The sequence below is a fragment of the Equus asinus genome, chromosome 14, assembly GCF_041296235.1.
Source record: "Equus asinus isolate D_3611 breed Donkey chromosome 14, EquAss-T2T_v2, whole genome shotgun sequence".
Lineage (NCBI taxonomy): Eukaryota > Metazoa > Chordata > Mammalia > Perissodactyla > Equidae > Equus > Equus asinus.
The window spans coordinates 13,711,377-13,829,395 of record NC_091803.1 but is presented as its reverse complement, the minus strand read 5'-3'; the positions used below and the strand labels follow the sequence as shown (position 1 = coordinate 13,829,395).

The 118,019-nt window shown below is 44.6% G+C and overlaps 4 protein-coding genes and 1 pseudogene across 22 annotated transcripts; 2 read left to right on the top strand and 3 right to left on the bottom strand.

The window, feature by feature from the left end:
* Positions 1-9,512: 9,512 nt before the first annotated feature.
* ZNF3 (zinc finger protein 3) lies at positions 9,513-18,777 on the top strand. 5 transcript variants are annotated; one of them, XM_014835380.3, is made up of 7 exons: positions 9,523-9,649; positions 10,854-10,957; positions 11,744-11,849; positions 13,163-13,292; positions 14,427-14,518; positions 14,687-14,813; positions 16,542-18,777. In XM_014835380.3, the coding sequence occupies exons 4-7, from the start codon at positions 13,238-13,240 to the stop codon at positions 17,609-17,611; spliced, it is 1,344 nt and encodes a 447-aa protein (XP_014690866.1). In that variant the 5' UTR covers positions 9,523-9,649; positions 10,854-10,957; positions 11,744-11,849; positions 13,163-13,237; the 3' UTR covers positions 17,612-18,777. The 5 variants fall into 5 exon arrangements, with proteins under 5 accessions (XP_044602954.1, XP_014690866.1, XP_014690939.1 ...); XM_044747021.1 differs by having other exon boundaries at positions 9,529-9,649; positions 10,858-10,957; XM_014835453.3 differs by lacking the exon at positions 11,744-11,849.
* Positions 18,778-32,271: 13,494 nt separating this feature from the next.
* LOC139040154 (non-histone chromosomal protein HMG-14 pseudogene) lies at positions 32,272-32,861 on the top strand (annotated as a pseudogene).
* A 2,421-nt stretch (positions 32,862-35,282) lies between these two features.
* Positions 35,283-61,128, bottom strand: LOC123276768 (zinc finger protein 527-like). 4 transcript variants are annotated; one of them, XM_070484315.1, is made up of 5 exons: positions 60,034-61,128; positions 41,487-41,564; positions 41,048-41,174; positions 40,361-40,474; positions 35,283-37,431 (listed from the first exon to the last, which is right to left on the bottom strand). In XM_070484315.1, exons 2-5 carry the CDS (start codon positions 41,514-41,516, stop codon positions 37,340-37,342), a joined length of 363 nt encoding a protein of 120 aa, XP_070340416.1. In that variant the 5' UTR covers positions 41,517-41,564; positions 60,034-61,128; the 3' UTR covers positions 35,283-37,339. The 4 variants fall into 4 exon arrangements, 2 of the variants coding, with proteins under 2 accessions (XP_070340416.1, XP_070340417.1); XM_070484316.1 differs by lacking the exon at positions 60,034-61,128 and adding an exon at positions 49,453-49,677; XR_011494131.1 differs by lacking the exons at positions 35,283-37,431; positions 40,361-40,474; positions 41,048-41,174; positions 41,487-41,564 and adding exons at positions 53,188-54,177; positions 55,585-55,663 and having other exon boundaries at positions 60,034-60,141.
* Positions 61,129-65,299: 4,171 nt separating this feature from the next.
* On the bottom strand, positions 65,300-76,499 carry ZSCAN21 (zinc finger and SCAN domain containing 21). 11 transcript variants are annotated; one of them, XM_014834984.3, is made up of 6 exons: positions 75,836-75,957; positions 75,139-75,567; positions 73,239-73,294; positions 68,458-68,949; positions 67,977-68,169; positions 65,300-66,567 (listed from the first exon to the last, which is right to left on the bottom strand). In XM_014834984.3, exons 4-6 carry the CDS (start codon positions 68,851-68,853, stop codon positions 65,729-65,731), a joined length of 1,428 nt encoding a protein of 475 aa, XP_014690470.3. In that variant the 5' UTR covers positions 68,854-68,949; positions 73,239-73,294; positions 75,139-75,567; positions 75,836-75,957; the 3' UTR covers positions 65,300-65,728. The 11 variants fall into 11 exon arrangements, with proteins under 11 accessions (XP_014690470.3, XP_044602687.2, XP_014690239.3 ...); XM_044746752.2 differs by having other exon boundaries at positions 75,417-75,567; XM_014834753.3 differs by having other exon boundaries at positions 75,425-75,567.
* A 9,263-nt stretch (positions 76,500-85,762) lies between these two features.
* Positions 85,763-107,855, bottom strand: ZKSCAN1 (zinc finger with KRAB and SCAN domains 1). 2 transcript variants are annotated; one of them, XM_070484310.1, is made up of 6 exons: positions 107,420-107,855; positions 98,594-99,110; positions 98,189-98,342; positions 95,800-95,891; positions 95,399-95,525; positions 85,763-92,948 (listed from the first exon to the last, which is right to left on the bottom strand). In XM_070484310.1, the coding sequence occupies exons 2-6, from the start codon at positions 99,017-99,019 to the stop codon at positions 92,056-92,058; spliced, it is 1,692 nt and encodes a 563-aa protein (XP_070340411.1). In that variant the 5' UTR covers positions 99,020-99,110; positions 107,420-107,855; the 3' UTR covers positions 85,763-92,055. The 2 variants fall into 2 exon arrangements, with proteins under 2 accessions (XP_070340411.1, XP_070340412.1); XM_070484311.1 differs by lacking the exons at positions 95,399-95,525; positions 95,800-95,891.
* Positions 107,856-118,019: the final 10,164 nt, after the last annotated feature.

The following is a 118,019-nucleotide window of genomic DNA, read 5'->3' as shown; positions in this document are numbered from 1 at the left end:
GCCAAAGGTGACTGTCCAGACACCCTCGCCTTGCATAGAGGGGCGATGTCTCACAAGATCCCCTGTGACTGCCTCCTACAGGCCCACATTAATGAAAACTAGTGACCTTGTTAGTGGGCTGACACTGGACAGGCCTCCTGAATCAGTCACTTTGGCAGTGCCCCATGTGGCAGGAAGAGAGGATGAGCCAGTCAGCTGCAGCTCACAGTCCCTGTGCCAGGTACTAGCCTCGAGTACGTTCCTTTAACCCATAATGGCCTGGTCATCTGTGGGCATCCACATCCTGTGGGCACTTTCTCCACCCAAACCACCACAAGCACCATCACACACATGCACACACGCCCGCACACACATATGACTCAGCTCTTTACCCAGGAGGATGGGCTGAGAAAGAAGAAAGTGTTCACTCTTCATTGAGGCTTGGAGGTGACCAGAAGAGTTTCATCTATGAATAAACCACCATTAATTTTCTAATTGATTAAGGCTCTAGGGTGCAAAGATAATTTTGTCCATATGCCTCTCCCATAGGTGTTACAATCTAGAAAAAGAGAACGGATAGTGTTTGGGTGTTGCAGGAACTACTAGACTCTGAGCTTATCCCAGTGCACTGAGGTCACAAAATTATCTCCTCTCGTCCTTGTGTCTCTCGTCCTGGGCATTTAACCAGTTGTCAAGTGCTCTTGCTTCTACCTCTATGAAATCTCCCATACCAACCCCCTCCTCCCTGTTTCTGATGATACTGCCCTAAAACCACACAGCCTGATAGGCCATCTTGAGTGCCAAGGACGTCTCCGCTCCCCTGTAACTCATCCGAGGCACCCAGGCTGGGGCACCTGGTGGGAAGCCCTGATCTTCACACACCTGACCTCTCCCCTCTCACCCTGCCTCCAGCTTAACAGAAAATTGAGGCTCTCAGGTAAGACTTACCTCAACTTCCTCGTCTCTAACCTAACCTAGAAGGCATGTCCACCTATATCCATCTTCTTACCTATAGCTTTAGAGGATGAAACTTACCTGTAGTTTCATCGAACAGCTTGCAGGAGCCAGTCATGACTCAATGGTTAAGGGAAAGCCTGGTGGAACAAGCAGCAGCGGCGGAGATAAAGGGATGGGCCGCAGCCCAGTGATGACCTGCCCAGAGCAGGTAGGCCACACTCTCCACCCACAAGAAGCTGAGAGACTCTGGGCCACAGCTGCGCAGACAGCCGTTCGTAGGATGTGCCATCACAGGGGCTTTGGCTCTTTATCCAATATTGAAAATTTCATTTGCGTCAAACCCATATGAATTTTTGCCGCAGCTGAAAATAACTGTCTGCCAGGTGAGTCGAGCTCACCTGCCAGCCCACTCAGGGCACAGCACCCACATCCCAGCTGAGGCCTCCCTGCCCTGTGGCCATCAATGGGAGCCGCTCCTGGATAAAAAACTGACATTCCTCCCTTCCTCTAGCCTCAGAGAAGCCTTCCTTATAGACAAGAAGGGTCTAATTGTAGCTCCAAATGTATCCCGGGGTCCTGTGAGCATGCCTATGAGTTAGCAGAGAGGGCTTGTGTGCAGAGGAGAAGCCTAGGTCAGATCGCTTAGAGAGTGGCCGCTTCCCTTGCAGTCCCGTGAGCCCCGACTCTGATTAGGATCCTGGCTTCGGATCCTGCGAGCCCTCTGTGGCCCTATGTCACCCTCCCTTCCCCTACTTACTGGAGTTAGTCTGGAGCGGCTAAATTATAAGCGCTGATGAGGTACTGGATAGCAGCGCTAACAACTCCCTGGCACCATCAACCTTCGATTACTGGGCAGGAAACACTTACGCAGTGATGCCCCGGAGCTGCTGTTGCCATGGGGATGTGTGTTGTAAAGTGGAAATCCAAAGGAATTAGCACGGCAGTTCTGACCAAAATATAAGGATTAAGAGGCCCCAATTATTCCAGGTTTTGCAGCGAATGCCATCCCCATACAGAGTCTCAGGGCACTTGGTTTAAAGGTGAGAAAGAACTACAGAATCCTGCATCCGTTTCCAACAACAGCAAAAAACTAACTGGGGTATCCCTCTAATTCCATTTGGGACCCAGGTCGATCCTTGACTGCAATGCTAACACCCACAGAGCTTGAATAGAAGGACGCCCAGACGTCCTGTCTGTCTTTCTCTGTAGCTTCAGCCTGCACCCTCTCTACATAGCCAGGATTCCTGAGTACTTAGATCATGTCTTGAGTCCTCTTGGGTCCTACAATGGGTTGTTGGGCAGGAGGGGCCAGATAATGAGAAGAGATTGGCCTAATGGTGGGGGTTCCCGAGTGCAAGGCTGGAGGGAGGTCCTGCCTCTGGCTGGCCTTGCGGCAAGCACAGGCTCTCGCCATCAGGGCAGCAGCTCTTGTAAGCCAGCTGCCCTCTCCACGGAGTGTCACTCAGTGAAGGCAGTTCCCAGACAAAAGGGTTAAAGCTCTTTCTTTTTACATCCAGGGTGCTAGACTGCCCTGGAGTGGTGGAGTCGGGGAGGCTTCCATGTCAGTTGTCCCTAAGGGATGGGGTGCAGGTTGAGGAACGTGGTTGACTCTCTCCCAAAGGAGACACAAACTGCATGAACAACGACATTATTCCGAAAGCTGTGCTTGGAGTGTGGTCATAGAAGCTGGTGATTGGCTCAAGCAGCTGCTTTCGGAGCCGAGGTGCCTTTCCTCATCCCCAACAGTTCTTTGAGGGAAGGCAGCCCTCCTAAACTAAGCTCGGGGAGACAATTTTCACCCCAACCCAGTGACTCTCAAGTGGGAGCAATTTTGTCCTTCAGAGGACATTGGTAATGTCTGGAGACATTTTTGGTTGTCACGACTGGCAGTGAGTGCTACTGGCATCTAGTGGGTAGAGGTCAGAGATGCTGCTAAACATGCTACTACGCACAGGACAGCCCCCCACAGCAAAGAATTATCCAGCCCCAAATCGTAGCATCAGCCCTTCCAGCACGCACGCACACACGCGTGTGCACACACACACACACACACCCTTCCCAGGACTCAAGGAGGCCTGGAGAGGACCAGTTCCAGTGTTTTCCACCCCAGAGAATCCTACCCCCTCTTCTTCCTTTCCCCAATGGCCCTGTTCTAACCAAACCAAAGTGGGTTTGCTTCTTGGTGAGTTGAAATCAAAGCCTTCCCCAAAAATAGTTGTCAAGCGAAGTGTAATTTATTTGCAGCAAATAAGGAGACCATGGGGAATTATTTCCAAAGCCGTGGCTCCCTGAGCAAGAGAAAGCAGGGGCCTTTTATTTCAGATGGGGAATGAATATTCGAACTTCCACATACATCCCGGTGTTGTGGCAATAAGGCCTAAGCATCTCCTGGGGTGGAGATCTTAACATTAAAACAAAGCAGAGGTAACTCTTGGCCTGTGGCGTTTAGACAGGTTCAGGGAGGTTGGTGATTGCATCTCTTAACAAAACTAAGAAACAATTTTGCAAAACAATTAAGCGCTTTTGAAACCTCCTTTGAGTTACTTGGGACAGTTAGTCGGGGACACTGTGTCTCTCCAACTGTTCTAGGTTTATTTCAGGGGCCCAGTGCCCTTTCCCACCAATGAAACCTTGATAGGTCTCCCTAAGTTGGAACCCTCTTGGAAAGCAGGCAAGGATGGAGGCCCAGGGCTTCTTATCCAAACTGATCCACTTTCTCCCCTGCAACCGGCTCCTCAGGATGCAGGGACACCACTCTACGGCTTTCACTGAACAAAGACCAGTAATTGACAGGGATTTTCTGTACCTAAATGGCACCTCTCTTGCTAAAGAAAAATGACAACAAAAATGTTTTTCAAATCTCTCTTTGGGGAAATACTCCAAAGAATTGACAGCAGGGACTTGAACAGATACCTGTCCACCTGTGTTCATAGCAGCATTATTCACAATAGCCAACAGGTGGAAGCAACCCAGATGTCCATTGATGCACGAAAGGATAAACAACCTGTCATCTAGCCATACGATGGAATATTATGCAGCCTTGAAAAGGAAGGAAATTCTGACACATGCTACAGCATGGATGAAGCTTGAAGACATTATGCTAAGTGAACTAAACCGGTCACAAAAGGACAAATATTGTATAACTCCACTTATATGAGGTCCCTAGACTGGCCAAATAGAAACAGAAAGTAGAATGGTGGTTGCCAGGGGCTGGGGGAAGGGGAAGGAGGAGTTGTTGATCACCAAGTGCAGAGTTTCAGTTTGGGAAGATAAAAAGTTCTGGAGCCGAATGATGGTGATTGTCACACAACAATGTGAATGTACTTACTTAATGCCACTGAACTGTACACTCAAAAATGGGAAATTTTATGTTATGTAACTTCAGTAAAAAAAATTTTTTTAATCTCTCTTAGGAGTGTACAGGAGCGGGCTGTGGACGTAGCTCCCGTGCTGCGGATGGGCTCTGACCTTCAGTGCGTCAAGAAGATCGCTGGGGCTACAGATTTTATTGGAAATAAGTAACTGGATTTCACCAGTTCACTGATGTCCTTTTTCTTTTTTTTTTTTTTACTGCTTTTTTCTCCCCAAATTCCCCCAGTATATAGTTGTATATTTTAGTTGTGGGTCCTTCTAGTTGTGGCATGTGGGGCACTGCCTCAGCGTGGCCTGACGAGCGGTGCCATGTCAGCGCCCAGGATCTGAACCAGCGAAACCCTGGGCCGCCGAAGCGGAGCTCGGGAGCTTAACCACTCGGCCGCGGGGCCAGCCCCTGATGTCCTTTTTCTTCTTCCTTTTTTTTCTTTTTTGTTTTTTTGAGGAAGATTAGCCCTGAGCCAACTACTGCCAGTCCTCCTCTTTTTTGCTGAGGAAGCCTGGCCCTGAGCTAACATCCGTACCCATCTTCCTCTACTTTATGTGTGGGACACCTACCACAGTATGGCGTGCCAAGCGGTGCCACGCCCGCACCTGGGCTCTGAACTGGGCTGCCAAGAAGCAGAACGTGGGAACTGAACCACTGTGCCACCGGGCCAGCCCCTGCTGTCCTTTTTCTGATCCAGAATCCACATGGCAGCTTGGAGTGTTGTCTCCTGTTACCTCCGGCCTTTAATATTTCCTCAATCATTCCTTGTCTTTCACAACCTTGATGTACGCTTGTTTTTTGTAGTTCTCATGAAATTCCTATATATACACGCTTGAGAGTGTATTGGAGGTAAACGAAGAATTCCATAAAGATTCACTTGCTCACTTGTCAGCCATTGAACAGCTGTTATTGAACACCTGCTAAGTGTCAGGCAGGGTTCTAGATCATGGATGATTGCAGTGGTAACTAAGACAGTCACTGTCCCTGTCCTCAGGGCTCTCATGGGGGCCGGAGGAGGGGGAATACTGATAATGAAAAAGTAGATAGATACACAAAATAATTTCAGCAACTAATTTTGGAATATTTTTAAATAGGTTAGAAAATTGTATTCTGTTTGTGCAGATTTGAGAGGCTTTATAGGTGACAATATTTTTTTATTATTGTTTGTTGAGGTATAACATAGAAACAGCAAAGTGCACAAACCCTGTTGACAACTCACATATGGTGAGATAAAGTCTTTTATATATAGTAACCCTTCTGATGACAGCTGGCAAATGTTGAATGAAACAAAAATTAAAATTAAAATTTTATTATTTAAAATTCACAAAACTAAAGAAGTGTAAAAGATATTGAATTAATTTAATTTTTTTTTTTTTTTTTTTTTTTTGCTGAGGAAGATTTGTCCTGAGCTAACATCTGTGCCAATCTTCCTCTATTTTATTTGTGGGTTGCCACCACAGCATGGCCAATGACAAGTGGCATAGGTCTGCACCTGGGAACCAAACCCAGGACGCCAAAGCGGACCATGCCAAACTTAATCACTTGGCCACGGGGCCAGCCCCTAATTAAACTTTTTCTAGGCTCTGGTGTAGATCTAACTACCAATTTATAGGAAATACAAGCTACTGAGGAATGTGCTAACAAACAACACAGGGGAACAAGAGAGTCCAGACAGTGGGAAGCTCTGCAGGATAAATCATCCTTTTTCTTTTTCTTTCTTTTTTTTGGTGAGGAAGAGTCACCCTGAGCTAACATCTGTTGGCAATCTTCCTCTTCTTTTTTTTTTTGCTGGCAGCAGATTAGCCCTGAGATAACATCTGTGCCTTGTGTGTGGGATGACTTCACAGTATGACTGACAAGTGGAGTAGGTCCATGCCCAGGATCTGAACTGGCAAACCTGGGCTGCTGAAGTGGAGAACATGGAACTTTAACCGCTCAGCCATGGGGCCGGCCCCTCATCCTTTTTCTTAAATAAATCACAAGGAAGAAAAATAAGATGAAGGGAGAATTCATAGATCAGAAGAAACTTAAGAAATATATCACCTGATCTCAATATCAACCTTATTTGGATCCCAATTCAAACAAACAGAATTATAAAAAGTAAAATTAAAAATATTTTAAAAATTAAAAAATAAATAAAATTTTTAGGCAGTCAGGAAATGTGATCTCTGGCACAATATATAATATTAAGTAGTTACTGTTAAAATTTTTTAGGGGCCTGCCCAGTGTCACAGCAGTTAAGTTCGCAAGCTTCGCTTCCGTGGCTCAGGCTTCACTGGTCTGGATCCTGGGCGTGGACCTATGCATCACTTATCAAACCATGCTGTGGCAGGTATCCCACATATAAAATAGCGGAAGATGGGCACAGATGTTAGCTCAGGGCCAATCTTCCTCAGCAAAAAGAGGAGGATTGGCAGTGGATGTTAGCTCAGGGCTAATCTCCCTAAAAAAAAAATTTAGGTGTGATAATGGTATCAGTTATCTTTTTAAAGAATCCTTATCATATAGGCAATTAGATTGAAATATTTACAGATAAAATGATGTTATGTCCAGGATTGGCTTCATAATAATCAGGAGGATGATGAGTGGGACCGTAGATGAAACACGATTGTTACTTTATTGATAATTGGTCAACAGTATAATTTGCTGCAAAAGAAATTGTATATAATTGAAATTTAATGAATTTTTTATTTTCTATACAGATAAGGCTTTAAGTATTAAATAATTTCTCCTAGATTGGGTTATCATTATAAGTTGTACTTTGCAATTGATCAAAATATAAATGCATAACAAATCTGATCTATGATTAAGACAAAAAGTTATTTTTATTAGAATTTATCTCAGTGAGATAGACAGGGACAGTCTTGTTTCTCTCAATAGATGGGCATTCCTTATTACTAGAATGAAGTATTAAATCGATTCCTACTTTTGTTTTTATAGGGGTAAATGTTCTGCTCACATAAGTGAGTAGAAATCCTGCTCACATAAATGAGTAGATGAGTGGTGAAAAGAATATAGTTGTAGCAACGCCAATTTTATCTGCCCGAATCACATTGTGATCAACAAATGCTTTTGTCCTCCTCTCATTTTATTGGCGAGAAATAACAGGAAACCACTTGAATCACACAAGATTTGTTCACTCAATATTGGTGGCAATATTCCAAATAAATCCTCTAGTTTGGTACCCCAGAAGCTCTGACACCCCAGGGAAATGCACCGCTGTAAGATCTGGGGGTGAGAAGCTTATCTTCTGTCAGGTGGGGAAGGCAACGTGAAAGATGGCAGCTTGACCACAGGGATGTGCGCCAGAGCAGCTTTAAAGTGTGCAGGTAGCAAATAAGGATCCGGAAGTTGATTCTCTCCAAACCAGCTGTCTCCACACACTCCAGGAAGATTTGAGTGTTCTCCATCCCCATCTCTACCCTGTGGGTCCTCATAACCTTGTCTGAAGACTGCTACAGTCTGCCAGGATACCCACATGAGGCCACACAGCCCTTCCTTCTGTTGACTGTTAGTAAAGCTGACTTTTTTAATTCTATTTTTTTTTCTTTCTTTTAGATAAAAGCTATATGGAGGTTTAAATATCTTCTTTCCCACCTTGGTGCTCTGCCTTGAGCATCCAGAGGGACTCACGCCACTAGGGAGACCACACACTCAGAAGAACAATCATTAACAGGGTGGCTTTTGAGAACTTGCTGGGAATTAAGCAGGTGGCTGGGTTCTGGGGCAAACGCCAATGGTAAACTGCAAATTGACTTCTCACCCCCAAAATAACAGAGTTAATCATATTGAAGGCGTTCCCTGACGGTTGTCGATTGTCCTTGGGAGAACATTTAGAAAACAAACAATCCCACTTTGAGGAGGCTCACTCTACTTCCATCCTTCCCTCCTCTCCTTGCCACTGCCTCCTTCTTTGTCTCTGTTCGTCTTGTCCTGGAGTAGGACTGGAAGAATAAAGAATTGAGAAGAGAAAAACAAACAACGCCCAGTTTTGTGACGGGAATTGAGTTTATTGAGTGGCTTGGCTATTCCAAGTATTTGCTCAATTCTCACCAGGCTCTAGAAGGACTGGAGATGGGTCACACACCCACACCTCTCAGGCCACCCTCAAGTTTTATTAGTGCATTGGTGCATTTTATTGTGCATTGTTCTCTTGCCTAGGGGCCTTTGCATTGACTGTTCCCTCTGTGCAGAACACTTCCCTTCCCCTCAGCAGCCTCCTTCACTTCTGGAAAATCTTCTCTCCTCCCCACAGGGCCCTGTTCTTCGTCACCTTTTCCTAGCACATCCCATATTTTACTGGAATTGGTTATTTAATGACTGTCCTTAGACTGAAGTCACCAGACAGTAAGGTCTACTGCATTCGCAGAGCTGACTGGGTGCGCTAAAAATACTGGATGCAGTAAAAATTGGGACCAAACGCGAGGCGTGGTTCTACGGGGACTCAGGAGGGCCTAGGTTACTCAGGACATCACAGGATTTCCTTTTGTATATAATCTGTAAGATTTGATTCCGGTACTTAAGAGGATTTCTCCTGTGAGGGCATAAAAGTGAGTGAACCCCGAAGCGTCCCCTCCCTTCTCTCAAGCATTTCACGCATTCGTCACACCGATGGGGTTTCCCAGGTCTTTTCTGCTCTCATCTCTTGTACGGGTTTTGTCCTCACGTGAACTCTCTTAAGGACTGGGATGTTTTCTCCAGATTTTAGTAATTTAAAGGGGACTTTTTAACATGAAACACACAAAACTTGGTCTGCTTGGAAGCACAAACTTGCTTTATTTGGAAGCAAATTTTACATACAGGTGAATTTTTTTATATTGACGAATCCTTCAGGAGTCCTCCTGTTTGCTGCGGGTCGGCTTGGGAGCCCGGGCGCTCGGGCACCGTGCGCTCTCCTCGACCCCCGGCAGCCCCGAGGGAGACCACGTGCAGAGCAGGGGCGGAATGACCCCAGTCCCCACGTCCCCGCCGCCCCTCCCGGGCCAGCAGCCCCCGAGCATGAGCCCTGAGGCCGAGGTGCGCGGCCGCCCGCCCGGCCGGGCCAGCAGGGTCACGCCGTGGCGGCGGGCAGAGTCCGGGCCGCCGCGTCCGCGCTGGGGCCCTGCACCCAGGGCACCGGTCCGAGGCCCTGACTCAGCAAACCACCGAGAGGTGAAGACCTCCTATTTTCCTAGAGAGAACAGGAGGGCGTGGGAGACACGGGGGCGGGGTGGGCGGGACAAAGGCCCGACCCGGAAGCGAAACGGAGAGAACTTCCGTTCTTTGTTCTGTTCCCGGTGTGTGGGTCTGTGACAGGGTCCCACAGGGCCTGGTCCGTGTCCGGCCCCGCAAACTCCCGTCCCTGCCCCCAGGGTGAGTCCGGCCGCCCCCGGGGCCCGCGGTGAGACGGCGGCTGTGGTTGCCGGGGAAGGGGGTGGTGTCCGTGCCGCCACGGCCCGCGGGGTCCCCAGGCCCTCCCGGAGCAGGGTGCCGGGAGGCGGCGCTCCCTCCACCGCAGCCGGTCCCCGACTCCGTTTCCCCAGAGGACCCCCCGCCCCGACCGGGGCCCTGCGAGGAGGGGAGGAAAGGGGCTCCGGTTCTGCTTTTGTGACTTAGCGCCCAGCGTGAGCACTTAAAAGTTCCAGTATGGCTGTGGCGGGGTCCCTCTCTTTAAAACAGCTGATGACAGCGACCCTAACTTAGTAGTTCTCCGAGACGCTCTTCTTTGCCGTTAATACCGTTATTCGCGCCCGCGGCAGGAGAGGAGGCCGGTTTTTACTTAGCTGGGTCTGAAGACCAGAGAAAGAGGAGTTCACTAAGTGTGCGCAGTTAGAACTAGGTCTGGGAGGGAGTGCAAACTCAGATTCCGGAAATAATTCCCCTGGAGCCCTGTAAATCGAGACTTTTACGGGGAGTGGTACAGCTGTGTCTGGCTCTCCTTTCCAAGTGTATTGGATCCCTGATTTGATCCGCTTTTGAAGTGGGATTCAACACAGACCGGTGTTTATGCTCGGAAGGGCATGTGTAAATTCCACGAGAGGATAAGTAGGATGATGAACCCGAAATCTATGGAGTAATTAGAACAACTAAAGGTGTTATTCCCCGAGAAGTTTGTGGAGACCGGACGTCATTTGGTTTCAATGTGTAAGAAGATTCTATCCTTGAAGTTCCACAGGGCTCTAGGCCCCTGTGAGTTGAAGGTCCGAGGGGATTGATTTTCAGCTTACCATGCGCAGACCCCTCTAATGGCTAAGCTGTGCAGGCGTGGAACGGACTCCCTGCTGAAGTAGTTGAGAGTATCTAGCAAGTTAGCTGACAGAATGTAGGAACTCGAGGCCATTCTTACACTGCGGGGGAAGTTGACCTGGAAAACTTTGAGTCCCCTTTTAGCTCTCTGCACGGGTAACACAATGCAAGTACCAGCTGTGGTCTTCATTGGTATTTACTAGCAGATGTCCTCTCTGTTTTTTTCTTATCTCTAAATATCTAGATTCTAGATTAGAAGTGAAGTTTACATGAATATTTTAAATTCCTTCTTTTTTTTTCCTTAATCATACAACCTTGGCATCACCTAAAGTCAGGATCCCAAGGAACTTGACAAGAGGCTGCCAAATTTCCCAATAATTGCTACTCTGGCCTTCTAGGGACTAACTCCAAAGAAGGAAGGAAAGAATCCAGCAGGTAAAGCTTTCCATGACTCGCTCTCACCACCCCGTCATCTTTCTCAGTCCCCGGGACCAGCTCCAGGGAGAGGGGCTGGCAGCAGAGCAGGAGGAGGGCCCTGCCAGGACCTGGGGCGGTGGGGGCACAATGGAGATTTTTCTTTCTGTGAGAAACGTTGTTTACTGATCCAGACACTGGGGACTTGTTCTCAACAATCTGCCTTTGAGCTCCAACGTTGGTTAACCCAGCTGTGAGGAGAGTGTGTTCCTTTATTTCTCTCGAGTCAGAGCCTCTGAGTGTCCTTTCTAAGGAGAGTTTGGACTGAGCTGATTTGTTGGAGGTATCTGCTTATAAACAGTCCTGGAAGTTGTGAAGTTGGTTGATAGGAGCAGAAAGAGGACTGGTTCTGAGACTGCTGAAGGGACCCAGCCAGGAAGGGTGATGGTGACAAGAGGGTGTGTCACCTTGATTGCCGGTGGGCCTGGCTCACACCTGCTTCAGTGCTTTTCACTGTGTAATGCCATTGGTGATGGGCGTTCTGTCCCCACTTGTTGCCCCAAAATTGGAGTTCTCTGAACTCTCAGTGGCTCTCAGACAGGGCCCCTCCCCTTCTTATGCCTTATGTGAATGCGACAGTCTGTAATGATGAAGCGGATACTTTTTGCATTCTTGATTTTTTATTCCTTTCAATAATGCCTTGCAATACAGTTGGTACTCAAGAAGTGTTTGTCATATGAGCAATAAATAGATAAAGAGAGGGAGGTAGACAAAATTCAAGGGTTTTTCATCTTTGCTCCTGTCTAGGTGTAAGGATGCTCTGGTGGCTGCTGCACCTAATCTAGATCCGTGGATTCTTGCTACAGCATTCAAGCGTGTGGTAGAAACTTCTGCTTGAGATCCAGACCTTAGTGTAGGTCCTAATGTTTTATTTTGTTCGCTGGAGGCATAGAGAACAGACCTTGATTGTCATAGCACCTGGGGAGTCGGGACATTAGTAGGGATAAAAATGGAGTAATAAGTAACCTTATGTTTTTGAAAAAGTATTTGTTCCTGCTTCAGGGACATAACATTCTGATCCAAGGAAATGTATTATGAGAGAAGAGAGATGCAAAGAAGGCTGCTGCCCACTTAACCAGTGAGAGGAAACCCAGCACCCAGCCTTTTAGGTCCTGGGGAATATGTGCACCTACTCTCGGTAATGAGTCTCACCAAGACCACAGAAAGGGCCCAGCTTCTCCAGTAATAACGTACCTCTGACTGGGACTGGAAGCAGAAAACTCTTGAAAGAGGAGGAAGAATTTATCTTATTTCATTTAATGGATCTGAACTCTTTGCCCTAGTTCTGTAATACAGGTGGTGTTTCCCCGGGTTTTTGGAATGGGAGACAGATCTCGTGGAAACTTCTCTGGTCTGTCATTTGGGGTTATTTCATTGCCTCTTCCCTCTGAGGATAACACCTAGATTTAATATAACAGCTAGAAACCTACTAAAGTAGGTTTTTTTCCTCCTACTAATTCTGGTGTTTATGAGGGTTTTTTTAAAAATCTGTAAACAGTTGGCTTTATCTAGTATCCTAAATATTCTTTTTTTTTTTAAGATTTTGTTTTTTTCATTTTTCTCCCCAAAGCCTCCCAGTACATAGTTGTATATTCTTCGTTGTGGGTCCTTCTAGTTGTGGCATGTGGGACGCTGCCTCAGCGTGGTTTGATGAGCAGTGCCATGTCCGCGCCCAGGATTCGAACCAACGAAACACTGGGCCGCCTGCAGTGGAGCATGCAAACTTAACCACTTGGCCACGGGCTGGCCCCTCAAATATTCTTAAAAGTTGATACAATCCGTACACATTTTATAATCTTTATGTGTACACACTTTTTTACTTTACTCTGATATTTGTGATTTCAATAGTTGCTGAGTATTTCATTCTGTTACTATTCTTTGGTGCCAGTGTTACCTGTTTTTTGTTGTTATAAATGTCACTCACTGTGTTGAGGGACCCAAAGGTGGCATATTGTCAGGGACCTTGGGCTCTTTCTGTGGTCCCAGTGTAGTCTCATTACAGGGAGTAGGTGTCTGTATTCACAGGATCTAAAAGATTAGTCCCAGTTGCTTCGTTTCCCCTTGCGCTTCTTGGGTACTAACTGAAATGCTCGTTCCGTTCCCCTCTTTCTGAATTCAGGAGGTGTTTTTTTTTTATCTTTGAACCTTGAACTTTTGTTTCTGCAGCACTTCCTCATTCTCGTTCAAAACCTGCTTCCTGCCAAGTCTGCAAGTAGGAGACCAGAGCTTCTAGTCCTACCCATGGAAACTCAGGCTGATCGTGTATCTCAGGAACCTCAGGCCCTGCTTGAGAGTGGTAAGGAACAGGGATTCATTCATTCTTTCCTTCAGTCATTCAGCAATCATCTGTTGAAATCTCTTATTCACTAGGTGCTGGGTTAACCGCTAGAGTCCAGGCTTGGATAAGGCACAGTCCTTGCCATTCAGTAGCTGACAGGCTAGTGAGGTAGGCTGAGTGAAGCCAGTAATTAATGTACAGCTTGATATTATTTAGAGCTGAGGCATTTTTAAGGGCTGTGGGTTCTCTGTGCAGGATTAAGAATCACTGAATTCCATTTGCCAGGCGCTTTCTAACAGCTGACTTCATAGGCCTAGTTTGTGCTTTTTAGGAACATGTGCTTAGGGGAGCTCTGGGGAATCATTTTGTAGATCACAGGCAAAAGGATAAAATGTGTAGGAAGCCACAAAAGTATTTGTATTTTGCTTTCACAGCCTGCCACTGACTTTGGAGCCAGTTTCAGTCCTAATGGGTATTCCCATGCTTATCAGGAAAAGGAATTGAAAACCTTTTTGTTTGAGTGATTCTATAGAATCTAGTGTCGCTGGGGGTTTAGAGTCTCTTAGGGACAAATATGTTAACATGAGAATTACAGGAAAAGGCATGTGATCAAGCACAGAAACAGGAAACATTTGTAGTGTTTTGAGATTTGTAGATTTGGTCTCGGGATGGAGGAAAGGAGAAGAGCTATGGGCATGTGTCTTCAGTCAGGATGGGGGTGAAGCTCCTACTTTTCCTCTGGTCTAAGAGAACCTCATGCAAGAGTTAGAGCTGAGAGATGTGGAGAATGATGGAAGGGGCACGAACAGGATAGCCTGTGTTTCTGGCCAAGCTTGGGAGAATGGCCGAGAATACACTATAATCACTAACAGTGGGACTGGGCACATTTCATTGAGAGTAGAGTGACTGGAGAGAGAGGAAGGGACCTGGGGCAGATGGCGGGAAGAGCTAACGGGGCTTTGGACATCTCTCCTCACGAGGATGGACCCACACTGAATGTGCCTGCTGTGAGTGCTTTTAATAGCTGCAGAGGAAGTGAACTTAGAAATATACGAGGGAGCAGGTCCTAGGTTGTTCCAGAACCCCATGAGTTTCCTGTAGGTCAGGGGGCCAGAGATAGACTCACTTATGGACCATTTTATTGTTCTTCAGCTCTGCCCTCCTCCAAAGTTCCTGCATTTGCCGACAAGGACAGCCTGGGGGATGAGATGCTGGCAGCTGCACTCCTAAAGGCCAAGTCCCGGGTGAGCTCTAGTTCCCTTTGTCCTTTTCCTTCCCATTTTGTGGAAATTTTTTGTGCCGTGGCATCCCATTCAGTGCCCTAAACCATGATTCCTCCATCAGGAGCTATTTTTGGCACTGCCAGTCCCATCCCTCGCCGTGAAATTGCATGCAAGCCCGTGTTGTTTCAGGAGTTGGTGACATTTGAGGATGTAGCTGTGTACTTCATCCGGAAGGAGTGGAAGCGTTTGGAGCCTGCTCAGAGGGACCTCTATAGGGATGTGATGCTGGAGAATTATGGCAATGTGTTCTCACTGGGTAAGGAGTTACGCTTTCTCAGTAAAATTCCCTTGGCATTTCTTTGCTTCCTTGTTTGCTAGTAACAGTTGAGTCACTGAAAATAATTAGCTAAGGATTGACTGAGTCTCAGAAAATTCTAACAATAGTAGCTCCCATTTGTACAGTAACATGGCAGTTTATAAAGAGCTTTCATATATAGTCGTTCATTTAATCTTCACAGTAATGCAGCAATTGAGATAGCTAGAATTATCTCATAGGTGAGGAAACAGAGGTCAGAGGTGTTAAATGCTTTACACGTGGTCACATAGCTGGTGAGTGGCAGACCTCGAGCCTTGGTCTTTTGCCTCGAAATCTGGTACTTTTTTCCATGTTATTCTTAGGCCTTAACGTATAATCCAGAGACTTTTCCAAAAGAGGAGCATGTTGAGATCCCTGAACATGTGAGGTACTGCTCTGTGCCCAGGTGGACATTCTGGAACTCTGTCTCCTTCCTATCTCTGTTGGATTACCTCTGGGGACCTGTTGTGTTATTCAGGCCCTGGTGCCACTGCTGCTCTTGTAGAAATTGCAGCTTGTTGTAGGGAGCACTTGGCTTCTTAACTTTTAGTCTGTGGACTGTGGATTCCTCGTCTCTCGCTCAGTCTCGGTGAGAACATTTTCCTAAGCACTGTCAGGGGTTTTCCTAACTCCCATTTGAGATCTCCCTGTACATTTCCTTTCCATCCCCTGCAGATTCAGGGTCTGGGATTGAGGCCTGGGGCCGCTCAGTATGAGCAGGATAAACCTTGTCCCATGTCTTTCCCCATGAGCAGGATTCCCATTTCTGAATTTTGACATGATCTCTGGGCTGGAGTGAGAGGAAGAGCTGAGGGCCCTGGGTTTGAAGGGAACTGAGTGCAGAGAGGTCCTGAGAGGTACCTGTTCAGGTGAGGGAGAAACAGCTATTTCTGTCCTGAACACAGATTGCCCTGTCTTTACTTTTTAAAATATTGACAAACCAGAAATGCTGTCTAGACCCTTTATCCTTATTCTCTGTGCCTGAAGTTCTCTGTGGAAACACCAAAGCAGTGAAAATAGAGAAGTCAGATGTGGAAGCTGTTTGCATATCCTCACATTTTAGCATAGCCTTCTAGGCCCGGGGCCCAGGGATGGACTGAACTCGGTCTTTTGCCCATTTCCGTGGATTTGGCATGTGTGGCTCAACTACAGACATGAGTGTTCTTTTTACCTGGGGCTCAGGGGTCACTAGTGGCCTTACTGTTGTTGCTCCTTCCTGCTCTGCTGCTGTTTCTCATCACCTTCCCCACTTTTCTCAACACCCGTCTCTCTTTAGTTTCCTGTGTTTGTTCTCCCGTGTCGTTCTTAAACTGTGCTGGTAGTCACCATGTCCCCAGTTACAGCTGCAGTCTGTGAGGACTTTCTCACCTCATTAAATAGCATGGCCTTTCTCTTCTAGTTTTGGTTCCCAGCCTTTGCCCGATCCTTCCTCCTCCTTGCATATCCAGCTTTCTCTGTACGTCCAGCTTTGCTTTTGCTTCTGCTTCCTGCCTCGCTCCTTCCCTGTTTCCTCGACCCAGCTCTCTTATTCTGCCTCAGCTGCACAGAACCTGGGCGTGCCTTTCTACATGCAAGAGACGGCATGTGCTTTTAGCCCTGTAAACATTACTCACATGATTATCCCGTCCTCTGGTTTTGATTCTTTCTTCTGCAAGGAACAAGTAACGTTTTTATTTTGTATTTTGCCAGATGGTGAGACCAGAACTGAGCATGATCAAGAAATTTCTGAAGATACAGGATCACATGGGGTCCTATTGGGAAGACTCCAAAAGGATATTTCTCAGGGTTTTAAGTTTGAAGAAGCCTATGAACAAGAAGTCACTCTAAAGGGGCAGCTGGGGAACTCTTCTGGAGAAAGATTAAATAGGAAGATACAAGATTTTGGTCAAGTGATAGTTGAGGAAAAGCTAAGCCCCAGGGGAGAGAGAAGTGAGAAATATAATGATTTTGGGAACAGCTTCACTGTGAGTTCCAACCTTGTTTCACATCAGAGACTTCCTGTGGGAGACAGACCCCATAAGTGTGATGAATGTAGCAAGAGCTTTAATCGAACTTCAGACCTCATTCAACATCAGAGAATCCACACTGGGGAAAAACCCTATGAATGTAGCGAATGTGGCAAGGCCTTCAGCCAGAGCTCACATCTTATTCAGCATCAGAGAATCCACACTGGAGAAAAACCTTATGAATGTAACGATTGTGGGAAGACCTTCAGTTGTAGCTCCGCCCTCATTCTGCATCGCAGGATCCACACTGGAGAGAAACCTTATGAATGTAGCGAGTGTGGAAAAACCTTTAGCTGGAGCTCCACCCTCACTCATCATCAGAGAATCCACACTGGAGAGAAGCCGTACGCTTGTAATGAATGTGGGAAGGCCTTCAGTAGGAGCTCCACCCTAATTCATCACCAGAGAATCCACACTGGAGAGAAGCCCTATGAATGTAACGAGTGTGGGAAGGCCTTCAGCCAGAGCTCACACCTCTATCAGCACCAGAGAATCCACACTGGAGAGAAGCCCTATGAATGTATGGAATGTGGAGGGAAGTTTACCTATAGTTCAGGCCTTATTCAGCATCAGAGAATCCACACAGGGGAGAATCCCTATGAATGTAGCGAGTGTGGGAAAGCCTTCAGGTATAGCTCAGCTCTCGTTCGCCATCAGAGAATTCACACTGGAGAGAAGCCTTTGAATGTAATGGGAATGAGCAGAAGCTCTCTCAGAGTTACTGCTGAGTTAAATATCAGAGAGTCTACATGAAAGAGCCACACACCTGTTTTCCTCACGTCCTCTGAGTCTAAAGAGCTCCTGCCTTATGATCCAAGTATGAACAACTTAGAATGTGTCCCTTCCGGCTCAGACCTTTCACTTTAGAGAATGGGGCAAATTGGGCCAATCATCCTGGCACCGTGATTAGCAACCTAGTCGGTTTCCCCAGCAATGACACCAGCCTTGAAAAATTAGGAGGCGAGCAGCAGAGTAAGTGCTGGGAGTAGAGGGAAGCTCTGGGACCAGTGACCTTCCATTTTGGAGGGGAATTTGCACTAGATCAAATTTCTCACACCGGGGAGCTTTTCTTTCCAAGGTGGGGATGGAAGCACAGTAGGAGTAAAATTCTAAGGATTCCTCTAGTTGGAGTCAGTGTAGTCAGCACAGGAGGCAGTAGAAAGAATGTTCTGGATCCTGTTATTTGCTAGGAAGGGGAAATGGAGGCTGTATTTCAAAGCCACTGTTCCTAATCCAGCTTTAAGTTTTGATAAGGAATGTGCTATTTTGTTTCGTGACTTCATTAATTATGGAAATTTGGTGCTGAGGGATTTGTTAATTTGTTGAAGGGGGGAAGACCCCAAGAGAGGCTTCCTGTGGTAACTATCCTTTAGGGCTCTTGGAGCACAAGACCAGGTTTCCAACAGCAGCCTGGCAGTTATGTTGGAGAACCTGTCAGCATTCCCTGTTGTGACAGGACTAACTGGGACATCCAAGTAACCAGTGAGTCTAACGTGAGGGAGAGGATCAAAAGCATTTAGGATTGACCTCAGTTTCCCTTCCTCCTCTCTCCCTCTTGTCACTCCTGTGATGAAAAGTGATTTAATCCAAGCCTCTAGTTACTAAGGATGCTTTTAAGGAGCTTGCTCAACCAGCTTGCCCTGCACCATGTCACCTGTGACCTATGACTTCTGGCTCTGGCAGCCAGCCCTCTCCTGATCCCACCTCTGACATCAGCCTCTGAGTATGAATGTGAACATAGCGCAAAGCCCAGAGAAGAAAGGCTGTGGCCTGAGCCTGGCGGCAGGGCTCCTTGCTGGGTTGGGATGGAGTTCCCGAGTTTTCCCAGCTGAAAGGGTGACCTTTCCTTATGTTTTCCCAATCCTGCTCATCCTGTAGCATAACTGAAGTGCACTATTAAACAGAATAGTTTTTCAGAAGGAGAGTTTGAGTGTGTTTTTGTGCACGGGCCAGATTGATTTGAGTTTAAACAGGAAACATTAATAACTGTAAATGGAATCTTTAATCTTTAAAATTTTCTTACAGGCAACCTTTTCTGTTAGTCGCAAACACAAGACCTCTTTCCCTCAAGACTCCATCGTATTCCTCTAGGTACTGCCGCAGACTAATCATTTAGACAGTCGCTCTCACCTTCATGCCCACATGTGGGATTCTGCGTGTTGTGTATCATTATGTACGGTACAATACTTAGGACCAGCCACCCAAACTAGAAAGGTCTTACTGGTAGGGTGCTTGACAAGAACTGGGTAGCAATGGGCATATTTAGATTTCTTGGTTTGGCTGGTGGTGGGAGGGTGTTCTAGTCATGGAGAAGATGAGAAAATGTCTGGAACTCTGGCCTCTTAAAAATTTTGGATCATGTCTTGTGATTGACCACCTAATATGTTTTTAATTTCTTAAAGCTATAATGAAACTCGATTTTGGCTCCTCTTTGACATGATTCAGTACATACTTGCAAATTAACTTTGTTTCTCAAAGCGTAGATCGCAAACTATCCTTATTAGAATCACTAGGCTGCTTGTTAGTAATGCAGGTTTCTGTGTCCCAAATGAGACCTATAAAATAATTTCTGAGGATAGAGCCTAAAACTTTACACTGAGAAGGAAGAAATAGTAGTGGAATAGAGAAAATTTCTAGAAAGAGATTAACTTGAGCTATGTCTTATGGGACAGATTATCTGTGGTGAGGAGAGGAGGTTCTGGGCAGGCCGGTTTGGGGTGGGCCTGAGCATGGCCACTGATAGGGAGGTTCTTGTGGAGTTCTGGAAAAGCCCCTGTACAGGTAAAAGTAATAGGTGATGAATAGTCATTACATATGAAGGATCAGTCCCTTCTCTGTCTAGACTCTGAACTCCCTCCCCCAACCCCAAAAGACTCCGACTGTCACTCCACAGCATCTCAGTGGGACCTGAGACTGATCGGGGCCATTGCGTGAAGACTATGTTTGTTAAATGTCTTTGAAGCTACTTCTAACATTTGATTCGCCTGATTCTCCTGATTATTCCTAGTTCCTATAATGATTCCTCTTTTCTCAGTCCCTCACTGAGCGCTCCTTGATGCTCAGTCACGGTGTCAGTTTGTCTCTTTCTTTGCCATTATCCTGGGAACCCGTTTACTCCCATGGCCTCAACTGTTACCTCTATGCAATTAAGTTTTAAATCTGCACGTGTGGTACTGATCTCTCCCAAGCTCCAGACTTGGGTCTCAGGCAGACTGCGGGGCATTTACACTTGGCCCTCTGAAAGTTTCAAATTACATGTTTCAGATTACATGTTTCAAATCAGATACATCTTTTCCATAAACTGCCCTCAAAATTTCTGTAAACCTCTCAGGGTCAAAACTTCTGAGTTTTCTTTGATTATTCTCATCCTGCAACATCTAACTAGCATCCAGTCCTGGGCGGGTTCAGTAAGCATGGAGTGGAAAGATAGAGATTGTTGTCAAAGGGGAAGGCTTCAGAGTTGAGGTCATGGAGGAGGTGAGATTTCCAAATGATGGTACTAATAGTAGCTGACGTGGCATTTACTCTGCCTGGCCCTTTTCCAAATGGCTTCCAGATATCAAATCATTTAATCCTCACAAACCCCTGTGGTGAGCAGGTGTTAGTATTAACTCCATCTTACAGATGAGGAAACAATTGAACTTGCCCAGTGAGATCACAGAATGGAAGACCTCCCCTGAGTGGCTCTACTTGGTGGGAGGCTGGACCATGTGGCCTAGACGGCTTGGATGTGAGGGAGGTGGGGAGGTATGTGTGAGGAGTAAACCTCATCCAGGAGATTGTCTTGTCCTGTCTATTATGACTGCAGTCTTCTTCGTAGTTCTTCCTCTTCGTTTCCATTCCTACTAACCCTAGAGTTCAGGTCTTTATTACTTCTCCCCTGGATTATACAAATCTAATGGATTAATACATTTTCTCTCAAGTTAATCTCCCTAAAGCACTACACCCGTCTTGTCACTCCTTTATGAAGAAGTTTCAGTGACTTCTCCCTTAGAGAATAAAATTTGAACTCCGTAGCTGTATGGTCAAGGTTCCCTTGAGCTGGTCTCTACCTGTATAGCCTTATCTCCTGCTCCCCTCACACATCAGAAAACCAGGTTTTATTCAGAACTATTGCAATAGGGAAAAGAGCCTTCAGTATACTAGGCTAGTATACTAGACTCAATTCTGAATAGAGCATGGTCAAGTGGGGGATTTATAGCCAAGAAGCAGGTTGGGGGTCAGTGGATAGAAAATTTCTGAGAGGAAGCATCAGGAGTAAGAGGGGTTTTGGCTGAACTGGCCTAATGGGATTCCTGCTGAAGACAGGCCAGGGCGATCAGACCTCACCCGTAGGTGATGGTGGAGAAAGAGGACCCGATTTGATACCGAGGGGCATCAGATATGGAGGAAGGGGGAACTCTTGCTAAACTGACTTAGCAGGGTTCTTGCTAAAACTGGATTTTACAGGGAAGTGCACAGCTGGGCCTAGGAGAAGGTTCAGGAGCCTGAGTATAGTTTGTCAAGCAAAGAATCTTTGCCAGTTCAAATAGCGAGATGATAAGAAGGCCCTATACACACCATACATTCCTGCCCATGAGTGTGTTCGCTCACAGAGTTGCCATGTCCTGCTCCAGCTCCTCACACCCCATCAAGAAAAATCAGAGTCCAGGAGGGCCTTAGGAACCATCCTTAACCTCCCGCTCAGAGACTTTCAAGGGTATCCCTAACAGATGGCTATCCATTCTCCGTTGGAGTATCTTAGGGATGAAGGCACACTGTAGCACCGGGCAAAAGCAGACCGTTCCACTGTGGGGCATTCTGAGTGCTGGAAATTACATCGAGCTGAATTCTGCCTCCTCCTAAGCTTCTGCCTTCCGCTCTTAGCTTGGTTTTGCCTTCTCATTGTGAAATGAGAGGGATGGGCAAGATTTCCAAGGACATTGTCAGTCTTGGCGAAAGCAGTTTCATTCCTAACGGCCCCGTCCATCCCAAGTCGTGCTTGTTCTTTGAGATCCAGCTCAAAGAATTCTGAGAAAGGATATTATGTGAGAAATTACCAAGTAAACGAAAAGCCTGGCTTGACCTGAACATTTCAGCTGACGGAAGTGTGAACCACGGAGTGGTGGTGGTGAAGAACATCTTAACGAATTGTTTCTTTTTAATTAAAAGGTGGTTTTTAAAAGCTCCCCGAAGATATTTTCTCTTTTTTCATAAATTGTTTATAGAATTTAAATTTTTTCTACTTCAAAAAATAAAGGAAAGCCCAGTCAGGTGCATTATTTTAAATATGTCAGTAATGAAGAGCTGAAGATTTTGAAATGAATAAAAAATTACATGGACTATTTTCAACGTACAAAGGTAAATATGGTCACCAGAGTGGTTTCTCCAGGAAAGACAAACGATTCTTAGTATCTTCCCCCACAAGCATATTTTTTCTTGCTTACATGTCTTCCCTATTTTGGTGGCTGGCAGCATCAACTTCCCAGTCAGCCGAGCCGGAAACCTGGGAATTGTGTGGCTGCATCGTTTCTCTGCATCTCCGCAGCCGTACAGCTTGTCCGTCAGTATCTCTCGCCCATCCTGTCTCGCCCATTTCTGTGACCCCTCCGCTGGCCTAGGCTGTCCTTCTTCCTGGACTTTGGCATCAGCCTTACGGCAGATCTCTTTGCTCCCAAAGTCTTTCTCCTCCAACCCATTCTTCATCCCTGTGCATGAGTTGTCTCTCTTAAATGCTAACTGGATGACACCACCTCAGAACCTTTCAGTGGCCCCTTCTCATCCCCTAGGTCAAAGTCCAAATTCTTTATCACCGCAGAGAGTTTTTTGTTTGCCTTCTACCCCCTCCCACCTCCCAGCACCCCTCTCATCCCAACTCCTCTCCTCCCCTCTCCCACATACTTTACACTGGAGTGATGAAGAACTCTAGTTACGGGAGCACAAATGCTGCTTAATGCCTCTGTGCCTTTGCATATGCTGTTCCTTCTTCCTGAATGCCCTCCCCTCCTTGTCCACCTAACAAGCTCCTATTCGTCTCTGAAAACCTCATCATAAGCTTCACCTTTTCTGTGGAGTCTTTCCAGGGCATCACGCATGCCACCTTCCACCCCCACCGGGTTCATCATTTCCCCTAAAGCTGCCTCTGCGTCTTGTACGTACTTTCATGATTGGCTTAGCCCCCCCATCGGGTACTTACTATTTGTTTCATACGTCTGACTGCCTTACTATGGTGGGCTTTTTTCCTACATTTTCACACTTTTCTACCACAAATAAGTATTCCTTCCATAATCAGAAAAAAAATATTAAGAAAAAAACATAAAAGTAGTCGGAAGTAACATCCATTGAGCACGTACTGTCAGGCATTGTTTTAAGCACTTTATACGTGAACTCATTTAATCCTCATGACTGTCCCATGAGGAAGTACCATGATTGCCCCCATTTTTATTCCTCTTCTTCAGGGAAGAAGGAAGGTGGGAAAGGAGGGAGGGGAGTTCACCAGGCGCCCAGTAAATGGTGCAGGGAGATTGAGAAGCATTTGGAGCCCAAAGCCCCGGCTTCATCTCCCTGATCACACTCTCACCAGACCACAAGAGGGAGTCCCAGTGCCCTCCTCCGACACCCCTCTCCTCTCAGATCCTTAAAGCTCTGTAACAGCGGGTCAGTGAGTTCTGCAGGGGATACAAAGATGAATGCACTGAAGAAAGTTCCAGTCTAATGGGAGACACAAAACCTGTGTTGATAATACAAGACACAATGAGCTGCCAGGACAGGTACAACAATCATAATGATAGCTGATCTTTATTTTTATTTTTAAGTTTTTTTGAATTGAGGTAACATTGGTTTACAACATTAGATAAATTTCAGGTGCACATCATTATATTTCGATTTCTGTGTAGACTACGTCATGTTCACCACCCAAAGACTAATTCCCATCCATCGCCACACACAGGTGCCCTAACACCCCTTTCGCCCTCCTCCCTCCCCCCTTCCTTTCTGGTAACCACCAGTCTAATCTCTGTGTCTATGGGTTTGTTTGTTGTTTTTATCTTCCACTTATGAGCGAAATCATACGGTATTTGGCTTTCCTCCTCTAACTTATTCTGCTCCAGGTCCGTCAATAGCTGATCTGTATTGACTACTTGCCTATGTGCCGTATGCATTGTCTTCAGTACAGGCAGTAATGTCTTCACAACACATACTAGCTTGTCTTCAGTTGTGTGTGCTGTGCATCCTATTAATCTCCCTATTTTACAGATGAGAAAACCGAGGCACAGAGTGGTTAAGTAACTTGCCTGACGTTAAAGGTTAGCGACAGTGGAGCAGCGACTCACACCCAGGCAGGCTGGCTCCAGAGCTTGGGCTCCTAATTCCGCCACAGTCTGGTCTCTACAGATGAAGGGGGGAATTCAAAGAAAGCGAGCTTGTGTTCCGCTGGGGGAGGGGCGAGGCACACAGCTGTCCCAAAAGGCTTCATGGAGGAAATGGCACTAAAACTAAACTGAGAACACGGATGGGTAAAATACAGACAGCCATTTCTCTTTTGGTCACTAGCATGTGACGTCTTTTTCTCTCAAGCTTCCACCCTACTCCTCTAGATACTGCCACAGACTGTCCCAGTCATTACACAGTCGCTGCCACCTTCACACACACATACAGGATTTTATGTGCCGCGTATCACTCTGTAGGACAAAACTTAAGACCGTGGGCGGGCAGGAATCATTGAGACCAAACTATTTAGCCAGAAACATGAAATACCACTGCCACCTCTCCCTCCCATTCCTGTCTGCTTTGTCACAGTGTGGATGCCAGGATGGAAAGTTCCAGTGAAAAGAAAGTTGAGATCATCTTTTCTGTAGGAAGAAGCTGACGCACCATGAGAATCATAAGGAGTAACAAATGATCCCAAAAAATTGCTTTTAAAAAATCACCTTTTAAATCTTCTATCTTGTACCCTGAATCGCACATATAATGCTTTAATTACGCCACAGGAAAACCTCGCCCCAGCAGCCCCTCGGGACCCCCTGGCGTAGCCCATCGCCCCATTTTCTTCAGGTCCCACCCTGGTCAGAGTCCTGTGCCCTGTCATGGACTTCCATCACCTATTCCATGACCTGGCATTAAAGGCCTGGCAGCTCACCAGCCTCCCCAGGACCCACCCAGTTTCTTCTCTCATGAGCATGCCTCTTACTGTCCATTGCCCTGCCCTTGCTGGTGCTGTTCCCTCTGTTTGCAAGGTCCTTCTTTCCTTTCCCTGATTGCTAAAATCCTAGTATGTTAATATTGGGGGAACAGTATTCCAAGCAGTAAGAACAGCAGCTGCAAAGGGCCTTTCGAGAGGAGTGTGCTTGCCACATTCCGGGAAGAGTGAGGGGCGTTGCAACCTAGGAAGGGCTGCATCCTGAAAGTCAGATCGTCAGATGTGAGGGCATTTTCTTGTACAGAATCCCTGATCCTTCATCCAGTTGAAATTCTGATAGAAAATTTTTCTACAGTTATATATGCAAGGGTCACTGCCAGTACGACTCTCACAAGTTAAGCCACGTCTGACCCCTACGAAGAAGCGGCATGCATTTGTATGTTTGTCTGCTTGAGGTTCTTTGTGTGTTTTTTAAAATAACTTTATTGAGATAATTCACACACCATACAGTTCACCCATTTAAAGTATACAATTCACTGGTTTTTAGTATTTACAGAGTTGTGCAACCATCGTCATAATCAATTTTAGAACATTTTCATCACCTTAAAAAGAAACCCCATACCCTTTAGCAGTCACTCCCCGTTTTCTCCCAACTCCTTCAGCTCTGGGCAACTACCAGTGTACTCTCTGTCTCTGGGGATTTGCCTGTTCTGGAAATTTCACACAAATGGAATCATAATCATACAATATGTGGCCTTTTGTCTCTGGCTTCTTTCACTTAGCATAATGATGTCAAAGTTCATCTATGTATGTTGTAACACAAAACTGTACTTCATCCTTTTTTATGGCTGAATAGTATTCCATTGTATGTATGTACCACATTTTGTTTATTCTTTCATCCACTCATGGACATTTGGGTTGTTTCCACTTTTTGGCTATTATGAATAATGTTGCTATGAACATTTGTGCACAAGTTTTTGTGTGGTTATATGTTTTCATTTCTCTTGGGTATATACGTAGGATAGGAGTTTCTGGGTCAAATGCTTTATCTAACCTTTTGAGGAAATGCCAGACTGTCTTCCAAAGTGGTTGTCCCATTTTTTATTCTCACTAGCAATATTTAGAGGCTTCTGATTTCTCTACATCCTCAACACTTGTTATTATCTTTTTTTATTATGGCCATCCCAGTCAGTATGAAGTGGTCTCATTGAGGTGTTTTTTTTCTTTTTCCCAAGGAAGATTAGCCCTGAGCTAACTACTGCCAGTGCTTCTCTTTTTGCTGAGGATGCCTGGCCCTGAGTTAACATCCATGCCCATCTTCCTCTACTTTATATGTGAGATGCCTACCACAGCATGGCATGCCAAGCAGTGCCATGTCCGCACCTGGGATCTGAACTGGGGAACCCTGGGCCACTGAAAGCGGAATGTGAGAACTTAACCGCTGCACCCCCGGGCCAGCCCTTCATTGAGGTTTTGATTTGTATTTCCGTGATGCCTAATTATGTTGAGCATCTTTCCATGTGCTTATTGTCCATTTGTATATATTTTTTGGAGAAATGTCTACTCAGATCCTTTGCCCATCTTTTCATGGGTTGTCTTTTTATTATTGAGTTGTAAGATGTATTCTAGAAATAAGTGCCTTATCGTATACACATGATTTGCAAAAATTTTCTACCATTCTGTGGACAGTCCTTTCACTTTGTTGACGGTGCCCTTTGAAGCACAGAGGTTTTTAATTTTGTTGATGTCCAGTCTATCTATTTTTCCTTTGGCTCCCTGTGCTTTTGGTTTCTGTATTAGTTAGGGTTCTCCAGAGAAACAGACACAATAGGGTATATAGAGAGAGAGATATAAGAGGAGATTTATTATGGGAATTGGCTCATGTGGTTTTGGAGGCTGAGTTTTGCCACGATATACTACTTGCAAGCTGGAGACCCAGGAAAGCCAGTGGCATAATTCAGTCTGAGTCTGAAGGCCTGAGAACCCCAGGGGCTGCTGGTGTAATTTCCAGAGTCCAAAGGCCTGAGAACCAAGGATGGTCCTGATGTTGGAGCGCAGGAGAAGATGGATGAACCAGCTGAAGAAGAGAGAGAGAGAATTAGCCCTTTCTCTGCTTTTCTGTTCTATTGGGGCCCTCAATGGGTTAGATGATGCCCACCCACATCGGAGAGGGTAGATCTTCTTTATTCAGTCTGTTTATTTGAATGACCATCTCTTCCAGAAACACCTTCACAGACACATCCAGAAATAATGTTTTACCAGCTGTCTGGGCATCCCTTCCTTAGCCCTGTCAAGTTGGCACATAAAATGAGCCATCACAGTGTCAGATCTAAGAAACCACTGCTGGTGGGAATGTAAAATGGTACAGCCGCTCAGGAAAAACAGTTTCGCAGTTTCTTATAAAGTTAAACACTCACATACAACACGACCCAGCAGTCCCAATCCTAGGCATCTACCCTAGAGAAATATAGTTACCTTCACATGAAAACCCGCACGCTGACGTGTCCATAATCTCCAAAACCTGGACACAAGTCACATGTCCGAGTGGTAAGGGGATAACCAAATTGCGGTACCTGATACAGTGGAACACCGCTGAGCAAGAAAATAAGATGTGATATCCACTCGCAACAGCTCGCACGAATCTAAAAAGCACTTGCCGAGTGAAAGAAGCCAGCCTCAAAAAGTTATCTACTGGATTATCCCACCTACCTGATGTTCTTAAAGAGACAAAACTACAGAGATGGAGAACGGATCAGCGGTGGCCAGCGGTTAGGAGTGGAGCGAGGCTGCGACTGCAAGGGGCTGCAGGAGGGAGTTTTTGACGGACTCATCCAGTACCGTGATTGAGTGGGAATTCCACACTTCTATACCTGTGTTAAAATGCATAGAACTGAAAAAAAAAGAAAAAAAAGAAAAAACTCACTTTGCACGATAATTTTAAAAAATTAAAAATTTAAAAATATCTACCGCGTGGATTGTTGGGCAGACAAAATACCCTATGTTCTGTCCAGGAAACCGCGCTCTTGGGGTTCGTCGACGTGGCTGACTTGGTTAGGCAGGAAGAAACTTCGGACGCTGGCCGGGAGAACAGCGCGTGCAACAGCCCTGCTGGCCGTCCAGGCGCCACGGGCGAAGCCGCACGGAAGATGGTGTTGGGAGCTCCTCCGAGGGGCTGAGCAGACGGGCACCGAGCAGGTGACCGGGTCCTCAGAGCCCGCGCGCGTCCCCGCCTGTCCGGGAGGGGGCGACCGGAGCCCCGCGCGGAGATGGTCAGTGGGACGGGCCTGGAGCCTCCAGGTGGGAGCGTCCCCTCCCCACACCCGGTCTGGACGAGCGGGGAGCCAGGGGACAGCCGCACACCCCTTCTCCTGCCCCACCCGGCCTTCGGACCCCAGGGTGGGCCCCTTCCGAGTGCGCCCGGGTCCGGGCGCCCTGCGGAGCCGGCAGCGCGGGACTCGCTGGGGAAACCGTGGTGTCCCCGCCTCCGGCCGCCCGCAAAGCCAGAGGAGCTGCAGACCGTGGCGCGGGCTTCCGGGGAGCCCGGCTAGGTTTCCAGGGTTCAGGACCCCCACACCACCCAGGGGTGCGACAGGGCAGTTGGGGGGATGGGCCTGCAGTGTTTCGGGTTCTAGTTTCGCTCCACGGTTGATTCTGATGCACAATCAAGTTTGGGAACCCCTGACTTACATCCTCTTTCAGGTCAATTGGCAATCCACAAGGTGGATGCCAAGATGAAAGTACGAAAGCCACAGTCTCCTCGCTTTGCTGGTCTATAAATCCACTCCTTTCACAGGATGCTTGAACGTCTGTTATAACCGGCAGCCCCTTGTTCAGCATTCCCGATGCCCCTGAACCCCAGCGACCAGCGACTGGGAGCTCCCTCCCTAAACCTGTCACCTCATCACCAGACAAGCTGACTTAAGTGCTGGTCCTGCGCTGGGTGTGGGGACACAGCCCCAGGTAAGAGAGGTCAGCAGAGGCCAGAGGAGCACTGTGGAGCAGAACAGCGGGACCCCGAACCCCCGAGGTAAATTTACCAAAGCAGGAAGAATGGCTCTGCTGACCAACCTGGGGACCCGTCTGAGGAGGTGAGGTTGAAGGGTGAAGAGAGGGGGTCTCTTTCATGGTGGAGAAACATCGGGTGCACTGTTCCCCATGGAGAAGGGTGGCTGGACCAGGTGTGTGTGGGGGAAGGAGGGCATGTGAGAGAGCAGAGGGTCCCCCTGGGAGATGAGGTGGGAAATCCTGGTGGTTAAGGTCAGATAGGAAGGGCCTCACGTGGCAAGGCAAGGACTGCTGTCTTTCCTATAGGTACCAGGAAGTCAAAGGAGGTTTATAAACACGTTGATTCAGTGAAAGCGGTGAAGGTGCCTAGTTGTAGCTGAGTCCCACAACACAACGTGCCTGACGACAAAGCCACTGGGGTCTGAGGCTATGTAGATAGAATGTGGAAGGTGAGAGCCCCTTCCACACAGGAGGGACGTGTGGAGAATCACGCTTGGTTTGGCGCCACACTCAGAGGGCGTTTGAGTTGGGAGTCACGGAGGCGTGAGAGTGCTCAGGAAAAATTGGGAAGGGCTATGGCAGGGGAGAGGTGATGAGAGCTCAGGGTCGGGGGCAGGCAGGGGAAGCTGCAGCCAGAGAGGTTTGGCCCAATAGTCAGGATGTCTGGAGGTAAAGGGATGACTTCAGAGAGGGAGCTCCCAGTCACTGGGCCCTGGGCTGTTATAGCAGACGTTCAAGCATCACACACATCACACGTGAAGGTTGTCCATTCATTCATTCCTGTTCCCTGAGTGAGCCGGGAGCCACAGGAGGGCTTCAGTAGAGTGACTGTGGTCTGAGTTCCATTGACCAGGGCTCACTCTGGCACCAAGGAATCATGTTGGAGAACAGCAAAGAAAGTTCTGGATCAGGAATGAAATTGATGTGCCCTAAAGATGGGCTGTTACGTAGCTGTGGCTGGAAAGGCAACGAGGACTCAGTGTTTGTGTGTGTATGGATTGATTGATCAATTGTCAGCGAACAGCATGATGAACTCAAAATGTGATCAGGCCCTGGTGGAACTGAGGCAAACTTTAATCTAATCAGATCGTTGGCCACATGGCCTTACCGCTCAAGTCATTTCCGACTTCTCTTGACTTCACAGTCTATTTTCAATGCTGTCTTACCACAAACCTCGACAGATTCTTTGACAGTCAGCTTAACTGCCACTGAAGCTTGTTTTTTAAAGAAATGGTCTCTATCCTTACGGAGCCAACACGGTGGGTTCGGGAGTCAGATACTCTTAGCTTTGCCCCTTGACTTGCTGTGAGTGACCCTTTGGCAAATTGCTCACCTTCCCTAAGCCTCAGTTTTCACTTCTACAAACAGTACTCACTCCACGGGGTTTTGTAAGGCTTAGATGAGAGCAAGCCAGCAAAGTGTCTGCAGGGAGGTTGCCCGTAGACTGTGCTCAGGAAACATGATTCCTCATTCCTATGGGCCTGAGGGCCTGCCAGGAGCATTTCCGTGGTTTAGAGAGATGCCAGACGGGTCCTGTGGTGTCTTTCTAGACGGAATCAACAACTCTCAAATGATTTTTCAAAAGCATTTACAAACTCTTTCAGACTAATCTCAGGTTTGCTGTAAGTGGAATTTCGAGTTTAGATATACTTTTGAGCTACCATAAAGCATCTTCCCTCTTTAACATCCTCTAAATTTCCTCGAAAGATAGACTCCACAGTTGCAGAATATGATTCAGACATCTGTTAGAGCCTTTTTCTTTTTTTGGTGAAAAATGGGATTTATTGCATACACCAAGCATAAAATACTTTTATGGCAATTTTTAAAATCATGGTAAAATGCACATATCAATTTTACCATCTTTAAGTGTATGATTGAGGGGCATTAAGTGCATTCACAATGTTGGAGTCCTTTTTTTTTTCTTTCTGCTTTTTTCTCACCAAATTCCCCCAGTGCATAGTTGTATATATTTTAGTTGTGGGTCCTTCTAGTTGTGGCACGTGGGACGCCGCCTCAATGTGGCCTGACGAATGGTGCCATGTCCGCGCCCAGGTTCTGAACCAGCGAAACCCTGGGCCACCGAAGTGGAGCACGCAAACTTAACCACTCGGCCACAGGGCCGGCCCCTGTTGGAGTCTTTTTGATACATCAGATGCACAGGGTTTTCCAGGAGTATGAGTTTGGGTCACTGTATATGCCCGATGCAGGTCGCCTCCCATCTTATAACAATTACAGGGCCCCTCTCTGGTGGGGGGATCCTAAATTATAATAACCTAATATAGCATAGATACTGTATATGAGATAGAATCCTAACTGTGCTTGAAGGCTCTCTCAAGGTTCCCCTTTAGGTGAACTCTCAGGAGCTTGGTAAGGTCCCAGCTAAGACGGAAGTTTTGTTCACACTGGCACGTGTAAAGGGCCTCTCTCCAGTGTGGACACTCTGATGGGTGAGAAGATTTGATCTTTGGCAAAAGCTTTCTCACCCTGCTTGCATTTATAAGGCCTCTCTCCAGTGTGAACACCCTGATGATTGATGAGATCACACAATAGGGCCTCTCTCTGCATGAATGTTTTGGCATGTGATAAGATTTGAGCTTTGGCAGAAGGCTTTCCCACAATCATTGCATTTATAAGGTTTCTCCCCAGGGAGTGTCCTCTTGTGTTGAGAAAGCCGTGACTAATTCCTGAAGGCTTTTCCACACTCACAACATTTATATGGTTTCTCTCTAGAATAAACTCTCTGATGTACAAGGAGGTGAGACTTCTGCCTGAAGGATTTTCCACAGTCACTGCACTTAAATGGCTTCTGCCCGGTCTGGATTTTCCAATGCTGAGTAGGGGCACTGCTCCCAGTGGACGCCTTCCCGCATTCATTACACACGAAGGGCTTCTCTTCAGCAAGTTTTCTCAGGTGCATTTTAGGGTGGGACTTCTGACGGCTGGTTTTCCCACAATCACTACATATGTAGGATTTATTTACTCTGGGGCTTTTCTCATGTTTACCAATGGCTGAGCAACCCAATTTACATTTCTTACAAGATCTTTCTTCTTGGGAATGTTGACATTTTGGTCAACCTTCTTATGGCTATAGGCTTTTTCTCCAAAGGGGGGTTTTCTGGGGATGACTGTTGCTCTCCTAGAACAAAAGCTGGAGGAAGGGGACACTTTCTTTCTCTCTCTTGTGGAATTTTGCTGCCCTGTTTCTAAACAGCTCACAGATTTGTCAGACTGATCAAATCTTCCATTCATATCAGTCCATCTTGGGGTGCTCAGCTCATTCTTGGTTGTCAACTTTGGGTCTAAGCCAATAAACAGAACAGGTAAATGTCATTAATCCCTGTGGTCAGGAAAAGAAACGTTCTACAGGCGGGTCTCAGAAGCTCAGACGCAGGAGGAGCGGCAGCAGGCCAGCTTCACAAAGGCTTTGGACCATGGCCTGCAGGCTCCTGGCATGTACCGCCACCATCACGATGCCCAAGAGGAAGGTCAGCTCTGCTGAGGGCGCGACAAAGGAGGAGCCCAAGAGGAGATCACAGAGGTTGTCAGCTAAAGCTGCTCCTGCCAAAGTGGAAATGAAGCCAAGAAAGGTAGCAGGAAAGGATAAATCTTCAGACAAAAAAGTGCAAACCAAAGGGAAAAGAGGAACAAAGGAAAAACAGGCCAAACTGGCTCACCAAGAAACTGAGAAGACTTACCTGCAGAAAATGGAGAAATCGAAAACGAGGAGAGTGCAGCCTCTGATGAAGCAGGAAAGAAAGAAGCCAAGTCTGATTAATGTCATACACCATGTCTTATCAGCAATCCCTATCTGCTTTGTTGTGCAATCCAGAGGGATATTTTTATCATTTTGTAAATGCAAGTTTTTTAGTAGCTCTGGAAACATTTAAGAAAGAAGGAATCCCGCTTCATCCCATTTTTTAAGTGCAAATGCTTTTTATTAAGAGGTGCAATCATTTGCTGGCTGTTTATTTTTTGGCACAACCAGGAAACACTGGGATGTTGAATATGGGAAGCTTTGATTGTCTTGGGCTTCGGCTCAACATTCCGTAGATGCGGGTAGTTTTTATATGCTAAAATACAAAGCATACTAAATGGCAATTTGGAGTCAGTCGTGCATTAACATATCTTGAACATTTTAAATTACTTCCACTCTTATGTTGTTTCTGGTAGAATTGTTTCCTAAAGAACACCGCTCCTTGATCTTGGCTCTCCCTGTCAGGATTTTGTGTCCTCTGTGACATCTTTGGCTGTGGAATCCAGTTTTCCTAGTAGCTTTGTTAATGTGCTGTGAAAGATTGAAATTTTGAGTATGTATTGTATTTGATACTAAATTGTGAATTAGTGAGACTTACGATGAAACAGGTGTCAACATTTGAAGATATTGGTACTTGCTATCCTGTTAAGGGAAATTTGCCTCCACATTTTAAGCTGGAAAGTCACTGGAACAACCATTTAGAAAAGGATCATAACTACATGAATTTTTAGATTTTTGGTATGTATGTCAAGAATTGTGTACTGATTGAAATGATTGTGTATTGATCCTCAAAACAACCAATAATATCTCAATTATGGAAAAAAATAAAAGAAAAATTCTACGAAAAGCCTAGAAAGATCTACATGAATCTTAGGTAAATGGGCAGGCAGCCTGGGCGTTGGAGGCAGACAGAGCTTCAGTGAGAATTGGCGCTCCACACTTAATTGCTTGAAGGCCCTGAGTCTGTTTACTTCTGTATAAAATAGGGATGTAACTAACTCCTACTTCAGATTCTTCTGGGTACAGAATGTGTGTGAAAGCAGTGAGCACTGTACATGACATAGGAAGCTGCCGTGTTTGTTCAGTAAACAGTAGCTAGTGTGATCTTCAACAGGGACTTGCTAAGTACATCCTTCACACTTAGGTCCGGTGGGTTTCTGACACCCTGCTAAGCAGAGGCAGAGGAGAGTGTAATAAGAAAGCACACCCATATCAGAAATTCATAATCGATTTTGTTTCCATGCTTCAAACCTCTGCTAACTGTATCTCCTCTATCAAGATACTTCACTTCTTGGGCCGGCCCAGTGGCATAGTGGTTAAGTTCGTGTGCTCCACTTTGGCAGCCTGGGGTTTGTGGGTTCAGATCCCAGGTACAGACCTACACACTGCTCATTAAGCCACGCTGTGGTGACAGCCCACATACCAAAAAATAGAGGAAGACTGGCACAGTTGTTAGCTCAGGGACAATCTTCCTCAAGCAAAAAAAAAACCCCACAAAACCACAAAAGAACTCTCACCTATCAGAATAGTTATTACAAATCCTGTACAGGAAAAGGGGTCCGGTGAAGACTGATAACATACCCAAGGTTAGCATTCTGGATGGCAGGAGGACAATGCTAGCTAGATTGTGAGAGGACAAAGGCTCACATCACAGGTGGCCCTTTGATGTGCAAAATGAGGCTCCGCCAGCCTGCTCATCTTTGCACTTTAATATCTTTTGCTGGATTTCACATAGCACATAAATAACTCTTATACTTGAGAACAGTTTTAAATGTTTCTTCAGACAAATCAGGTTAGTCCACTAAGTTTTGCAGATAATTTGGTTAATTTCCAGTGAATTACCTTCTGGAGAACAGGCCTGAGTTATGTTCTTATAGGCCCAGTTCTTAAATGGGACATCTTTAGTGTGAGAAAACCCATTCCTGATGTGCCGTAGGCTTCTCTGGTCCCCGCTGTCTGTGCTCGAGGGTCTCGAGGCAGGAAGGACGTTATCATGGCTGGGAAGAAGGAGGGGATTGAAGCTGCTTTACTCTCTCAAAGAAAACAGGTATTCCAAGTATATAAGCTGCTGAAGTGTCGGAAGAGAATCCCTGGCTGCTTCTCTCTCACTAGTTCCACCATTTCCAGAGATCTCAGGCACAAGGGTATACAAGAGTTTTGCCAGTTGCAAGCCTTGTGAACTTGAGCATATCAATGTACCCTCATCTGTAAAACAAAGACAGACCACTACCCATGTCACAGGTGCTCGTAGACAATGAGAGTATATGTGTAGCTCTGAGAACATCGCCTGGCACAGCACGGGACACTGAATGCCAGCCCTCCAACTTACACACATTTCATAGGTTTCCTTTTCATGCTGTTTGACGCTGTCTCCAAACTGCTCTTCCATCAGCTTCCATGAGAACAAATGTGAATGGTGGGGAAGGCAAGTGTTGGCCCCTGCCCCATGGAACTGTCACACACAGGTGAATACATGACCAAAAGAGCCAATTAGGAGCAAAAGGCCAAAACACAAAAACAGACACTAAAATGCGTGTGTCACACAAAATAAAGCCACAACTCTCACACTTTTTATTTTTGACAAAATCTTTGAATTTTTTGACTGCTGCTTTTAAGTTTTGAGGAATTCATCTTAAAAGATCCACAGGACTAAACACAGAATCTCCCCATTTGCAGAACTGAAGTCAAAAACAGAACACATGATAAGAACTCCTGTTAAGAGTGTCTATTAAGTAGATTGAGGTTTGGGACACTGATGACAATTCCTGGAGCTCTGTCCTTGATGGGAATGTAAGAACATTTTCAAAGAGTCTCATGGGGACACAGGACACACGTATATGAAACCACAGATACATCAAACCATGGACAAAATACAATGTTAGATCTAATTCCTTCTGGTTTCGCCTCTTCACAGCATGTGCTTCACAATGCAGCGGCAGCCTGGCCACAAAGCAAACCGTGTTCTCTGGGTCACTCAACTGCCGCTGAAACTGACTCAAAATAAGGGCTAAAACCTTCTCTTGGATCAGGTTATGTGATAGATCATCATATAAAATTGATTGACATTCCTCCAAAAATTTTAAAAGAAATATTAACTGAATTCTCATATTTTTAAATTAGCAAAATCCATTCTTAAAACCGTTAATTTGGTTTCTGCAGTTTTCCCCAACTTTACTATATTCAGAATATATTCCCTAAATTGCAAAAAGAAACGATGAACCCAATTTAAACTTCAACTTAAATGTAACATGTATTATAGTCTTAAGATTTTCCATAGGAGCAAAGGTTGTTTCAATTTCTGGCAAGTTAAATGTTCCTCTTGGTGTTCCTCATATTGATCACAATTCATGTGAATACCTGGTAAATGCCTTGGCTCTTTTCAGTTCTCTTCTTATTTACTTTATTCGTAAGAGTTATCTCCTGAGTAAACCATCTGATGATCTGATGGTTGGCAGAACCCTTTGCTGAGAAAGGGTTTTCACACCAACCATGTGTTCATACCACTACGGTATAGACAGTGTAACATATGAACGCCAAGAGAAAAATGTCCCATGTTACTGCATTTCTTTCTTGGTATTGTGTTTTTCCTCACATCTGCTGTGTTTTAGCTTCTTGCTGTGATCACACTTGGGTTGGCCGGTGTGAAATAAGACCAGAGTTTTAACAGGCGGCTTCCCTGAGTCCCACATTTACTGCACTGAAAAGCTTTCTCTCCAGGTGGATCCTCTGATGGTTGGTATAGTCTGTGCCAAGATGAAAGGTTTTGTCACACTCATTGCACGCACAGGGTTTCTCTCCACCGTGTGACTTATAATTGAATGCATTCCCACACTCAACCTTTATATAGGGCTTCTGCGTGGTAGGAATTCTCTGATGCTTAACTACGTGAGCAGACTGCTTAAACGATTTTCCACAGTCACCACATTTAAGTAACTTCTCCCCTGAATGTATTTTTTCATGTTGAGTAAGAATTGAGTTCTGATTAAAAGCTTTTCCACATTCATTACACACAAAAGCCTTCTCTCCAGGGTGAATTCTCATGTGATTTGTAAGGTGTGATTTCTTTCGGCATGATTTTCCATACTCTTTTGTTTTTCTTTTAGGAAGATTAGCCCTGAGCTAACATCTGCTGCCAATCCTCCTCTTTTTGCTGAGGAAGACTGGCCCTGAGCTAACATCCATGCCCATCTTCCTCTACTTTATTTGTGGGACGCCTACCACAGCATGGCATGCCAAGTGCTGCCATGTCTGCACCCGGGATCCGAAGCAGCGAACCCCGGGCTGCTGAAGGGGAACATGAGAACTTAACCACTGCGCCACCGCGTCGGCCCCTCCACACTCTTTACATACATATGATTTCTTTGTGCTGTGCATTTTTGGATGTTTTCTGGAAGATGAAGTTCCACATTTAAAATTCTCACAGAGTATTTCTTTTCCCAGAATGCTGAAAATTTTTTCACATTTCCTGTTTTTATAGACTCTTTCTGTGGTGGAGATTTTCCTGTGCATGGCCTTCACCTTGCTGGAAGCTGTGCTTAGGAAAGGGGATTTTCCTTTTTCCTCTCTTATGCGCAAGCTCTGCCGTCTTTCTAACCAGCTCCTAGTGTCATGGATTCTCCAAACGACTCGTGCACATCTGCTGCTGCACAAACATCACATCTGAAGTACTTGTCTCCCTCTTGATCTTGATTTTATGGTCTGACAGCAAACGGAAAGTGCAAGTGTCATTAAGGCTTGGGCTAGGTGGGTAAAGAACACAGTTTTGAGCAGGAGAGGATAATCCTCATGGCTTAATACAGGATAACGGACGTATATAGGATAGTTATTATTAATTGGGAGAAATGGCATGGTGTGATGACCCCCGTCATTCTTACACTGTCACTTGTTATCCAAGGAACCTAGAGGAAGAGATGATGTCAGCTAGCTCACAGGAGAATTGTGAAGAGGGAATGTGGCCATCGATGTCAAACCACTCAGCAGAGTACACAGCACCGTGTCGGTTACATGTCTGTTGTAAGCGGGAGCAGGATGCTTATCCACTCAAAAGGTTTCATCGCTCCAGGAAGGGCCCAAAGTGCCGTGTGTGCGATGGGAATAGCAGAGCACATAAGAAAACAGTCAGTTTTTGAGAAGCTCATAATGTCCTAAACGAGAATGGACGGACGTATGTGAAATGAGAGATGAGTGCGTGGGATTCAGTAAACAAAGTGCGGAAAGACGTTCAAAGTCAGAACGTGATCAGACTGGAGTACGGTGCGCCTGGAAGGCGCTCTTGAAGAAAGAGTCTTAAAGCAAGTTAGTATGGATCAGTAGATTTTATACAGGAGGTCAGAGTCGGTAGTAAGAACGGCATTAAGTCAAAACTTGGGAAGGACCGAACTGGGGAAAGCATTGGGTTAAGACATCAACTCACAGGGAGAACCAAGGAAGAGCTAGTGATTAGCAGCAAGAGACGGGAGAGGTAATCCTTAGGGCCACCGAGTTATTTAGAATTTGCCTGAGAATCAATAGATAGGTAGGCCTAGGGCAGGGTTTTGACTAGAGAAAGAACAGTAAGATAGGAGTTTTAATTACGGCCCTGGACAGATGACAGAGTCAGGCTACAGAGAAAAGAGGAGGTTTCAGCAAAGTTTTTAACAATCTAAGTTCAGCCGTGCCTGGAATATCACCCCGAATTCCAGTGACATACGCCCATTTCAACTATGACTTCTGGATTTATCCCTCACCATCAGAAAGCGATACTAGACTGGATGTTTCTGGTTGGCCCACAACCTTGTGCCAAGATCGTGCACCACACTCCACCAGCTCTTCTCTAGTACCCACACTCCTATCAGCCTCTCCCGGAGTCAGGCCTGCCTTACATGACTAACTGCCCTCTGGAACTGTGGCTTCTTTATTTAGATTTTAAAACTTACGCTAAAGGTAAAGGTAGTTATTTCCATTACTCCTTAATTCTCTCTGCCCCACACCAGCTACCTAATAAGTCCTATGCTTGGACTATGCTAATATGCGTTGGATCCTAGGGGACACAGTGACACCTTCTAAAAATTCCCAATCCAGGTGTGAGGCCAATACAGCCTAACTAGAGCAACAGAGAACAACCCGGTTGGAAAATGTGACAGCATCATTAGTACTTGGTAATTATCTGGATATAGGTGTCCAAGGTCATTTAGGAGCCATTAAATCAAAGTTGTAAGCCTAAAGGACAAGAAAAGCAGAAATGCCACAGATAGTAAGGAGAATTTGATGATGACGATGGCAACGTAAACTTTTTATGGAGGATAACAGTATTATTATTAATATATAACTTTATATTTTTATTATATGTAATATTAGTGTGTTATGTTGTGGACTTTGCAAATGATCACATTTAATAATCACATAACCACTTTGTGAGGCAAAATATAATCTTCCTGGGGAGAGAGGGCCTGGCACACAGGACATCTCCATGAAATTGAGCCTGTCATCTTTAGTTTGAAGGTAGTGCTTGTGGTGACGTCCCCTGCTCCCAGCTCTGCCCGATCCTCCACGGTCCCTCCATTATTACTTTTATAGTTTGTTTATAAAAACTATAAGCTTTGAACACACAGCCACGGATTCAAATCTCAGCTGGGCAACTTATTATCTTGAAATGTTCAGCAAATTACTTCAATTGTCTGGACCTCTGTTGCCTCATATGTAAAATAAGAATGTTAATGCCTGCTTTGCAGGGCAGTTGTGAAGATTAAATAAAAAGATACATGTAAAGGGGCCAGCTGGGTGGCATAGCGGTTAAGTTTGCACACTCCCCTTTGGCAGCCCAGGGTTCACAGGTTCAGATCCTGGGCCCAGACCTAGCACCACTTGTCAAGCCACGTGGTGACGGTGTCCCACATAAAATAGAGCAAGACTGGCACAGATGTTAGCTCAGCAACAGTCTTCCTCAAGCAAAAAAAGGAAGATTGGCAACAGATATTGGCTCAGGGTCAATCTTACCCACACACACAAAAAAAAGTGCATGTAAAAAGCACCTCATGTGATGGTTACACAACAAAGTGAATGTATTTGATGCCACTGACCTAAATGGTTAAAATGGCACATTATATATTGCATATATTTTACCACAATAAAAAAAGCACCTTATAGTTTCTAATAACTCCTTGGGATTATTATTATTATACTGCTTATGTACTATTTCATGATTTTCTCAAGTCGTCTGTAAACTCATCAAGAGAAGTGCTTCTGCGTTGCTGCTGTATATTCCAGGGCACCCATCACCCTTGAACCCCTAGCAAATGCTCAGATATACTTGTTTGGTGGCAGGTATGAGCTGATATACCCGCAACAGGCCTAATGGGTTGTTATGGGCATCACGACTCCCATTTTACAGATGAGAAAATAACGACAGGGAAGTTTAACAGTAATAACAAGATCATCTCTGAGGGTCCCTGGGAAGGATCAGGAGGAGCTGGCACTAAGGATCAGTGTGGGGACACCCTAATAGGACAGAAAGGGAGCTCACTGCCCCCTCCACCCCCCGCATCCTTGGCAGTCAGGTCTCCCCAGGATTTCAAAGCAGCCACCAGCTCCTTCCCAGGTGGGCTCTTCCTTCCTCTGTGGCGGCATCCTTCAGATCCCCCTCACTCACCCGTGTTGACAGGTATCAGGAACTCTTCATGCTTGGCTCTGTGCGGAGGCACGGCCCTGGGTTCTTCTCCTCGTTCCAGCTTAGAGGTCAGAGCAATTTTGGAGATTGGAAACCCTGCCCATGAGGAAGGAGAAAGGAGGTGCTCTGTGCTAGTTTGCGAAGGGGCCCCAGCCTTTATCCCTTTGTGGAAAGAAAGGACGTTTTAAGACAAGAAACGAAGGCTTGGCAAGTAGACTGTTTTACCTCAGAAGGACAATTAGATAATTTTCTTTCTCTTGTATAAAGAAAACTCCAGAAGTTTTACTGGAGACACAGATATTAGTCCCCAGCCTGAAAGAAAAAGTGCAGTTACCCAAGGGAACGAGAAAAAAAGCTGGAAAGAGAGGACTCAGCCGTGGTAAAAGAAACTCCTGTTTCTAAAAACAGGGCAGCGACTCTTAGGAATCTCCACGTCTTAAGGGAAATACGGTCTCTAACTCCGTCCCGGGTTCAGTTGGACAGGAATTCTCTCATCCGTCAGGAAATATCAAGGCCCCCCCCAAACTATTGTTATTTTAAGATTGCTATGTCCTGTCTCATTCCCAAAGAGGATTTGAGGCAGATCCAGTAGTACAGGAGGAAGGAAAGAAATCACAAATATGGATCTTCAGTTGGGGCAGGGAATTAGGGAGAAGCAGCGGTCCTTACCCAGCCAGAGGCAGTTCCGGTGATCCTCCGGCGACACGTCTCTACAGAGCTCCTTCTGGGCAGGATTCAGACAGTCCCACTCTTCCCGGGAGAAACGTACAGCCACATCCTCACGTGTTAATGCATCCTGAAAGGATACATTCTATTATTCCAGTTCCTGACCCCACTGTGTAGGCCCAGGATGAGGGGCGAAGCTGGCTGAAGCAGAACAGAGGCTGGAGGGCGCCAGCGTCACTGTGTCCATGTGGGATTTAGGTGACAGACAGGGCTCATAGTGGGGAATATCTTTCAATAGCTGGGCCTCAGCTCACAGGGACCGGGAGCTGGAGGAAAGGCAGGGGGCTCTGATGGCAAATTATTGGACAAACCAGCCAGAGGCTGAGGAAATGCCATCCACAGTAATGGGGCTTTAGAAGGCATGGAGAGGACTGAGACCCACCTCTAGCTTTTCTGACAGGACAGGAGCCATATTGGGGGTCCTGGTCTTTTCTCGGGCACTGGGAGGTATCGAGTAGAGCTGAGAAGGAAAAAGCAACCGTGAGCGCCATCCTCAAACTAAAGATAACAACAGCTAAGTTTTATGGAGCATTCCGGTGTGCCAGACCCTCCTGAGAATCAACGAGAAGCCCAGGAGCCCTCACATCCACAGCGCGCTTCCTGGCCCCAGGCCCCAGCCTATCTGCCACTCAGCTGTAAAATCATCTTAAGCTAACGTGCTGTAGCTTAATCTCGAAAGACCACGCAAATATCTAGGGTTTAGGTTTCAGATGGGGTTGTTGGGGTCTTCAACCATCCATAAGCAGAAAGAGAACGAGCGACGGCTAACAGAAACGTTGCCATGAGAGCCACTTAAGGCCATGTCTTTTTTTCCCTCATCCGCCTCTTCGCACCAACACCAGAGGAGCCCAGGGAAGAGGGACGGGGAGGCAGTTAGAGAACAGCCTGAACATACTCCAAGCTGAGCTGAGAGAGAACTTTGAATCGGATATGCGTGAAGAATTTGGGGTTTGGTTTGGTTTTGTTTAGTCATGGCATAGAGAGAAGGGAGACAGGGTAGACCGAGGAGTTTGATCTGTAACCGACTGTGAACGATCCGTTGCGCTAACTCACCACCTGTGGACCAGCCAAGTATTCTTGAACGAGGACTAAATCTTAAAAATCGGCATAACAGTGTTGATAATGCTGTTGTGGTTAGGCTTGAAAGAGAGACCTTATCTTTTAAAGCTACGCACTGAAGTATTTGCAGATGAAATATGATGTCTTGGATTTGCTTGAAAATAATATAGAGGTGGAGAGAGGATAAGGGAGGACTGGCCAAGGGCTGGTGTGTGTTGGGGCTGGATGATGGGCATGTGGGGTTATCATACTATTCTGCCTACCTTCATGGATGTTTGAAATTCTCCATATTAAGAGGTTTGAATAAAAACCTAAAAGTTATTTAAAAAACTATTTTGATAACTAAAAATGGCTGAAACAACCTCAGTGTTAAAGTTCAACCCGATAGGGCAATAAACATACACAGAAATACACATACACACAAGTGTGTGAAGATATAAATATTTCCGGTGGACGGGGTTAAACACAAATAGGTTTATACTATGCATGGCGTTCTGTAATTTGAGTTTTTCCCGCCTTATGTTTTGGGTGTTTTTGTGTATTGGTACTTTCAAGTTTATTGCATTCCTTTTCAACAGCTCAGAGTATTTTGATATACGAATTTACTGTAATTTTATCAGTTCCCCATTGATGGACACTTAGATTGCTTCTAGAGTTTTCCAATAACAAACAAAAATGCAATGGACAGCCATGTGTATACATCTTTGCATTCTTCAGCAAGTACACCTGATGGGCGATACCTGGAGGCTGAATCGTTGAGTAAATGAACAGGAGCAACAGTCAACACTCCTGCCGACAGTGCCGTATTTTGCCTGCTTCGTTATGCACACGTCTGCATCCATCAAATTAAAAAATGTAGACACAGGAGCATAAAACACACTTTTTACAGCTTGCTTTCTTCACGAGAAAATCTTTCCATGTGTGAACACATTAAGGATGTTTTCTTGAGATAAAGGAAGAACTGAATCTGAAGGCTGAAAGAGCTCACTACGTTCTTGAGAAAAAAAATAGTGATTAGGACCAAGACACATCTAGAATAAAAAAGAACGCATGTTTTCCACTTCTGGAAGACAGACCCTTATATTGGCAAATTTGTCTAATAGAGTCACAGATAGACAGAACAGTCCCAACCAGGGTAGAGAGTGACTAATATCAAAGATGAAAATTTCCTGGAATTGAAGATGGACCAAGTCTTCAAATAGAAAGGGCCAACCAAGTACTGAGCAAGATGGAGGAGAGGAGAAAGGTGGGCAGGAGGGGTGGGATCAGCCCCACATCTAGGTACATTTTAGTACAGATTCCACATCTAGGCACATTATACAGATTATGAACTCCAAGAATACAGATTTTAAAACCTAAAATGAAATCAGGAAGAAAAAATTGTTACCAACTCTGGTGTTTTTCAACACCACTAAGCAATTAACTCATTTCTGACACTATCTACCTGGAGATAGCAGCAGAACCCACAGGCTAGGGGCTCAGTCCCACAAGACTGCCCCCCTCCAAAACCACACGCTTCAGGTGCCAATCCCAAATCCAGGTTGTCACCTGCCCTTCTGACTCACTGGCTATTGATAGGAGCTTCCCACGGCCCACTCCATGGGTTCGATTAATTTGCTACAGCAGCTCAGGGAACTCACAGAAACATTTTACTTCTTAGATACCAGTTTAGGACAAAAGGATCAACTCAGGAACAGCCAGCTGGAAAAGATACATGGGGCAGGTTATAGGGAGGGGCGAGGAACTTCCAGGCTGTCTCCCAGCTGGCCACTCTATTCTCACCTCCACGTGTTGCCTGAACCCTGTCCTCTCGGATTTTTATGGAGGCTTCATTACATAGGCATGATTGATTAAGTCATTGGCCATTGGTGATGGAACTCAATCTCCAGCCCCTCTCCTCTCCCGGAGGTTGTGGGGAGGGGCTAAAAGTTCCATCCTTCTAATGAAGGTTGGTTCCCCTGGTAACCAGCCCCATCCTTAGGTTGTCTAGGGATCCACCAAGTGTCACCTCATTAACATACACTCAGCTGTGTATAAGGGGTCCTTATGAATGACAAGAGACACTCCTGTCACTCAGAAATATCCAAGGGTTTTAGGAGCTCTGTGCCATACCAAATATATTTCCTATCGACCACTCCAACAAAAAATCGAGCTGACATCATACTTCTCGTTTGCAATCCTGGCGCTAGATGACAACAAAGCATGTCTTTGGAGTTCTGTGGAAAAATTAGAATTGAGAATTTTATAAACAGTCTAATTTATCTTTCAAATACCAGCCTTCTTTCTCCCTCAAAAAGTGGGAAGGGGTGAATAAACAAGGATGGCAGAATGTTGCTAATTGTTGGCTCATGGTACATGTTGGTTCATTAGTACTCTTGTCTTTTTCATGCCTGTTTGAAATTCCCATAGAACAATGTTTTTAAAAAAAAGAAGCATTTTACCAAGTCAGTACTAAAAGTTATAATTCAAATGTAAAAGCAAATTATCTTAAAATGTTAAGATTCTGAAATCTTTCACCCACAATGGGCTACTTGAAGATGTACACAAGCAAAACAAAAAATAAATCCAAGAAGGGCTGCACGGTGGCGCAGCGGTTAAGTTCGTGTGCTCCACTTCGCGGCCTGGGGTTCGCCTGTTCAGATCCTAGGCGTGGACATAAGCACCACTTGTCAAGCTATGTTGTGGCAGGCGTCCCGCATATAAAGTAGAGGAAGATGGGCATGGCTGTTAGCTCAGGGCCAGTCTTCCTCAGCAAAAAGAGGAGGATTGGCAGTGGATGTTAGCTCAGAGCTAATCTTCCTCAAAAAAAAAAACAAAAATCTGAGAGAGAAGGTGACATGATATATAGGAAACAATGATGAGTAAACAAACCAGCATAATACATAGTGAAGTCTGAATGATTATTGATAATTGGTCTGTGAAGTTTAATAAAATTGTTTTAAATGATTCCTAAGAAATCAAAGGCACATAAAAATAGTATAAACTTAAAATTCCAGATAACAGTAAGACAAGGGAGGTAGCTGGGGGAGAAAGGAGTAAGGAGATGCAATGGAAGTATGAGAATGTCTACCCTTCTCTGACACTGGGAGGGGTGAAATAGTGGGGAATATAGTTAATTCTTTACATTAATAGAAAAATGAGTTCAAATAAGAAAACAATTTAAAGCTCCAAATAAGCCAAAAAAGAAGACATGAATAAAAAAAGTTTTTGAAAAATAAAAGCAATGAGGATTTGCCCTACTAAATACCAAATATTCTTTAAAGCTGCATTAATAAATGTGTGGGATTAGAGTACAAATAGGCAGAGAGATCAATGGGAAGAACAGAGGAACTCCAAACAGACCCAGGGTGTAGAGAAAGGTTTTGATAAAGGTGGTATTTCAAAAAATGATGTAGGGGGGCCGGCTCCGTGGCCGAGTGGTTAAGTTCGCGCACTCTGCTGCAGCGGCCCAGGGTTCGGATCCTGGGCGTGGACATGGCACCGCTCGTCAGGCCATGTTGAGGTGGCGTCCCACATCCCACAACTAGAAGGAACTGCAACTAAGATATACAACTATGCACTGAGGTGGGGGAGGTTTGGGAAATAAAGCAGAAAAAAAAAAAAAAAAAGATTGGCAACAGTTGTTAGCCCAGGTGCCAATCCTTAAAAAAAAAAAAAGGAAGATTGGCAACAGTTGTTAGCCCAGGTGCCAATCTTTAAAAAAACAGAAAAATGACGTAGGAAAAACTGGCTATCTGGCTGAGAGGAAAAAAAGATCAACACCTCGCATCATATAGAAAATAAATTCCAGATGCATTGAAGATCCTAAGGTTAAAAAAGATACTTAAGAAAATATTCGAGAATATTTTTGTAATGTTTGATAGGAAAGGCCTTCCTAAACAAGATGTCACACCTAGTAGCTATTCAAACAAACAAACAGAGTCGGCCGGATAAAAAATTAAAAATTTCTATATGACAAATGGCACTATTAACAAAATTAAAAGATAAACAACAGACTGGTAGAAAAATCCTCTCAGCAGTAGGGGAAGGAAAGTATTTTTCCCTCTACTCTGCTAGGTTCTGTGGCTGAGACCCCCCAGAAATAAAAGACAGATTAACAAGAGAGAAATAGACACAAGTTTAACAACATGTATATGTCCTGTGCGCATGGGAGAGACCCAGGAAAACTGAGCAAAACTTCCAGAGTTTTAAGCACCTTAAACACCATCTTCAGCTAAAAATGAAAGGTGCTGGGGCGAGGTCACCAGGAAGCAGGTAAACAAGGGTGAGGTTTGTCATGCAGACATCAGTCGGGGCGTCTCCACTGATGAAGGGGCTTCTGGAGGTTCTGAGGCAGCCTTTTCCTGGTGCGCAGAGGGAGGCAACCCCACAAACGGAGATTTCCCTTATAAATGTGAGTTTCCCTCACAAAAGGGTGAATCCTACTCTGTTTTTAGAGCTTCTCCTATGTTTCTTTTTTCTCAAAAATAATCAGTTCAAAATAATCCTTATGCCAAAGAGGCAAATATATTTTGGGGTGGCACATTCTGCCACCCTTCATAGCCCGTATAAAATATAAAGGATTAATATAAACTTCTAATGTCTAGAAGCTCCTAGAAACCAATTTAAAAAAGATAAACAAGCGAATAGAAAAATGGGTAATCTAATTCTCTTTATCTAGAGATGATCAAGGAGTGGTCATGTGACCGAATTTTAGCCACTGACATGGAAGCAGCAGTCTACAGGATGGTGCTTCAGGAAAGCCTTTGTTTTCTGTGCTAAAAGGGGCAAAGCCAGCTGATGCACGCTTTCTGCTCCTTTCTCCTTCCTGCTTGGAATGTAGATGTGCTGTGTAGGGGTGCAGCAGCCATTTTAGGACCATGAGGTGACAAAAAATGACAATGAGCATGAACATGCCAAGGATGGTGGGAAAAAAAACAAATCTGGGGCCCTTATGGCGTTGCCAGACACCTCGGTCAGCTCTGGACTACCTATCTCGGGACTTCAGGTTTGGGGAGGCCAATAAACCACAGCGAGAATTTCTGTTACTCATAGCTGAATGCATGCGGAACTGAAACATTCTGCCTTCCCTCTTGTTCCAGCCCTCTCTGTTTACCTCAGCAGCAGAAGGCTACTGGGTTTTGTTTATTGATCTACTATCAGGAAACCTCACGGAACCCTCTTCTTCACTCTAATAATTGATCTTTCGGATTTTTTGTCTAGACATCATATCTATGGAGATAACTGCAAATAATGGCAATTTATTTCTCCCTTTCAAATCTCTTAACTTTTTGTCTCTTTTCGTTTCTTGTGTCTGTTAGGACCACCAGTACAATGTTGAACAGAAGCCACCCTAGTGGGCATCCTCTTATTTCCCCTTTAAATGGGGTGATTCTGACGTTTTACCGTGACTATATTTAAGTATTTGATCGATCCTTTTTACCGAATTAAGGAATTCATCTCTAATCTTAATTTGCTAAGTGTTTTTATCATGAGTTTAAACATTTTTATGCACACACACACTCTTGCTGGCTTTGATTTGCAAATAGTTTGTTTAGCACTTTCCCACGTCTATGCTTTTAAGTGAGATGGGCCCATAATTTTCCGTCTCTTACTGTCCTTTTACGAGTTGAGTAGCTGTTGTTGGTTTTACCTATTGCTGTTCAGAGGTTCAGTGGCGCTACCTCATAAAACCACGTGGGGCTGATGAGTTTAGTTTCATTAATCTTCAGTCTTCTAATAATCGGTGTACATTCAAAGCATAAAATTTGCTGTAAGTACCATTTTGGCTATATATCACAAGTTTTAATATGCATGATTTTCATTGTCATTCGGTTCTAAATAATTCTGAGACTCCGTTATGATTTCCTTTTAGTCCAAAAAGCATTTGGAGATGTCCTGTTAAAATTCCAAACTGAAGGTTTTGTGCGGGAGTAGAGTAATTAAAAAAATTGTCTTGGGGCCAGTCCCCTGGCGTGGTGGTGAAGCTCGTGTGCTCTGCTTCCATGGCCTGGAGTTTGAAGCTTTGGATCCTTGGTGCAGACCTAAGCACCACTCAGCAAGCCACGCTGCGGTGACATCCCACATAGAATAGAGGAAGACTGGCACAGATGTTAGCTCAGTGACAATCTTCCTCAAGCAAAAAGAGGAAGATTGGCGTCAGATGTTAGGTCAAGGTCACACTTCCTTACACCCCCCAAACGTTTTTTATATCTAATTGTATTGCATTGTCCTCAGGGAAATAACCCGTAAGATATCAACCCTTAAGTGCATTCCATGTGTGCTTGAAAAATGTCTCCTTGTCTCATTGTTGGGTTATTTACAGGTCCATTAGATTAAGTGTCTTAAGTTGTGCTGTAAAAATCATCTAATTTATTACTAAGTTTGTCTGTTTATCAATTGTTGAGAAAAGTATAAAATATCTCACTATGGTTGTGAATTTGTCCATTTCTCCTAGTTGGAACAATTTTTTTCTGCTTATCTTTTGAGGCTATACTGTTAGATACAGACAGCTTCCAAACTGTTATATTTTCCCGATGAATTGACCCTCTTAAAATTATGACCTACCCCTCTGTATCTTTGATATAGCTTGTTATCATATGGTTAGTTTTGCCAGATAGTAATATAGCTGCACCAGCTTTCTTTTGCTTAGTAATTACCTGTATACATATTTTTTGCACCCCTTTACTTTTCAAGCTTACTGGACAATCATGTTGGTGTGTCTCTTGTAAACAATATATAGCTGCACTTTAAAAAAAATCACCATCTTTGAAAGTGCACATTATAGTCTGTCTTAAAATTCACTTGAGATTTCTAGTAGATTGTCATACCTCAGTTATACAATTCTGTTACTCAGTTAGAGTGCTTACTGATGCGTTGGGATTTATTTCTACCACCTGCACTCCAGCTGCCCTATTGCCTTCCCCTGTTTAGTCTTTCTCGATAGCACTGCTCCTCATATACATAGTAGATATTTTATTAATTTCCTTTGTTTATCGTCTGCCTCCTGTCTCTCGAGTGTAACCTCATGAGGGCAGGGATTGTCTTCTGTTTGTTCACGTTATCTCCCCAATGCCAAGAATAGGACCTGGTACACAGTGGTCAGGCCATAAGTATTTGTGGAATAAATGAATGGAAATGAATTATATTTGTAACCAAAAGTCTCCTGCCCAGGCCACAGGGCAGGACTAGATGGTTTTACAAAAATGTTTTACCAAACCTTCAGAACAGATAATCCACATTACTATCTAAAGAAGGGAAAGCAACTCAATTCAATTTTTAAAGATGGTTTGACTAAATAAGAAACAAACCAGCGCCGGCCCAGTGGTGCAGCGGTTAAATTCGCACGTTCTGCTTTGGTGGCCCAGGGTTCCCCGGCTGGGATCCCAGATGTGGACATGGCACCGCTCATCAAGCCATGCTGTAGCAGGCGTCCCACATATAAAGTAGAGGAAGCTGGGCGCAGATGTTAGCTCAGGGACAGTCTTCCTCAGCAAACAGAGGAGGATTGGCAGCAGATGTTAGCTCAGGGCTATCTTCCTCAAACAAAAAAGGAAAAGAAAAAGAAAAAAACCATTCTCACTTATGAACATGGATGCTAAAATCCTAAACATCAATATGACAACTTTATTAGTATAATAAAATATATCATAAAATTTTATCACTGGAATGGAAGGATCTTTAAACATTAAACAAATCTATAAATGTAATATACTATATTAACAGGTTAAATGAGAAAAGTCATATGATCATTTCAATAGATGCAGAAAAGCGTTAGCAACTTGAAACATGCATGATAAAAATTCTCAAAAATCCCAATAAAGTGGATCTATCAAAACAGAAAGCACACATCATATTTACCTGTGAGATTTTAGAAGAAATCCCATTAAAGTCACGAACAAGACAAGGATGCTTAAGATGATTTCTATTTATCTAACAGTTTGACAATAAACTGCAGGTCCTAACTTATGCAAGAAGAAAAAGAAAGTCACAAGAACTGGAAAAGAAAAGATAAAAAACCACCTTGTTGAAAGACAATATGGGGGACTGCCCGGCGGTGTAGTGGTTAAGTTTTCGTGCTCTGCTTCAGCAGACTGGGGTTCACAGGTTTGGATCCATAGACCTACACCAATTGTCAAGCCATGTTGTAGCTGTAACCCACGTACAAAATACAGGGAGATTGGTACCGATGTTAGTTCAGTGACAATCTTTCTCAAGCAAGAGGAGGAAGATTGGCAACAGATGTTAGCTCAGGGCCAACCTTCCTCCCAAAAAGAAAACCAAACAGTATGTATTATCTACCTGAAAATCTTAAGAAAATTATTAGAAATAATAAAAGCTCAGCAAGTTGCTGGATACAAAATCAACATACAAATCAATAACATTCTTTTCTATTATAATAACCAACTAAGATTTAATAGGAATGAAAAGATCTCATTCACAATAAACACTGCAAAGTGACAAGACCTTGTGTAGAGATATGTAAGTATGAGGAATTATAAAATATTATTGAAGGACAAAGAAAGAAGACCTGAATAAATGGAGAAATAAACCATAGTAAGGAATGGAAGGACAAAACATGGCAGAGATATCCATTCTCCCAAACTTCCTGTATAAATTCATTGTAAATGTTGCATCACCCACAGAGGCAAATGGACCCTCCTCGCCCCATACAAAATTTGGTTCTAATGTCGAGACTGATGACTCCACACACACACCAAGGAGTATGAAATCGTTTATCAGTTACACAACTGGGGGGCTCCAGGGAGTGGAAGGCAGCCCTCACAAGCAGATTGAGAGAGCAGGGAAAGGAGACGGGGCTGGGTTTTTGATCATTGTTGGGGCTGGCTGGGAGTTCCTGCTCTTCCATGAGCCCCGCTGCTCCGAATCTCCTGCTGACAGCGGAGGACACCTGCTTTCTTACCAGCTTGCTTAGAGGTGGGGCATGGGGAAAGAGAGGGGGTAGCTTGAAAGCTGTCCGCAAACATCAAAAGATGGAGTCAGGCTGCTCGTTATGCATTAAAATTTCAAAACTTGGTTAGGACTTTGCTTTTCTTTTTAGCTGGTGTAACTTGACAAGTTGATCCTAAAATTCATAAATGTGAAACAGCAAAAGTCTAAAAAGTTTAGAAAAAAATATAGGAAAATAACAAGTAACTTTGGGGTGGGAAGTATTCCAAAAATACAAAAAGGGGCACATTGAAAAGGAAAATACTGATGAAATTTAACGTCTGAGGTTAACCCCTTAAGTTTAATATCTGCCTTTACCCTCTGTTTCACAAAAGTATCGCCTGAAAACACGGGGAGCCACAGCAAACAAGGTAAAATACAGACCGAGGGGAGGGGTCACAGAGGTCCTTCAGAAGGAGTGAGTGGGACATGAGGTGCGTTCACGGGATTCAGGTGACAATCTACGGCAAACACGGGGAGATGTTTGCAACACACACAGCTGATGAAAGGCTGGTTTCCAGAATCGCGCTGAATTGTGAAAATACATCCAGCCTGGAAGCTAAGGCCCAACTCAGCCTTTTATTAGAATTGAATAATTCCCATTTGGCTCTTCATTTTGTCACCCATAAAACAAGGGGATTGGGTTATAGGATTGCTGAAGATCTTCTATCTTGAAATTCCAATAAATAGCCAATTCATGAGATTATCATATTTACAAGAATATTGATCCTCATCATGTATTATGATTGCAGGCAGACCTAGAGTCACGTTACACAGGAGCCACCTATGAGCTGGGAGACTGTCTGCAAGACAATTACCCTTCTGGTGACTGTTTCTTCATTGATAAAACAAAGAAACTAATAATAACACTGTTGTTGAGGAAAAAATTAAATCATGTACGTAAAGTGTTTAGCACAGTGCCTGGCACCTATTAAGAGCTCAGAAGATGTTAGTTGTCATTATCATCACTATTATTAAAATAAGAATTGTTTCCACTTGAGTAAATGTAAAATTGGTACTCTGTGACATTTATTCACTAGGGTTCCATCTTATTTTTTAAGGAGTCTTAAAGTGAAACAAGAGGAATCATCAACAAATTATTTATTGCCCACTCTCCACTTTGGAAACATAGAGATATGAATGAGTTATTTTCTAAGTTCTAGGCACTGCTCAGAATTTATATTTTGTTTGTAAATCCCCCTCAAATGTTAAGTATTGGCCCTGATGTAAGAAAGAAAATCAAATTTCTTTCTTTTTTTTTTTTGAGGAAGATTAGCCCTGAGCTAACTACTGCCAGTCCTCCTCTTTTTGCTGAGGAAGACTGGCCCTGAGCTAACATCCATGCCCATCTTCCTCTACTTGATATCCGGGACGCCTACCACAGCATGGCTTGCCGGGCGCTGCCATGTCTGCACCCGGGATCCGAACCGGCAAACCCCGTGCCTCCGAGAAGCGGAACATGTCAACTTAATCGCTGGGCCACCAGACTGGCCCCAGAAAATTAAATTTCTGATTCTCTTTCCCTTTACAATATCCTCAATAAGATAATGAGAATATTACTTTGTTTTTGTATTTTTATTAAGTGACTTTTTCCAGACTATATGAAGACTTTCTATGTATCAACCTAGTGGTAAAATAGGCAAGTAGATAAGCAATTAAAAGAACTCTGAATGACTAAAAACATGTCAAAAGATGCTCAATTTCAAGAAAAGGTAGGAAAATACAAATTAAGACAATGGTATTCCATTTTACAACCATCTGAAATAATTTGTTGTCAGCAATGCCAAGCGGTTTAAGGGGTAACCTGGGACTCCTCAAGAGAACAATTTGGCATCATCCAAGAGGACTGAAGATGATGCTCATGTGCTGTGCCAGCAACTGCACTGCTCAGGATCGGAGAAGCGCAGGGTTCTCACAGAGTATACAGTCATATTTGCTTCAACACTGTTTGTGATAGGAAAAAAAGGGGGAAACATCCTACATGTCCATCAATAAAATAATCATACAATGGGCTGTTATCTTGCAGTTAAATCGCACTAGAGCTTATCTATCAGCATGGTTTAAAAAACAATAATAACTGAAAAAAGCAAGCTGTGGAGTGTGGTATGATATCATTTATTGCCAATTTAAAAATCTTCAAAACAAAATGATGTAGATTGTGTGTAAATATACATTTAGCAAAAGTGCAAAATGATACATGGAAATGAGAAACACAGAATTCATAATGGTTAGCACTGGAGACAGAAACAGGTTCAAGGGAAACAAGGTGCAAGGGTTTACAGGGGAGGGTTTCTAAACACAGAAATTTTATTTCTTACAAAACGGAGGGGGAGGGGTAGAAAGAGAATCTGAAGCAAATAGAGCGTAATTTAAAGATCTGGAAGAAAAACAGGTGGTGGGCACATTTATTTCAAGCATACAGATAAGAAGAGAATAATACATTTCATAATATTTTAATAAATGAAGACACAAAAAGTCAATAAAAATAGTGCACATTTTTTCTAATTTTGTATGAGGAAGGCTTTTCTAAGAACAAAACACTGGTGAAGGAGTGTAAATTGGCTCAGTATTTTGGAAGGCAATATGGTGACACAAAAAGTGCACACTATGCCGCCGACGAAATGAATATGCAAACACCGGTTGCTGTGTAGTCTCTCGAGTTTCTCGAGCTCTTTATTTTTATAGCCTCTAAACAAAGCTGGCATTTTGCCAAAGCAAGGAGTCAACGACTTAAGCCTGCGCAAGCGTCCCACAATAATGACCTTTCCCCTACATATCTGTTTCTAACAGGTTCCCTCATAATGTTTCAAACTCCCAAGGCCCCAGGCTTGTCCTTGTGAGGAACTGATAAAACATCCTTGTTTGCAAGCAATGTTTTCCCTGGGGCCTTGTGAGTTCACAAGGCAGAACATTCTGTTTGCAGAAAAGTCCAGCCAGTCTTGTGGATGCCTCGCGTGCAAGCGCAACCACATTTCATGCCAGGTCTCCTTCATCTCTCCCTCTTTTGTTAGCATTTTGACGGACAGCATGCGCAACGGTCTTAACGATACTTTTTAGTTGTTGTCGCTTTCTCCAGCGCCGGAAGACTACATAGAGAAGCAAGCATAAAATCAATATTAGCACCAGATTCCCTAAAGAAGTAGACAGTAGCGTATTTACATGCCCCAAGGGATTCAAACGGTTTAACCCCTCCTGCAGTCCCTTTAGTATGTCATCCCCCGTCAATTTAGGCAATTCTTTACTGAAAGTGTCTGCAATAGATAGTTCGAGTTGCATTATCTCTGCAGTTAAATTTTGATGACCCCGTAAAGAGCACTTAATCTTTTCCCATCCTTCTGACATGTTAAAATGCAGTGGGGTGACACACATTTGTGTAGAATTCCAATCACATTTCAATATACTGCGGGTAGCAAGAACTGTCAGTTGATCCCCTAACCAAGATACAGTATGTTGCAAGTTAATTACATCGGTAGCTAATTGAGCATGTAAGTCCTTTTGCTGTTGCCATAAGGCATGAGAGTCTTTGTGCCATTCCCTGACAAAGTCCGCAGTTTGTATCTCTTGCTGCAGTGCCAGGCTGGCCACAGCGGCCGTCGCAGTAACGGATGCAACCGCAAGGATAGTCGCGACGATCAATCCTACTAATCGATGAGATCGATGTAGTACAACTTGAAGGGCATCATACAGATGTGAAACAGCAATAGAGTCAGACCAAGGACGTGTCAGATTAACAGGCATCCAAAGCTCGGAACGAGCTTTTACAATTATTACAGATTTATTGGTATCTTCGATTGTCTCCCACCAAGTTTTATTTACACATTGAGTAAAGACACAATCAGCAGTACAATTTACATATCCCTCTGTAACACTTAACATAATTTTCCCTGATAATAAGGAATAGGGAAATTTGACACAAGCCGTTGCAGTGTAGGTGTTATTCTTATGTAGGTGAACCTGAAAAGGTCCGGAACTTTGAGACACATTTAAGGTAAAATTACCAGTCCATACAGTCAAATGTCCAGACACCGCCCACAATTTCCATATATCTCCCTGAATTTGAGGATAAGGAGGATGTTGTAAAAGTGGGGGAACAAGAGCGAAATGCTGCATAGTCACAGTCTTATTTCCATAACCATTTAAAGTTCCATTGTGGCAATGCCACTTTAAGGTATGTTTCGACCATTTCTCTACTCACATCCCCCTTTTTTAGTTTTGTGAGATATTCACGCAAGGTCCTATTAGCACGTTCAATGATCGCTTGACCTTGGCTATTATAAGGAATACCAAAAATGTGCTGAATGTGATATTTTTGAAAAAATTTATGGAGTTTAAGAGACTGATAAGCAGGCGCATTATCAGTCTTTATCTGTAAAGGTATTCCCATGATTGCAAAACAAGCGAGTAAATGTGTAATAACTGCATCAGCTTTTTCCGAAGATAAGGCCGATGCCCATTGAAAATGAGAGTAGGTGTCAATAGTGTGGTGAACATACTTTAATCGTCCGAAAAAGGGAACAATAAGAACATCCATCTGCCAGACTTCATTCACTTGACGGCCTCGAGGGTTGACACCTGGAGGAAGAAGGGTCAAAGAGAAAGGGGCACAAGAGGGGCATGTACGGATTATGTCACGAGCCTGGTGATGAGTAATAGAATGTTTGGAAAGAAGTCCTTGAACATTAGTATGATGAAGAGCGTGTTCGTGTTCCGCCGCCTGGAGAGGGAACAGTAAGGTGTCTATTAAGCGATTGCCCTCAGCAACAGGGCCAGGTAAGGTAGAATGAGCTCAAACATGACAAATGTACACTGGGTCATGTCGCTGTAGTAGTAACTGTTGGGCCCGTAAGAAAAGTTTATCTATAGAAGATCTAGAAAACAAAGGGAGATCAACGTCTGGAAGTATGGAGCAGGATAAGGTAGCATAACGAGAATCAGAAACAATATTAAGAGGGACGGTATTAAATTCTTGTAAGGCTAAAGTTATGGCCCAAAGTTCAGCGAGTTGGACTGAAGAAAAGGAGTGAGGCAACACCTTGTATTGTTGGTCTGTCCAATATCCCTCAGATGTCTTGTTAGCATCAATAAAAGCAGTAATACCTGAAACGGGCGTGTGAGAAATAACATTAGTAATGACAACAGATGTCTGTCGAAGAAAATCGAAAAGTTTAGAGTGAGGATAATGATTGGATAGCTTTCCAGGATAATCTGCTAAAGCTAGTTGCCATTCTTCATTGAATTGAAAACCTTTTGAGACTTGAGCATTAGTTAATTGAGTAGTAATTTCTTGGGGCTCTTGGCCAGTCAATTGAAGGACTCGTGTTCCACCTTTTGCAATGAGAAGAGCTATTTTATCAATATATGTTTGTAACTTCTTGTTGGTCTGATTGGAGAGGGAGAGCCATTCTAAAATGGCTACGTCCTGGGATATTACTCCAGTAGGAGAGTGAGGCGTTTGGAAAAGAATTAATTGAACAGACTTTTGTGGATTTAAGTAGGAAAGAAACCCTTGGGAGATACGCTGTTCTACATATGAGAGCTCCTTTGCAGCTTGAGGGGACAATTGTCTGGGACCATTAAGCGCCCTATCTCCTTCTAAGGTGCCAAATAAATGACATAATCGATAAGTCGGGATGCCAATGGAGGGCCTAAGCCAATTAATATCTCCGAGTAACTTTTGAAAATCATTAAGTGTTTTTAGATGATCTCTTCGAATTTGAATTTTTTGGGGTCTAATCTGAGTGGATTCAAGAGTCGATCCTAGATAAGAATAAGGAAATTCCTCTTGGATCTTTTCAGGCGCAACCTGTAATCCAAAGGCTTTTAAGGCCTCCAGAACCTTGTGATAAAATGGAGCCTTTTGTTCCCTATTAGGGGCAGCAAGGAGTAAATCATCCATGTAGTGATATAAGATAAATTGAGGAAACAACTGTCTCACAGGAGTCAAGGCCCGCGCCACAAACTCTTGGCATAAGGTCGGACTATTAATCATGCCTTGAGGGAGATCGGTCCATTGATAACGTTCAACTGGCTGTTGATGATTATAGGTAGGTACAGTGAAAGCAAATTTGGCCTTATCCTGTGGCTGTAAAGGGATTGTCAAAAAGCAATCTTTTAGGTCTATTACAGTAATAGACCAAGTCTGAGGAATCATGGCGGGGGAAGGCAAGCCAAGTTGTAATCCGCCCATGGGTTCAATACATTTGTTAACCTCTCTTAGATCGACCAAGAGCTTCCACTTTCCAGATTTCTTTTTGATTACAAACACAGGAGAATTCCATGGGGAAGTGGAAGTTTCGATATGGCCAGCAGTTAATTGTTCTGCCACTAACGATCTTAAGGCCTCGAGCTTTATCATAGGAAGAGGCCACTGCTCAATCCATTTAGGAGTAGTTGTAAGCCATTTAAGAGGAAGTGCTTGAGGGGGTTGAGCAGTGGCTATTAGTTTTCCAGAGGGAAAGATAAGGATACTCCTAGTTTAGTTAAAATATCTCTTCCCCAGATGTTAATGGGTATATTAACCACATAAAATGTTATAAATATCTCTTTTCCCTCATTTATGTGGCAAGACAAGGGCTGGGCACTTTGCCATACTTCAGAGGCCGTACCGATCCCTGACAACATCAAAGAACATCTCTGTTTTTTCCAGTCGGCTGGCCATTGAAGTAAAGATATAACAGATACATCGGCCCCGGTGTCAATTAGGCCTTCAAAAGATTTTTGATTTATAGTCAAGGTTAAAGATGGACGGGAATCATTGATGAACATTTCCCAATATATTCCTTTGCCTGTACTGCCGAAACCCCCTGTCCTTTCTTTGTCCATCGCAGGAAAAGAAATATATGGAAGTAGCAAGAGTTGAGCTATCCGTTCTCCTGCCAATAATGAAGTAACTTTGGAAACTTAGGCAACAATGCAAATCTCTCCCCTATAATCAGGATCAATCACTCCCGGAAAAACAGTTATTCCTCAAAGGGCAGCGCTACTCCGACCTAAGAGGAGTGCAAAAGTGCCCTGAGGTAAGGGACCAAAACCACTGGTCTGTAATTTACATGGGCCACTTCCTGGGGAGAGTGTTACATTCTCAGCAACAGGCAGATCAGCGGCGGCACTGCCATGGGTGGCAGCCTTTAAATCTGAAATTACTAAGTGACAACCATATGAGGGGATTTTTGCAAAGTTGGAGACGATGGGAGAGTCGTTGGCCCCTGGGTCCTCGGTATTGTTGCTGGGCCCCAAGGACTGAGGCCCACTGGGAAGTTTCCCGGACGGGGTTTTGGGAGAGGATTTCCATCTTTATCGGTGCGGGATTGACATTCGTTAGTCCAATGTCTTCCCTTTCCACAGCGTTTGCAAAGACCTGGTGGCTGTGGTTTTGGGACATTAAGGAGACCAGGAGGTCCCCCTTTTTGTCAGTTGCGCTGTCGACAGTCCTTGCGAAAATGTCCTGGCTTCCCACAATTGAAGCAAGTGCCCTGTCGCTGAGGTTTCAAGGCAGTAGCCATAGCAGTAGCAAAAACAGAGGCCTGATGTTCAACTCCTCCCACACCTGCACATGCCCTAAAGTATTCAGCAATGCTAGCCCCCTGACCACGCAACGGATCAAGAACGCGCTTACATTCAGGATTGGCATTTTCATATGCCAAGGTCTCTAGCAAGAGCCTCCCAACCTGATCGGTACCAACAGCTCTCTCAACAGCAATCCTTAATCGCGCCAAAAAATCAGTATAAGGCTCTGTAGCACCCTGCATAGTCTTAACAAAAGAGGGCTGTGATTGTCCACTCGGGACTACACGCCTCCATGCTCTTAAAAATACCTGATGAACCTGTTGTAAATCTTGATCAGTGTATTGAGCTTGAGCTGCTAAAGAGCTAAATGCAGCTTCCCCCATTAGCTTATCCTCCAAGGGCCCCGGGGGATTTTGGGTCTGATTAATGCGAGCTTGCTTCCTTGCTTCTTCCTCCCACCAACTTCACAACTGTAGCCATTGCGACCCTTCAAGAACAGCCTGTCCTATTGCCTCCCAGTCTATGGGCAGGAGCAATTTGGCCATCCCCACATTTTCCATCATTGCCAAGACAAAGGGAGACTGGGGTCCATATTGGGATACTGCCAATTTTAAATCCTTAAAAAATTTATATTCCATTGGCGTATAATGGACATTAATCATTCCGGGCTGACCGGGCTGTCGGGTAATAGGGAAAAGAAAAGGAGAGTCTATAAATCCACCAGGCGGCGCAGGGAGATCCTCCTCGCCATCATAAAACATCGTGGCTGGAAATGTAAAACGGCGATTTTCCCGACCCACATCCACATGCTTTGTCTTGGCAACTGGGTACAAGGAGGCATAAAGAGGAGCAGTGGGTGTACACCGTTGGCTTTTCTTCCCTTGAGTCTTTTGTAGTAATTTAGAAAACGTTTCAGCCATTTTGGAAATCAATTTATCTTCTTCCTCCTCGTCACTATCCTCCTCAGAATCTGAGCTAGACTTAGAAATCCCATCAGGAGGCTCCGGTGGAGAGGGAGGGAAAGATCCCTCCTTTTTATCTTTTTCTTCCACCGGAACGTCCTCATAATGAGCCTCACTACGAAGGAATTAACCTCACTATCTGTTTCAAAAATTTCAAGCGCCTGAGTAACGGCGCTACAGAGAATCCAGAGTTTAAGAGACATAACGTTTCCCCGCTGATGTTGCTTCCGCAACTCCTTTTGAACTTGCTTCCACTCCCCCAAATTTAACTGAACCTTTGTCTGATGACGGAACCAATAACAGTGGCATTCAACATGCCGAAATAATTCATTTAAGCGCCGAGAGGACGCTTCTACCCCGACGGACTCAAGGAGTCCCTTTATAAGGTCTAAATATTGTGACCTGAGAGAATTAGAATTCCCCATGACTTACTTATTCCCGAAAGTCCCCCTTTGCTTTTCCCGGGGTGCTTACCCTTTCGGTTTCGTCGAGCCCCACGTTGGGCGCCAGATGCCGCCGACGAAATGAATATGCAAACACCGGTTGCTGTGTAGTCTCGAGTTTCTCGAGCTCTTTATTTTTATAGCCTCTAAAAAGCCAGCATTTTGCCAAAGCAAGGAGTCAGCGACTTAAGCCTGCGCAAGCGTCCCACGATAATGAGCTTTCCCCTACATATCTGTTTCTAACAGGTTCCCTCATAATGTTTCAAACTCCCAAGGCCCCAGGCTTGTTCCTTGTGAGGAACTGATAAAACATCCTTGTTTGCAAGCAATGTTTTCCCTGGGGCCTTGTGAGTTCACAAGGCAGAACATTCTGTTTGCAGATAAGTCCAGCCAGCTTTGTGAGATGCCTTGCGTGCAAGCGCAACCACATTTCATGCCAGGTCTCCTTTACACTACGTTAGAACAATTCCACATCTAGGAATTTGTTGTATGGAAATGCTTCCATAAGTCTGCAAAGAAACCTGTGCAAAAATGCCCTTCGTAATCACACAGAATTGGACAAAATCCAAATGTTAACCATGAGATGAAAGGTTAAATAAACCAGGTAATGGTTAGAATGAAGTTTGATTCCTATGTACAGTATTGATCGATATGGGAGAAGGTCCAAGGTACAATTAGACTTTAAAAGTGCAAAGTCCAAAACAGCATATATACCATAACCCCATTTTTGTTAAAAAAAAAATGTATTTATATATGCTTGGAAAAGTCTTTAAGGATCACTTGGCATCAAATATTAAGTGTGAGCTTATAAGGGGCGTTTATTTTGCAGGTTACATTTCTCTACTACTCTAGTTTTTAAAAACAGCGTGCATCAAGTTAGCTTATCGGAATAACTCATTGAGATACAGATCTTAAGTAAGCAGACCAACACTGTATTAGGGGTCAACTTGTGTAACCATCAAGAGCACTGAAGCATGCAGCGGTCCCCAGAAGGCTTGAGATCCAGCCCCAGCGCGGCCAACCCTGCCTTTAGGGCCTGCGTGCGTTATAGGCTGGATCCGGCTCCTCCGGAATCTTGAGGGTTAAGCGGCTCAGCCGCAAGGAAAGCGCACGGCCCAGCGGGAGCGCGCGCAGAAGCCCAGGGCCGCCAGCAGCCGGAGCGCGCTCGCCTCGCGGGGGGTCGCCGGAACCGGACGCGGCCCCGCCCCCGGAGCCTCACCGGGCAGCGCCGCGTCCTTTGCCGGCCCGGGGCACCCACGATTCGGAACGAACGGACCTCCCGACAGCGGCCGAGGCGCTGGGACCCAAACCCACGCGCGCGGGCTCTCCGCCCATTTTCTGTGAGGCCCCAGCCTGAGGAGACCGCCGGGCTCGCGACTTCGGGCCTCTCTAGGACCTCGGAGGTTTAGCTCACTCTGTGGTCCTGACGCTGGCGTTCCCGGACAGGGGAGGGAGGGAGGGGGCACAGAGGGGAGGGGGTGGGGGAGGAGGCCGGAATGTGGGCAGCCTCTAGAGGCTGGAAAAATGCAAGGAATTAGATTGTCCCCCAGAGTCCACAAAGGAACACAGCCCTGCTACCACCTTGATTTTAGCCCAGTGAGACCCATGTTGCAGTTCTAATCCACAGATAACAAAGCCGTGTTGTTGCGGGTGGGCGAAAGAGGTAAAAGGGCACATAGGGACAGTGATGGATGAAAATTAGACCACTGGTGGTCAGCACAATGAAGTCTACTCAGAAACTGATAAACAATAACGTACACAATAATTTCACAGGTATAGACCATTATGATCTCAATAAAATTATTGAAAAAAAGTTTTTTTTAAGTCACCAAGTTTGTGGTAATTTATTACAGCAACCATAGAAAAACTAATACAATCCTAATGCACTCTAGGTGGCTCATTAAAACTTGGATGTGAATGATGGCCTATAGTAAATGAGGCAGAGCTGCTGCAACTAATTAATTAGCAGTGTTGAGAAAGGGGTCAGCAGGCTCATGAGTGCTAAGGTGAACTTAAAACAGGAGACTGGAGAACCCAACGCCTGACTATGTTACTAGGGGGCCTAAAGCACTCCCCCTTCACTAAGACAATAGGGATGCACTAATGAGGGGAGCACAGGTATTGCTGAGAAGTTCGGTGGTGGCCGTCACTGTAGGTTAGGATTAACGGGAGATGCTGCCATGGAACTGAGTTCCTGCCGTCAGTGGGGATGACTGAATTCTAAAATAGCTACTATGAAGGGCAACGTGGACAGACTGGCAACTAGGGTGTCTTGACCCACAGGGATCCGTGGTGATGGCTAATAACCCCTGGTGTTCCTGGGAAAGATTGGGAGTCACCAAGGTAGTGCCTGACATATAAACAAACAAAAAAATCAAGAGCTGGGGGGAAGGCTGATATTAGCCACTGTGATGGGAAATTGCAATCTTTCACCCACTTTCCGGGTCTCAGCCAGTCCTCAGATGAATTCATCAGTTGAACGGGAGGTTTGGGTTCTTTGGGGAAGAACTTTACAATTCCACCACAAGAATATGCAATAAATATTGCCCCAGAGGGTCTTGTGGCTGTTCCCTAGATGGACACGAAGGGAAGGGAATGCCAGACCTTTTGAGGCTACTGGATGAGGGTCTGAGGTGACCTGAATCTAGAGCATCTACGACTCCATCACTGCCATGCAGATAGAGGTGAGCTCATAAACAGAGTCCTGACCCAGATGCACCTCAGTGGGCCCAGTGGGCCTGAGACCCACCGTGTGGACCTGTTCCTGAGAGGGTAACTGGGATGGATGTATTCAGGAGGGTGATGGAGCTTTGGCAAATTGGTTCCCCAACCTGTAGCATAAGTTGTTATGGTAGAAAGGGCCAAGAGGAAACCCTTGAAGTCCTCCCTCCCCTTTACCGAGCCAAGATAGTACATCAGAAACAATACTATATCCTGCGTGGAACTGAAGTGATTAGTGCCACTCTCAAAGATTTGACTCAATTTTTCTGTATTGCTCCTATAAAAAACAGATGAATCGTGGCCGATGACGGTTGTCTGCCATCAACCTAATCACAACTGCTGTGCTGTCTTCACTGGAACAGATCAACACGGCCCTGGTTCCTGGCATGCAGCTAGTGGTCTGGTGAATGCATTCTTTCCATTCCCATCAATAAAAAGGACCAAAGGCAGTTCATGATTAAGTGGGAAGGACAGCGGAATACATCCAACTTCTTGACAAAGGACTTGTCAACCCTCCTACTTCACACAGGGACTGATTTTGTGGACATTCTGTGGAACATCCTTCAACTGATAACATCCTAATAATCAGACCTGGTGAAGAGGAAGTGGCAGGCGTACATGGATCCCTCAGTAACATACATACATACCAGAGGAGGGGAGATAAACCCTACAAAGATGCCAGGGCCTTTTATATCAGTGAAGTTTTTAAGGGTCCAAGCATCTGAGGCATGCTGGGACATTCTAAGGTAAGGGACAAATTACTGCATCTTGCCCTCACTACTAAGACTAAGAAAGAGGCAGTGTTTGGTGGGCCTCCTTGGATTTTGGAGGCAGCACATCCACTTTCAAGTGTGGTCCAGTCACACAGCCCAAGCACCATATGACCCGGCAGATTCAAATGGTGTTAGAGTCATCTGTGTTGGATAGAAATGTCGTGTAGAGGTCTGCCAAGCCCAATAGGAACTTGCCAATAGAAGTCATGCCTGCTGCAGCAGAGAACTATGCAGTTTGAAAAGCAGCTCCTGGGATGCTACTGACCATGACAGCAAATGACTACGTGCCTGTAGCTATTGATCACAGCTGAGTATTTTCTGACTCAAGTCACTCGACTGGGTAGACAGAGCAACCATCCATCATGTGGGGGAAGTGTCACACTTGGGATCAGGCATGAGCAGGTCCAGAAGCCACAAGGTATGTATGCAGGAGGCTCAGACCCATCCCCGTCTCCTACGTTTGCTGAAGTGATGCCCTCCCTCTGTTCACACCTGTGGATTCACGGAAGGCTCCCTTTAACCTGTCGGTGGAACACCTAGGGTTTGTTTCACAGAGGGATCAGCTCAAGACTGATGTGAACCAGAAATGCATTGTTGATGCACTCCGGCCTTCCCCAGGAGGGCCCTACAGGCCAGCGTGAGGGGAAATCCAGTGGGCAGAGCTGCAGTCTACCTGGAGGGAGAGACTGTATGTCTGTACGTCTCGCTTGCATGGAGGGAGAAGCAGCCTAAGGTAAAGATTTCACGGCCTGCTGGGCTGTGAGACAGCACAGATGTGGGACCCCTTCACCTCTCACCAAAGTAGGACGATGAGCGGCAGCTCTTGGGGCCCAGCAGGATGCTTCATTTCCCTCATATGCAGCAGCTCCACCAGGGGCCTAAAGATAATCAGCTGCTGCCTGATCACTAAATTCTCTGTGGGCCTCCATCACGGTTAATATGCAAACAGCACAGCTCACGTGAAATGTACTGAGTTTAAGGTGCTGGCAGGACATCAGGATCGTCAGCAAGCTACCGGAGGAGTAAGAATATTTCGTATTTCAAGCACTATTGATTCTTTTTCAGCAATGACCCTCTTCCTAACTTATCTGGCTGGTGCATAAAGACTTAGTTATTTAATCATCCCAGGATGGCATTCAGGCTGGTTTCCAGAGATCAGAACTGGTACTAGACATGAGACTTTCTTGCTGTCCCTAATCCTGGCATGTAGGTTCATCTGACCCTAAGGGCTGCAGCAGTAGACAAAAAGGTATTTCAGTGACTACTAGTCAGAGGTAAAAAAAAAACCTTGTAACATGAAGATAAGCAAGTGAGAGGAGGGAGTGAACTAGCTGGGTTTCTAGGGGAGAGGAGGACTTGCCGGCCAGAAGACTTTATAAGGGACACAGAGAAAAATATCTTAAGACCTCAGAGAGACCGCAGTCAGAAGGAAAAGGCAGGATGGACCTAAGTAATCGTATTATGTATTACTGACTTCTGGAGTTTAGAAGAAACTTCTCGGGGAGAGTCACACTTTCAGACTTTGGTAGAGACAGAATATACATAACAAAAAGCACAGGAGGCTGACAAAATGTTCCCAGCGATGGAAAAATGTGTTCAGTCTGTAGAAAACCACAATGTAGACCAAGAGGCAGCAGGCGACTACACCCTACCGCGACCTCCTGACACACACGTTCACAAGTACTAAAAGTTCCATTTACCCAAAGCCAAATTTTCCAAACGCTAAACCAGGAGAAGTTTTCTCTCTTCAGCATAGTGTTCAATAACCAACAGACCCTCTATTATAATAACAGTCTTGAGGCATTACAAGATGTTCTAAGTTTATTCTCAATCAGATTAAATTGTGTTCAACGTGGCTCAATTCTTTACAAATTGTCATTCTTGAATACATATTAAAACAGTTAAACAGCTTTTACGTTTCTTCTTTAACTATACTGGATACACATGAGTTTAACTATACAAAAGGCAATGCTGGCATGGTTTATGGGACCAAAGTGTGGCGAGGGGACCCTGCCCCAGTGAGCTGGTGAGTGAGGAATCCCGACACCCACCAGGGCCCCATCCTACAGTGCTGCCGCCTCAGCTCCCTCCTCAGGCATCCTTTGATGTGGAGTGAAATAAAATCCACCACCAGAGTTTATATTGCAATTACTGGGTTTCTCTCTAGCACTCATGTTCTAAAGAAGAAAAACAAACACAGAATCCCAAAACCAGCAAGAGTATATTTGCCAGTTAAAGCACTTCTCCCTCTCCAGTGTGGACTCTCTGGTGTTTGGAGAGATTTGACTTACTGCAGAAGGTCTTTCCACAATTATTACACCAATAGGGCTTTTCCCCAGTATGGATTCGGTGATGTTTATTAAAATTGGAGCTGTGGTTGAAGGCTTTCCCACACTCCTTACATTTATATGGCTTCTCTCCAGTGTGGAGTCTCTGATGAGAACTAAGACCCGCGTGCTGACTAAAGCTCTTCCCACACTCGTTACACTGATAAGGTTTCTCCCCAGTGTGTATTCGATAGTGCCGAATGAGGCTGCCTTTACCACTGAAAGCCTTTCCACAATCTTTACACTGATAAGGTGCCTCTTCAGTGTGCATTCGCTGATGTTTAAGGAGGTCTGAGCTCTGACCGAAGGCTTTCCCACACTTACAGTCATAGGGCCGGTCCACCAAGTGTGTCCTGTAGTGAAGGGTAAGGTTTGAGCTGTGGCTGAAGGCTTTCCCACACTTGGTGCACACATACGGCTTCTCCCCAGTGTGTGTTCTCCGGTGCTTAGTGAGGTTTGAGCTATTACTAAAGGCTTTCCCACACTCAGCGCATATGTAACGTCTCTCTCCCGGGGGAGGTTTAGTAGGAATTAGTTCTCTACCTTTCTTGGAACCTTTGTCTAGGAGAGGGGTTTTTGTTCCACTTTCCTTTTCAAGGTTTACCCACTGCCTTTCTAACCTGGCCTCACATTTATTGGCAGTAATCATGGGGGTAATATCCCTTTGGAATCCTTCTGCATGAGATTCTTCAGAACTTTCTGGCTTATCTGTTGATGCCTCATTCTGAGTGTTCGATTTACGATCTGAAACATGAAGTAGAAAAAGGACATGTCAGTTGTTTCCTGTGCTGAGAAGAAAGTGTTAAAGGAGAAACAGAATCCTCAGTGACACGGATGGGTTCCAAAGGGTGGCCAAACATTGCTCTGAGAGGTCACAATATCACATTGATACAAATAAGTCACCATCAAATCTAGTTTCAAGACCAGACTCTCACACAAGTCCCTACCAGAAGCTGTTATGGTGTGATGAACACATGGCTTTCTCTGTTAGAACTTCATACCTAGAGGGCAACAAGGCCAAACCAAGCGTATGGGGACAGCAGCAAAGGAGACGGGTGATGCTCGACAGAAAGGAACAAGAAAGATAGATTGCTGAAGGGTCAGAGTTGATTAAGGAAAATAAAAAGGATAATTAAGGGAGAAGGGGCTAGTGGCAAACTAACAAAATCCACATTCTCACAAAAACTGAATATAAAAGCAAAAGAAGGGAAGATTCAGCCCATTTATAATCATTCTAGTCCTAGATCCTTATTCATTTGAATGAAAGCACTTAACTCCCCCAAGAGTTTAACTCTTTATCATGTCACCTATATTGGCTTTGTCTTATAATTCGTTTAAAGTAACATTTACTGTTGAAATCAGACTGAAGAATTAGATCATTTTTAGAGCAATTCACTAGGCAGTCACACTTCTAAAAAGTCCATCTAACTGCCCACATACACGGAAAAGGGGACTAAGAGAAATTCACACAGAAAAAGGGGCTCCCTCTGACAACTGTCATCCCTCAACGAGCACTTTCCTCTGAGCCCCTTTTTCCTTGTCCCTGTGTGTCTCTCTCTCTCCACCTGACCACCTATTTCCTTCCTCTGCTGGCAGTAACCACTCAGCGGCTTCCAGGCTCATCCCCACTGACCGTCTGCTGCACACATAGCACCGAAGCACCAAAATCCCTGTCACTCTCCAGATGAGCAAGCACTGGGCTACGCAGAGAGACTTCCCTTCCAGCTGCCATGAACTGTGTGGGAAAGGAGTTAACGTAACGAAGCTCAAGAATTTTAAATAGCCTAAGCAGGCAGCAGTTGAAAAACAATTTACCAGGGACCATTTCTGCATCATCCAAAGCTGACTATGACAGCTTCACTAAATCACTAACAGACAACAAGCACCTTCTCTTATTGGTTCATTCAACCTGTCCACACTTCCGGAAACAGTCCCTTTGTTAAACTCACTTCAACTGACCCTTTAGGAGTGTGTCATCTGTTCCCATGCTAGGACTGAGATGCATCTGAGGCAAGAAAGGCAACTCTTTCTGGTAGTCAGACCAGTCGAGTCAAACCAGGGGACTGCCTCAGAACAGTAATTAGAATTGTCCCGTTTCTTCTTCAATCACAAAGGCCTGGGGCATCAAGCAGGGCCTGGCTGATCTTCCCTACCTTGAATCTGTCTCAGCTCTGGAGTGAAATCCTGCTCTTCACCAGTCTCTTGGATGTACAGGGGCCCCCAAGATTCGTATTTGGGAATGGTCTCCACAGACTGTGGCTGCACGCCGCTGAGGGATTCCTTTGCTGTTCCTGAAGATGACATCTTCGCCCACACCTGTTTCTGTTCATTTGGAGGAGGTGAGACCTAGAGACAATCAGGAATGGCTGGGTCTCAGCACAGCTCACTTTAAGAATTAGAAGGAAAGCAAGCTTCAGGAGAGCTATGTAGAACCTCTAGGAAAGAGAAAAGAAAAACATCCATCCCATTCAATTCCCAAAGCTAAAAGTCAATACAGGATGCAGAAGAAAAACAGGGGGAAACAAGGTCTAACTCAACAGAAACGTCCATTCAGCTATTCTTATTGCATGGACAAACCCATTCCCTCCAGGAATGCTCTCCATCCCATAGAGTAAAAGGTCTCCCCCAGCCTACCTGCTGTCCTGGCTCATCCAGTTCTCGCTCCAGATCTTCCAGGAGAGTGACAGCCTCTTCAGCGCTCTCTGGGCAGTGCTCCTGCACCCAGGCCTGGAGCTCCTGGGGCAGGATGGTCAGGAACTGCTCCAGCACCAGCAGCTCCAAGATCTGCTCCTTGGTGTGGATCTCGGGCCTTAGCCACTCACAGCAAAGCACCCGGAGCTGGCTCAGGGCCTCCCGGGGTCCAGGTGTGTCATGGTACCCAAACTGCCTGAAGCGCTGGCGGAACATCTCCAGGCTAGGAAGGCACTTCCCTTTCTCCTCCTCCTCGACTTTCACAATCACAAGCCCCACCTGCTCCTGTGGAGGCCTAGGGCCCAGAACTGTGGCCATGCCCAGCACCTTGGTCATCATACAGACTCCAGCAACAGCCTCACTAAAGATGGGGCTCTGCGTGGCAGGAATATTGGTTCCTTTGGGTTTCTGGTTCTTTAGGGCTACACGTTAAACCTAAAAAATATGGTTACCATAAAATTACCAAAAAGAAAAAAGTATGTTCTTTTGGTCTTTACAGCCACACCTTTAGCACAAGAAATTGTGGAAATTATGGGCACTGTAAAACTACTACGTAAAAATTACTATTCAGAATTTTTCTGGAGGCAGCTCAGGGTATCTTAATTTGATTTTACTGTGTGTCTACTCTCCTAAAAAGTGCACTGCGGCATAATCTTAAAACATCTGCTGCCAATCCTCCTCTTTTTGCTGAGGAAGACTGGCCCTGAGCCAACATCCGTGCCCATCTTCCTCTACTTTATATGTGGGATGCCTGCTATCATTACCAGCACTCATTAAATCTATTTTGAAAGAAAAATACATAAATTAATGAGTGTTACATGCTGTGACTGGCCTTCCTGAGCATGTTTTCAAACTTTAGGCAGCATCTTTCATGTCACACAGGTGCTCCCATACTGCATTTGGATCATGTAGGACAGGAAAACTCCAGTAGTCTCAATTAAGAACCAAATAGATAAAAATCTATATGGGTATTTGTTACATGAAATTATATTGATAACAATGGTAGACACCATAAAGAGGATGTATAAATAGCTTATAAAAGCTGAAGATGAGGGAAGAGAAGTTACAGATAATCCAAATTACAGGCATTAAAAAACTTGAGTACGCTCATTTCTAACATGCACGTCAATCTCCATGGATCTGGCTTGACAGCACTTGAAATATCAAGTGTCTCTCTCACTCGCACACCCACCCATAATATACAACGAAGGGAAATACATAATCACACTGAAGGACACAGGACAAATCACAAACAGCGATATTTCTGGGTATAGAATTAGGGATGATTTCAATCTTTTTAATTCTTGTTTTGATTTTCCAAATCTTCTATAAGGGGTATTATTACTTCTGTAATCAGAAAATCATAAAATCTTTAAAGGGATCAGTCTTTTAACAAAATAGGTTTTACTAATGCCCAAACTTAATGGCCTTCAAAACAAAACCCAGGGGGGAAAAGCCCCAGGAATTCCAGCCCATAGAGAACTCGCCAATAAATGTACATTTATGTTACTGCTTTTATATTAGGTGTTTAGTTTCACACATTTAGCAAATACATATTAAAATATGTATTTTTTATGACTGTTCCCTTTCATTTGTTTTTGTGACCAATCTTGGTAATTTTTCTTGTGAGGAAGATTTGCCCTGAGTTAATGTCTGTTGCCAATCCTCCTCTTTTTTTGTGTGAGGAAGACTGGCCCTGAGCTAACTAACACCTGTGCCAGTCTTCCTCTACTTTGCATGTGGGATGCCGCCAGAGCGCGGCTGATGAGTGGAGCAGATCTGCACCTGTGAACTCTGGGCCACCGAAGCAGAGGGTGTGGAACTTTAACCACTCGGCCACAGGGCCAGCCCGGATTTATGGTAATTTTTAAAAATATGAAATGGGATTCTAGGACTAGAATCTCAGTAAGTAACCTTACTTCTATGAGAAGTTCAATAATTATCAGCTGCTAATTAGTTCAGAATTCCAAGGAGGCCAGTAGTCAGACTCCTCTCCACTGTACCCCAATTCTGCAGGATCTTGAGATGCCAACAGGTGTTGTGACATGGTGGACCTGAATCAGCACCATCCACTCCCTTATGCTGTCCTATGCACCCAATACACTGCTGGTGCCACCAAGTTCAGGATGACCTGTAAACTGAGCCAAGGGAGAAGCACAGCCACCTAGTCTCCTAAAATAAAGGCCCTGGCACCAAAGGCTAAAATAACCTAAAAACAACAGCTGTAGCAGTGCTGGAGAGCATTCTTTAGAAATGCTTAGAAGGAGACCTCCTCAGTGCTGGAATAACTTTACTTAACTGGTTACAAAACTTCCCACTCTATCCAGAGGAGGGCACCCCAAGAACAGGAAAGACATGGGAACCTGTTTGGGCTGCTCAGCTTCTGGGATCCAGCCTGGGAAACTCAGCAGGATATGAGGAGTTACATAGCACAGGGGCTATTAAATGGGGAGCGTCCTATATCACATTCATGTAGGATATGTTCCCAGAACTTGGTGAGTCGAGAGTCCCAACTCACAGATGCCACTATATCACGTGACTGCCTTTAAAAAACATGTACATAGTCACAACTGAGGGAGAAAGCTTCCTGAGATGGTGCTGCTGGGCAGCTGGCTGGGCCGGCTCACCAGCGAAGTGATGTATTCTAGTGCACCTGTTTTGTAGTGCCCACAATTCACATTCATGTCTCAGCAGGACCACAGACGAGTGGAGGGCTGGGTACCTGGACCCCTCCTTCCTTGCTGCACTCAATCTCTTTGGAGATTTCATTCAGTCGCATGGCTTTAATTACCATCTATGTACTCACGACTGCCCAATTATCTCCAGGCCGGATCTCTCTTCTGAACTCAACTCCTAACCACCAACTGCTCACTTGACATTGCCACCTGCATATCCAAAACTGACATTCTTCATCTTTGCCCGCAAAGCTGCTCATCTCAGCTAGTGGCAAGTCCATCATTCTGTTTACTTAGATCAAAAAAACCTAGTCACCCCTGACTCCTCATTCACATTCCACATACAATTCATAAGCAAATCCTGTTAGTCCTACGTCCAAAAGATCCCAAGTTCGACCACTTCTCACTACCTCCAACACTGCTGCCCAGCCCATCACGTCTGGCCTGGAGAAGTGCACCAGCCTCCTAACTGCTTCCAGCCCTGCCCCTCAGTCTATTCCCAGCACACCATGTGTTCCTGTTAAAATACAAGTCAGGTCACATCGTTCCTCTGCTCACACCCTTCATGGCTCCGTGTTTCATACAGAGTAAAAGCCAAAGTCATCACAAAGGCCAACAAGGCCCACAAGATCGCAGGCCTGCTGCCTCTCTGACCTCATCCTGTACTTCTCTCCCTCCTGTTCATTCTGCCGTAGTCACGCTCGCTGTTCCCTGAACATGTGAGGCACGCTCCCATCTCAGAGCCTTTGTACTCGCTGCTCCCGCCACCTAACACTTCCTCCAGCTTACACGTGGCTCACTCCCTCACCTCCTTCAGGTCTGCACTTCTCACTGAGGCATCCCTATCACCCTGTTTTAAACTGCACACTGCCTGCCCTCACCCCAGAACTCCTAATCCTCCTAATGTACTCTTTTCCTCTATATCATTTACTACTATAATATACTACATATTTTATCTTTTTGGTTTTTTTTAAACTGTTTCTGTCCTTGAATATCAACCCTAGAGGGCAGGGACTTCCATCTGCTTTGCTCACTGCTGTATTCCAGATGTCCAGAATATGCCTGGTACTTTGTAGGTGCTCAAATATCTGTGGAAAGGATAAATATGAAACCTGGATCTTTAGGGCTACTCTTAAGGAGTAAAAATTGTGAAAACAGATTTTAAAAAAATATTATCAATACAAATTTAAGTTGAAAAAATATGGCAGCATGAATTCACGTTCAGCTTAATTAGCTACATGTGTGCCCACGGGTTAGGATACGGACATTTATTTCCTAGCTCTGTCTGCTGTGGAGGTCTAAAAGCAATGACATGCTGGTAGCAATCAGCCACCCAGTGCCCAGATCTTGGTTTCTAAATATCATTTTCTACTAAGAGGAACTAGAAAATGGAGAAACGGCTGATTCTAGGTTGAGGAGTATACGAGATGAGCCTGGAGCCTGCCAGAAAGTGTTCAAAAAACAAAACAATGGGGTGTGTCAAAGGGACACAGAAGCCGACCTAAAAAAAAAAAAAAAAACCTCCCAATGACCACAGCTGAAACAACTTGAGCAACAAAATAAATAATGTAATACTGGGTTATAATCCAAAGTATAAAATAAAAGTCTGTAAGTTCATACTGATATAAAAAAAGGTGATTGAATAAATAAACAGGAGACAATCTCCCATACAGAATTATTCAAAATAATTTATGTAGATACTCCCCCTCAAGAAGATGGAGCTTAACTCCCTACTCCTAGAGCGTGGGCTGACTTGCTTCTAAAGAGGAGAGGAAGGAAAGGGTTTGGGGGAGGTAACTACAGTGGAGAAACCTGGCCAGCACCACCTCAGCCAGGCAATCAAGGTTAACATCATCAGTGATAAGTCCTGTGTCCGTAACAGGAAGGGCTGACAAGGGCACTTCACCTCCGTGGACTTCCTCCCCCAAACCACAAGAAAAACATCAGATAAACCTAAACTGAGAGACATTCTACAAAATAACCAACCAGTACTCCTCAAAACTCTCAAGGTCATCAAAAACAAGGAAAGACTGAGAAATTGTTACTGACCACAGCATACTAAATAGACATGAAGACCAATGGAATGTGGTATCCTAGACGGGATCCTGAAACAGAAAAAGGACATTAGGGGAAAACCAGTGAGATCCAAATAAATGATGAAGCTTAATCATAATGTATCAACGTTGGTTACTTAGCTGTGACAAATGTAAGGTGTCAACAACAAAGGAAACCAGGTGAGAGGGAAATGAAGCTCATTATATTATTTTTGTGCTTCTCTATAAATCTAAAACTATTCTAAAATAAAATGTTTACTTAAAAAAATATGAGGCATTGGGGAAAAACAGCAGCCTCGGTAAATGCTGTTCTATTATGGAGGGGTGGTAAAGAGAAATATAGCTGTTAACTTCAACAACACTTAGAAGGTTGAAGCCGACCACTCAGAGTTAATTGGACATTTAAAAAAGTTGTGAAGCCTTTTTCTTTCAGAATTATTTAAAAAAAGGTGCGTGCTTTGTTTCTAGGAGCAACAATAGTTTCTAACTCCCTTCCAACAACTGTCAGAATATTGGCCTAATGAAATAAAGTTTCTAGCAAATGTATTTCAAAAATAACACAAAGCCTACTTTTTTTAAAGATTGGCAGCTAACTGTTGCCACTTTTTTTTTTAATCCTTCTCCCCAAAGTGCCCTAGTACATAGTTGCATATTCTGGTTGTAGGACCCTCTGGTTGTGCTGTGTGGGACGACGCCTCAAGAAGGCCTGGGGAGCGGTGCCATGTCTGGACCCAGGATCCAAACCGTTGAAACCCTGGGCTGCAGAAGCGGAGCATGTGAACTTAACCACTCAGCCACAAGCCTGGCCCTCGACAAAGCCTATTTTTATCAAACACTTGTAGCTTTTAACTACTTGGTAATCTTACGACAATATCCATTCTTCCTTTGAAATCACCCAGACCATTTTCCAATTTGGCAATTCTATCTCCACAGGCTCAAAGGCTATCTGTGGAAGTTTAAAATACAGAGCTGCACATATCACCCAGCTGTTTAAAATCATGTAATAACTTCTTTGCGTGGCAAACAAAGTCACTCACAATCCAGGCTCTGCCTCCACTGTCAGTCTCATCACTCCTCTTCTCCTGCCCTATACTCCAACAGTGCCCAATTCCCATGGCCAACGTCTATTTGTCTTTCAAGTCTCAGCTTAGTAATTAACCCATGAAAAGATGCTCAACCTCAGTTATGCTTAACAAAAGAAATGCAAATAAAGCTACAATGAAATGTTTCTACCTATCAGACCAGCAAAGATTTTTTTTTAAATCTGATAATGCTGTCTTGATTTGTTTTTCCCCTGCGCAAAGCCAGTAATTTCATTTTTAGTCATGCTGTTTGTCTAAAGGGTCATTGAGGGATGCCCTCCAGGTCTCAGCTTCTGAAATTTTCTTAATAAAGTGTTTATAAAATAAAAAAGCACGTGGATGGAAAACACAGGTTTCGTTACTAACTGATGTTGTGTTCAACCACAGTGAATCACTTTTTTAGGCTATCTAGCGTGTTTAGCTCAAGAGGTCCATCAAGCAAAGGTTCATGGTCATCTATAAGCAGAAGGCCTTTGTTCTGTTCCCCGTTTCTTTTTTTCCTCCTTTATGCTCATTTCCTGAAGCTTATATGCCCTTATAAAAGTACCCCAAACCCATTCTGGAACAAGACAAGGCACAAATAAATCAAATCACCAGAGACTCTAACAATTTAATGGGACTTACAACTAAAGCTAGAATGCCTTTAACACACCCATTCTGTGCCTGAAAACTCCCAGGCAAGCAAATTTGATAATTCTTTAGGCACAGAGTTCTATTGCTGGATAGTTCTAATTGTTACAAGGTTTTCTTTAAACCGAACCAAATTTTGCATCACTTTTTATCTTCTTTCTTCGGTCTCAGACCAATACTTACCCTCTCCCCAGTAGTCTTTCAACACCTGAAAACAACTGTCTTGCCTCTTAACTCTTTTCTTCAGTTCCTTCAGCTGCTCCTTATACAACATAGGTTTCTAAATACCTCACCCAGCAGATCACCCTTCTCTTGACAAACTAGTTACAAATGCTCCTCTAAAAATGTGTTTCCAACCTCGAGCAGATCCGTTAGGCATGTGCTTTCTAACCTCAACAAAGCCCAACGGAATCACTCCCTCCCTTTAATCTGATACTACCCAGATTTCTAATGAGCCTCACTTTCTCACCGGAGGTCCCCAACCCTCTCGGGCGTGTTCTCATCAATTCCCCTGGAGTTCAGACCTCCCGTGGAGAGCCAGGGAAAAAGAGAAGGCAGCCCTGGTCAGACTGAAAAGACGGCTCGGCTCAGGGAGCGCACTGAAAAACTGCTCTGGAATGAGAAAGGGACAAAGTTTCATTTGTTAAACCCCTGGGGGGCGGGGGGGGGGGAGAGGAAAACGCTTTCCAGGGCGCCAGCGCCTCCCCCATCTACGGCTGGGCACGGACACGGGCTCCTCCCCAGAGCCCTCGCAGGACTGGTCCGGGGGTAGGGGAATCCCCAGAGGCCACAGCTGCCTAACCCACCCCTCCCTCCCTGAACCCTTGCGGCCAAGGCTCCCTGTTCCAACCGCTACCCCAACGGGAATCTAGAGGCTCACCGTGAATCAGAGCCGCTCGGGGGGCCGGGACGCCTCGACGCGCACGACGGCCGGCGCAGCCGGAAGTGCGTCACAGCCCCGCTCCCGCGGAGCGTTGTGCGGGGTCGCAGCGACCCCTCTAGGAATTCCGGAGGTCTTCTCTGCATCTCTGCGTCTCGGATGCGCGGGAGGCTGGGGCGCGTCAGGGACAAGCGGCCTCATTCCCCTGCCCCGCCCCTTTTATTTAACCAAGGAAGGGCCGACCGGTTGAAGGCTTCGGAGGTTCTCGCACCCCGCTCCCGACGCCCCAGGCCAGGGAAAGGCGGGTGGGCGCGGCGCGGCGACCTCGGGTCCCCTCGTGGACTTCAGAGCCCGGGTCACCTGTGGCCCACAGGCTCGTCACTCCGTGAGAACATGGTCCACGTTTATGGACACGGATCCCCACGCTTGGCCCATGGAGCCAGAGATTCAGTTGTCACTCTCAGACCCGGGCACCTGCGGCATCAATCCGAAGTAGCTGGGCCCTTGGGCCTTGTGCGGCTTCTCAGCTTCCCGGGCGGGAGTCTCAGAGGCTGCCCTCCAAGCGCTCCAGATGCTGCAGGACTTGATGAAGAAGTCTTTGCCCACCTTTATCTCCCGCTGCTCCTACTCAGCTGCAGGCTTCCAGCCTAGATTCTCAGTGTTTTCGATCTCAGCCCCACCCCCTCTGACCGCCAGGAGCTTGCTTTTGCCTGGTCCCTCGAAAGGCGCACGTTGGCCCTTTTTCCTGCCGCCCCTGCCCGGGCTGGAGTGCCCCGGCCGAACTCCGGACACGTGCGAAGAGGCCAGCTGTGGACTGTGGGCAAATGCAACCCCAGGATGACTTGAAAGTAGGGCATCTTTGGCCTTCCTGAAAGGAGAGTATTAGTGGCAGGCAGACAGTCTGTGTATGGAGTTTTCAGATGCCTTCACCTGAGTGAGAAACCTGCCTGCGTCAGGACCTCAGATGTCTGATAGCCCTGTGTGACACCAAGATAAGCAATGGTTGAAAGAAACTGCTGTCAATGGACTGTTGCGTTGAAATTTTGGATCATGTCTCACATTTTAATCAGGAAAATACAACCCCAGAGGAATAAATTCTGCAGGCCCCAAAGGCACATAAAAAAGTGACTCAGTGCCCAGGAATTCACACAAAGGAAAACCACCTGGATATTCATGTAAATATACTGCAGGATGTGTGAATACTGACAACAATTACTGCATGTTGACCATGTGCCAGTGCTGCCGAGACCAGCTAGGCAGCCAGCTGAAGGGGCGGACGGAATTAATAGACAGAACACAGTCTATATAATAGACACAAGACACTCTATATTATTTAATGGGACAGGGGACCATCGGCCTCAAGGACTGAGGTGCCATCCCTCTGATCGCCACGTATTTATTTGCAGGTCAAGAAGTACAAGCATAGCAGGAACTCATGCCAGCAGGGATATGCAAGTCAAAGCTTAGCAGTTCTAGTCTTCCCCTCTTCGATGTACCCCGACCCTACACAAGGCCATTCTCTTAGGGAGTATCCTGGGAACAAACAATCTAGCAAGTTATGCAGATGGCGTTCCAGTCCTGCAAGGGCCCGGCGTTCCTAAGCCCCTTGCCTTCATGTTTGATAAGATCCTCCCTTCCGGCCTTTGATTCCAAAGCACAAACAATCTAGTATAGTAATTTATGAGAATCAGCAGATTGCATATTTCTCAGTCGCCCATTTTGTAATTTGTTCTTGCTAAGCTTCAAGCCTTGCGATAATGTTGCTATGCTCTCCTGCAACATGGCAGAACTACTAAATTCATTCTATGCATCTCTTAATCCTCTCAACAACTCTGTAAGTAAGGTACATGCTGTTATTTGCCCAAGGTCACACAGTTAGTGGATCCAGGAACTACTGTGGTGTTCAATAAATCTGACTCCAAAGCTAAAAAGAAAAAAGGCGCAGATGTTGAGGGATGGCAACATACGTGCACACAGAATTCCCTAAGTGCACCATAAATTTATAGAAACATGACATCATTTTTCCCTGATGTTTTCTAGGAGCATTAAAAAAATTTTTATTTTCAAAGATAAACAATAGCAGAGAGAATGACATAGGGAGCCTCCATGTACCAACTGGCCAGTTTCAGCAGTTGTCACATGGTCAGTGTTGTTTCACTCGTTCCCCCATGCACTGGTCAGATGTCTAAGATGGGACTGTTCCGTGTGCCACATGTTAAGAGGAACATTCAAAACCCCACAGGCATCCAGAAATTAGCAAATCAGAAAGTGTGAGGTCTGAACACCATGCCAGTCGACCTAAGAGAATCTGGAGAATTTTTTATTCCCTTAGGTAGGAGAAGACAAGGGGAGGATGAGGGACAAAGCAGTCTTAGTTTTCAAGTATGTGGAGTGTTGCCATTTGAAAAAGCAGTTTGTCTTATGGGACCCCAGAAGACAAAATACCAATGAATGGAAATGATAGAAAAGTTTGATCCAAGGAAGGACTTCCTAATAGAGTTGCTTAAAGATGGCCACTTCCTGCCTCATCTTGTGCTGTTTTGAAGACGTGGGAGAGCCCTGGGGATGGGGAGGATGGGAGTTTTGCAGAGTAAATTTTATGGCTAGATGATCTTTAACATCTTCTCCCAGCCTGACCCAGACTCCTGTTAGTTTTTCCGTTAGACTCCAACCCTTTCACAGCACTCATTCACCATTACTGCTCCCTCTACACACCTCCTTTGAGTACTTACCAAGGGCCAGGTGCTGTGTTAAGCACTTGGTTTCAGTTCTATTGCTTCATAAAAAACTACCCCCAGAGTGAGCCCTGATGGCCTAATGGTTGAAGTTCAGCACTCTCACCGCTTCGATGGCCTGGTTCATTTCCTGGTTGAGGAACCACACCTCCCATCTCTCAGTTGCCGTGCTGTGGTGGTAGCTCACATAGAAGAACTAGAAGGACTTACAACTAGGATATGCAATTATGCACTGGGGCTTTGGGGAGGAAAAAAAAAAAAACACTACCCTCAAATTGAGTGCCTTAACACAATTATCATTTCTCACAAATCTGTGGATTGGCTGAGTTGTTCTGCTTCCTGTGGTATCAACTGAGGAGCTGGGAGGGCTGGCAGTTGGTGCTGGCCCAGACTGGAAGCTCAGCTGGGATGTTGGCCTAGGGCCTCGGTGCTCCTCCAAGTGAGTCTCTCTGCATGGCTGCTTGGGCTTCCTCACGGCGTGACAACTGGGTTCCCCACGAGGGGCATTTTAAGAGATCAAGGTGGAACTTGCAGATGTTTAGGGCCCAGCCTTGGAAGTCCCACAGTATCATTTCCAGCACATTCTATTGTTAAAACAGGTCACTGGGCCCCATTCAAGGGGAAGAAATGAAACCAGTAAACAGCCATTGAGGATTAAGTAGCTAGTAACTAAAGGTTTTTTCCTTTTTGCAATTACTGATTATAGCTTTTAGCTGTTTAACCCACCCATTGTTAACTGTGCTCTTTAGGCGATATGCTGTCTGACTTCCACTAGGCTCCTATAGATAACATCTCCCTGGAGCCTGGTCACCACGGTAATGGTTGTGTGAGCTGTTTTTCAGGAGTTAGAACTCCTTGTCCACTTCAGGCCAATCCATCAACCCATCAACTGGGCCTGATCAGATGTCTGACGTCAAGAGACTAAAAACTCCATCCTCAGATCATGCTAACACCACCATTTTGTGAATATGCATCCTGTGAAGAGGTATGGTCTGACTACGCTTGTGCAGATCATCAATTACCTCACCTCTCCTCACCTCCAATCACATACCTCCACATTTCAGACCACTTTGCCCCCTATCCCAGAAATACCCCTGAGCCCCCCATTTCCGGGGAGGTGGATTTGAGACTTGTTCTTCCGTTTCCTCACTCGACTGCCTTGTGGTTAAACTCTCTCTTTGCTGCAATCTCATCATCTTGGTGTTTGGCTTTCCAGGTGACGGGCAAAAACAAACCTGGTTTGGTAACAGAAACACAGGCTCTGTCTCTTGCTCACATTGCAAAAGAGCGCGTGGGATGGGAGATAATGTGGTGACTATCTTTGGAAGCAATTTACTGCACACATTTATCTTCATTATATCAACCCTATGAAATATTATAATCCTGAGAATACTTAGCCCTGTGAAATATTAAAATCTCTATTTTAAACATTAGGATACTTGGGCTCAGAAAAGTAAGTAACCTTTCCAGTGTCATATAAGTGATGTATGAGAAAGTCAAGCTTCAGACTTGGCTCTTTCTCCAAAGCCCATGCTTTTAAGCATCTACTGCCTCTGAGTTAAACTGGAGAAAGGAGGGAAGGTTGAAGGGAACAGCATCACTAGGGCAGAGGGGAGAACCAGGGAACCTGCACAATTCCATGAGCCACACGTGTTGATGCCTTGGTGGCGCTCTATCCAGCCTCTCAGTCAAAAGGATCTTTGGATCTTTGCCTTGTCATGCAACCTGTGAGTGGTGATGTTGGGGCTTGAAAGAAATCCTTCCAATTCTAAGCCCATTGTTCTTTCTAAAGCAAGGGGGCCTAGAGCTGAAAAATATTCATGCCAAAAGAGACCTTGAGGACAATCTGGTAAACTCTCGTTTTCAGGTGAAGAATCAATGTCTGAAGAAGTCAGATCCAAGGCACACTAACGAGCTAGTTAGTAGCAGAGATGAGAGTAGAATGCAGATTCTGTAATTCAATCCTGTGCCCTCACTATATCTCCACAATTTTAAAAATAGCATTAGAAAGATCAATATGCTGTCCATCCAAATCATACAGTATTAAAACAAGTTAATTTAGGATGATCCATTATTATCTTCCATTAATATAACCATGACCATATGACAAAACCATAAGAGAGCAAAGGAAAAGCTAGCCAGTGTGACCTGTGGCTCACTGTAATGTGTCACCTGCATTCCCTCTTCAGAATGGTTTTGATTTTTAAGAACCTCACCATTTTCCAATGAATTCATTCAACAAACACTTACCAAGAATCTACAATGTGTCAGGCATTGTGTTGCGGCACAAGGAAAAAATTAAAAATACACACAGTTCTTGGCAGATCTGTAAACAACTAATTACAGATGTGTTCAGTGATAATAGACCCCAGACCAATAAATGGTGACTGTGTGTGTCATCTTGCTATCCACACTCTAACCTCTCATAAACATCTTTTCTACAACAGTCCTCTGCTTGGAAACTTACTACTCTAGAGTACCGTTCCCTCCTTTTGGAGAGTTCTAATTGCTAAAAGTTCTTTAAATTAAAGCAAAAATCTGCTTTCCTATAATTTCAACTCATTGATCCTAGTCTTGATTGATTCTTTTCTCTCACAAAATGCATGTAGTTATTCTTCTTGTCAGCCCTTCAAAATATTTGAAAACTATCACGTATGATTGTCCCAAAGATCACCTACAACCGTTGCATGATCTTGTCTTAAAGTTACTTCTGAATCTTGGAATGTAAAATGTCCGAACTGACCGCGGGCCCTCTGAAGGTCCCGCGGTTCAAGATTTGGTTTCAAAGAGAAAAAGGATTCCCCTCCCCCTTGTAGCAGAAATCGGGAAGGGGAAAAGCTACAGGGTTACTGTGGGCCCTGGCTCCCTCCCTCTTCTCTCAGCAGAGTGGGCCCGGTTCTCTCTAAAATGGTTGCTCTCTGGATCACCCTCCCTCACTCTCACCATGGCTTATTTTTGCTGCCATCGCTATGCTTGGCCAGTAGAGGGCGATCAAACCTTGATTTCTCTTAGAACAGGGCTAGGAAAGCTGCTCACCCCTTATGGGTCTGAAAACTTCCCTTCTTTCTTTCCAGAAGGAGTCCACTTGCAGCTGCAAAGACATTCATTCAGCTAAAGAAAATGAAAGGAAAGGAGAATAAAAGTGGAGTGATTTAGTTAGCCCCACAGCTTAGAGCTGGAGCTCTGCTGCTAACAAGCCTTGGGAGATTTGGATAGACAACCGGATTCTCTGGAAAATGGGCATAATAATACTTGTTCTGACAACTTGAAAGCATTTGGATCATGTGAGAATGAACTAGCTCTGCAACTACCTATACCAATAGTAAGGGATTTTTAATCTTCAAAACTCTTGGCTACAATATTATTTCTGATCTCTTCTGGGTTTTTTGGTTGTTTTTTTTTTGGTGAGGAAGGTGGGCTCTGAGTTAACATCTGTTGCCAATCTTCCTCTTTTTTTTTTGGCTTGAGGAAGATTGTCACTGAGCTAACATCTGTGCCAATCTTCCTCTCTTTTGTATGTGGGATGCCACCACAGTGTGGCTTGATGAGCTGTGTAGGTCTGCACCCAGGATCTGAACCCATGAACCCTGGTCTGCCAAAGTAGACCACACAAACTTAACCACTACACTGTTGGGCCACCCCTCTTCTGTTTTAATGTCAACCCTCTCTGCCCCCTGCCCCACAGGAATATATGTGGCTCCACCTATCACAGATCCTTTTTTCCAGTCTGCCTTCCCTGGAGAGGGCCACCTGCCTTCTCCTTAATTAGAGAGGATACAGTTTCCTGCCAAGACTTTTACGAGAGCAGATTGCTGGCTTGTTCCCCCTTGTTTGTGGAAGAACCCAGAAAAAATTGGCGTAATCTCAGAGGAGAAGGAGATCACAATGGGCATCTGGCCCAGCCTTCCCCCATGCAACCTCCCTTCCTGCCCAGGACCCAAGTGTCCCCCAGCCATCCCTGAACACCTGAACTGATGCATCACAGCCACCTGCTCTGGCTGGCTCTGCGACAAGCTTCTTTCTTCTTCCAGTGGCCTTCACTAGGACCACTCCTTCCAGTTGTGCAACTTGTGCCCTGCACAACGCCAGGGGCCACCACTCATCTCGTTATCAGGGAGCTGTACTATATAGTTATGCTTGCCAGCAGGAGGCAGTCAAGTGTCTTGAGGAAGGGGTGCCTTTTTCTAACTTGCCTTAAGGCCTGGTGGGGCTGGGCAGAGCTGCCTTTACTTGTCTGCCTTACTCATTGCTGTTACCTTTTGTTTTATTATTCCTCACACTCAGCACATGGCCTGACAACAATGTTTGTTGGAAAGGATTTAGTTCTAGTTCTTGGAGTCATGCAGAACAATTGAATCCCTCTTCTAACACGACAGGCCTTTAGATATTTGAGGGCAGAGACGAGTTCCCAGTGAGTTTTCTCCTCACCAAGCAAAACCCTATTGCGCAGGAGGTGGTTTTGCCCTTACCATCCTGCAGTTGGTCTGTCTTTTAAAATGTGGAATCCAGGACAAAATGCAGGGCACATGATGACATAACCCAGGCAGAGTCGAGTCAGCCTAGTACCTGCTGTGTTAAAGAATCTGGAGCGGAGGCCGTGCTGAAGACATCTGAGACTTGGAGGCACTGATGGGATCTACTGGCAAAGGGACACGGCTGGTTTGGGACAAGAAAGGCCTCCTGAAGCTGTGCAGCAATTTCCATCGTTCCAGGGGAAATTTGATTCCTCAGAGGATTTGGGATTTAAAAGGAATTTTGTCAGCTGAGGATTGGGGCAGGGGAAGGAATTGAGCAAGGATTGGGACAATTTGGGAGAATCACAGAAACCGTGTGGAATTCTGTCCGTAACATCTGGGACTGAAATGGTCTCTGAACAGTCTTTTCATAAAGACCTGATTTCAAGGTGATGTGTTTTAGGAACTCATGGGATGGAGGACACTGCCAGCACGTTTCACTTACAAAAGGGAGACTTTTGTGAGGGGTAAATGAGAATTCAGGAGAGAAGAGCAAGAGGGACATGAGGAAATAATCATAGCTAATATTTTTGGAACACTTATGTAAGGCAATGTTGTAGGCGCTCCACGTGTAATGGCTCATTTAATGCTTAGGATAACTCTATGTCCATTTTACAGATGAGGACACTAAGACACAGCAAGTCAGTGGTGGATGAAGGACTTGATCTTAGGCAAACTGGCTCCAGTGCCTGTGTGCCTAACCACTATGCTAGGCTGCTCCATAAACATAGCTGTGGGACCACAGCTGTGATGTATGAAGATGGGAGAATAATTGAGCTCATAAAGGAGGACAGGGGACAGTTAAGTAGTGGAAAGAATCTGGTTGCTGGAGTCAGACACACCTGCTTTTAAAATCCAGCTCTGCCACTTGCTGGGTCAGCCACTTCACTTTCTGCATCTGTAAAATGGGGCAACTGTCTTTGAGAAGTTGACATGTGGATTAGAGAAAATTCATGGTTATTATAACTCATAAGTGAAGGAAGAGGAGTTGAAGGACAGCATAACGTGAACTGACAATGTTTCAAGGAAATGGTCAAATGTTATAGAAAAATGAGAAAATGCTCTGTCAAGAACACCGGCGACCTTAAACAGTGCCACTGAAGTAGGTGGGATACGGGCTGAGTCACAGGGGCTTTAAGAGGGAGGACACTGGCAGTGAAGAGATGAAAACAGCAGTGATGGTCCACTTGGTAGAGGATTGGTAGCTAAAAGGAAGGGACAAGGTCAAACAAAAGATTTTTACACATTTGCTTTTGCCCCTTAAATCTACAGGTTTGTGCTTATTTAAATGTAGAACTGATGCTGAAGGGTCAGGAGGAGCTTAGAGGCACCCGATCGAGGCCATACCCCTTGCAGGCAGCATGCAAGGGGCTCCAGGGAGCAGGAAGGACCAGAGTGAAGCACATCCGGATGGCCTGGGGCCCTCGGGAAAGAATGCTGAGGGGGTCTCTGCTGGGAAGGGGTGAGGTGAGGCTGTGGTAGGCACGGCAGTTTGCGGGGGCAGGAGACACCTAGACTGTGAAATCGAGACTAGGGGATTGTCTAGTAGGGGCCACGTGGGCGTGTCCGCCTCTGGCAGCTCTCCGCAAGGAAGGCGCAGGAATGGAGGAAGTGGAGGAAGCCACCAGGCTTTGAACTGGACTGGACAGAGTGAAATGTTGAGAGCAGCTCAGATGGTGAACCCTGACCCTTGTGACTCCTAGGGCTCTTGTCTATACATTGGCGCTGGAAGGCTCGTCGTCTCCGTGTCCAAGCCTTTATTAACTTGGGACAAGAATCTCTCACAAGACCCACTGTCCATAGCAGTGACCAAGTCCAATAAACTACTGGATTTCTTCCTGTTCTTGACTACCCTGTCCCTCACTTCTGTTCTCTGGAATCATTTCCTTAAGTAAATCATCTGCACACAAGCCCTCACCTGTTTCTGCTCTGTCTGTGGGGAACGCAGGCTGAGACAGGTGGACAGGATAGGGTGAAGATCCCCTGAACAGGGATTTGGATGTGAAGATACCCAAGTAAAAATACATGTTTTTTTCACATGTGCCACCTTTTATTTACTTTAGAAAAAATTTCTTTATTCTGCCATAACCTTGGAAAGCAAGCAGGGCAGGGGGTAGTATTAACTACCTTAAGGATTCTGAAACTGAAGCATGCAGGAAAACAGAACACTTTGCACCTCTATTCTGGTTTCTGAAAAGGATGAATAAGTCAATTATTTAAATGAGACAAAGTAAAAAAAAATCAAATAGAATTTGTCTCAATATATCATGCAGTGACAAAACAAGGTTATCAGGTTAGAGGTCATAGTTTGAAGGTCTCAACTATTGATTGCATGCTGCACCTACCCTTAGGATGTTCAGTTTTCTAAGTTTCATAAATTGGTCAAAGGTTATTTTAATGGTTCCATCTTATAAGAAAATTGTTTGGGGGGGATCATTAAAAAGCTACTTTGTTTCATGGTTTTTCACCCTCTTGCCTTCTTTCCAAGAAGCTACCTGGAGCTCTAAGGTGGTGTTTCATACAGAGCTCTGTGAAATTACTCAGAACATGTTCATGTGTGTGAGGATTGTTTGTGGGTCACAGTTCCAGTTTTTAACTTCGAAATTACACTTTTTTCTTTACCCAAAACATGTGTATTCACACAACCAAGGATGACAAAAAAAACCAAGCGCCACAAATACTGCCACCTAGAGATGATAATTTATTGTTTTACCATGACCCAGAAGAGAAACAACATAAAGAGAATATTTATTACAAATCCCCACAATTTCCTTCCCCAACCTCACTACTCTAGCATTTGTCAGACACCACCGGCCTCCTAAAATGGACCATTGACTATAAATGCATATAAATTTCCTTTTGCTGCCATGTCTCATGATTGAAACTTTAATCCTCAATCAAGGTTTCAAATGATTATTTTCAGTGGAGGAGTTCCTTAGTTTCTAAAAAAACAAACCACTTTTCCTCTAAGATTCCATTATTTATTGAAAGAAGCCTTTCTAGAAAAGTTAATGAGGATTTTAAATGAACAAATTTAATTTAAAATCACTTACTGAACATCTACCAAGCATCTGGACTCTTCAAAGACTAGCGAAATGAAAAGGCCAGGTTTTAACAGCAATAACTTAATTCTGCAGGTATTTAAAGACAAGTAAGTTTCTTCTTTTGGTCTAATTTATTCTAAACTAAGAAACTAGGAACTGACACAACAGGAAAGGGTTGTTTTATCCAGTCTACAGATAAACAAGACAATGCCTGAGTTAGCTCTCTATATAGATTTAGGCTTATCATGTCGAGTTGGTTGTAATAATCTATATTTAACTAAAAGTTAATAAAAATACATACGTTCATTTTAAAATAATTACTGATTTTGCTTGCATATCACCCTTTACCCCTAAACTCATAGATTTTTAGAACAAGATTTTCCTGCATAATCACAATCGGCTTCCTCCCACCCCGCCCCCCTCACGTATTTGCTTTCACGTAAGAACCCCGCCTACCAGCAGAAGCATCTCAGTCTAACACGCTCCGCCGGACTGAAACCTTCCTTCAGCTGCTAAGTGGTTGAGCTGAGGAGGAAGGCGAGCGAGCACTGACGCAACACATCCCCAAGTTTCTCTCCTCTCCCTTCGCCAGGCGTCGTCGGCACTATTCCTCCTCAGCTGGGAGCAGGCGCTGTTAAAAACCTCCTCCCCTCGCTCCTTCCTAAAACACCTGACCTCGTCGGGAGACAAAATGACAGAGATTTGGGGCGACTGGGGTTGCCTAGTCCCTTCCCTGGACCAAAGGAACTTAAAACCTAAATCTGAAACTGGAATGAAATCCGAGTTTCAATCCCACCTTTCAATCACTCACAGATTTCATTCTTTATATCTTAAAACACTCAGCCTCACTGCTTAATGAGTGCTTGGCTGAAGGGATAAAATTTAATTTCAAGACCAATTAACTTTGCTGATTACTGTGTAAATACTTCATGATTCTTTAGTAAATGGAGGTGAGAATCTCAAAGATTAAAAAAAAAAAAAGCTGTTAAAATCACAGCAGACCATTGTTTAGAAGTCAACCTAATGCCCAATCTTTACCTTCCGCTGTTTTAGGATGAGAAAAACTTGGTTTGTGGTATCCACTACTAAACAGAACCAGACAACATGAAACTAAGTTCTCATGTTAAGACATTCTGTATTATGAGATGTCCGAAGTATTTCCCAAACTTCTGTTTGACCTGCAGAATTGGAGATGGCTTACCTCCATATAACTTCAAGTTTGTTTCACAATGCTTTGAAAAGTAAAACAGATAATTTCATTTTCAGATAGAATAAAAAATTAATTTGAATAGCAAAATAAGTAACTGCTTTTAAATGTGCAAGTGTGTTCATTCTAAAAATGAAACATAAATCTGTTACGAAATTTTTCAAATAATGCTTTTTAGTAAATTCTCCAGTAGCAGTTGAAATAAAAATCTACTCTAACTTCTATGAAAAGACCTATTTATACCACTTAATTTCCTTTTTTCTGATTCTGTATTTCACTGGGCAATCTGTAGACCCTCATTTGGTTTCCCAGATGGAGAACCCCAGCCCCCTCATAAACATTTCTGAGAAGTTGCTCAGAGTGGGACACACAAAAATACAGCTCCCCTGGCAAGTACTGTGGTCACTGTCTGATTACATTTTAACACTGTTACTCCAATTCACACAACGAACCTTCCAGGAGGTGGCAGGATGAACCTGGTTAGCTAGCTTTAGATGCGTACATCAGGATGACCAGACCCTGCAATAAAAGGTGATCGATTCTAGGATAAAAACTAGAAAAGAATTCTTTCACAGCTATGAATCTTCACAAGTCCTCTCTCCTAATCATCATAAACCGGGGAAGAAATGGGAGCAGGGACGGCACGCAGGAGCACAGACAAGAATATTGCAAAATGCTTCTCAAGCCTTATCAGGAAAACTTTCTGTAATGCCAGGAACTGGAGGCATCTGTGCCTATTTTCCAGGAAAGAGTCCACCTTGGTGTTTCCCTATCCCAAATTTTCTAAGCACAAGGATTTAAGAGTTAGTGGGGGAAGCAGGACTATGGTTTACAGAATCCGGTCAAGTTAAGTGGTCCCACTGGCCTTTCCAGTATACTCCCTCCTCTAGATTCATGGAGAAGACCCTCTTTCTCCCCAGACAAGCTCTGAGAACCTGTTCTCTTTGTTTGAAATGGTGATCTGGCAGCTAAGAGGTTAACTTCCTGGCTTTGAAGAGAAAACTCTCAGGAAGCTACAGATGTTTACAGGAATTGTTCCATTTGAGTGCCCTATGAACTTGTCTCTCCTAACAATCGACTACCCTCCTCTCCAGATCTGATAAGCACCAAACTATGGAAATTTTTTCTCATTTTCCTCCTCCTCAGTTCTGTGAACTGATTTTTTGTCTATAACCACATCGACTTTTTCACTACTCACTCCAAAACTTTGCTCTCTTGGAGTGATGTGTTCTGTCAAATAGATTAAAATAAAATACACTATCTGTTTACAGAGAATATACAGAATAACAACAGGGGCTGGAGGTACAAAACACAAGACACTGACATCATGGTCATACAAAATATATAGAAGTACCCAACATTAACAATTTTTGTAAGAAGCACATTTTGCTATTTCTTTAGCATTTCCCCACATTGTTTTCTTCTGCGGATCCTCTGGAGTTAAGATTGAGTTTCCTCTGCAGTGTTTCTGAAATTCGTTATATGACTGGAACGTACTGACGGAATTCATTTTCTGTCCAAAGCAACGAGTGCTATACGTGAAAGTTTTCCTCACATATAATGTTAGTAAAGTTTATTTACAGTGTAAGCTTTCTGACGCTAAGGGCTGAGATGTGATTAAAGGCTTTGCCATATTTATCACATTCAAGAGATTCCTTTCTGGAATGAATTCTCTGATATATGTTAAGATGTGAACTGTCTCACATATCAAACACGTCCTCTCTGTACATATTTAGCACAGTTTCACCTTTATGCCTTTAATAAAAAACTAAGTGCCTTACATATCAAGATGCCTCACGCATCTGTATTCAGGCTTTAGCCTTGACGGCCAGGCTGGAGTAGAAACAAATACCCCACAACCTGAAGAATTTTACCTCTCTTCCTGGCAAGGTTAAGGTATATTTTTAAAAACCCTTCAAAAACTTCCATTAGGTCAACTAGCATACTAATGGTTAACTGTAGAGTACTTAAACTGTTGACAGACTTCAGCCAGTCAAGAACTTTCGAGTGACTATCCTGAGCACTAATTAGATGTTGTAAGCCTGTTTGACCATGACCCAATTACACTCTGCACTGAGCAGCAGGTAAAGGAATGCAATGCAAATAAGCTTTAATAAACAGCTGTAACCCGTTTTCTTCAGAAAACATATCTTCAAACAGCTGCTTCAAGGCTGAAGATCTGAATGAAGCAACCCCAGGGGCAACCACACATAGTCAGCACACTGTCCCAGTAAAACGGGAATTAAATGTGGGGGCTCAGGTTATATTTAACTTCCACTTAAAAAAAAAACAAAAATGATGGCTGACTTACGCCAGCATGTAGTTGCGGTTGAAAAAGGCCCACCTGGAACCGAGCAAAGTTCTTTCCCTCTTAAGAACAGTCAGTGCTTTGATCAGTGCCTGGGGGTAAGTACCTCACTGCCTTCAGTCGCTTCCCAGCAGCCAAAGTTGTAGCTCAAAAGCACCAGCGGTTGTTCTATGCAATCATCGCTGCGGCTCGCTCTTTGAAGAAAATCCTGAAAGCATTTTTTTCTACCTTCACTTTACTGTAAAGAGTTACTTACATAAACTCTTTGGGAGTATCTCGTCTGTTTTTCTTAAACTGGATGGATAGGAACATTCTGGTCAGCAGCTGACTTCCTTGAAGTTTCCCCACGCAACATGATGAAACTGCTTCGAAGCTACAGGGAAGTTGTGGTTGGTCCAAGTAGTAAAGCCAAGACAAAAAAAAAAAAAAGAATTACTGCTGTGCAGAACTGTAGTTTAGTCTAGAGCTGAGGCCACAGCTGCTCCGATCCCGCTGGCTCCCCATAAAGCCATGCTGTCTCCCATGAGGAGCTGGTTCCTGTTTAGTGAACAACTGCTGAATCCTAGTTTCAGTTCTGTTTCTCGATGGGAGACCTCAAACTCTATGTGGGGTTCTCCCATTATGGGGAGTCTTCAGGTTTGGTCTTAGCCTATGTTTCTAAGTTCCTGCAGGGCTGTCCACAATCATTTGCGTGCTCTCATGAGCAGTCATCTCTACCCAAGTCCCTAATGAGTACCCGTGGAGCGCATGATACTTGGGTCTCCTGTATGTGTATCCCAAACCAGTCTCTGTCACTAGTTTTGAGGCAGCCAATTGCATCCTCCTGCGCAGATGATGGAAAAGCTCAAAGTTTCATAACCTCACCTCAGTCTTTAGTGATGAGAAGCAGAAAAGACCCTTGCAGTATGACTACGATACAGTTAACCACATCCTAGCGTGTTGGTGAACTTCACAGAGCAACAACGTGTTTAGTAACTGCCAGCTAACGATGTCAAATGCTTTTGCAAAGTTTCTGGAAAGTGTGGGGAAAAAATGCTCCCTGCAACTTTCCTTTTTCTGAAAAAGCAACAAAAATCACATCTTCTGAACTATATTATGTAAAGTTACAAATGATTCAGAAAGTGCCCAAATCATCAGGTTGTTCAGCTGCTGACTGAAGAGAACTCTGGCTAAGATCTTTACCGTAGAAAGATGTCAAGAAATGGCCTTAGTAAGTGTTCATAGTTTTCTTCTTTAAGATGACGACAACAGAGTCATTTCTGACATTCCATGGTACTCACTCACCGATCCATGTTTAGAAAGAGTCTATGCAGGCAGCCAACCAGCACCTTTCTTTTATATTTAGGACAAAAATAGCATCAGACCCTTGAGGGTTAGCATGCCTCAGGCTCTGAAGGTCCTCTTCAAAAGCTGGGTCAGGCTACTACACTTCAGGTACTCATGACTCACAGGGCTTTATCATAAATGCAAAAGTCCTGTTGGAAGTCAGGCAGAATGAGTGCCTCTTCTGCGTTCAGCACTGTGTCCAGTGCTGTGGGGGATATAAACACATCCCTTGACAACGGAAGCATCTCTTTTGGGGGGTGATGAAAACTTTCAGACACAAAACCATGAAGGATTAGAAGAGAGTGTACAATCAAGTGCTAACTTGTGGAGAAATGCATTTAGGAGTGCGATAGTGCTTTAGGGATTTCTAGAAGGGAGAGAAGTGTTTTGAATCATTGTTGCCATTTCAGTAGAATTTCTCTCAGTGATGAGGATAGAACCATCTACATGTGTTGCAGTCCTTTGGAACTGTAGACTGGTGCACGTACTCTCTCTTTCAGGAAGAGACAGAAATCTTTGGTTTAATACTCATCAGCACAGTCCTCGATTTCCATAGCTTTGGTAGGCTACCAGTGATCATATATATAACTTACTGTATATATAACTAGTTTGAGCAGCATGTCCCAATGGAGTTTTTGTTTTTTAACTGTTCCTCTTTTTTGAGAAATAAGGTACAGCCAGATGGCGGCCAGGCAGGGCTTGTTTGCAGCAAGCAGCTTTTTAACCTTGGTATCATTTTCAGAGCCAATCTTAATCTTTCAATCATATATTATGGTTGCTGAGAGTCCAATAGCGCCTTAGAGGTATCCTCATTACTGAAAAGCTTGACATTTTAGTGTGTGTGCTTTCATCTCGTGTGGAAAGAGCATGTCGATTATCCAGGACTAGCTTTCCCCTGCAGGGGCTGTGTGGAAGAACTAGATGCCCACAGACTGCGAAGGCAAAACACTGCTGATGTAACTACAAGGATCCTTAGTGTGATTTTTTAAAATCTGTTGAAGCTGTTTCTTTCCCCTCCACGGGCACACATCTCTGAGATAATTTTAGAAACGAAAGGGGGAAATGGCTTGTTGACAAACTCTTGCTTTACACACAGCTTTTCAGGAACGCTCCAAACGCATCGAGGGAGGCCGGGCTGTACTCGGAGGCGCGCTCTCTGGTGTGGATTCTGTGGTGCAGAGTGAGCGTCGAGCTCCGGGTGAAGGCCTTGCCGCACTTAGTGCACTTATAGGGCTTTTCTCGGGTGTGAATCCTCCGGTGCAGAATAAGGTATGAGTTTCGGTTGAAAGCTTTTCCACACTCGCTACATTCATAGGGCTTTTCCCCTGTGTGGATCCTCTGATGTTTAGTGAGGTCTGAGCTCTGGCTGAAGGCCTTCCCACACTCATTACATTCGTAAGGTTTCTCTCCGGAGTGGATTCGCTGATGTAGAATGAGATTCGAACTATGACTGAAGGCTTTGCCACACTCGTTACATTCATGAGGTTTCTCTCCTGTGTGGATTCTCTGATGGAGGACAAGGTTTGAGTTAAGACTGAAGGCTTTCCCACACTCACTACATTCATAGGGCTTTTCTCCAGTGTGGATTATTTTATGGCGAATAAGGCTTGAACTCCTTGTGAAGCATTTACCACATTCATCACACCTATGAGACTTGGCTCCTGTCGGAACTTCCTCAGGGGTGTTAAAGTTTGAGCTCAAACTGAAGCTTCTTCCCAATCCTTTACCCTTCTCCCTTGGACCTCTCTCTCCCGTGGTGGGTTTTTTTTCCTTGACTGTAGCTGGCCCTGAATCTTTCTTTTCTTTTCCAGTTTTCTCCTCAGGGTTTCTTAGCTGCCTTTCTGCTATTCTGCCCTGCTGTTCACGTTTTTCTCCAAAGTCTTTCTGGAATCTTCCTGTTGTCTCCCCACGTGATGCTGAGTCTTCTGCAATTTCAGCCTTTGAGGTTGACTCCTCATTCTCATTCCTGTTTTCACAACCTGACACAATAAATACAAAATACAAATAGCATCTTTTTCTTTTCAATATAATCAGCTGACAGTGTTTTTCAGAAAGCTTCTACATGCCTGCAAAATGACCTCATAATATTAATCAGAGATAAAGTAGGAGAAAAATAAGGAAAAAAAATAGGGACAGCAGGGAGTAGAGCTGGGAAGTGAGAGGGCACGCAAAGAGTGGAGAAGACAACAAAGGGAGTGTGCAGAGGGGACGGGAATGAACAGCCATGCTGGGGAATGAGCAGAGGGGACAGAACCAGTAAAGGAAGGAAGGGAGGCAGAATTAACACGAGAGGTCACAATTCACAGTTCTACTGTTGGGCACCTGATAACTAATTTGAAGGAATATACATTTAAAAAATCATATTTCATTTCTAATGCAAGCATTTATGAGTTAAAAACAAAAAGAATGGATAGATCTTTCCCAGAAAATATTAAGTGGTATTAGCAGAAAGAAAGGAACACAGTTAATAAAGGAAAAGTGAATACTCCTCCAATTATGTGAAACTTTTATCAATAAGGTCATGGTTAATGGGAAAAACAAGGAGCTCCGAACTTAGCAGTTATAAGGACCTTCAGACAAAGGAAATCATTTCTCTTCACCATGGGGGACAGCAGAGAGCTGCCAGTGCTCAACCAGGAGAGATGAGGGCGAAGAAGCTGGGTGGGGCATTAGTAAACATAATTAAATCCTTCACTGACAGACAACTGAGAATAATTGCGAACAGAAGAGAAACCGAAAACAATGCTGGAGACAGGCATGGAGACAACAGAAGAAAACAAAATTTTACAAATGCAGAGCTGATCCTCTCATTTCAGCAATCACATATTAAATGCTGGAATATATTTTTGCTGTAGCCTGCTACATTCTGTGTGTCACTTTGTTTTCTAAGTAGAGACTGAAAATTCTTCAATAAACACACAATATTTTACATATGTTTACATTTGTCTAGGAATAAAACAAAAATATCCCAATTCTACTTTTTTTTACTTGGCCTTCAGAAACCTCTCCAGGTAGGTCTGCACCATCCCAAGAGGCCCCTGAATGCAGCTACTGAGGGAGCTAAATACTATCTAACTCCTGACTTGAGTGATGCACCAGCTTTTTTTTTTTTTTGGAGGAAGATCAGCCTTGAGCTAACATCTGCTGCTAATCCTCCTCTTTTTGCTGAGGAAGACTGGCCCTGAGCTAACATCCATGACCATCTTCCTCTACTTTATATGTGGGATGCCTACTACAGCATGGCTTGTCAAGCGGTGCCAAGTCCGCACCCAGGATCTGAACAGGCGAAACCCAGGCCGCCAAAGTGGAATGTGAGCACTTGACCACTGTGCCACCGGGCCCGCCCCTGACTTGAGTGATGAAATTACCATAAATACTGAACCAATTTTAAGGAAGAGGAAATCGGTCCACTTCTTTTGAATTCCAAGCCAAGCTCCTGACGGTCTAGATAATTCCCAGACTATTCCCAATGTCTTTTTTTAAAAGCTATTGCAGAGTAAGCAATACCCAGCTCATAAATACAGATCAGTTCTTTGGCTTAACTTTCATCTAGTCCAAAGGGCAGTTACCAAGAAGCCATAAACCCCAGTTACTCCTATGGCTCAAAACGAAACCTGACGTTTCTTTGCTAACACCCTGTCTTTCTTCATGGTTTCCCTTCATCCACCCTCCCTCTGCCCTCCCCAGGCAGAAGTCTCACTGTGGACTTCCCCGTGGTAAGACTCCTTTGAGAGCTGCGTTGCGGTATATCTCCCAGGGGCTGAGATCTAGCAGAGACAAATGGGAACATCTGTCAATTGTGGTACCTCACAGACCTTCTTCATTCTTATTACACACCCAGGAGCCAGAGCTCTTCAAAGATTCCCATTAGTTTTGACACTGGGAATCCCGATCATGAGGGAGGCGTGGGTGCAGGTTCACGGAATTATATAAAGCTGTCGCGGAGCAGTGCTCACTGGATGGAAGAAGACACAGAGTCCATGGAAGGATGTTGGTAGGTTCAGGAGCATGATCCCGGATTACGGTTAGAGAGATGATCAGTTCTCACCTGGCCCTTTATACCAGGAAATACAGATACTGTCAGATGCCCCGACAGAGGCGCCTAAACTAACCCCTGAGGAGTGGAGAAGAATCCTCCCAGGTAACGGAGTGGCTGAAGAGGTAAGGACAAGAACGCAAGAGTATTTCTGACTTCAAATAGCAAAAACTACCTAGAGGGAAAAAATCCACCTGGAATCAGGGAGTCAAAGCACCAGGCTTTTGGGGTTAAATGAATACAAATGTTCTGATTCTCTATCTGGTCTGAAGAAAGGGGCTCAGTGGTCTCTAAATCCTGGTTAACACTCAACTGAACACATCAGAGATCCCACAACTAACAAGAAAACAGGCAAAACAATCTTATCAGACAATAATCCTGCATCAGTCTTACCCTGGGAAAACACGTTCCCATAATTCTCCTGCCTGTTGTCCCTATTGAGATTCCTCCGAGCCAGGTTCTGACATCCCCATTCCTCCAGGATGAGGGACACGGCCATGTCCTCGATCTTCACCATTGCCTGAAATAATGAGATCCCCACACTCAGTTCTCCCGAAGCTCAGGGACAATCCCACTGCCCAAACCTGGAGTCAGGGACAGAGTTGACTACAAACCTACAGGATGCTGGGAAAGAAAAGGTGACCATGCCAGGCTCTGGTGCATGGAGCGGGGAGTGAGGCTGCTCTGTGGGCAGGGGCATCAAGAGTGAGTGTCCTGAGTGGAGACTGCTAAAAGAGCTCCAGAAGAGAGGCAGATATGAGGGACTCAGGAGGGCAGAGGGGCCCACAGCTCACCTGGGAATCTGCCGTGAATAGTGCAGATGCCATCGCCTGGTCTCGGGGACTCCCCTCATTATGAGGGGCAGGAACGTGGGTGGCAGGGAGAGCTGAGGGAGGAGAAAGGAGCTGTGAGTAAAACCAGCTCTGCTCTGGGCCTCCCCTCGAAGAAGGGCCCAGGGGACTCTCTTTCCTGCACCAGCATGCTTGATATTCAACGTTCAACTACAGAATAGATAACCACAGAGAACATGAAGAAAAACCATGACCTCTACATTCCCAAGACTTCTAGTCTTAAGCAAGAGTCACAAGGAATCATATAAGGGTCCTTAAAATCACCTGGTCCAACCCCTTTATTTTAAAGGGGAAACTGAAGCCCTGAGGAAACTGAAGTCCTGAGAGGGTAAATGACTCGTCTAATGTCACACAGTTAAGAATGGCAGAACCAGAACCAGAACCCAGGTTCCTATTCTCAGCTACAGAAGTGGGTAACATTTAGCCCATGATTCAAGTCTGGGTCATAATTTAATTTTCTCCAGTGTAAGGAACAGTACCAGGACACGAGAATCCCATTTAGTTGTGAAAAACACACCACGGCTTTAAAAATCTTTAGCTGTAGGATCTTGAAACACAGGGTAAGAAGGGGATCATCTTACTTCTGGGTAAGTTTTTCCATTTCCATCCCTCTACTTTTCTCTCTCACTGAACCAAAGAGTTTTTTGATAAAATGTATACACGGTTCAAATGTTGACAAGACATTTACAAGAGTACAAAGGCCTGGGTTGACACTCATCTAACCAGACATCTATAACATAGTGAATGATCACACTAATTGCAGTGTGTAAGAGCAAGTAGAACAATTTTCAAGTGCGAAATTGAAATCCTCCCTTGCCAAGTAATAATAGATTTGGAAATGTTACTGCTAAACAGGTAATGTTACTGAGCTGCAAAGATATTAGGGAAATGAATTTGAAACTGAATTACTAAACCTTGCACCTATTTCAGAACTTACAATAATAAGACAAGCTAAGTAAAATGTACAAAAAGATCGAGTACCCAGCACTTCAACTTTCTGACAGTTAGGAGCACTCCGGAAGACGAAGCGCACAAAGAAGAAATTAAGAATGAGTGCGTATGCCTCAATTCGTTGAGGAACTCTGTACTAAGTAATAAGTGTATGTACCAGGGTCTCTGAAACTAATTCTGGCAACCTGAAGCTCTAATCTGGCACTTAAAACCATGAATATCCTCCTCAATTTCCTGATTTTCCCCTGTGGAGTGTCGAGAGACCCTGTAATCCCTGGAAGGGGTTGGGTGGACAGTGGTGGATGACATCACAGTGCATTGGTATATGTGGATTTCTCCAGCACGTGAATGCTGGCTATCCTCCAGGATATACAGACAAGAATGCTTCCTTAAGTGCTAATATTCCTACCCCAAATGTCATCACAAATAGACACACTGGCTAAGGAATGTGCCTTTATCAACTCTTCTTGGACAACTATAATTTTAGTATGTTATTGTTTATACTGATATCCTATGCACCTACTTTGATTTTAAAACTGGATAAAGATATTGTTAAAAGTCCCTCAAAGGAAAAAAAATTAAAACTGAGTTTTATTTATATGACCCTGAAGTGATTTTTTTCCCCATCATGTTCCTCACCCAAAAACAAAATATTTTTTCCATTGTTTGAAATTTCTAAAAGAAACCTAGAAGAGAGAAGTTACAGAATATTTTTATACATTTTAAATAAAATAAATTTTTCTTTTGGAAGGAAAATTTTTGTTTTTTTGAGGAAGATTAGCCCTGAGCTAACATCTGCTGCCAATCCTCCTCTTTTTGCTGAGGAAGACTGGCCCTGAGTTAACATCCGTGCCCACCTTCCTCTACTTTATATGTGGGACATCTACCACTTGCCAAGCGGTGCCATGTCCGCACCTGGGATCTGAACCCGTGAACCCCGGGCCGCCGAAGGGGAACGTGTGCATTTAACTGCTGCGCCACCAGGCCGGCCCTAATAAAATGAATTTTAAAGATGATCCTTTTTTAACATAATTTATGACATACTAGGGTGTTTCAAAACCCAGGCTGAAAATATATCATCTCTTCCCAGCACTTTCCTATAAAAAAAATCTGCTAGACATCCAGAATGCTGACAATTCAGTAAATAATGTAATGTCCACCCAAGTTCACTATGCACATTTCATGTAACTCGTTAGTAACATTATTTGACTCCTGAGATTCGTCTGTAAGTTATATTTCTCTTCACGTTTAATAATGATGACAACCATGTATAATGATAAAAACAGCATGCTTCTTTATTACAGGCACTTAGCAACACAGAGAGGGCACGCCCACACGAAACAGTCTGCATCTTTCTCCCACATGAAGATTTGCTTCTTACCTCGTGACTGTAAGAGGCGGGGTTTCCGAGATGAATGCTTGAAATGGGACTGGGCAGCTTCAGGATGAAGGTCAAAGCTCGAGGACTCCTGTACTGGATCCAGAGGCACCATCCCCCTTGCGAGCATCTCAGGTCCATGAACTTGACCTGGGACCTGAGGGACAAACAGGTTGGGCTCACGGGTAAATCGTGTTTTAACAGGAATTTAAACAAATGGAAAAACCATTATGTATACCAGTGGATGCAGTGGGGAGAAGGCCAGAATACTTTTTAATATCCAAACCGAGCTGGGAGAATAACCACCACAAAGACTACTCACATTAGATTTAAATGAGTAACTTTCTCTTTGTTCCAGTCTCAAAGTCCACGTGCTGCTCACATACAATAGGTTCCACTCCTTCTTACCTGCTGTCCTGATAAATCAAGCTCCAAATCTTCCAGAAGGGTCACAGCCTCCTCCCCACTATCGGGACGGTACTCCTGCAGCCAGACCTGGAGCTCCTTGGGCAGAATGGAAAGGAACTGCTCCAGCACGAGCAGCTCCAGAATCTGCTCCTTGGTGTTTATCTCTGGTCGTAGCCACTGATGACAAAGTTCTTTCAGTCGACTCAGAGCCTCTCGAGGCCCAAAAGTGTTCTGGTAACAGAAGTGCCTGAAACGTTGGCGGAATATCTCCGGGTCAGGAGGAGGGGTCTCCTGCAGGCTGGAATCCTGCCCCCACATGTGGTCCTCCTCATCTTCCTCTTCCACCTTCACTATGACAATGCCATCCTTCTCCTGGGCAGCCTGGGGGGAGAGACCCGTGGCTTCCCTTGATTCAGCAGTCATCATTCAGGCTCGGGGAACCGACTTGATCCAAATAGGGTCTGTGCTCTCCTTTCTGTCCTAGGAGATGTTTCTGGTACTTGTTTCTGCACTATTCCTGAGGTATTGAAAAAAGTTATTAGCACCTTTATGAAAAGTGAACTGTGCTGCTAACCCTTCATACAAGGCTTCACATCAAGGCGCTAAGAATGCCTCTGAACAGTAAAGGGGGAAAAAAAGCCTCAGGGCTGCACTGTTTTCACTGTCACTTCGTTTTCACTGTCACTCTGTATATTAAGGCTTGCAAACAGAAACCTCCAACAGGCGAATTCCACCCTCAGGGTGTTTGTCGAGTCTGAGCACCTTACCTCCAGGAGGACAGCAGGTTGTGACATCAGGTGTTTAAACTGCTTAGCCCAGGAGAGCTGAAGGTCAGCAGGGTGCCAGGCACCAGGCTCCACACAGGGCACGCAAAATGGCATATCCTGCCACAATAACCCCAGCAGGTGGGCACAAGTGCTAGTACCACTTTACAGATGACGTGACTGAAGCTTAGATAACTTCATTTGCTCGCTAGCAGGTGGTTACCTACGCGGTGGACTCAACATTCAAGCCAAATTTGAAGTCCTGCCCTTGCCAATCTACCACCTGGCTACTTCTATTATTTCTTCTTTTTTTTTAAGATTTTATTTTTTCCCTTTTCTCCCCAAAGTCCCCCGGTACATAGTTGTATATTTTTCATTGTGGGTCCTTCTAGTTGTGGCATGTGGGACGCTGCCTCAGCGTGGTCTGATGAGCAGTGCCATGTCCGCACCCAGGATTTGAACCAACGAAACGCTGGGCCGCCTGCAGCAGAGCGCGCGAACTTAACCACTCGGCCACGGGGACAGCCCCTATTTCTATTATTTCTATAGGTGCCTTAGTCAGTCTAAAGCTGTGGTCTTCAAAGCACAAGATGATCTACCGTGGGTACAGAAAGAAAACGTCAGAATGCCTATTTATATTGTAAGCATTAGAGAAATTAAGCATATTTTATGTACAAATTGACACGAACAACCTCACTTGGTCTACATGTTGAACTGCCCCATGTCACACAGGGTGTATGATACATCCCAAAGGAAGAGTGGGAGCCCCCTCCCCCCCGTACAGAGATGCCCTCATTCACTCGTTCACTTTTAGGTACTGTGGTGTTTCCCAATTTACCTGAGAACACTTAACGGAAATAATGGATTATTTTTATCCAGCCTTAACTAATGGCCTTCCTAAAAGAGACAAGCATGGGGGGGTGGGTGGAATGGGTGAAGGGGGTCAAATGACACAAACTTCCAGTTATAAGATAAATAAGTTGTGGGGATGTAATGCACAGCATGGTTACTATAGTTACTAATACCGTATTGGATATTTGAAAGTTGCTAAGAGAGAAGATTCTAGAAGTTCTCATCACAAGAAAAAAAATTTGTAACTATGGTGATGGATATTGACTTAGTGTAGTGATCATTTCGCAATATATACAACCAACAAATCACTATGTTGTATACCTGAAACTAATATAATGTTCTGTCAATTATATCTCAGAAAAAAAGAGAGACAAGCAGCTTTAAAGATTCTTCCAGAGAAACTACAATTAGAAGAAATACCAATGATGCAAACACACGTGAACAAGAAAATGGTACAGCTGAAGCTTCTATCTAGAGTAAGGTTCTACTCTGCCAGATTAGAGGGTGAAAACCAATGTGGCTCTAAATCAAACAAGAAGTCAACAAATAAGAAGGCAGCTCCTTAAGAAAACAAAACAGAGTGTGAAGAACTATTATGAGAACAGGTGTATGCTGGGAAATGTTTCCACTGTTAAGTAGTTTTAACTGCCAAAAATTGTACTAAGTATCCTGGAAAAATCCTTATTACACATTTTAAAAACTTGGAGGGGCCAGTCCCGTGGCCAAGTGGTTAGGTCTATGCGCTCTGCTTCGGAGGCCCAGGGTTTCGCAGGTTCAGATCCGGGGCACAGACCTAGCACCACTCATCAAGCCATGCTGAGGTGGTGTCCCACACGGCAGAACTACAAGGACCTACAACTAGGAGATACAACTATGTACTTGGGGGCTTTGGGGAGAGAGAAGGAAAAAAAAAGATTGGCAACAGATGTTAGCTCAGGGCCAATCTTTAAAAAAAAACTTGGAAAAACTTCCTCATCTGTTTAAAAATGTTCCAAATCAAGAATTTTAGTGGGTCTTAGGCCTGTTTGTTAAAAATATAAAACACCTTTAGATTAGTTTGTAAGAACAGATGATTTAAGGGCATGGAAAATGGAACTGTACTAGCTGAATTTCAACAGCAACAAAAAGTTAGCGTGCTTGGTGGACAGGACCAAGCACGAGTTACTAAGCAGTCGACAATGCGTTTCTTCCATGTGAAGTGACAAATCTTTGGGAAGTATTTTTTTCACCTGTGCAGCCATCAAAATTAAGCACCAAATACAAGATAGAGTTTTAAAGACTGAGTATCCCAATGAGTTAAGCCAAGAGTTTTAGATCAGCAAAGCATTTTTAATTACATGGCTCTCACTAAAAAGTTATTAACAATTTTGGTGGGAAAGGAATCATGTACATTTAAAGCACAAAAATTATTTTTAAAGAGCACGATTTAATGTACTGTTTTATTATACAAAATGTTGGTGTCAACGCAAATAATCAATAATCAATGCATAAATCAAAATTGGGGTGAGTTTATTGTATGAGCCAGCCTGAGGACCATACAGCCTGAGAGAAGTAACCTCCACCAGGGGAAGAAGTGCTCCGAGGAAGAAGCGGCGTCTACAGAGCAGTTATACGCCATCTTGGAACAAGGAACACACACCAAGTATAACAGGAATTTCTCTTTTTTACTATAATCATAAGATGTCTTGCTAGCCCAACAGGTCAGTGGTCACGAGATGCACACAACAGGTCAGTTTGACCCTTAGTTTCTGGGAAGAAATGCTTATCTCTAAAGAAATGCTGATCTGGGGTGAGGCATACATCCCTATCTTTAAGGGCATTTTTCTTTGCTTTGGGATATTGTAAATGTTTAAAGCAGATGTACAAGGCATGCTGGACAGGCACGTCAGGTCATTCTCAAAAGCAAGGTCAGGCCGGATTAGTTTTAAACCAACTGGCTTCCTCATATGCCTCAATACGTTAACTGTTTTTAATTGCTTTTCATTTATTCATCATTGGTATAACAGTATATGTTTGTAATTTTTATAAATAGTTTTTACTGATAAGAATGTGACCAAAAAAGTTTGGACATGACTATGTTAATTACAGAAAATATGACTGTAATTTGAGATTTATCACAGGATTAGTTTTTCTTTCTCCTTTGTCCCTAATGAAAAATAGAAATTCTTATTACAATAGCAGTCTATAATAATAACAAAGAACATTACATTCAAAAAGGCTTTCTACATAAATGTAAGAAGATGTGGGAATCAAGTAATTTCTCTAATAATTTTAAACTAGCAAAAGTCCTATTGCAAACCATCTTCTAGCCATTCCCATCGACGGATTCCCTCAGACCTGTTTTGCACCCCAGCTTCCTTGCTGCAGTCTTAATATATTTTTTCAATTTCAGAGCAGCTTTACCTGCTTACAGCTACAATTATTCAACTTCCTAAACACTTCTGCAGATCTACAATATGCAAGGTGCCTGCTAGACTGAGGGGAATAAAAAGATGAGAAGCACGATTCCTATTTTTACATAAATAATTACAGTACAGAGAAGAAGGTGCCAACTGTTCTAAGGAGGTTTCAGTAGCAGTGCAAGAGGAGCCCTGAGAAGTAACTGACAGCCTTAATAAGACACCTTCTAGGAAGAGGCCCCCGGGAGCTGGGGCACAGAATAGCCAGAACCTCTATAGGAAGAGGCAGCAAGTTTGCCTAGTTTCTCCCCACTGGCTGCTAAATAGTTCCTATAAACCTTAGTTTCTTTCATTTCATTTTGAGAAGTCAAAAGAAACATGATCTTCTGCTATGCTTCCCACAATTATTTTCCACCACCCGAAGTCAGGCTCCATATCTCCTGCCTAGACTAGTGCCATAGTCCCGTATCGTTTCTCTAGATTCAGTTTCTCCCTGTTCCAATACCAACAATACACCAAGGTCAACAGAGTATTGCCAAAGTATGCTTCTGGCTATTCCCTCCTTCTTCTCAATTATTGTCAACGAATCCTCAATATCTACCAATTCAGTGTTCAGACAACACACTACACTACTTTTCTTAGTAGCAAGCCCCTATATTTCAGCCTGTCTGGCCTATTAATGATCCCCAAGCATGCAGTGTGATTTTTCATCCTCACTCTGCTGTGAACCATCTCCCACCGTATCAACTCTATGGGTCAAATTTTCACTCACCCTTCAAGATGTGTAATGTCTCCTGACATTCTGAATTAAATAAGGTATCTTCCTCCTTTGAACACCCTTAGTACTTTCTTTGTTCTATCTTATGGCACTTACATCCTCCTTGTATTATCACTATTTGGGTGACAGTTCCTATCTCCACTCCCAACTAAATTTTAAGCCCCTCAATGACAGGCACTCTTGTCTTTTTTGTAATCATCTCCTAGAGAACCTGGCAGAGTTTAATTCTGTTAAACTGAATAAAAGAAATAAGAACCACTCAAACTACCACAGCCCCCCCGCCATCTGCCTTTTGTGGCAATTAGTGATCAGACGTTCTACTAATATCTCAATCGCACAGGCTCAGATTCTCACCTTCCTTGCCCCCTCTCCTTACATGCATTCAGTGTCCAAGCACCAGGTAGAAGGAATTCTTCGTTCATATATATTTTTCTCCCTAGCTGTATGAAGTCCAGATTCCTCCCTTTGGTTCCCTGCCTTCATTTTCTTCCTCCCCACAATTCATCTCCTACCTTATTCTCAGATTCTTCTTCCTAAAACTCTATAGCCTTGCGTCAACACACCCCAGTACCTGGTCCCAGTTTCCCCTCCAGCTTCAGTTCCCATCAATGTCTCTCCCTCCCCCGCATGAACCTTCTCCATCCAGCAAGATGAGTCTACTCAGTATTTCCCATATTGCCCCTGTATTTTGATTGCTATCCTTTCCTCACATCACACTCAGTGCCTGGGATTTCCTTCCCAGTCTCTCTGCCTTTTCAAATCCTACTTCTCTGTCAGACCTAAGCTAAAATGCCACTTGCCTCTCATCACTGTTCAATTCAAGCCTCCCGGAGGCAGAATAGTAAGAGCCAACGTTTATTGAGGGCTTTCTCTGTACCAGGTATCATATGAAGCATTTCACACAGCTATCATCTCACTTTATAATGACAAACCTAAGGTTTACTGACATTAAATAACATACCCAAGGTCACACAGCAATTAAATGGCAGAGCCAGGATTTGAAATTAGGTCTATGGGACTCCTCACTTCAAGCTCTAACCATCATACCAAACTCACTCTGTCCCAACATGTGGGGTAAGGAAGGGCTTTTGTGTACATACAGAGTCCTTCTGAGAGGAAGACCCATGAAGGATGATCACTCAGGAATGGGCTTCACCTGCCACCCACTGTTTTCACTGGAGAGCTATGTGACTCAGGAGACACAGGAGGAGAAGCAAGTGGGAATCACCTAAAGTCTAACCAGGTGGGACCTTGAAACAGGATAACTGAACTGCTGCAGTAACTAGCCTAGCACTAGAAATCTCTATTTTTATGAAAATTCTATCCTGTCTCAGCTATAGTAAGGAGAATAAAAGGAATCTTCATTTGTGCCCACACTTAGGCCAGAGTTTTAAAGAGCAGAATACTCCTGGATCAGCGGGACTCAATAGGAAGACTCTGAGGAGGAAGTGAGACCTAAAGGGACAGAGACAAGGGCATGGGCATATGCCCTCTTCCCTCAATTGCGACAGGTCCTCTCCCCCATCTCCCAACATTTCTCTGCTCCTACTCTGGACAAGAGAAAGGTCACAACAGCAGTGGAAGGGCTGGGTTTTATTTTAGGTCTCCCAGAGGATCTGAGCACACAATCTTTTCTCCTTTCTCTAAACTCCTGGCCCTAATGGTCTCCACCTAGCATTTGATATGGAAGTTCTTAGGATGTTTCTTCCCCTGTAATTTAATTTTTCATGCCTTCTTTCTCAACCGGACTATTGTTAAGGGTATGCGTCTTTGTGCCTCTTAGACCACTCAGTATGCTTCCTTGCAAGCATCAGTTTTTAGAAAATACTTGACTGAATTTACAATGTCACTATTTTGTGCCTATTCATACAATGTTACCCTCAAATTAGCCCCACAGGCTACCACTTAGCAGCTCACCACTCATCAGGTGATGATTTGGGGCCGGTTCATCTCTCTATGCACATTTCTTTATCTGCACAACGGGGATGAAAAACAGTATTTACCTCAGAGTTGCTGTGAGGATTAAACGAGTTAACATATATAAGGCACTTAAAACAGTGTCTGGCATTTAGCAGGCACTAGAAAAGTATTTTAATTTTTGTTGATAAATTTACAAAATGTAACTGTATTTTGCAATTTTCAGCCTGCTGAGATTAAGCAATGGAAGAAATCCTATAATAGCAGCACAGGTTGGAACAGCTGAATTCCAGTCTCCCACAAATGAGTTACACATCCCCGAGTGAGTTATTTAACCTCTTGGGCACTCAGTATCCTTACCTGTCAAGTGTGTGTAAGCGGGGGAGGAGTGGAAAACTACCTCGGGGTCCCTTTAAGCTGACAACCATTCTGACACACTATCCAATATAGATAAGATTATCCCCCGCATGTGGTTCTCACCAAGAATACAAACGATTTTCTTACAAAAAGGGCTTGGAGTTACAAGCTCAGTTTATTCCAAAGGCTATTTTTCTAAACAGGTCAGTATCTTTTCCAGGGCGTAGTCTTAGAAGTTTAAACAAACCGCCCCCCTCCCATTTTTGAACAGAGCTATAAAATGTCTTAAAATATAAAAACATTTCCTTTAAAAGACAGCTACCTACCCAAAGAATATCGATACTATCTCAGAATGAAAAGGTAGGATTTAACCGTAACATTCATTTGTATTTAGATACCATATAAAGTTAGAAAAAATTTAAATGCTTAGATCACGTAGAGAACCAGCAAAAGACTATAGTACCAAGTAGCTAGCTTCTCTGTTTGTACTGTAAGATTGGTGAAAACTGCCTGAAATAATGAACAAGAATCCTGCATACAAACTTGGAGAAACATTCTGGGGCAAATTATCATTATGGTTCCCTATGTAGTAAAGTTACTTCTCCACATTTGGCTAGCATATATAGGAACAGTGCTTTGTTGATCTGGTTACAATGAATTCTCCACAATTCAATTCAACAAGTATTTATTGACCACCTCCAATCCGCCTAGCACTGGCCTGTACAATAAATGCTTTCTTTGGTCCCAGGCCATGTAACAGCCACTCTCTATAATGAAAGTATCTTATTGTGTACCGGAGGCACTGCAGGAAAGGGAAGGGAGGGGAGCAGTGTCAGGCTAAACGGTAGCTGAGTTTTTCAATTACACTGACCAAATCAAATGATTTCCAAGTTGGAAGGGACTTTTGAGAAAATCTAGTTAATTTTATTGATGACAAAATTGAGAGTTGGCCAAGTGTTTTGTCTTATCCAAGGTCACTCGGTTCATCAGGCTCCTAACAGCCTGTGCAATTTCCACAAATGCCCTTCGCTGTTCACCCACTCCAAGTCAAGCAGAGCAACCACCGAGAACTAAAAAATCCACCTAATCTTCCGGACAGCTCATTTTTAAAAAGCCTTCAAAATACTCATTAGCTGAAAGTGAGAGAGAGTGGGATGTACATAATCGCTACTAGATTTGAATCACTTCTTTCTCCATTCTGACTAGGCTTCAAAGACTCCTGAATCACCACTCGCGAGTGGGGGTGGGGTGAAAAGACACAGGTGATCTCGAAACACGTATGCGGCACCTCAAAACGCGTCCACTGCTCGGCCTTCCGCATTTTTCACCTCGAGGTCCTGGAAGACCCCGAAAAAAAAATCTCTCATTGGAATCAAAGCAAATGGCGACTTAGGAGGAGCAGAAAAATCAGACAGGGGTCGCTTCGCTCGCGATTCTCTGAAACGTCAAACGACGACAACGACACCGCGGGCGAGAGGCCCGAAGGGGCCGTAGACGCCTTCTCCCCAGGTCTCCGAGCTCCCCTGGACGCTAAGCCCTCGCCCCATCCCCGCCTGGTCCCGGGGTGGGGCGGGGACGTCCCCCCGGGGGACGGAGCTTCCTACAGCCGGGCCTGGGGAGGGGACAGGGTCACGGACTCTCGTCACACTCCGCCCGGGCGGCCTGCAGGGCAACCCGGGCCGCAGCTGCAGAGCCCACCCTCACGCACACACCCCTGCGGCCCCGCCCGCCCTCCCCCGAGGCCGGCCCCAAGTCTCACCGTGAGCCCCGGGAGCGGCCTGGGGACGCTGGGCGAGACAGGGGAGCTGACTCTGGGGCTCAGGCCGGCCGAAGGGCGCTGCACACGGACCTAGGCCCTCCCGACGCCTCGACACAGACACAATGAGTCACAAAGGCCGGAAGTGTGTCAGCACCTCGCCTTCCGGGACTGCGCGGCGCTTCCGGGTCCTCTCTAGGAGCGCGGGAGGATTTTGCATCTCGGTTCCCGAATTGCTAGACTGGGGACCTGCCCTCGGGGGATCAAGCCTCCAGCTTTGAAGTTCCCGTCCTCAGTTTGCGCGTCCGGAGTTAATGCCGGGGACGGACGAGAAGGGGGTTCAGGCTTTACGAGATACAAACAGACTGTCCAGCTCAAACACCTGTCCGTATGATGATTAGATTTCTCCTGTCTTTCCATGTCTGGCAGTCCTTGTAGTAATTATAGTTATTAGCAAGCAGTGATAATATTTAGTAATTGTATGTCTGTGACAGAGGTTCTGAAACAAGGCTGTAGACAGAGGAAGATCAAAGTGAAGCCAGGGGTGGCTGATTTCACAGAACTGCCATGGTAGCTTCTCTCGGGCCCTGGAGATTTCTGTCAGTCGAGAGGATGGTGTTTTCAAATACTTGACACAGCGGAGTTAGTTATGAGGTTCTGTGTTTTGCTCATGTGGCACATGCTATTATAATCAGTTTAAAGGAGGTTTCAGAGGAATAATAACAGACACTTTTGCCTTCAAGGTGCTTTAAAAACCTTCAACAATTATGGCCTTGACCTTTACCTGGCAAGGTAAGGCAGAAATAATGCTCCGCCTGCAAGGGTGACCACAAGCTTTAATGGCTGTGACTTTGTTCTACCTCCCAAAACAAGTACATGGGAAAGACTGAACTTAGTAGCTTGGTTGCATGACTCCTATTACGTGGGGGAGATTACTTTTTTTTTTAAGTAATTTTATTGGGATTATAAAGGTTTATACCTTTGTGTAATTTCAGGAGTACATTGTTGTTTATCAATTCCTGAATACACTTCATTGTGCTGGGGGAGACTACTCTTTACAAAATACTTGAAAACTAAAAAAAAAACAATTACAGTGTCATTAAATGAAAATTGCAAAATGGAGAAAAGCAATCACTTGTAATCCCTCCACCTTAACTGGACTATGATGGCTTTAATTTATCCCCTTCCCATCTGTTTTCATATGTGTGCATGTATTTTTCATTAATTGTGTTAAACATAGTTCAAAACTATCCTTGTAATGGATAGGTAGCTGGTGTGTGTGAAGTACCTGCCACGTTCATCCTGTGACCACTTTTTGGACCAGAGCTGATTGCATCACATTTGGGCACCTGATGGAAATACGGCTTATATAGATGCTGCCCATTGGAGCTATGGAGGTGGCCTGGCCTGAGAGCTCTGACTAATGGAACAGCAGGGATCCAAGGCAATTAGATCTCCTTCCTGGGGAGTTTAAATGTGAGACACACAGAAAGCTGGAGGCAAGCAGAAATCAGTAAGCAGAAGACATTACGTGATAGAAGCCATGAGGAAGCAGAGGCTTGAGTAGAGAGAAAAACAAACTGAGCTCTAGAAACAAATGCAGAGAAGGGCTGGTGCTCTACATGGCAGAGCGCACAGGAGGGAGCCCAGCCACCCAGTGCTGAGGGCCCACTGCATGATGAGGCGACAGCCTGAATAACCTTCAGGTCCCTGTGTTTTATTCTCTGCAGTGCTTGACTTTGCTGCATATGCCATTGCGCCCTGTCTCCGTCCTTCCCCACGTGTCCTTACAATAAATCCCTTGCCAATGAAGAGTCTAACTTTGTTCTTTGTCACCTGGAAAAGCCCTATGTGATTGATGTGAAATCATGTGTACACTTAAAAATGCTTAATATCATTAACATTTTAAATTTTGCTACACAGAATGGATAAGTATCATTTTAATAGCTTTATAGTATTCCATGGAGCAGCTATACCATTAATTATTTAATAATTCCTTTATTTCTAGACATGTAGAATACTTCCAAAGTTTGGATAGTTTAAGAAATATTTAAATGAAGATTTTTGTGCAAATGTCTTTTGGATTATTTAATTAGGACAGATTCTGACAAATGGGTTTACTGAGTTAATAGGTATGCACTTTACAATATATATATTACTATATTTCTTATCCAAAGAGGTCTAATTCTTGTCTTCTTCCTTCAGCAAAGTTACTTATACCAGAAGGGTGGCAAATGTCCTTCTATTGACCTTGATTAATTTATTGGGTCATATCAGAGTTACGGCAGAATTTATTTTTTTGTAGCCATTTATCACCTAGTAAGTATCAGGGATTATGCTTGATTTTGGAGGATGCAAAAGTGACTTTGCACTGGTCTTCAAGAAGTTTACCGTCTGGTAGGGGATGTTAGGCCAATGTGTGGGTCACCAAAATACAACGTGAAATGATGTGTGTGTCTGGAGCCACATAAATGCACTTCTCGGGGCTGGTTGCAGATTTCCCAGATCAGGATTAAGAGTTCTGTGGAGCTCTCTTCTGAAGGTTACTCTCTGCTAGTAGAAAAGGGGGTTGTCTCAAGCTTGCTCCAGGGTCAGCCATGTTGTAGCTTCTCCTCCTGCTGCCCCTGAGTGCCACTGCCAGCTGCTGTCTTCTCTGGGTCCCCTGGCTTGGAACAGCTTCTTCTTCAGTTTCTAGACCCATGAAAGATCCATCGCACAAGATTGTTGTGCACAATAGATTTAATCCTCAATTTCTGAATCAATGAGGAAGATGATAACCGTGTGGACTGGAATCAGCCTCAAGGTGAATATCCAACATTTTCAGCCATCTCAGCCATCAGGAATATATCCCTGGCCAGCTCTCTAATGCTTAGCCTCCCTTGAAGCCTTCTGCCTTGTCCAGATCCTTCCTCACATCTCCTTGCTTCTAAGATCCTAACAGTCTCTTGGAGCTTTTGTTCTGTTGGGCATTGATTTCACTTTACGTACATCAATCCGACCACCCCCATCCCCAAATGCCCACGAGGGCCAGGCAGCCAATGGCTGGGATAGATTTAATGGTTGCCTGAGTGTGAAGGGGGGCTGTGGGTAGCCGCCCATCTATTGAGCACATGCCCCGGCCGAGGGAGGCAATCACTTTTCAGCCTATTGTTGCCAAGTGGGATGTGGACTCAGAATTACCAGATAGGCTCATTTTTCTAAGGAGAAATGGGATTTTTAGATGAAATTTCTCATTTTTTCAATGGCACTCAGCAAACAAACAAGGGGCACACTCACACAGGGCACATACACAGGTACACCCCCTCTGAGTTGGGGGCAGACGGGTTTGCAGGTAGGTGGCCATGTGCTGCCTCTTGTCTAAAGAGCCCCATGGCTAAGGAGCTGCCTTTCTTAAACATGTTCTCTCAATGGGTTCCCCCAAACAAAGCGCCACCTGCCCGGGAGGTGAATGCCCATCCTCCCCAATAATATGGAAGCACATTTGCCACTCCTTCCCTTTCAAAAAGTGCATTCTTCTTCTTCACAATGCATGAGGAAATCGTGCCTCCTGGAGGTGAGTCCACTAGGCCTTCAGTGAAGGATGTTGATGGATGTGGCTGGTTGTTTTTAATCCTTGGCATCACGGCCTTAGACCAGAACCAACCTTCCCAACTCTTTGTGGCCCTCAGCGCCATGGGAGGGGGCTGATGGTGAACAAACTCCCATGGAGTCTGCAAGCTGCCCACTTGCCCTGCTTGTGGGAAGGCTGGTGCTCCCTAGAGAAGGTGGATGGCCAGGGTGGGCAGAGCCCACAGAAGGCACCCCGGGATGGGCGGTCTGGACAGCAGAGGAAGCCCAGAGTCTACGCAAGGAGACCTCAGCCAGGTGCCAGCCAACCACTTGCTAAACTGTATAACCTTACCCAATCACTTCATCTCTCCCAGCTGTAGTGGGTCACTGAAAATACGAGCAGAATAATGCCACAGTCCCCTTTCCATTGTCCAGGACAAGATGACTCAACACCTTCAAATCTTCTGGTAAGTGCTACTCAAATATTGATTTGCACTGCGGTAATACAGGTTTCACTGAAAAAGCCTGTCAGGTGTATGTGATGAAGGGAACGGGTGGACACAGTGTGGTAGATAACAGAAAAACCTTTCTCTTTCCCAGAGATATGGAAAACATTTCCCATAAACCACAAGGAATTAAGAAACCCAGCTTGGAAGGCAAAAATACATAAGCCACAATTTTTTTTTCTCCTCTCTCTGGTGGCTGCACATGGAAGGCAGCAGAGTGCGTGATCTGCTTGATTCTTAGGGTCAGACTGGGGTTTAAATCTTTGCTGAAATACTATCTCACTGTATGAGCTTGGGCAAGTTAGTTAACCTCTCCGAGCCTCTGTTCCCATTATGGGTTGACTTGTGTCCTCCATAAAAGGGTACCTTGGAGTCCTGACCCATGTGAATTCACTCTGGGGGTGCAAGTGTCTGGGCCTTTTGAATTTGAGGAATGTATCCTCCTCAGGCCTATTTGCACGAAGGTCGGAGAAGCCTCCTGAGACAGAGCTCACCCCATGGGAGAGGCTGGCAGACAAGTCTTACTCAGCAATAAAGTCGTCACAGGGGACTGCACTTCTGAGCATGAGTAATGCTGCCTGTCAGATTTACCACTTGAGCTGGCTCCCTGTGGCCTCCTATTTCAGTCTCACAGCCCTTAGGGCATATAAAATACTAATTTATTCTCTTGCAATTCTGGAGGTCAGAAGTCTGAAACTGGGTCTTACAGGGCCAAAATCAAGGTGTCAACGGGGCTGGTTCCTTCTGGAGGCTGTAGGGGAGAACCCACTTCCTGGCTTTTCTATCTTCCATGGGCCACCTGCATTCCTTGGCTCATGGCCCCTGCCTCCATCTTCAAACTCAGTAGTGTAGCATCTTCAAATCCCTGTCTTTCTCTCTTCTCTCTGACCTCTACTTCCAGCCTCGCATCTTTGCTCTCTGACTCTGAGCCTTCAGCCTCTCTCTTACAAGGACTCTTGTGATTACACTGAGACCACCCAGATAAGCCAGGATAATCTCCCCGTCTTCAAATGCTCAATGTAATCACATCTTCAAAGTCCTTTTTAACATGAAAGATAACATATTTACAGGTTTCAGGATTCGGACATAGATATTTCGGGGTATCGTTCTGCCTACCACAGTTTCCTGAGGGAAGAATTCTTTGAGCCTCCCCTGTGGGTTGTATGTCCCACACCCAGGGCCTGTGCACCTGTGGACCTGCATGCCCAGGCCACTGCTTCATCACCAGCTGTCTCACCCTGCTGGCTCACCATCACCACCACCAAGGCTATTCCACTAACCCTGCAGGAAATGACACCAGAATCGCCTGTTGGCAAAGGAGTCTGGAAAGTTTAATTCGCACAGTCCCAGACTTCTTCAACACAGAATGGAACACAGAATGCAGACAGAATTGAACTGAGAGCTGAGAGCAGACAGGTGAAGTCCATTGCATCCATTCACACCCTTTCATCCAGATTTAACTTCCATGCAACAGCAGTGACAACAAAAGACGTTGTGCTTCCACTTAAGATGATGCAACTTCCCTCATACAAATGAAGGCTTTTGCCCTTTTCTGAAAAGTCCCATCAGTCACTGTATCTGCATTGAGTGTTACTTTCTCTTCTGGTTCAGTTCCAGTCTCACCTGATTAGTGTGTAACCTAAAATCTAAACCTAAATCTAAAACCACTCCTGGAGTAAAATTAAAAACACTCTTTATATAAAGTTGTAGTATAAACAGAGAGAGGAAAAAAGGAATGATTAGTGAATATATAGAAATATATAAATACTTATATAAATATAAAATATAATACAAATAAGGAAGAAAATATGTATTGTTGCTACAGGTCTTCTTTCTTTTTTTTTTTTCTGGTGAGGAAGATTGGCCCTGAGCTAACATCTGCCAATCTTGCTTTATTTTGTATGTGGGACAGCACCACAGCATGACTTGATGAACCGTGTGTAGGTCCGTGCAGGGGATCTGAACCTGTGAACCCCAGGCCGCCAAAGCGGAACATGAGAACTTAACCACCATGCCACCAGGCAGGCCCCTTTCTTTTTTAAAAAATTATTTTATTGAGGTGATATTCATTTATAACTGTGTAATTTCAGGTGAACATTATTCTATTTCAATTTCTGTATTGATTGCATTGTATTCACCACCAGTAGTCTAGTTTTTATCTGTCATCATACACATGTGCCCCTTTACCCTTTCACCCTCCTCCCACCCCCTTCTCCTCTGGTCACCACCAATCTGTTCTCCTTATCTATGTGTTTGTTTGTGTGCTACATGTGAATGAAATCTTATGGTGCCTTTCTTTCTCTGTATGACTTATTTTGATCAGCACAATACCCTGAAGGTGCATCCATGTTGTCACAAATGGGACAGTTTTGTCTTTTTTATGGCTGAGTAGTATTCCACGCTACAACTCTTATTTCTGTAGCCCATCACATGGTTGTGTTTTGGGGTTATTGGTTACCAATCTGGAAAACATGAAACATTAGATGTGTACTTTATACTTACATCAAAATAAATTCCAGATGGACTAAAATTTTAAACATAAAATATAAAACCAAATAAGTAATAGAAGAAAGGAGGCGTGACTATTCGTACCCTTTGGGCAGTGGGAGATTATTAAGCATGACACCTGAGGTAGGCATCCATTGACTCGTCCACCCAGCAGCTCCCCTCTTCCGAGGACCCTGCCCTGCCCTTGCACTCCCCACCCCCTGCTGCCATGGACAAGTGGTTTGGGCAAGCGGTGTCCTCTCATGTGAATCCGTCTTCCTGGCCACGGTGGCTGGTCTAGAGGTGAGCTCCTCATCCAAGCAGGGCTAATAACTCCTCTGGCTACCAGTCTGAGTCACCTTGAGATTCTTTGGACCCCCTCCCTGTTCATGAAACTAAGATGTGTCTCCTGGCACTGCCATTGGCGGTGATTCTAGCCTTTTGGATACAGCTATCATGAGAAAATAAAGCTCTGCCAAGGAGGGAAAAGCAAGCTGAGAAGCAAACAGAGGATGGCTAGTCTCTACCTCCTGCAATGCTAGGTTACACCCTGTCCTTTCTGGTTATGTGAGTTAATAAATTCTCACTTTCGCCACAGCTTATTTCAGCTCAGTATCTATCACTTACTATCCAAAGTTCCAATTCAAATAATACCAGAGACAGGAACCATGAAAAAAAAAATGGTAGATTTTTAAATTAAAAGCCTTTTAAAACTAGTTGAAAAAAACACACTTACAAAATTAAAAGACAAGTGAGAAAATTTTATAACACACCTGACTGATGCTTTTGGCTGTTTCCTTGGTGGTCCCAAGATGGCTGCCACAGCCTCAGTCATCTCCTCATACCATATTCAGAGCTTGTAAAAGGGACTGGCGTGTCTTCTGTCTTGTGTCCCTTTTTAAGAGCGGGGAAAATCTTATAACTGTTTGCCCTCGCTCTCACTCCCAGTAGACTTTCACATCTCTTCAGCTAGAATAGAATCACATACTCATGCCAAGAAGCATAAGAGCATGGAGGATAGAATCACCACGATTGGCTAAGACTTACGGAGATTCACTGCCTGGGATGTGGTACCTGTGAGCCGTATGGAAGGGGAGAATCTAAACAAAATCAGGGCTATGCTAGCAGGGCAAAAACAGGACAGCTGAGATCCTAGGGGCGGTAGGGGCAGAGATTTGAGTAGACTCACCAACAGGTTCTGCCATACTAGACAAGAAACTTAAAAATCTAGGATACTCTTCTGCATAGTGCCTTTTGCATGGAATGGCTTAAGAGACCGGTGAGCTCCTTTTAAGCTTTCCCATACACCAGGCACAGTGTCCTTATTCAGAGCATAAAAATTAGAGTCAAATGGAGCTGAGTTCAAGTCTGAACTCCACCACTAACTAGTCTTTGGGGGCTTCTTAATAACCTCTCTAAGCCTTCAGTTTCTTCATCTGTAAAATGATGATAATTAATCATTGGTAATTACTAATAGTAATTGATAATGGTGATCATTGTTCTAAGCTCATAAAGTCTTTGTGAGAGTTCAATGACATAACGTGTATAAAGTGCATAGCAAACCATGTGGCACACAGTGAACACTCGATGCATGTTACTTTCCATCGTTATTATTATTGCTATTTTTATTGTAATCTTAATTAGAAGAGGAAATAATGGTGCTTACATCCGTACGGGGAAAAGAGACGAGTAAATAATCAAATAAGACAGTTTCATAGTGGTACTATGAGAAAAGAAACCATGTTTGTATATAATCACTAAAGACATCTCTGGTTATTCCCTAAGGATAGATTCCAAGAAATGAGATTGTTGGTCCCACAGTAAAGGAACTATATGAAATAGTGCTGTAGCTCCAAGGCTCTAGACCTGTTGATAAACAAGCTCAGTTAATGAGATCAGGTTGCATCCACCAAGAGTTTAGAAAGAACTCAAAGGTGAAAGGGTTGAAAGCACCAACTGTAATGATTTATTGTTACGAAGGGGTGCTGTGCTGAAGGACTGGCAGGCTGCCCTGAGCAAATAACAGTTTCTGAAGGGCACTCTAGAAACCGTGCTCCCAAGTTTGACTTCCATGTTGTGAAAACTAGTAGACTTAATCCTGAAGGGGTGCGTACCTGAATGTGTTGCTGACACCAGGCACTAGGGACCTCGGAGGGTAAATCTTCTCACGTGCTTAGTGACTTTTTATTGTGGGTTCCTCAGACTTCTCTCTTTGGGAGTTAAATGAGCCCTGGGTTTATAGTGAGAATCTGTGTTTGATTCAGTCTTATACCCAGGAAGATTAATAAGTCAGGATCATTATAAACTAAATTTAACTAGAGATCTTTTGGGTCACTCAGATAGTGTGATTTCAGGCCCCAAACCTTTGTGAGGGTGGCCTTGTGGTTAAGAATTTTCCAAGGCCTGAATAGCTACATATCCCCATTGTCTTCTCCTTTGGGGTGGATTTTATTTTTGTTCACCCTTCAGAGTGTTGTCCTTGAGGTTCCCAGCTTTTGGCAGAGGTCTCAGGTCCTCAGCTTTGTCTCCTGCCCCCATGATGTGTGGCCTGTTAAAACCCATGCTCTAGACGCAAGAGATGAGCAGACTCTTCAGGGAAGTCTCTCTAGTCTGGATTAGTGCTTCCTTGTCATTTCTGGCCTCCAGAGGATTCCTTTCCTTTCCCACCAGCTCATTCATGCATTAAAAAAAGACATATTTTAGGGGCTGGCCCCGTGGCCGAGTGGTTAAGTTCCCGCGCTCCGCTGCAGGCGGCCCAGTGTTTCGTTGGTTTGAATCCTGGGCGTGGACATGGCACTGCTCGTCAAACCACGCTGAGGCAGCATCCCACATACCACAACTAGAAGGACCCACAACGAAGAATGTACAACCATGTACGGGGGGGCTTTGGGGAGAAAAAGGAAAAAAAAAATAAAATCTTAAAAAAAAAAAGACATATTTTGCATGGAACCCACCATTTTTCGGTGTGCTATATGGGGAAGCTTTCTCTGATCATCTTGTCTGCCATATGGCCAGAAGTAGAAGTATGGGAGACCTGTAAGTCTGAAAAATTGTAAATGGTGTGGCTGGAGTAAAACAGGCTTAATCATTGAATCTTGGAATACTAGAATGAAGAAGCCCCAGCACCGCACAAAGGACAAATACCTGGAGATGCTGCTTTATAGAGAAGACAGTGAGTTTATGGACCTTAGGGGACCAGCTGGAGAAGTGTGGCCCTCAGTGAGTGCTTGCTGAATGAATGCAAGGCAGGTAAGGGTAGAGGTGGATGGACTTTTCAGTTGGTTGAATTACCAGACCCCAGTTATATGAATAAGCTCACATCAATTTGGAATGGCGTGTCCAGAGCCAGCTCCTAGTGGATTCTGTCCTCTCGTTTCCTGTTCAACCAGATCCTCTTATATGTGCTTTTTAGGACCTGTTTTCTGTTTTATCAATGTTATATATGAGAACGTTGGTAACATAAAGTTAGATTTGTATGTGACTCTAAGCTAATGGTGTTAGCTAGTATGTTGAAGGTAGAAAAGTGATCCTTTCCTGCCCCGCCTCCCAATAACAAACAGGGAGTAGATGAATTAAAATGTAATAGGGCCAAATGTTCTGCATGTAGGTGGAAAAGTCTGCAAAATATCCTTGTGGCCACCATCCAAGATGGAGCATCAGTCTGGAAAAAATAAATATGAAAGGACTGGAAGTGAAAGAGGTGGCTTTCTGGCAGCAATAGTAGTGAACAAGGCCTGGAGCTCTTCATGCATTGTAAGCTCAATGTGAGCCAACAGTGTGATTCAATAAACATCAAACAAATCCTAGGCTGCAGGGATAGCAGCACAGAGTCCAAACACGGAGGGAAAGGCACGCCTGCCTCCGCAACCGTCAGGTCACTTGGGTGCAAGCCTTCACCTTCTGGACGCCGGAACAAAGCAGAGAGCAGCGAGAGGAGAGCTAGCAATATGGGGAAGGAGCAATGGAAGCTTCTCCTCTGGGCTTCAGCCAGAAGAGCAGCTTAGGCTGAAGAGGGGACTTGGGAAGGGGCCTGTGTCAGTCTGCTGAGGTTGCCCTAACAA

Bases quoted from the DNA above. Each gene is read 5' to 3' on its own strand.
- ZNF3 (XM_044747019.1), top strand. From the start codon at position 13,238: ATGGAAACTCAGGCTGATCGTGTATCTCAGGAACCTCAGGCCCTGCTT. The intron at 13,293-14,426 runs GTAAGGAACAGG...ATTGTTCTTCAG, and splicing joins TCAGGCCCTGCTTGAGAGTG to CTCTGCCCTCCTCCAAAGTT. The intron at 14,519-14,686 runs GTGAGCTCTAGT...GTGTTGTTTCAG, and splicing joins TCCTAAAGGCCAAGTCCCGG to GAGTTGGTGACATTTGAGGA.
- LOC123276768 (XM_070484315.1), bottom strand. From the start codon at position 41,516: ATGGCTCCTGTCCTGTCAGAAAAGCTAGAG. The intron at 41,175-41,486 runs GTGGGTCTCAGT...GTATCCTTTCAG, and splicing joins TCCTGTCAGAAAAGCTAGAG to GATGCATTAACACGTGAGGA. The intron at 37,432-40,360 runs GTGAGTGAGGGG...GTTTGCTGTCAG, and splicing joins CCTGATACCTGTCAACACGG to ACCATAAAATCAAGATCAAG.
- ZSCAN21 (XM_014834682.3), bottom strand. From the start codon at position 68,853: ATGATGACCAAGGTGCTGGGCATGGCCACAGTTCTGGGCCCTAGGCCT. The intron at 68,170-68,457 runs GTAGGCTGGGGG...GATTGTCTCTAG, and splicing joins TGGATGAGCCAGGACAGCAG to GTCTCACCTCCTCCAAATGA. The intron at 66,568-67,976 runs GTAGGGAAGATC...TTCATGTTTCAG, and splicing joins AGAGCTGAGACAGATTCAAG to ATCGTAAATCGAACACTCAG.
- ZKSCAN1 (XM_070484310.1), bottom strand. From the start codon at position 99,019: ATGATGACTGCTGAATCAAGGGAAGCCACGGGTCTCTCCCCCCAGGCT. The intron at 98,343-98,593 runs GTAAGAAGGAGT...TTTGTCCCTCAG, and splicing joins TTGATTTATCAGGACAGCAG to GTCCCAGGTCAAGTTCATGG. The intron at 95,526-95,799 runs GTGAGCTGTGGG...TCATTATTTCAG, and splicing joins TATTCACGGCAGATTCCCAG to GCAATGGTGAAGATCGAGGA.